Raw genomic sequence first — 141,116 nt, 5'->3', positions numbered from 1 at the left:
TGGACATAAATCACTTGCTGGACTGTTTTGCAAGGTCACTCGCTGTTTGTTCATTAGCTCGCTCGCTCATTAGTTCGCTCGCTCACTTGCTTGGCTTTGGAATAAAGGAAACTTGCCTTGAGAAGAGAGGAAGTTCGACTGATTTCTTCACCACATTTGGTGATTTCAGTCGCCGCATTGGGCTGGTTTCTTCACTGTGTTTTCTAATTGGTACCAATTTTCCCTGCCTGCTTGGAGTGCTGGTTGCAGCTGAGAGTCTCAAACCCTCTGTGGGGCTGGGGAATTCTGCCCTTGTTCTGGATGACCTGCAATTAGCACAGGAGGAACCTACGGCCGGCACCCAGCTTCTGCATTCCCTGCTTGATTACATGCTCTTCATTACAGCATCCCGTTTCTAGTACCTTTAACAGGCAGATTGCAGCGTGCAGAGCTGTCACCTGGGGGTTGTGCAGACTGGGAGGTTGGTTTGAGCTGTGAGAGCAACAGAGGTGTCAGCTACAGCGCTTGGGTCCGGGTGTCTCGGTGGGGGTCTCAGCCGAGGGCTCGGGGCTATGGATCAGACAGCTCTGCGGATGCTCTCGTGGCAGCCTCCAGCTTCCAGGAGGAGGTCAAAACATTTTCCACCAAAGGCATTTTCTTCACAAGTGTTTATTTGTGAATGGCAAGGGCTGTAATTTCTGTTGCAGGTCTGAGACAACGCTTGCTTATTTATTTAAAAGGTTTTTATTTTGCATTAGGAACCTCACCAATGGTTTTATCCCTCTGTTTGCAGCATGTTTGTCCCCATTGCTTGGAGCTGCTTGGGGTAAGTCGGACGTTGGGTGCATGGGATGCTTGTTCAGATGCTGGCGGGTGTCTGCATCCGAGAACGAACCATTCAGCTTCCAGCCACAGCCATTGCCACTGCCTGGAGCAGGTTTTGCTGTTACACCATCACCTGAGTTCCTCCCCTTCCATTCTAAGTGTTGGAAAGGAGGGAGAGAAACCAGTAAGCTTTTCTGTCACCTGCCACTTCGGACTCCACGGACCACCCGGCCCTGTTCTAGCAGGGGCTTCTCAACAGCTCTGTCAGAGTAAAGCCAACGGTGCAAGCCCAGCTCCATCACAGGGGTGTGCACCTTATTGATCCCTCTGGTTTTTAATTTGTGCATCACTAGAAAGAGCATCTAGCCATACGCTTGCTCACTCACCTCAAGGGTCTACTTCCCTTGACCATCAGAGATTTTACAACAACTAGATTTGCTGAAGGGTGGAAATAACTTGGAAGAAATTTGTGCGGGAAAAAAAAGGCAGAGACAAACCTTTATTCATTTTATTAAAAGAAGTGAAAATACACAAATATTTTATCCAAAATACATATATCTATAAAACATAATATAATTTAATTGACACTGTAGAAATAAATCCATACTGATCTAAGCGCTCCTATCACCACCATTAACTTTAGAAATAAGATTAATTCTCAAAGTGGTGTACACTCAGATCCTTACAAAACTGTGGTTGCCAGATTAACACTGATCTCCCGAAGCTGCAGGTAGAGTAAAATCTCAGGATGTTTTTCTCCGTGCTTGCGAGAGGTTTGGGGCAGAGGGCTAAGCAGACCGCACTGGGGGATCCTCCATGCGTGAGCGCATGTGCTTGTACCCCTTGCTGGTAAGTGATCTGCACCTACACCGCGGAGCTCAGGCAGAGCTTAGGAGGTGGAGATGGTGTGAAAATGCCTTTTGCAGTTCATCCTCATCTGGCTTCACACCAGCGGCACAGGCAGCTCTGTACCAGAAAAGTTTTGCTTGTATAATGACGTTGCTTAATCCTCTTTGCTGGAGATGGGTGTTAGACGGGTGAGATTTCCCCCATACAGCTGTGTCCCCTGAGGTAAAACGCCTCTTCCAGCAGCATCAGCTGTGCACTGGGTCTACACACGGGTTCTTGCTCTTCCAGACCTGTTATCGAGAGTAACACCCATTCCGTGGAGCTGACGTGACACCAGCAAAACTCTCCAGCAGAAACTTTACCTTAAACCTGAAAAGTTACAGACCCCCAACCCGCATCGCTAGAGCGTGAGCCGTCCCCCCTGACACTGGTCCCCTCGGCTCTTAAGGAGCGAAGGGAATAAATCCACGTCCCATCGCGACGTGTCGCTCCACGCTCACGGCGCAACCCCCGGGCTGGGCAGGGCTTCGACAGGGCGCGGGGCCAGCCGGCTGCGTTCGCTCTCGTCCACCCGTACTCAGTCTCGCTGCGACCGCTCAGAGATGAACGCGACCTTTTCAGAAGAAACCGAAAGGTTTTCTGCCTAGCCAGGTCCTTCCGCAGTCCCCGACGGAATTTGCTTCGTCAAGCGTTTAAATTGTCACCCAGAAATGCAAATGAGGTTTCGCCAGCGATGCTTTCAGAGGTGCCAAACGTGAACCAGTACAGCACCACTGACACTGGAGATGTGCCCTGCCGGACTCTAAGACAAAGGAAGAGTGCTTTTCAAGCAAAGAAACGTTTTACTGCTCGTTTAAATTTACAGAGATTCTAGAAACTTATAACTCTACGCCCTCGCGTGCCGTGATGCTTTTCGGATGAATGTCATCAGCTTTTCTATGAATAGTGTTGCTTGCTTTCTTTCTGTATCACATTCCCCCTGAAAAGTCAATCAAGAAAATGAAATTACTTAATATTTAACCATTATGTAGAGCTCTTACATCTTGAAGTCATTTTATAAATGATATGATTTTCCTTAAACCTTAAATATGTTGCTCACATGTATGAATCCTTATTTTAGAGGTGGGTCGAGCTTAAGACTAGAGCAAGGGAAGGGCAGAAATGTGAAATAATGCCAGGATTTCTTCTTCCATCTACTCAACACAAGCTAGTATCAAAATTATTCTCTTTCTTGTAGATATAAGGGCTTAGCTATGAATTATGGATCATATTTTATTACATCTTTGCTGCACAGTCTCTGACAGGAAAGAAAGAAATTCTTACCTCTTTTGCTAGGCTGTGTCTGAATGATTGCTTCATTCTTTCAAATTTTTGGAAGAAAACAGCAAACCTTTTCATAGCTGGATTAGTTTTCAGCTGATCCGTTCCTTCAAAGATTGTGCTGACACAATTCACATCCTAAGATGTAAGAAACAGCAAAGCTGAGATAGAAGAGTTTGTAACCATGAACTACAATGAGTTTATTAAAAAATCATCTTGCGTTAAGTCCAGCTGCCTGCGTGGCAATTAAATTGTTACTGCCTTTTGGGCTCGTCTTTGCAAGCCGCTCCGGCACACAGGCTCAGCTGACGTGTGCCTCGATTTACTCTGCAGACAGAAACCTGGCAGGTGACAGTTTCCCTTAGCGTATGTTGTAATCTCCAGCTGAAGCGTACAATTATCTAAATGCTTAGTCCTATCTCCTCTGCAGCCATCTGAAGGCCAGTCTGATTTCTCACATCTGCTCGTCCCAGCAGATAATTCTGCTTTATGTCTTCAGCTGGGATGCGAGATGCTTTCCGCCCCGGAAGCTGGAGCTGTCTGAACATGAGAGAAAGAAAATAAATGAACCTGAAATGACTCCAGACATCAGCCTCCGCGAGAGCCGACATCTGCGGGCTGGGAGAGAGGGGGACTGCGGCCATGCTCTCATCTCGCAGCCCTGCTTGACTTGTCCCCTCCCAAGGGCGACCACGCGCTGGACACGCTGGTCCTCTGCCACAAAGCTGGCGTTTGGCTCCAGGACCTTGGCGTCCAGGCAAGGTGGCCAGAAGGGCTGCAGAGGGTGCGGCGTGGAAGCAGAGCAAAGGGCGGTGATGGCCGCGCTTGCCAGCATGGGGCTGTTTTGGAAGAGCTCAGCTAAACTCACAGAGAAGGAAAAGCAGGAGAGGACACGACCATCAGCAGCAGGAACAGATTGAATTGTAACGGGAGAAGAAAGTGATGAAAAATCAAGCAAAAACCAGCCAGCAAAGGTCGGAGGAAATGCAGGCAGCTGCCAAAAGCCAGTATCATGCCCATGACGTTCTTGACCTGTACGCCACGCGACAAGGAAGATCATTTTCTCACAGCCATGCTTGGGATGCTGCTGACTTCTGCCACTGATGAACAACAAACACAGAAACGCTGGGAAATTCTCTGTTGTCTCTGTGTCAGAAGCACAGGTGAGGGCGAAGCAGCTCTTCTCCCCGAGGAGAGCTGGGTACCGGCACGGGGGGCTGCGCTGGGACCACCGGGGACCTCGGCATGGAGAGGGATGAGCCAGCTGCCGGCTTTCGGCACCGCTGATTCTGGGTCTGCTTCCCTTATTGAAACCTCGGGGCTAAACCCAGCCCAAGCCCCAGCCTGGGAAAAGAGCTCCTCCAGGCAGGACCCAGAGAGAAGCGACAGAGCTGGGAACCTGCCAGCTGATTGACAAGGAACGGGCTGGCTTTGCCACCTCCTGTCTGTAGCTAGCTTAGGGCACAAGCGTGAATGATTCTGCTCGTTCGGTCAGTTCATGACTCGGACTGGGTTCCCCCAATCTGGCCGTGACGGTATCTGCGGAGCTCATGCTGAAGCCAGGCTTCCAGCGGATGCGCAGCAGACAAAAACCTCAGCAGCAGCAGCGGCATCCCGAGAGAGCTGGTTAAAGGCAGCTCGCAGAGACAAGAGCCTTTACGCTGAGAGGGAATGGGCGAAATCTGTTGGGGATGCCCAAGAAGGTGGCAGATGCGTAAAGCGGAGTTGAATCCTCCTTTTAAGGCAGCCCTCGCTCACGGACCCGCGGCAGCTGGCGTCTTCTTCCCGGGGCGTGAACACCACCCGTCAGACGAGGAGTGGTAGCACAGCTAGTTAATCCCCTTGCTGATGGCAAAGGTATAAAAAGCCATTTCTAAAAGTAGACCAAATGAGATAGACTAAAAAGAAGTATTTTTGCAGACAGATAAGCAAGAAACGTGAAGGAGCTTGTTCTTTCCTTTTTAACTGGCCGTCGTTTCAGAAGCTGACTCAGAAAATCCCTCTCTGCGTGTTTGTGCTCTGCAGGAGGTTTGCAGAAATATAGAACAAGAATAATTGCTGTCCTTGGCTACTTTTATATCACAGCGTATTTTTCTTTGGCTCAACTTTTGGTTGTTTTTGATAACATTTTATATCTTACAATAACATTTAATATCTTTAATAACATTTCATATCTTGTAGTAGCTACATTTGAAGTAATTGTTTGCTCTTAAATACGAATAGAGTATTTTAGGAGCTAACAATTTTAAAACTATCTGAGTTTCCAATGACTCAATTTATGAAAAAGTTAATTTTACTTAAAAAAAGGAGTCTTACTTACATCTATGTTGTCTGGAGTCTCGATCCTCAGATTCTGAAAAATAACATTAATTGAGCCTTTCAAATATCATCCTCATTAGCACTAAGAAAAATAAAAAGTCAGGTAAATAGATTGTTTGACTTTCAAAAAAGCTGAATACTCAGGAGCAAGAGGATTCGGTGTACCACATTTTAGATGAGTAAAGTGGAAATGGAGCTTACCTGAAGGTCCTTCGCCACTGCCTCCCGCATTTGCTGCACCAACGTCAGTAACTCAGCCACGCTGCTCATCTGCGGAGCGGCGGAGACGCCCGCCGCCAGCACGAGGAGGTAGAGATGGGTCTGCATCCTCCCGATGTGCCCAGAGAACCTGTCAGTGCTTCTGGACCAGTCCCCTACCATTTTATGGTCTCTCTACGAGGAAATAACGTTTTTAGCTTGATTTTTGAAACTGATAGAAAAAAAGCTATTTGCTGAGACTTTCTGGAAAAGAAAGGTTCCAGTGAATTTGGTGTTTAACCTTGGGGCACGCTCCTTACCCAATCAGCACTTCCACAGAAGTAGGTAGTGAAGATAAAAAGACGTGGCCTTTCAGTTTGAGAATCAGTCAAATGTAGAGCGACCCAACGCATGACCAAGCGCTTGCCATCTCCGTGGCACTTCTCGAGAAACCCGAGCCCCTCCGGTAACAGCGTGCGATCTTCTGATATGCAGCAGCAAAAAGGCTGCGGTGTAAGGAAAAAAAAACAACCCGAACTCCATGGTAAATATGTGGACCACTGCCTAGAAAGGGAAAACGACGGCGTTGGTGTGATACTCGTGGCAAAATTTTGCCAAAATGCAGGTACTCTGTGAGAATGAATTCATGCAGAGCAGGGGAAGCCGCTGCCCCGGCGCCCGCGCTGGAGCGGGAGGGTGGCCCTGGGGCTGGGCGCAGCGAAGCGGCTCCCTTTGGGTGGGGAAGGGGGGACGCAGGATGCCCCGAGCCCGTGGGCAGAGCCGGGGCCGGGGAGTCGGCTTCGTGCCCTCGCTGCCCGGCACGCCGGCCCGGAGCTGGCAAGGGCGAAGCCCACCGGCTTCGCGAGGCTCGCGTCTGAGGTCTTCATTCATTGAAGGCGTTGCGGCTTGTTACCCGGTCAAACGAGCCAGCTCAGTGACTCATGTTTCCTTCTTTCCTGGGAGCTGGAAAAAAAAAAAGCCCTTTTTGATTTCTTTTCAAAAAAAAAAGCAGCGTCATTTTTGAAGAAGTGCTATGGTTTGGTATCAGCTGGCGGGTCCCTGCGAGGACGGCGTCCGCGGCTGGTCCGGCCCCGGCAGCAGATCTGCTGGCTCCGCAGCCTGGATGAGTAAGCACCTCGATATCTCAATACTTTGAATTGGGGAAGTCGAAGGTCGGCAGCGGTTGTGTGGCTTCGCTCAAGCTGACCTGCAAGCTGATTGCCGCCCGCTCCGCTACACCCAGTTTGTCATCTCTAACAGGAATAGGGTGGGTTTTTTTCCCATGCTGCATGCTCATTTGTAGAGCTTTCTCATGGCGCAGCTCCAAGGACTGTATCCCGGCAGGACTCTGCACCGGTGCATCGCTGGGAGCACTGCGGAGAACCTGTCTGGTGCTACCAGTCACCCTCGGGCTGAAGTGAGGGGACTGGAGCATCTCTCCTGTGAGCAAAGGCTGAGGGAGCTGGGCTTGTTCAGCCTGGAGAAGAGAAGGCTGAGAGGGCACCTTAGAAATGCCCATAAATATCTGCAAGGTGCGGGTCAGGAGGATGGGGCCAGACTCTTTTCAGTGGTGCCCAGTGACAGGACAAGGGGCAACGGGCACAAACTGAAGCAGAGGAAGCTCCAGCTGAACATGAGGAAGAACTTCTTCCCTCTGAGGGTGACGGAGCCCTGGCCCAGGCTGCCCAGGGAGGCTGTGGAGTCTCCTTCTCTGGAGATATTCCAGACCCACCTGCACAAGGTCCTCTACAGCCTACTGTAGGTGACCCTGCTTCAGCAGGAGGGTTGGACTAGATGACCCACAGAGGTCCCTTCCAACCCCTGCCATTCTGTGATTCTGTGAATTTGTACGTCACGAAGCCAAAAATATGAAGCCCAGGTCTTGGCCTGCCGTGTTTTCGGCATTCTACAGCTGGTTTCTTCTGGTGTCCCACCAACTCATACTGATTTCTCGGGCAAAGCCTCCTCCCGCGCTGGCTGGCCCCTGGGCTGTACCTGATGGCCAGGATGAGGTTTGGCCCCCCCACCACAGACCCCCACAGACAACCTGGCTTCGAATTGCTGCGGGACCTCAAGGTTGGTGGGAAAATCTCTCTTTTTCACCTTTTCCTCAGCCAACGGCCGGTCCCATCCCCACTGCGAGGGATCGCCCATGGGCTGCTGCCACCATTCCCCCTCCTCGCGTGGCCCCGCGCCGGGGCCGCTCGCCGCAGGGAGCGTGTCCGTCTCCACCTCCACTCCCGGCCAGCACAACGGCCGACAGATTTTTGTCTCAGGCCTTTCCTTTCCTTTCCCCCTCCTTTCTTGCACTTGGGATTTCCAACCACTTCTGCAGAACTCTAGATTCTTCTGCAGAATCCCAGAACTTTGTATGACCTGGCATTTTTTTTTTTTCCCCATGGCAAATTTTGGTTCTTTGTGGAGAATTCAGGAGAGAATTCCCAGTTCCCAAGAATCACAGGGCGTTTTCGCTGCAAACATCACTAACACGAGCTGGCCTTCCAGCAGGGCTTTGGCCAGCCCCCAGAGGAGCGAGATTAGTTCTTCATCATTGTGTGACCACTCTGTCTTCTTGTGACACGCTCCAAAATCATCAAACTTGGCGATTGAGGCGTTTTTCTTCTCTCCCCCCCTGCCTTCTGCTGGAGATAACAGAACTGCTCACATGCTAGTTTTTCTCTCTAAGCTGGCTTGGTGTCCCTGTACAAAATGTAGCCACATCTTCCCGCCTCGGGTTCGTTCTTGTTCGGAGGGCTTGGGTTTGTTTTTTTTTAATGTGAATGCAGGGTTGAGGAGCTGAAGGACAACGTAGAAGCAGAGAAGGGCAACGCGAGCAACAGGTCCTCGCCTCGACGCCGTACGCCTGCGATCCCTGCAGCTGCAGAACTCGTGTGGTCTGTGAGCGTGGGCAGAGCGGAGGCACCACAAACACCGAGAGAATTTGTAGGAATAGGGATGAGGATGAGGATAAGGATAAGGAAAGAAAATGTTTCTGAAGAAAATCTGGAGGCTGGAGAAAAAGATAGCAAGTGGAAATCTAAGCTGCTGGATGAATCCAAAGTGACTCAGTTTGAATTTGGAATGATCAGTAGTGTGGAGGTGAATAAATAATGTCATTAATTAGTGAATTCATGAATTCTGATACTAATGAAAAAGGTATTTCAGTGGGAGTCAGGGTGTAGTAAGCAATATCCATGCTATGGCTGATTTAGGAACGTTACTGAAAAAAGCATCAGACGATGCAGGGAATGCACGAGCGAAGCCGTCCTCGCAGCCAGGCAAGGTGCTGCCGACGCCAGAGCTGCCGGCTGGGATCACTGCCCGCAGCACGAGCTTCCCCGCATCGAGAAACGGCGATTCCCGGGGGCACGCGCCCGCGTGGGCAGCGTGACAGCCTCGGCGAATGCCTTGTGAGACCCGAGCACGCCAGCCTGCCGCCGCGGCGAGCTCACCAAGCCCGTCACGAGCGAGGTGAATGCTGAGCTTGCTTAAGCACGAGCCTTTCTGAACCTGCTCGTGGCTCAGCTGCGTCGCCAGCACCTGGGAAGCTGTGGGAGCTGCTCGGCGCTGGCTGCCTGGTCCCCAGCATGGGATGGATCCACGAAGCCCCTGCAGCAACCACGGCAGCTCGAAACGCTGCGATGCCCAGGGGAGGTGGACCTGGTGGACCACAGAGGGACCAGCGAGCTATCGTATGCTGCTGGCACCTGCGTATCTTTTTGCTGGCATCATTAGCTGGAAGCTGCAACTGTTTGCAGTAGCTGATTCTGCTCCTTCATCTAGATAAGCGTGAAGTTGTGATGCTCAGATAAGGTTTCGTTACTGGTGCGAGTACGAAATGCAGCGTGGATATGGTGCAGTAGCTTGTGCCTCTCTAGCCTGCCGGGCTCAGGAAAATGGAAATATCTGAAAATTTTTGGGGTGCATTAGGAGGAGTGTGGCCAGCAGGTCGAGGGAGGTTCTCCTCCCCCTCCACTCTGCCCTGGTGAGGCCCCATCTGCAGTGCTGTGTCCAGTTCTGGGCTCCCCAGTTCAAGAAAGATGAGGAGCTACTGGAGAGAGTCCAGCAGAGGGCTACGAGGATGAGGAGGTGACTGGAGCATCTCTGCTACGAGGAGAGGCTGAGGGAGCTGGGCTTGTTCAGCCTGGAGAAGAGAAGGCTGAGAGGGGACCTTAGAAATGCCTCTAAATATCTGCAGGGTGGGTGTCAGGAGGACGGGGCCAGACTCTGTTCAGTGGTGCCCAGCGACAGGACAAGGGGCAACGGGCACAAACTGAAGCAGAGGAAGCTCCAGCTGAACATGAGGAAGAACTTCTTCCCTCTGAGGGTGACGGAGCCCTGGCCCAGGCTGCCCAGGGAGGCTGTGGAGTCTCCTTCTCTGGAGATGTTCCAGCCCCGCCTGGCCGCGGTGCTGTGCAGCCTGCTCTGGGTGACCCTGCTTGGGCAGGGGGTTGGGCTGGGTGACCCACAGAGGGCCCTGCCAACCCCTGCCATGCTGGGATTCTGTGACCCTGTGAAAATCAGGGAACAGACTTCATTCCCAAGACAGTCTTTGCCCCGATGACAGCAATGGGTGCTCGAAGCCGCCTGTGCTCCTCTGCCGGGGCGGTGCCAGGGGAGCCGGAGGGCTCGGTGGGAGCTGCGCTGCAGGGTGCAGGCATCGCTCCGGGTGCTTCGGGATGAGGAGCCTGCTGCCTTCCCCCTCCTCCCCTCCTGACCCGAGGCGTAAGGAGTGAGAGGGGTCTGAGAGGAGCTGGAGGGGGGTCCTCTGGTGCCCCAGCACTGGTGGCCAGGGCTGCCCACGGGTGCTATGAAATAGTGTGTGTGGGTTTCGGTGGTAAATGGGACGAATGTGGGGGGGGGTAAAGGGAGCCCGAGAGCACAGTGACAGTGACAGAATGACTCTGCGTTGTGTCCTTTTCCTCCCTTATCTGCAGGGGCAGGCTAGATCTATGAGGAGATCATGGGGCTTTGGTGACCATAGCTTGTTTGTTAAATCCTTCTTAATCAATGGGCAGCTTTTGACTAATATAATCTCACAGGTGGAAACTATATTTCATCATCTAGCCTCATTAGTAAATCTCATGTCTCATTTGTTAAAGATAAGTGTCTCCTGGGTATCTCCAAAGTGCCTGCGATGTCCCACCTGAGCAGAGGTTTCATGGCCCCATATGGATTTCAGCTGCAGCCAGCGCCATGTGTTTGGCCACATAAAAAGCTGCAGCCGTGGTTTGTGGGAGCTTCTCCTGCCCAGCTCTTTGCTCTGGGGAAGCCAGAGCTGCTTAGGATCACGGGGTTTGCCATCTCCTGAACTGGATCCAGCCTGGTGCCTGGGGACCCACAGGTGAGTTGGTGGGGACAGGAGGGCAATCGGAGCATGAACGTGCTTCTACTGACCTGCAGAAATGCTCTGAAAATGCTCTCTCATGGTCTTTAAGTGTCAATGTTTTGTGCTGGGGGCTTAGTTTAAAGCAATATGGCTGCAATGGAGTTTTCTCTTATCCTGGCACGCTTTCTGGCCCCAAGCTGACCCATCTCCTGGGGCTGTACAGACTGTTCTCACCTTCAGTGATGCTCTCGCCTCTAGCAGACAGCAACAGAGAAAAGCCAGGTAAGTGCAAAAAGCAGGTCCCTAGCAGAGAGCCTTGAGTCACATTTGCAGTATTTAGGGAACGAACACGCAGTTCTTTGTCACCTTCCACCGGCGCGTGCCCCTTGCTGGGGCGGCCGGGAGGGCGAGGTGCCTGCGCCTGTGCCAAACCAGGCTGGGATGCTCCAGCGGCGAGCAGAAATCCTGCTTCGTGCGCTGGCGATGAAAGATAAACCCCTGGGCTTTGCTCTTGCCACCAGAGCATCCCGAAGTAGCGCTGCTCCAGGGCGCAGTCCTCGAGCAACTGCTCTGGTGCCTGCTCCAAGCCCACTCCCAAGCCAGGGAAATCGAGACATTTGGTAAAGACTGGTCTTGACCTAAATTACTCAAGATAACATTTTTTTCTTAGGAAACAGGCTGCTAGGAGGAATGCTGTTTACAGTTCTGTAACGGTCCGTGGGAGTGCTTTCTGGAAATAACGTGTGCAATATCTGACTGGCTTTTTTTGGGGAGAAAGTTTTTAACTCTGCCTGGGGAGATAGGAGCCTGCCACGCAGAGGTGGACTGGGTCAGGGTACACTGGGAACGATGCTCTGACTGGCTTTTACGGTGTTAGTTGAGTATGTAGGATTTATTAAGTATGTACTAATTACTTAATGTATGTAATTTAATAAGTATGTATTACCAAATACACCACAAAAGCATCAATGATTTTAAATGCAAAGACTAACCAAGGCTTTTATTTTCGCAGATTTTTCCCTTTTTCATCGGTCTCCTTGGTGGTGTTAGAGACACCTGGAAGAAAAGAGGAACGGTGGCCAGATGACCTTGACTCCTTCCTTCGCATTCAGCTATTGCTGCTTCATAAAGGTGAGCCAGGGCAGGAACTGCTTGGGTAGATGAGGAGAGCAGCAAGGTCCTGCCTAGCACCGGGCACTGTCGGCAGTGGGGCTCTGCAACCCCAAGCCCAGCCTGGCTGAGCTGTTGCACGATGTGGGAGGCTTCCTATAGAGACCAGGATTGGCAGAAGAGCAGGGGAAAGCCGGGGAAAGCCAGGGAAAGGAGGGTGACCCAGAGCTGTTGCTCAGGGCTCAGCCAGAAATGATGCCAGTGCAGATGTCATCTGCTGCTTGCTCTCTGCCCCAGTCTGGAACATGACCGCCGGCCGGCCCAGGCTGCTCAGGACAGCTCTTCAGTGTCATGGGAAATGTCAGTAGGAACGGTAGCCAGAGCAGTTGAAAAGAGGGAAAAAAAAAAAAAAAAAAAAATCTAAACCTGTAACTCCCTGCAGAGATGAGGCAGTGGAGCAGTGGCGGGATGCTCACCTTGTGAGATCTCTGCAATTCCTGCTGGCAGCTTTAATTTCTCTTCTGGTTTCTGAAATCCTTTGGCTTCCCCAGCCAGAAAATGAAACTGGTAGGAGCTCAGAAACCTGCCATTATAGTTCTTCCAGCTTAAAAACTCAGTGTATTTGTCTGTAGGTTTTTGTTTCTTTGTTTTCGATTTTTATCGTGGCAGCGATGCGCTGGGTTTTAGTTCCCACACCACGCATCACTCTCCACGGAAGGGGTCTGCCTCGGTGCAAGAGATCTTCCCAAGACCACGTCCTGCCCGAGTCTGACTTTTTTTTGCCTGTACATCTTGAAAATGAAAGCCTGAAGGCTTTTCCTCGTGGCTTGCAGCAGTGAACGGCATCGTGTATGCTGGATGTGAATGTGGGAGGTGGCGCAGCCAGCCTCATGGCTGCCCCTGCCCCCCCTGCCTGTGCAGCCTTTCCCTCCCAGAACTCCCCAAAACCTCACTCCTGTGTCCTGATGCGTCTGGTTTGAAACAGCACCTGGCCTTTCTCTTCTGAAATTACTTAGCAGGTTGGCCAGATGGTAAATGGGTGATGCACCATGCTGGCAGCACACCAAAAAATCCATTTCTCCCACTCAAGGTATTTTAAAACGCTCCCAAGCACTCTAAATTGTCTTACAGTCCTGGCACTGGTATTCCTGAAGAGCAGATACTGTAAAATGAGAATTACAGGTGCTCCATACTCTGTCAACCTGTACGAATGCAGGAGGTAAAACGTTTCCAGAAGTGCAAAATAGAAAGAAAACAGATTTCCCTGCACTCTGCCCTGCGTGGACGGACCCACTGCAAGGTAATGCGAAAGAATACGCTTGTAGGCATGAGCTGAGCTTATGCAAGGTTGCATTAAAAGGCACTGTAATTGGAGATCTCTTCTGCTTAGTTAGTTAATTAAGCACCAGTGTGGTGTTTTAAGCAGTGAGTAGCATTTGTCTCTGCTCGGCATGGGTGAGCAGTGTTGTCCCCACCCGTGGGTACGCTGCATTCTAGCTGACACGTTTAAGGTGTTTTAGCGTGGTTTGGAAGGAAAGCTGAGGTTTTAGCATGACCTGTAGCCGTGTTACGGTCACTCGTGGTTGGTTGAAAGGGGTTTTTTTTTGTTGTTGTTTTGATTAAGATAATGTAATTTCTGCAAGCATTGTGGTAAAACACCAACTTCGCTGCTACTTGGCAGCTTTATGCAGCAAGCTGGAATGAACTAGAAAATAAAAGCCTGATGCATGACTGCTAAAACTGGTGCGAGGCTGGCGAGCATCACCTGCAGTTACTTGTGCAGGCTGTCGTGCCAGGACTTGACACCTCCTCCGCAGGGTCGGGTTTCCCAGCTCTTCACATCTCCAAGGCTGGCGTTTCCGCAGGAGCTGTGTCAGCGGGGCACAGCTCAGAGGCACCTTCTCGAGTTTGGTTCTTAGAGTTCAACGTTTCGCTCCTGCCTGCTCTCGCTAAACCTCCGGCGGTGACTAACGGCACGGGCAGTGGCTGGTGGGACAGTGTCCTTTGCGTTTCCTCTTCACCCTTGTGTTTATTCACTCCAGCTAAGCTTTATTGGTTTCACAACCCAATGGACAAGCCGCTGTCACTGCTAATAGTGATATTATAGTAATATAGTAGTAATATATATAGTATATAATAGTAATAGTGTCCAGTTTCATCCTGGCTTTTCTCAGTCACGGAGGCGGGAGTCACCTTGCTGTGCACCCTTTCATTTCTTGTCGCATCTTCTCTGTCTGCTATGATATTCACAAACATGCTGGTTCCTTGGACATAGTTACTCTCAATGACTTACTCGTGTGATTTGCTTTATTGGCGAGGGTCTGTGACTTCCCAGAAATACATCTATGCCAGGTATCTTCGACTTAATACTCACGCAACCCCTAGCTGAGCAGGTCCTCAAACTAGCTCATGCCCCAAAAGCCAGCTCGGTGAATCCACTGCATTTCATTTGGAAACCAAAGGTGCTTCCATACCTTAGCAGAAGCATCATCTCCCTCTGATGCTTCAGATGCTAGAAAATGTTGTATCTTTATTAAAGTAACTCGCAAATACCTTCTTCACTTCATAAAAAATATAGCTTAAGGCAATCCTGAGGAAAAAAAAAAACAACAACAAAACCAACAAATACAGCCTAAATTAGACATCCTTTGTGACCACCATTTGTCCCGTTGTTACAATTGCCATCACCATATTTCTATGGCAATAACCCGTGGCACCTGCTCAAGGCCTCAGTTTGGCCTGGCATGGGGCTAACAAACACCAATTCCTCACTCTTTTTGCTCCAAAGTTTGAAGATAACATGGACTGGAAATAATTTTGGAGTAATAGTAAAAGAAATATGATCTGGTGCCACAATAAATACATTAAATAAAGGAGGAATGGGTGTCATGCAGGTATACTGCATCTGAAGATGTTGCAGAATTTCAGGAAAACACGCTCATTTCAAACTTAGTTATGCACGTATTTAAAAGATAGCCTTTTCTCATCTTTTTCTCCTGCCTTCAGAAAATAAAGATTCTGCCAATTTTGTAAACATCTGCAGCAGAGCATGTTCATGGACCTGCCTTCTAATATTATTTTTTTTCATTTCACTCCATAGTTTAATTCAGGCTTTGACGTATACTTTAATTATTATAGCCCACAAAACCCACAACAGCGTGAATAATTTGAAGTTCTTTTATTCGTTATCACTTTGAACATTATGACTCTGTACAAATATAAAAGCTCTCCATAAATAAAATAAATATGTTAATACCTGCAATGAGACATAAATAGCTGATAACACACATATAAAACATTCACGCTGAAGTCGCGCTGTCTCTTCGCGGCGCCCTGGGGCAGCGTCGCAGTGTTCCGTCCGAACCGGCTCTAGTGTTGGGGAAAAGACGTCTCCGACAAGCTGGGCTTCTAGCACTGCTCGTGCAGCCTCTGAAAGAACTTCCTGTAGCGCTCCAGGGCTCTCTGCGGGTGCACCATGGTTGTCTGACAGGAGCCGCCTTTCTTAGGCTTCTAGAGTAATAACAGTAATAGGTAATAGTGATAAGAAGGGAGAGAATAAAGAGCGTGTTGCTGGGGAGTCATTGGTGGTTGTTCAAGGCGATATTTAATCAGAAGAAAAGATAGATCTTCACGAATGAGTGGAGAGATGGCTTTTGAGAAAGAGGAATACTTCTTCCTGGCTGACTTTGCCTACTGAGATGTGGCTTAGGGCCTTTTCTTATTGATCTCCTGGCTAATGACAAGTCTAGGATTTATCCAAGGGTGATGCATCTTTCGGAAAACTGTGACTTCCATCCAGACTCTATGGACTTCAGCTAAGTATTTTCTATAAAACCACTGCTGAGTAGCAGCCGTAACGCTCAATAGTGCAAAATTAACAGTGTACGGAGATGGTATCAAAATTTTGCTATTCACTTTCGTTGACCAGGATGCTGAGCTGCCTGATTTCGTATGTTTTGAAAACAAATGAGCAGTCCATTCACAGTAATTTCACATTTTTACCTGTTTAATCACTATAAATAACTAATGAGAAACTTACTGTACATGCTTTATTTAAAGCTGATATTATGCAGCCCATGTTTTTCTCCATCGCAGAAACGCGTGCTCCCATTGGATCGTTCTTAAAGTAACCTTTCAGCCAGTCTACGGTTCCTTCAAGGTGACAGGGAACACAGCTGCACTAAAAAAAAAATATATATTAAAGCAAAATTATATTCTGCCAGATGAGTTACGTTTTATCTTTCATTCAATTCAATAACTGACTGCATGCACAGCAGAAATAGAAATCACCTATTGTTTATTCTACTGCTGTACAATTAGTGAAAGGTATTTTCCTATATTTTCTGGGATTTGATAAAAATCTAGAGCATGAGAGAAAAAAGTACATCACATTAAAAAAAAAAAAAAAATCATTATAACGGAAAAACAGGGAAAAGAGTTGTAAAAGAGGAATGAAATCCCTTGGGATCACAGTTTTACCAAACTCACACCCAGCAGCCCGAGGAGATTCGACCTGACTGCCTGTCACAGCTACCATCTCCCTGCGGCAGGACAGAAGCACCATCGTACTCTTCTCTCTATAAAGTGCCGCTCGTCAAGTCTAAACATTTCTTTCCTCTAAAGATAAGGCCTCCCAACAACAGGCTGCCTCTTCTTAGTTGTTTTTCATGAACTTCTTTCAGTTCACAGAGCCTGAGAAATCTGCAGACCACAGGCTGAAAACCACTGATGAACGAGGCTGTGTGTGATAACCTCTCATGCTTGCAAATCGCTTCCTTCGGAGACAAGCTCCATCACACTTTATAACTCTCCACTCATCTGTTTGCCGACAGGTAAGAATATTTTACCATTTCCAGTACTAACCATGTTCACCGCCTTCCGTTCTACACGACAGCAGGTGACATTCAGGGTCTGCACCTCAGAGAGTAGCGTTGAGAACAGCCTCAGCATTAAGCTCTCTGCGAGAGCTCCTGAGATTGCCTTCAGTAGGAGTATAACCAAGAATCAGAGACTCTGGTCTCAGAATTGGTTATTTATTTCCATAACCTTGTGCATACAAAGAACTTCACTGAATTTGACAGAACTGCCCATGAATGTATCATTAGCATGTGACATATCATTAGCGCGTAACATATCGTTATCTCACTCTTTTTGTGAGATTCGGTCTGCTTTAGTGGTCTAACTCTCTCTTTCTCTCAAGACTGGCTACAAAGCATCATCATTTTCCAAATGCTTAACAACAGCAGTAACAAAGAAGTTTTAAAAGTCTTACCCGAAATTTCCCGGCAGGTACTGGAAGAAAGGTCTAAAATTTAAAAAAAGAAAACAGTGTTAGAAAGTATTTCTCTTCTAAGTGACTGCCACATTGTTAAGCATCTCTAACTACGTATCGTCTTCATCAGGTTTTCTATTTCTGAACTTCCTTTGGGGAAACAATTGCAGCACCAGCTTCTGAGGAGAGGTTGACACGCAGTGCCTTCAAGTTTAACAAACAAAACACAGGACATACAAACTAGAGGTGAAACTAGCCCAGACTCGATTTTATACTTCCATCAAAAGAACTGCAGAAAATGCAGAAGAAAAGATAATGACCCACCTCCTTGCTTACTAGAACCACTAGAGTCTCGAAGTTCTCTTGAAATTCTTCTATCGCACCGCCCATTGAGCCAGACAAGCAGCAACTCAATAAGAAGGTACAGAGCAACAGCATTTTTGCTTCCAGGAAAGCCACGTTTGATTTATGCCTTTTTAACACCACATGCTGCCTATATATACTCACGTACACCTTGAATATTAAATCGAAGGGAAAGTTTTCTCGTATAGGAAAAGGCACAAGAGCATGGTGTGAATTATTATAGGCACTGTGGGATGCCTCAGTGGGGGCAGGTTGGGGGTTTCCTTCCCTCTGACATCAAATAAGGGGAAAATACCTTTGCAGATAAGAGATGTCATTTTCTTACACGATATCAAAAAGCTCATCACAGGAAATAAGAGTATTCCTTGTATAACACACATCTTTATGTGGTTCTATTCTTACTTTAGCATCACACAATCAGACAGATGGAGATCTAGAAACCTAAATAGTTCTTACATTCCACTCAGTAATATGGCATCCTTTGTTCTAGAGGATTTTCTAACATAAACTGCACTTCTAGGTACAGTAAAAAGAACTAGCAAATTCTTAGACATACACAGACTCTAACACCTCTTGACCAACTTGATTGTTTTAGCCTTCCTCCGTTACCCTCACTGTTCTGTGAAATTCAGCATGTAATACACAGCTGGGAAAATCATGGGTTTAATTAGCCAAACATTAAAAGCACGGCAGACATTAATGGTAGAAATCAGCAGTCCTGGCATCAACTAAAAACCTTGTCTGAATTTAAAGATATCCTTCAACGTTAGTGGAAAAACTCTAGGTATTGAAAAATACTGAAGTGCGCATAAATGGCTAAAAACTACTTTCAGATGCCTGGCAAGTGCTTGTGAGAGGGTAACAGTCACTCATTAAAAGGTTATAATTTTCCAGCAAAATCAGACAAATCACTCAGCGATGTGAGAAGAGTCATCTGGTTTTCCATAGCTATCTGCTTGAGGGTCACGGAAACAAAGGAGACCTTGTGCGCTTCAAATAATCAGTTTCTCAAGACATAATTTTATGAACAGATCTGTTTAAGACTTCTTGAAAACATTGCTAAACTAAACTTTTAAATATTTTTTTAAGATATGAAGATACCTCTCCTTGTCCTAAAATTCAGCAAGAGAAGTATAACTAGAGGTTAAAAAAACCCTCTTAAAAGGATCTTCTGATCCTAACTGAAAAAGCTCGTGAGAAAGCTTTCAACACTAGGCTCCTAGAGCAGCCTGTTGTCAGAGCACAGCCATGGGAACACAAGAGGTCCCCCAGCTGAAAACGTTTGGATCTCGGAAGAGCACGAGGGGAATAACACAGCACATACCTACGTTCCTCCATCAAGCTCAGCATTTGATTACTCTTAGAGACGGGGTGCTGAATAAGACGGGCTTTTGCCTGACCTGGTAAGGCCACTCTTTCCTAGAGGGAGAGGGATAAAAAGCGTCTGTGATAAACCAGGCAGTAGAAAAGCAGATCTTCTGAAAGGTTTCCCTTTCCCACAGCGTGCACATAAAGCAAGCATTTTATTATATTTCACAAACAGTTGTGGTTTTATTACGAATTCTTAGTATAGCAATTAGCATGTCTATCATATCATATGCTAATAGAGTATATCTTTTATTATATTTAACAAGAATTCAAGGAGTAAATGTTTATTCTTGCTATATTGGCCATTAATCTAATCTTTTTGGGCTGTCACTAGCACCTGAATCACCCACAATATCTTAGCCATTTCTGAAATAATGAAAAATTTGGCCCCAAACTGATCACACCCATGGTGGCACACCACCAAGGTATGACCTGGGAGAGGAACAAGACGCACATGATTTTTAATCACGGAAAACTTCTGCCCATCATCCATGGATAGAACCACAGCAGTTTTTTGTATCACAGCATCAATGAGTCTTGCAGAATTTGAATAAAGAAAGAGTTGTGACATTATGGGAGGTATGTGGGAGTAGGATGGAAAAAACATATGAAGACAACATAGGATAAGCGTCTCCTAGTAAAATGCCATTCACCCAACTGCAGCAGAAACAAATGAGATCAATACGTAGGGTTCCATTTCCCAGCCGAGTGCAAGTATCATGTCCGTCAGACTTTGCGTCCGTACTTATCCTGTAGGGTAGAGTGAAATCAGAATAGAGAGGACATAGGAATTAAAAAAAACCCACATAAATGAAGATATCATAGTGGTTAAAAAAGTGTCAAGGAAGGGTGGGCAGTCGAAGGAAAAATACTGATATAAGATGGTGCAAGATAGGCGGTGCAGTGAGTGAAGAGTAACGTCTGAAACGATGGGGTGGACTGCAAAGAAATGAGGAGGAAGACAAAATGACTTGGCTGGGTCAGCAGCTCTTGGGGTCAAGCATCTGCGGCGTTCCTCCAGGCCTGACCTGGAGCTGAATGGAGTGTTCAAATCAGGGGATGACTCTACGTTCCCTCAGTTCTCTGTAAAGTGGCACATTAAGTTGCACATAAAAAGCAACCCAGACTAGTGAAGGCTGGCTCTTCTGATGTGTCGGCCTTTAGAACAAGTTTGGAAAGAAGCATATGTTAAAGTCATAGAAATAAACAGTAGAATAAGGCAAAACGTGACAATTGATTGCTGAAGATGGACCATACCAGAGTGACTAGATCTCCTTGTTTGATAACAGAGTTCATCCTGCAAGAAGACAAGGACCCTAGGTATCTGGGGTTTAGCAAAGCACCATATCAAATGATAACATATCAGTTAATCTGGAGAAGATGTGAAAGCAGATGAGTAGTTTACTGGGCTATGTAAAGTCGTGTTGAAAGGAAAGATATTAGGCTGAAGTGGGTAACTAATGAATGGCCTCAAGTAGTCTCTGTCCTACCGTTATTAACAATGTTGTTGATCAGCTGAACAAAGACCACGGACAATGGAAGAGCTTGGCTTGATTATCGAGGAAAATGAAGGCTGAGAATATGTGCAGTCTATAAATAGATTGGGAGATAAGAGCAGGAAGAAGATATCTTAGATATGGGACAATGTTCAGACAAATTCAAGTAGGAAACACTCAAGCCACCAGACGTTTAGGCTGGAAATATAAAAGTTTGTAACCGCTAGTTGTTCTTCTACTTAATGTTCCAAACAGTTTTATAAAGAGGCGTTGACAGATTTCTAGAAGGGATGACACGATAATGCACGTTGCAGCAGACTGGAAACAGTGACTCGGGTAGTCCCTTCTGCTCCTCAGCCTTTCACCTTCATACTTTCACATTCACAGATTTGTATACTCTGAAAGGCTGACAACTGTGCTGAGTGTCAGTCACAGGAGATGGATCACAAGTGAAGAAACCCTTCCCACTAAACCATCCCACAGCAGCACAGGCACTGATTTAGAGGTTTCATAGTGGTGGGAAAACTGTGTGTGTGAAACAGAAAACTCTTGCCAGAAACAAAACCAATAATGAAGTCTCCCAGTCAACAACTTTTGGAGAATATTCCAGAGGCCAGACTGATTGCAGAGTCAGGATGTGCATCGTCCAAAAGCAATGTGGAAAATTGTTGCCGTAGAGAAGGGAGCAACAACAAGGTCTGATGGCATTGTGCTCCTGAAGAACGGAGTTGTAAGGAGGCAGCTGCAGGGCAGGAGACAACACACAGGTGGAGTATAATCACTAGATCTTCTACCTAGAGAAGTTCTGTTTGCTTCTGAAAGATGGGTATGACTTTTATCTTTGACTTTGGCGACACTCTGACAGCCTGCTGTGCCAGCAATGCCTCGGTGAAATGAATACTGACTTCTTCTTGTCTCAAGATCTGTAGGGGCCATTGCTTACTCTTTGTGAACCTTTTTCTCACTCATAAAAAGTAGGATTATCACCAGGTTACGACCATAGAGAAAGCCTGAATTGTTAGCCACAAAACCACCTGCTGGCTACCAGCTTATGATAAGGTCCAGGCTTACATCTATCATTTACGCGTTACTCATTTTAACTACAGATGATGTTGAGGTTGAGTACAAAGGGCTGTTTCCCAAAGTTTGCCTCTGTTAACCTAACCATGAGCTTGATCTGACACAAGACGGGCTGCCTCGTTTCCCTCACAGAGGAAGCGCAGTAAGCACTAAAATGCGCTGGTACAGCTGTTAATCAGTTTTGGAGCTGACTAAAAGTGCAGACAAGTTCGATCGCCAGCAGCTCACCCGGTTTACTTGTAGGTGAGCCTGAGATGGCTCCCACCTGGCCGAGGGCTTCCAGGAGGAGGTGAGGGGGTCCATGGTATCTGCAGCTGGCAGCCTGTCCCTGCAGTTATTGCTGGAGGGGCTCCTGGTCCTCAGGAGTAGCATAAGAAAGCACCAGGGAAGGGAAGGGGGTAGTCCTCTGTCTTTTTTTGTTCTGGTTGGCCTTTTTTCTAACTGGAAGATGAATAGGGGGCTATGGACCAAGGAGGAAGAGTTGCTTCGTGCAATGGATGTGGGAGAAGCCTGGTGCAAGGGGGCCAAGGAAGTCCATGGGCCATAGAAGGAGATAAACTTGAGCAACCAAAGCAAGAGATCCTTTTTCCTGCCTCCAGCCACCTGGAACATTCTTGTAGTCCCCAAAACTGCCTCAAAACGCCGGTACTCCTTTCCAACCCCTCTGTAGACCCCAAAGCTGCTACGACGTGTTGAGTAACCTCTGATTAAAGCGTGCCCAATGGCACTCGCTGTGCAATAGCTGGAGTCCACAGACCACGTCTTCTAGATCCAACAATATACAGCTCTTGACACACGGTGTTATCCTTATAATGCTCTATTAGGTGATTTCTTCATGTGCTTTGTGCACGTGATCATTATTAACAACATTATTTGGTGATCTAAAATTGCTGGAGATTGACTTTCTCATCATGGAAATAAAGGTCAGCTGCAAAACTCCACATCTGGCTTGGAATTTCGGACTGTCCAAACTACAGGATTTTTCCTCAACTTCTTTTCCAGGACAGACTGGAATGTTCAAAGTCGTTAACGAACTGTGCTAAGAGCATAAATGTCAGAAAAATCAGCAATGTTCAGAGTTTATGTTTTCACGGGTACACAGAAAAAGGACAGATAATGGTTCAGGACTTAACCAGAAGCAGTTGAAGTTTTTTGTATTGCAGAGAATGTTGTTCTTTTCCCTTCCCCTTTTTTCTTTAGAGTACGAAATAACTTACACATTTTAACGTGATTTGAACTTCTACTCCCTCACCCTAGGAGGATGTCATCCACTGACAGAAACAACAGCTCTTGCAGCAGTTCTGTCGCTCTACCCAGTAGTGGACGTGCACGTTGGCCATCGGTTTCCTGCTCAGCTCTTTCAGTCGCATTCTTTCATGCCAGTTTTGTAAGTACTTGTTTTGCTGTGGAGAGCTACCTATCAAGTAGCGTAATATAAAACATGGATACAAAACATGCACCCTTGCTGAAAGTAACATGTCTTTTTTCATTTTTTCCCTTTCCTCTTATTTTTCTAAAGAAAAAAACAAAATTCAGACTTAGCACTGTGACTAAGAAAGTACATAAAACAGGTGGACTTCGTGGCAAAAAACGCATGGAATTTCAACGACGTTATTTATCAATCTCCGTCCAGATACGCATAGGAGGCACTTCCGAAGGCTTTCTAATTTAATTAGGGAAATGAGTTTTTCTTTGGGTTTCTTTCCAGATTGCAGAATTGCTGGAGTCACTCCCCTAGAAGCATGAAGTTGCTTTGCTCAGCGGCCGTTGAGTTGTCTGTGGAATGATGGAAACTGCACTTGATGTGAGAATCTGCTGCAATTTCTTTTCACATTTTGGTAAGCCCAACAAAATTCACCTCTGCGCACGACAGCTGTCAATCCACAAGATAGATTTTCAGAAAATGACGAGCAAACGAGAAGCAGGATTGGTACTGGAAGTAATACCGTTTCTTTACAAAGAGCTTACATTCTATATCCAACAGCTTTTGCAGGCAGGTGTAGAATGCAGAAAAGAATACTACGCGCCGTCAAGTGAAACATTTCTACTTCATGAGAGGCCACCCGTCTGGGTTGCCTACTCCGTGCACCAGAACGGTATCTGAAGGGTCGCAACAACCTGTCTGGAATTTCTACAGTCGGAAGCTGAAGCGTGAGGGTGGGTGCTGCCTGGAGACGCTGCCCTGCTCGGGAGGACGGGGCCGTGGGCCCTCCTGTGTTCCATCTCTTCTAACCGCACTTTGCATGCCCAACGACCTCCTGAGTCCTGCTAAGACCTTAACTTCCAAAATATCTTCTGTCACTCAGTTTAGTCATTATTTTCCTATTTTTCATATGGATTTGAAGGAAAGTTCCCCCAATTAAACCTAACTGGAGTAATCCTAGACTCAGATGACGACACTTTATCCTCTTCCTGCACTGAGCACAAAGAGATTTACGCGGAATTTCTGCACTTTGCATTCGAGATTTCTTACTAAGGAAGGTGAATTACCAGATCACACACCACCTCAGACTTGTAAACCATTTCCTGACTCTCATCCGTCGCTGCGAGCGAGGGGAGCATCGCACTTACACTGCCGCCAGCGTCACGGTGAACCACCGCTCACCCACAGCCCCGAGGACTCACGCCGCGCTGGAAACGCTCGAGCCCGCGCGCCGGGCTGGCATCGCCACAGCCGGGCAGCCATGGCAGCTCGGGGGATGCCGTGCCACCCCGCCGCACGCCGGGCGTCGAGCTCTGATTCAGCAGCGCGTAACGGGCAGAGTGAGCCGACATCAAAGCCGGCGACGGAGATGTGGTTTCTGAGACGGATTGCTGCGGGGATCCGCAGATTGGCCTTAAAAGTGGGGCTTGGCGGTGCAGCCCCGCGCTCCCCCCGGCTCGGCTGACCCCGGGTCTGTTCACCGCTGAATCAGACCGTTGGAAAAAGGGGATCTGCCCACGGGATGAGCCGGTGATGGGGCTGGAAGGTTTGCCTGCTGCCAGGCGACGTGTCCGTGCCGGGGCGAGGGCTGGAGCTTCCCACCGCCACAGCTGCTCTGCCAGCGCTGCGGGGCACCCAGCCGGCTGGGAACCTGACTCAAAAAACTCTGAAATTCTTATTTAACCATGGTTGTGTGTTTTTAATAAAAGCGCTAACAGCTTCTCAGTGGGGGCAAGGGGGGATCGCTGAGTGCAACTGGGGGTCCCCAGGACAGCGCAGGTGGGAGAGGCTGGGAGAGAGGAGGGGGGGCCATGGGGATGAAGAGAGAGGCTGAGGGACGAGAAGAGCAGCCACGAGGATGAGGAGGGGGGCCGTGGGGATGAGAAGGGCCATGAGCACGAGCAGAGGGGCCAAGGGATGAGGAGGGGGGCCATGAAGATGAGGAGAGGGCCCATGAGCATGAAGAGAGGGGCCGGGGGATGAGGAGGGGGACCATGGGGACAAGGAGGGTGGCCTGGGGATGAGGAAAGGGGCCATGAGGACGAGGAAAGAGGCCAGGGGGATGAGGAAAGGGGCCATGAGCATGAAGAGAGGGGCCTGGGGATGAGGAGGGGGACCATGGGGACAAGGAGGGGGGCCTGGGGATGAGGAAAGGGGCCATGAGGATGAGGAAAGAGGCCACAGGGATGAGGAGAGGGGCCATGAGCACGAGCAGAGGGGCCGAGGGACGAGGAGAGAGGCCACAGGGATGAGGAGAGGGGCCATAATGACGAGGAAAAGGGCCATGGGGATGAGGAGAGGGGCCATGAAGATGAGGAGAGGGGCCATAAGGACGAGGAGGGGGGCCATGGGTCTGAGGAGAGGGGCCATAAGGATGAGGAGAGGGCCTAAGGCATGAGGAGAGGGACCGCAGGGAAGAGCCGGACCGGGGCTTCCTCATGGTTACCCCGTCCCCCCCTCGCCCCATACGTCCCGCGGAAGACGAGCGGGCGTGGGACCGGAGGAAGCGATTCCGCCATCCCCGCCTGCCCCTTCCCGGGCTCGGCTGGGAGGGGGGGAGTGGCAGCGAGCGGGCGGCGGGGCGGGGCCCGCCATGGCCGGGGCGTGGCGGCGGCGGCGGCCGCGGTGGCTGCTGGGGCGCGCGGGCCGGTGGCGGCGAGCTGAGGTGACCGGGCCGGGGGAGCGGGGAGGCGGCGGGCTTGGCCCGGGGGTTGGGGTCGCGGTCGCCTCCTCCGCTGCGGCCGCGCCATCGCCTCTCCCTGGAAAATGTCCACCCCCGCCGCAGCGCGGGGCTCCGGGCGGGAAACTCCCGCTGCCCACCTCTGCCCCGGCGGCGGGGTTTCTCCGGGAAATGCCCTTTCCCGCCCGGTGTCCCCAGCGCTGCCGCCTGCCTCCGCCCGCAGCCGCGGCCTGGCAGGGCCGAGCCCCGCTGGGCCTCCCCTCAGCGCCGGGGCCCTGAGCAGCGCTCGGCCGGGTGAAGCCCGTCGGCAGCGGGCCTGGGGGTCGGCTCCGTCGGGCACCCCGCGCCGTGCCCGGGTGGGCTCCCACCCGCGGGCCCTGCCCGCCCCTGCAGCCAATTCTCCTGGCTTTTTTTTTTTTTTTAATTTTATTTTTCCCTCCCCCCTCCCGGCAGCCCGAGGGCGATGCTGGATGTCCCCTGCGGGTTTGAACGCGGCCCTGGGAGAAGCGGGGGCGGTGGCAGAGCTGGCTGGGCCTGGGGGGTTGGAGGGCAGCGGTGGGTTTCTGAAGAGGAAAAATAACCGGTGCCTCTGGTGTGGCCGGGGCACGCCGAGAGCGCCCGTGGGCTTTGTGATGTGGGGTGAAGCGCCTTTCTCATGCTTCAAGGGTCAGTTTTGCCCATTGTTTTTTGATTTAGTGATAAATAGCATGGCACTTCTCTGAACTTGGAGCTGGTTAGCTTCTCAGTTTGAAACAAAGGAGGGTTTTGCCTTCACGTGTTCTGTACCGTGAGCCTCAACTGAAGAGCTTTAGCCATGTTTAAAAGATGTTCGTAATATTTTGTGCTTGTACAGGTGCGTTGCCAGCTCTCAGTGATATGCTGTGATTTTTGCCTTCTAGATTTTTCAGGAAGCTTTATTTTAGATGATTTAAAACATTTACGCTTCTGACATTGGAGAAGAAGTTCTGCAGCAATGTCGAAGATTGAGAAAATGAGTATCCTTGGCGTGAGGAGTTTTGGGGTAGAGGATAAAGACAAACAAATTATCACTTTCTTTAGTCCGTTAACTATTTTGGTGGGACCAAATGGTGCAGGAAAAACGGTAAGGCTTGTTTGGTTTGGTTTTGCACTGTAAATAGCTATGGAAGGCCTCAAAATATGAATAATGATCTCTACAGAAAAGTATTAGTAATATTGGAAACATCTTGCTCTTTACTGTAAATACTGTGTTGGTAAGCGTTCTTAGAGATCTGCTTTCATGCCTGGATTTTGCAGAGCACTGGTTGACACTTTTCCTAGGATATTGGTCCAGATTCTGATTAAAACCGATTTTGCAAAGTACCATATTCTCATGATATGCAAAAAATAAAATGTTATTCCTCTCCACATATGTAACTCATTTGTTATATGGCTGTTATTGTGGTTTTGCCTGTAGTGCATCTTGTTTACTCTAAATTTCTATTATAACTATATACTTATTTCTGTTTTCTTAGACTATTATTGAATGTCTTAAATATATATCCACTGGAGATTTTCCTCCTGGCACCAAAGGAAACTCATTTGTGCACGATCCAAAGGTAAAAGTCATAGTGACAAGACTTAATCTGTGTTTGCTCCAAAGTGAAATACTAAAGTGCCCTCAGTGTTGTGGTGAAAACGGGGATGCTCAAGTTCTAGGCAGACATGAGCAACCATGTTGTTTCAGGAAAAACAAAGAGCTGGGGGAGATGAGAACGTTACCCACAGCTGGGAAGGCACGTGTTCGTTTGGCTGTTGAGAAGAATTTCCCTTACTCATTTTTTTTTGTTTCTACTAAAGGTTGCCAATGAAACAGATGTTAGAGCTCAGATTCGATTACAGTTTCGAGATGTAAATGGGGAGCTTGTAGCTGTCCAGCGATCCATGGTCTGTACCCAGAAAGGCAAGAAAACAGAATTTAAAACACTTGAAGGCGTCATTACTAGAACAAAGTAAGTTGTCAAGTGTTTTTTCTTACTTTGACATGAAGATCATTTTGGGGTTTGTATATTTTTATGTTTAAGACAAGAGCAAACTTCACAATGTGTTCCTTGAAGTGGCTATCAGTGCTCTTAGATTAAAGCTGTGTAGTTTCATCACTTGGATCTATTAGTTGATTCAAAAATCCTACATTTGATAGCCATTACTTTAAGAACTGCTTATTAACTTTCATTTATTTGAAAATTGTATGAATAATGGTACGATTTGACAGTAGCATTGTGTGGAGTATGCAGGCTTTACTTCCTTCATTATCAGTTTCTGTTTCAGATTGTCGTTGGCCGGTGTTTAACTCTGATCTCTGCTATTGAAGAAGTGTGCTTGCTTCATTCAAGTTCGGTTTTGCTCCCTCTTGTGGTTCTGCATAATTTAAAACGTGTGACAGTCTTGACTGCAGATAGTGTTAAATGCATGTGTTGGACATGGTAGTTACATGCTTTGAAATTGTTACTCATTAGGTTTTCAAATTGGTACATTACAATGAGATTATGCTGTTAAAAATGCAATTTACTTTTAAAAGAATCTGCTAGTAACTTCTGTGGGGATTTTCTTTACCTGTGCTACATAGGCATGGCGAGAAGGTCAGTCTGAGTTCCAAGTGTGCCGAAATCGATCGAGAGATGATCAGTGCCCTTGGTGTTTCCAAATCGGTGATAAACAATGTCATTTTCTGCCACCAAGAAGAATCCAACTGGCCATTAAGTGAAGGGAAGGCCCTGAAACAAAAATTCGATGAGATCTTTTCAGCAACAAGGTTTGTCTCTCTGCTGTAATTAAATAAAAATTAAGTAAGAAAATGTCTTCTCTAATAATGTAGGTGTTGATGAAAATGTCTAAGGCGTTGTTTCATACAGCAGTGTTGCCTGTATGATACTGCAAATAGGATCTGAAATTTTGTCTTTTTTAAAGGTATATTAAAGCACTCGAAACTCTCCGTCAGGTACGACTGAAACAAAGCGCAAAAGTAAAAGAGTGTCAGACAGAGCTCAAATACTTAAAACAGAATAAAGAAAAAGCACAGGAAATCCAGGATCATCTTAGCAATAGAGAGGCTCAGCTGGCTGCGTCCAAGGAGAATGTAAAATCAATTGAGAGTCAGCTTGACCCTCTAAAGGTAACTTGCGTGACAGTTACGTTAAGTCTTTTCATACAAAACAATACGTAAGCATGAAAGAACACAGAAGAACATGAAAGCTGGACGAATTTCTTCGTTAAAATCTTACACTTGTATGTTGTGTCGTGTGATCCTCTGGTCTGAAGCAGAATCAAGCATGCTCTAACAAGCCTGGCACTGCCGGTCTAATCTGTGAGCAGGCATTGGAGGTGTTCTTGTAGTGGCATTGGCTTTTTTGTAGCTTAATTTTAAATCCCTTTCGAATTCAGCTGGTAGCTAAAACTGTTATAAACTGTAACTAAACCAAAAACTAAACTAAAACTTACCCCCCCCTTTTTTTAAAAAATACATTATAAAGCTGAAGGTTTGCCCTTAGACTGCCTATATTGTACAAGACAATGGATTATGGGATTCATAAGCTGGTGAGATATTTTGCTTACAGCATTCTTTCCCTTGCAGAGTTCTCTAGCAGCAGTTGAACAGAATCTCATAAAAGTAATGAGGCTAGACAACGACGTAAAAGCTCTGGAGAGCAGGAGGCGGCAGATGGAGAAAGATAATCAAGATTTGCAACAGAAGATGGAAAAGGTTGCCTTGTACATTCCATGCTGCCATGCTTTCTGCTGAAGAATCTGTCTTTTGCTACCCGGTGGACTAAGTATATATTTTATTATGCATCAGATATTGGTGAAGAGCTTTTTTGTAGCCCACGTAGCTCACTTGATCTTATCAGATATTGCAAATATGGCTCAATAAAGCTGTATTTGTTTCTGTGTAATTTGGGTTAAATTGCTTTTTGTAACTTTTCCCTCCACTGTAGACTAGCTTGCCAGGAAGGCAAATATTGACAAAAATTTGCATAAAAATGGTAATTACTGGTAACAGTGCCCTGCGTTGTGCTTGACAATGTCTACCTCTCGCTGTATGTTGGTGATAGCCAGCCCTTACTTTGACCAGTATGGGATGGCTCCTAGCATTAACATTGTTCATCTCCTTGGAGGCTTTTTATTTCTTTCTCATAAAACAGGAAAGAATTGTCAGTCTTCTGTTGTGATTGTGTCAAGGCATTTAAAACTATTTTGAAAAATTGAAAGAAATTCGTTAGTGGTAAAAATTTAGATTCATTTGTTTTATTAGCCTGAGAAAAATAATTTTTCCAGTTCTGCTTGTAGCGTATTTAATTGTTCTTAATATATGTCTTAATATAGAAATTCTATGTGGGAGGCATTTATGTCTTATTTCTTGAATTCTGTTATAGTAAAAACTATACTTTTTAAAAACATCATTAATTGGCTAATATATTTAGTTAAAAAGCTAACTTTATTCTGTATTGTGTTTGGTGTACAGGTTTTTCAGGGAACAGATGAACAGCTAAGGGACAGATACCAGAACCACCAGAGAACCGTGAAGGAGAAGGAGAAGAGGTTATCAGACTGCAAGCGGGAATTAGAGCGAGCCACTAAAGAATGCCAGAGATTTAACAGTGAGAAATCAGAACTACTTATTGAACGAGGTATTCTAGACCTTGTCTATAACTTCGTCTTTATTTTTTAGTGTAATTAAGATCTGAAATGGAACTAATGATAAGGCTTAAATTTGAACTGGACAGAACCCCTAGAATGTGTATGAGTTTGGGGTCAGCTGCACAGTGTGGTGTGAGACTCTCACAGGTGGACAGGTCTTAGTGTTGTTCTCCTGGAGTTTCTAACATGCACTTGTTGTTTTAAGGTATAATTACAATAGGTAGTACCTTTGTTCTTAAATGGACCAGTCTTTATAAAAATATTTCAAATAGTTAATTGATGGTGGCATAGATCAGTGTCAGCCTAGCAGTTTCCAACAGTTGTTTTCACTGTCTGAGCTTCTGCTTCTTTTAGGAGATGGAAATGTCTGCTAATCAGATGTGATTGTATAACCAAGAAGAATGTGAAAGCTAAACACTCAGCATTCTTGGTGTCTCAGGTCAGGGCTGGGGACCAGTGCGAGGGCTGTAGGATAATACTCTCTCTTGTATCATGGGGGGGGTTTATGTACTACGGGTATTTCAGTGAAGCTGTAGCAGATGAGGCACAGAATATGTGCTTACGTAAAATATGTTTGAGCTTTGTTTGTTTGTATTTAACAATAATATTTTTAGTGTTTTAAGAGCCTTGCTTTTAAATTCTTGGTTTATTTAATCAATAAATAATTAGTTACCTGAAATAGCAATCTCTCAAGCTAAAGCTTGGTTTTACTCTGGAGCTTTTTGTGTTGTTTAAAAATACTTCAGTTTCAAAGACTTTAAGAAAATAGGTGCAAGTGGCTTTGAACGCTAAATGCATCTTCTGTCTCAGTTTTTGAGCGTTTACGTCACGTTTGCTTTTTGTGAAGGTCGTCTGCAACTGCAAGCAGATCGTCACCAAGAACACATCACAACGAGGGATTCATTAATTCAGTCTTTAGCAGCACAGCTGGAATTAGATGGCTTTGAGCGAGCACCTTTCAATGAAAGACACGTTACCAGTTTTCACAGGTTGCTGAAGGAGAGACAGGAGAGAGATACAGAAGCTGCAAATCGTTTAATGGTAAGAATTTTGTTGTGTTAGTGGTGTAGTTAGTATTGGCTATTAGTGTGTTACTGGTCCATGTGTGTCTTCATGGTGCTGGGAGGAAGAGGAAGAATGCTGGGGATGGGGCAGGGGGGAACTAAAGCCATTTATTTTCATCGAGAATTTTTGTTATGGGTTGCCTGAATCTTGCTGTGGAAATTAGTTTTGGAACTAGGAGTGGTTGTCCAGTGGTCGGAATTGCCGAAGCTATTGAACAGACAGTTCTCCAGATCGGTTTTTCTCAGCACCCCTTGCATGCAGGTGACAAGCTAAAAAGCCAGAGGAAGAATTGCAGTGGGCAACTGGTTTAAAAATACGCTTTTTGTTGAGGTCATCTTCAAAATAGAGTTGCTCTCACAGAATGCTACTAGTGTGATGCATCTGCATTTTTGTCTTGAAACACTTCAGCAGAATTTTTGTGACAAGTTCTAGATCTAAGTATTTCAGTGTCCTGTATTACAGTGGTGAGTATTTGCAAGCAAGTGTGAAGAAGTGTTTTTAAATGTTGTGTTTCTATGAAGAAAGTAATGAGTATATTATTGCTGACTTCTTTCAGAGAGAATTTGCACGAAAAGAAGCGATGAAACAAAAACAGATGGATGAAATAAGAGACAAGAAAACTGGATTAGAAAGAACCATTGACCTGAAATCGGACATTCAAAATAAGAAGCAAGTTGAGCTGAAGAATGTAAAACATGAATTGCAGCAGTTGGAGGGGTTTTCAGACAGAATTCTGGAGCTGGATCAGGACATTGTCAAGACAGTAAGTCCATGTTATTGAAAAATTTGTGCAAGTTTGAAATCAGAACTTTCGGCTTTATCATAAAAAAATCCCCCACAATCACCATCCAAAAAAACCTTAATGTTTACTACACCTGCTACATTTTTGCACTTTTTGTACCCTGTCTGTGCTTTGTCTGTTCAGACGATGCGCCTTTTGGGGCAGGGACTATGCACTCTTCGTGTTTGTACAGTGCATGCATAGAATGTACTGCTTCTGCTTGGTGCGTTATAAAGACTGTAATAACCACGGTTGGTGATACCATAAGATCAGTCAGTCTTAAATTATTGGGCCAAAAAAATATGACCTAAAGCGCTACACTACCTACATTTTTCCAGGTAACTTGTCTGTGAGATGGGCTGGTTGGTTATAAGCATCTTATCTGGTGAAATACTATGAAGTTACAAAAATTATGTGTTCTATTTGAACAGTTGGTGCTATGCCTTTGTAGCTGGATATTTTATGTTTGTTCGCGGTGTATGAATCCAGTGCTTGACAGTGTTTTTTCTAGGCTGCTCACTAGAATGATTCCGAATGTAGTGTACAGTAGATGCGAAAATACAGAGGGTCAAACTAGATACGATTGAGCTTCTGGAAGCTAAATCATGGCTTATGGTAAAAGCATGAACAACTCAGGGCAGTATTATGTTTCAGAACAGTGCATCCAGTGTCTGCTTTACTTTCCCCGTACCAACATCACAGCCTTTGCCCTTTTGCATGTATTCTTTACCAGTCTTCTAAGCATCATTCCTGTAACAACTAATGATACCGCTGCCAGACAGCTGAAGAGCTTTCTTCTGTTTCCTTTAGTTAGGACTTTATTGATTAGTGCAATTATTTAAGTCTTCTGGGCTTTCGCGTTTTGTTTAGGAGCATGAGCTGGAGAAGGCTGAGAGGAACAGCAATGTAGAAGCACTCGAACGGGAAGTACAAACTCTGCAAAATGAGAAAATAAACCTGGACAAAGCTCTTCGGAAGCTGGATCAAGAGATGGAACAGTTGAATCTACATACCATGACGATTACCCAAATGGAGATGCTGAAGAAAGATAAAGTAATTTTTCTATCATCATCTCCTAAGTGAGGGGCAAGAAATTAATACAGTCCCTTCAAGGCAGTGTATATTTCAGGTGTTTGTCAAGTCATATGTAAGCTTCTGTCTGACTTCATAGAAGCCGTTAACTCCATGAATGCATTGAGCGATGTAAACTTGAAGATACGAAAAAATTAATGTAAAATGCTTCATTTCCCCAGGCAGAGAAAGAAGACCAGATCAGAAAAGTAAAATCAAGACATTCTGATGAACTGACATCACTGTTGGGATACTTTCCAAATAAAAACCAACTTGAGGACTGGCTTCATGGTAAAAATAGAAAGATCAATCAGACAAGGGATAACCTTGCTAACCTGAAGTAGGTATTAATTTAATTGATTCTCTCCATAGGTATTTATGTAGTTACAGAGTTAAATGTTGGAAAGTTTAATATGCTTAACATACTTGTTGCTTTAATTCATTGTTGTTTACTTAAATTCTGCATGATGCCTTCTTTGATTTTGCAGATACCTATGCAACATGTAGCCAATATAGTTTGTGCTAGTTAATAAAATCGCAACATTTGTTGTATGTCAAAGGCAGCACTAAAAGCAGATAGCAAAATGTTGTTCTGGAGAAGCCTTAATTGTTTATACGTGTCCTAGCGGAATGAATGTGCTGGGGGGTGGAAATTGCTGTCTTCTGACTTCCTTAGAAGTCAGAGTGGTTAGCAGCTATATCGTGAGTTCATGTATGATTACCTGTTCCTGATCTCATTTGGTTATGTAAAACAGTGTTAGCAAGAGTAGTAACATCAGCACACTGTGTGATGATACACGTGAAAATTCCACTAAACAAAACCCCTAAGATTGTAAGTATGAGTACTGCGTAATTTAAAAGTATGGAGCACGAGTAGAAGGATGCTAACATTCTTTGCTTAAGAGGTTCAATAATATCTCATAAGCAATAATTGCAGTAAGGGAAAAAAGTTGATACTGTGTTATTCATCTGTAGAAATAAGTTACACATCACGAAGCTTCTAGAAAACAAAGGGGAATTAAAGTGAAACACTTTATGCTGTGCTTATATCAATAAAAAAATGATGCTATGGATTTCCTAAAAAATCATTAAAGAAGAACTGGTGAACAGTTCTGTAGCGTCAATTTCAGATTAACTTTCCATGTTTTTGTTTTTGCTTGAACAGTTTGAAATCTTTGGGTTCCTGTAATAAAAGAATTTATGCATTGACTTTTCAGCAAACGACTGGCATCAGTAGAATACCATAAAACTTATGTCAGCAATGAGCTAAAAAGAAAAGAAGAGCAATTGTCACTTCATGAGTCAAAACTTTTTGATGTTTGTGGGAGCCAAGATTTTGACAGTGATCTGACCAAACTTCAGGATGAAATTGAAAAAAGTTCAAAACAGCGAGGTAAATTTATCTGTAGCTCTTTTTTCCCTAAAGCTTGTTTTGAAAGTCAGCCACAGGTACGGAGATGGTCTGTTGTTTGTGCGGGACAAACAGTCGGCACAAGAACTGACTTAAGGGAGATTATTGCTGAATCTTGTTTAACAAATTTTCCCTGTCTTTACTACTATTTCTGTTTTACGCTTGAGCAGGATCAGTTAATTCTCTTATTACGTGTAAATGAAGTGTCTGCTCTGGCTTATCGTGGATGTAGATTCTGACCTTCTCGAAGCTGAGGGAATGTTGAGTGCTTGGACCTGCCAGGTGTGAAGACAAGTACAGAACCAGCCCTTTGGCCTGGGTTTGGCCCACAGGTCCTGCTACTAGCTGGAAGAAAGTAATTCCTGAAGGAAGTACTGGCTTCCACTGTTAATTACAGAGGGATGAGCGTGGTTTCATAAAAGACACTCGTAAAAGAATTCAGGTTGACAGGGGCTTCAGGAGGTGAGCTAGGGCAGCCTGCAGGGACAGCGCTGAATTCAGACCGGCTCGCTTAGGGCCATATCAGTTTCCTGTCTTTGTGATTTTGCAGGTTATAATTTTGTCTCATTTATGGTAAACACAGATCTAGTTTAGATCTGATTATGCACTGTTCATGTTTTTACACAAAGCCTTTTGTTTCTTTTTACACCAGCTGTGCTTGCTGGAGCCACTGCGGTTTATTCGCAGTTCATCACACAGCTGACGGAGGAGAACCAGTCGTGTTGTCCGGTTTGTCAAAGGGTTTTTCAAACAGAGGCTGAACTGCAAGACGTAATTAGTGATCTGCAGTCTAAGCTGCGTCTTGCTCCAGACAAACTGAAGTCAACAGAGTTCGAGCTGAAAAGAAAAGAGAAAAAACGTGATGAAATGATGAGTCTTAAACCACTTCGGTAAAGTCCTTAAACCATGTTGTTGCAAGCTCTTTTCTTTCCAATGATTGGTTTTTGATTATTAAAAACTATGCAGACATCAAGGAAGCTTTATTTTAGGGCTAGTTAATTCATTCAAAAATCTCATCAGTGAGATTTATATTTTCCTAGCATTGTTCTCTGTTTATTTGGACTTCAATATGGAACTATTTTATGGTTTTGGTATTTGTGGCCCTTTGGGGCTTCTCGTGGTAGTGAGGCAGAAGAAGATGTTATATACTATATGATTATTTACTCTATACAAGCACAGTTCACCTTCTTTTTTTATTATTGTAGTGTAAAACGGACAGGCTGTCTTAGTTGTTACTGAAATGTTTTCATACCACGTTACCTCAAATATGTTTCTTGAAAATGCTGCAAAGGGAGTTTTATAGACAGAACCGGAGCTGAATCAATGTTAAAAACCCCTTAAAATCTTGATTTGTATCTCCTTTAACAATAATTCTTGTTGCTGGCAGTTTTGTATGAATTACAATGTTTTTAAAAGACACTTCTGGGTTTTATAGTGGATTCCCAATGCCATTTGTGTTTCCTTGAGGTGCAGTCATGTGCAGTTCCATCATTTGGGAATGCATCTCTGTCTCTGTTACTGATAACCCGTATTAGATTGGACTGTATTTATTCCTTTATTTTAGTTTTTTAAAAAAACTTTTTATGTTGTTACTTTTTTAACTTGCAAGATAATACAAAGTGTAGGTGTTAGAGGACAGACCTTTCCTTCACAAGAGGGCACTCTTGTACAGTGTATTTAGACCCTCTCGTGAGCACTTGGTGTAATTAAAAACCAAAAGAGGTTTTGTTTACCTTTTTGTTTCATCTCACCTGTCTAAAATGAGGGATGTATTACCTGAGCTGGGTATATAACATAAGCTTAATTGAATGTGCACAAGGTTAAGGGGTTACTATTTTGGCTAAATTTAGTCTTCCACTATTAAATCAAATCGCAGATTTTGTGATATTAAATGCCTTGAATTTATGCTGCTGGTTTTGACAAAGGATATTTTCCGTATTTGTGTTTTATTTTAGGCGAACTGTAGTTGAACTCCAAGACAGGGACATACCAGACTTGAGGAACAAGATACAGAATGCCAACAGGGACTTAACAGGCCTGAAGGGTGAGATAGAAGAACAGGAAACGGTCTTACAGACAGCGTTGTCTGAGGAGGAGGGTGCCAAGGCACGCTTGCAGGATATAACCCTAATGGAGAGGTACCAGGTATGCTTTGATAATTTCTTTTAATATGTAAAATGATACTCACTTGCTAGCATTTAAATATGTAGTTATTTGGTAATATGACAAACCTTTGAGGTCTTAAGATTTTTCAAGCAAAGCAAAAATACTTTAAAAGACAGCAGAACATAGGGATCTTTATACTAATAAAACATAAAAGTTTGATGTAATGATTTTGTCTTTCGAGGACCACATTGTCCCTTGAGTTGTGATGCAGTTCTGTACTATAGCAACTGGGAAAAGAGGCATAATCCAAAACTTCAGCACAAGCACAAGTAGACCAAAGTGTTTTTCAGTCCTCCTAGTCAGGCTTCTGTCATTATAGTTCAGCGTGTTCTCAGCATCTGTTCTGTGTACTTTCTCAAATCTTATCCCACGTGCCTTGTTCTGTGCCATCTGAATATATGGTAAAGGGGAATGGATATCCTACACTCTTTATTATTCTGATGTAGGAGACTGTGTTGAACAGTCTTTGTCCCTTTGTTACCAACACAAATTATTAGCTTGACCGAGAACCACAAGAGGGACAACTACACAGAGAACCTGGAGCCAGGCAAAGGACTGAGAGCATTTCACGGGTGGGAGATGGCAGCAGCTCTTGAGGCTCCAGCAGTGCTGTTGTTGAGGAGAAAGGTAGCACATGTAACTGTTCTGACGTAGCCTGGGGATGTCAAAAGCCCATCTGTTCCTCTCACAATTAGGAGTTCCATTTTCCAGCAGCCTGTGGGCTGACGTAACCTTGCTGTTAATGATGTGACATTGCTCCAGCAAAGGAGATGAGTTTGAAGGTCTTGAGTCATGTGTGCCTCAAGCCCCAAGCTTGTTCTTGTGTGCGAAAAATAAAAAATACATCGTTGAACACTAGTACAATAATAATAGTACTTTTCCTTGTACTTTCAGACTGATATTAGGGACGTTGAACGAAAAATTGCTCAGCAGGAGGCTAAGCTGCTAGGGGTCGATTTAAGTAGAACTGTTCTACAAGTAAGCCATGAAAAACAAGAAAAGAAACACTTGTGGGATACAGGTAGGTCATACAGAACTGGTACTTCATTTTTATATTGAAAATAACGTTCTAACCTTGCTGCCATTAAAAATGTAAACTTCAGTTGGTTTATTTTACATTCTGAAATAACTGTATTCTAATAGTTTGTTGTTTTCATCTTTTTGGGGTCATGCCAGATGAATTTGGAGTTAAATTTTAATAAAAATGACAATAAATTTTTTAATAACAGATTGACTGTTTCACCCTGTGTCGTTTTTCATCCGCAGTTACTGGAAAGATTGAGTTAAATCAAAAACTCAAGCAAGACCAGCAAAATCAGATTCAGCAGCTGAAGAGTACAGTTAATGAGCTTAAAGCAGAGAAACTTCAGATTTCCAGCAGCATGCAGCGTCGTCGACAACTGGAGGAACAAACAGTGGAATTAACCACTGAGGTTCAGTCCTTATGCAGAGAGATCAAGGTAGGAAAGATTCTTAATTGTTAACCCTGAGCTTTGTTGTCCTGGGAAAGAAACCAGTCTTGTTACATTTAACATTGTCTGTAATCCTAGAAAATAAGATACACTTTTAAATGTTTGTCCTGTTCTGTTATTGCGTATCTTTGGGAATTTCCAGAACTTTATTAATGCATGTTTTCACACCTTTTTTTTTTAAACACCCTCCCCCCCCCCCCAAAAAAAAAAGGAAGAATTAACCACATGACTTCTTTTTTTACCATTTGAAAAATTGTTGATCTTTACCAGAATGAGAAAATAAAAAGAACTTTCTCCAACTACTTTTCAGGAAGCGAAAGAACAGGTATCTCCTTTGGATGCAACATTAGAAAAACTGCAGCAGGAGAAGGAGGATCTGATGAATAAAAGGACCACGAGTAGTAAAGAAACACAAGAGAAGGTTTGTTTGCTCCTGACGTAGCTGGGAGAAAGGATTAAATATTGTTTTTCAAGCATGGCTTGAAGCCATGGTAATGAGTTCGCTTTTAGGAAACAGCAGTGACTTCAGCAAATGCTTTAGATTGGTGCAACCTGTAGGAAAGAGGAGGAACATAACCAAGTCAGGAGGTGAACTCAATCATAATTAACCTTTAACAGTCTTGTCAAAAGGCCTGTGGGGACATTTGGCGATATTTAGTGACCAGTGGTATTGAAAGCCTTCCCGATAGATCCAAGAGGAATGGCAGGGGTGGCTGTAACCTGTCCTTGCCCAGAGACAAACGTGGTTTTCTCAGGTGAAGTGGCCCTCTTGTGTAAGCACAAATGAGTGATTTACCCTTTGTTTTGGAAAACATTTTCATGGTAATAAGGAGCCGCAAAAGGCAGTAAGGATTTCTAAAGCCGAAGGCGTTATTAGTAAATTAAAGGCAGTTACCATAAGGAATTGTACTTTGATGACAGTGTTATCCAGTATGTAATTGTTGATACAGAGCGCATCTCGTCTTGGACATAAGACTGCATTTCATTTGAAATATTTTCCCTGCAGATAAATGGCATAAAAGAGAAAGTTAAGGATATAAACAAGTACGTGAAAGAAATTGAAAACTATATTCAACAAAGAAAAGACGACTATAAAAAGGTAACCTAAACTACAGTCAATAAAATATTGACGTTAAAGGCACTCGTGTTTAAATCTTATACCATTTTATTTCTTTAGCAAAAGGAGTCTGAACTTGATGAAGTAAATTCTCAGTTAGCTGCCTGTGAGAAACAGAAGGAAAAGATAAGTAAAGAGATGGAAATGATTCGACAAGATATTGACACTCAAAAGGTAGATACATTGTTTTACAGTAGAACATATTTTGCATGGTTGAAGTTATTTCTGGGTTTGGTTTAAGTCTGCCTAGGTCCGTCGGGGTGCAAAGTTTGCCTTCTCCCGATCTACTTAATCGATTGCTAGTCAGAATAGTTGCTGTACATTCTAGTATACGTTATAGACTTTAAATTCTTGTGTATATATTTCAAATACTGTTTACATTCTTTATAGGAGAGGTGTCTTTCCTCATTCTAGCCCACCAGTTACTTGTACAACTGAGGTGGGGGACTTTGTTAAATCTCAGGCTAAATTCCTTGCCCTGTTTGAAACATTGATTAATATTCGCACGCAAGATCACTCTTGTGTTCACCTGTGACAAGAAGTACTGTTAAGTAGAATTTCAGATTGAAATAGGAAATAATACTGCTGATTTCCATTATACCCTATTTCTAGCACAAGATCTCAGTGTGATAATTTTCATTGTTGTCAGTTATTTTATGCTTGTAGCACGTTTTAGAGTTGTGCAGAACTCGTACTTTGTAATTGAGAATCAATATACTGAAACATTCTACAACTTCTTGCTTTCTGTGGAGACAGATACAGGAAAGGTGGCTAGAGGATAATCTTACTTTGAGGAAACGGAATGAAGAGCTGAAGGAAGTTGAAGACAATATAAAACAACTTGTGAAGGAGATGGGAGAAATGAAAGTCCCGCAAATGAAAAAGTAAGCATCTTCAAACCAGAACGGCATGTTTTGCACAAGAATTCACTGGATATCCTAAAGTAGTATTCACTGTGTTTTAGAGTGTTTCCTGGTCCACCTTTCTCCCCATTCACATAGACCACTTCCTCCTTCCAGCTCATGTTTGTGTAACATCCCCATGACAACAACAGAAGTGACTCAGTGAAATTATACAGTGCTTCTAGCTAGAAAGACATATATGTGTGCATGTGCCTATACCTGTTCCAATCTAATCCTTTTTTTTTAATGACTCCCACTGCCAAATCCACGTTTAAAAAATAATTCATGTCTCTGGATAAGAATATTTAGTTTTCGGTTTCAGTCTGCTCACTTAGGTCTCAGCAGCAAATTTATGTTTACTTCAGTAGTTTATTATCAATTTGGATAATAAACATTTTTTGAAAAGGAATTAGCCCTATGCTGGTTCTGACGTGTGAACTATTGATTTTGCTTTCTAGAGGTTACCCAATTAATTGGTACTATTTTGCTCAGTATCCTAATTTATTTCCACCCATTAAATTAATTATTTTATATGTTTCTACATACAGTACTTTGACATTCGAACTTGGTAACTTGCATCTCCCCTCAGAATAGTGATCTGAATGTTCTCAATGAACTTAAAATCCATTACAGACTGTGTAATTCCAATATGAGTTACTGTCTAACGAACTCAAAATTAGAACCCTAGTTAAAAAACTATGAAACACTGCATAAAAAAGACTTGTATATCTATGGTTTTACAGCGAACAAAAACATTTAGAGGAGAAAATAGAATCTCTGAAAAGAAACCATCATGTTGCACTTGGCCGACAGCGTGGATTTGAGGAAGAGATTGTTCGGTTTAAAAAGGAACTTCGAGAGGCACAGTTCAAAGATGCAGAGGAAAAATACAGGGAGATGATGATTGTTATGAGAACAACAGAGCTGGCGAACAAAGATCTGGACCTTTATTACAAGGCTCTTGATAAGTAAGTGTTGTCTTACGAGGGTAATTCTAATGTTTTAGGCTTCATTGCTCATTTTTTTTGCTTGATGCAAAAGCAGCTTTGAATTTCAGTCTTCTGGGGGTAACTTAGAAGTAGTAAATTGACATAATTCTTTGAGATATATAATTATTTCTCTTTATAAAATCAGGCATCTAAATGGAAAGATAACAAGGTACAACTTTTCAGTAAATTAATGAAAATATACTACAAACAGCATAGATAAGATGTAGGAAATTTGTAAGTTAATGTATACGATATACATACAGTAAATGCATTGATGGTAATAATTGGAGTTTAATACAGTCGTAGGTAAGTCCAGTGATCATTATCATTTGATTCCCAATTCTCCAGAAGACCCTTTTTGAGGTAGGGTTGTTCGTATTAGGACCCATAATTGCAATGCAGCGGTTCAAGTTGAGAGGCATCAGTGAGTGAACCCAACACATCACCCCCCTGTGCCTGCTGTGCTGAATTCTTGGTCTGAAATCATCTTTGCTGTGTTGCGTGTGGTGGGTAGAGAACGTCCAGACAATAAACACGTTCAACTTTGGTTTTCATATGAAAACATGGTGGAAGAGCCAGTGGAGCTATGGGCTGTTTCTCTGACCCTATTCCTCTGTAGCCATTTTTTCCTTTTGGAGGCATTTTTAGGAAGCTTTTGTCAGTGTGTCTCCCAAAGTTGCTGATGGTTTTCCTTTCTTCGTGTAATTTTGGTTTGTTTTGGGGTTGTTTTTTTTTTCAGGGAAGTAGAGGAAAGTATTACAGAATATGCGGTGGGAGAATGTGTTTCTTAAGTCTCTCACATGTTCTCTGAAAATACATAAATTCCTCAGTACAGGTTTAGGAAAGGTGAAATCCGTGTTCAAATCCTTCATTATTAACCTGGATCTTTCTTGCATAGTCTGTCATCCTACTTGCATTTCTATAGCAGTACATTTTAGCATCTTCTGTTCGTATCTTAACATGAGTGAAATATGCCAGGTAGATTTCTTGTTCCCCACAATCTTCTTGTCAAGTGAACAATTACATTTTCATTAAAGAATATTACACTATAGAGGTGGGTTTTTTGCCCTTTTTCAGTGTGAGTGGTTTTGTGCTTATATTGTAGAGAAGATGGGATCAAAAGAAGCACATCTTGCATTTGATGGAAAGTGTACTAAACTTTGTGATTGTTTCTGCTTCCTCTGGAAGCCTGTTTTCTGGTCTTGGACGGACTGGCCGAAAATAGCATCTCAAAATTTGTAAACATATACAAAGCAAAACATGTGGCCTCCTGAAAAACCCTGTACGTTCAATTATAATGCTGGAATTGCAATGAGCTATTGCAGTCTGATGGACAGTGGGGAAGGGTCTTGGAATCGATGGATGTGTCTCAAAAGTGGTGCTCAGCAACAGAAAGGTAAATTGAATATTAGGAGCAAAAAAGAGGAAGGAAGAGAAACATTTCAGCCGCTGTATGAATTCACAGTACAGCTGTGTCTTGAATATAGTATGGAATTCTGATCCCCTGTATTAAAAGGGTCTAACAGTGCTGGAAAAAGGAGCACAGAAGAGCAATGGTGTGGTCGAAGCTACACCATAATGGTCAAGAAGAGAAGCTGAAGAGGTGAGAACTTTCCACATCGAGAAGACAGATCTCAATGGCTATTGCAGGCAGTGGTCTAGGGGAACCCTATTTTAACTAGTTTTAATGATAAAATCAATAAGTTTAATATTGGAATGTAAGCTAATCCAAAATTTATTTTGTGAAGATTTAAATTGTTCACAGCATGTATGATTCTTCCTTTCAGCTTAAAGAGAAATGCACTCCAAGAATTTCCCTTTTAGAATTCAGAATCTTTTTGTATGGTATCAAATCATCTATTGTTTCTATTTAAGGCAAAACAGGAAATCAGTCTTGTAATTTCAAGAAAAATAGATAAGCATCACTTATTGGTAATCGTCTGAAAAATCAGTGAGACATAATGTTAACTCTAATGGCCAGAGATTGAAAGCTGTATCTGCAGCTGGGAAAACCAACATTTTGGGTGTTCTGTGCTATCAGATGATCTTTATTGACTTAAGATTTAGAGGTTTATGATAAATATTGATGAGGAATGCATTCTTGGGTTTAAGTAAATAGTTGAAAACGCTTCCTTCAGTCTTCAGACTTAACAAATCCTGTTAGAGTTGATATTTCAGTATTCCCCAGAGCAGGCAGAAATAATTCCTGTAAGAGTGGAGGTAGGAAAAGTATATGTAAAAGTCCATTTCAGAAGTATTCTTTTATTTCCACCATTGGCATAAGTTGACCAAGCATTATTTTCATTACAGAGCAATTCTTTAAAATGCCAGGTTAGAAATGCACCATCCTGTCCTTTCGTGAATGCTTTCATAAGGAATCATCTGTTACTGAACTAGAGTCACGTTATATGTTAACCAGGGAAAGTAAATTGAAAATCATTAATGACATCCTATGTTACTCTTGCTGCTGAAGAGAAATGAAGCTGTAGTCGTAACATCTCTGTTTCTGGTCTGAGGAAACTTCACTCCTTCCCTACCGAGACCCAGTTACTTCCGTTGTTGGGGGACTGTGCCAGTGAGTAATGCTAGTGGTGTTTTGGAAGACTTAACATCCAATTCGTCTTCTTGGTGTCAGTCTGAAAATACACCTCATATACATAAATTATGAATGTCTTAAAAAGTCTGGTAAAGTTGCCTTCTGTTGAGTGACTGGCTGCAAAGCTTTTTGTCTTCATTACTCTCCTACTTCAGACTGAGCTGTTTGTGTGAGTAGAATTATCTGACAGAGTGTGGTTAGTCTTTAGACACCTCTGCATTCAGAATGAACTAGTATTTCTTATATTTTTAGTAAAAGTATTTAGGGAGTGGGAGGGGAGCTGCTGCCTCCCTTAAAGCTCCTGCAGTCTATAGCAATCCGTGGTTGTACCTATAACAATTTGCATTTTTTGTTGTTGTTCTTTAGAGCAATAATGACATTTCATAGCATGAAAATGGAAGAAATCAACAAAATAATTCGTGACCTTTGGCGAAGCACCTACAGAGGACAAGGTGTGTAATCTGTTTTAATTTTTGCCCACACGTATCCATTTGATACTGAGCACAGCATACGGAGAAGCGTTTGTTCAAAATACTGGAAATCCAGGATCTGGAAACAGTTGGTTCCATTGTAAAGGCTACATCCATTGGTCACCACTATAACCTCCCTTTTATTACAGATTATGTAGTTAGTTACAGGATAAATGGAGGTAATTTTCCCTTTTCTGTGTTTTCCAAAGTTAAGGTTTCCTTGAGACAGGGGAACTGCATGGGTTCATTCCTTCGGTTTTGGACACATTGATTTCAAAGATGTATCTGTTAGTGGGAGTTAGTGAATAGAAGCTTTATGGTTGCTGGATATTATGCCTCTCAAGTCTGTTTAATCCCATGATATTTTTAAAGATACTTGATAACCTAAAAACTGTCTCCTTTGCATTTTCAGATATTGAATATATAGAAATTCGTTCTGATGCAGATGAGAACGTCTCAGCCTCTGATAAAAGAAGAAGTTACAATTACAGAGTAGTAATGATAAAGGGAGATACAGCACTGGATATGCGAGGAAGATGTAGTGCTGGGCAAAAGGTAATAGCATTTTTTAGTACGCAGTTAGGAGGATTCTGAAAACTGACTCTGGTGAATGCCAGAGTGACGCGTTCTGAGGTGACCACGGAGAACAGGTGGCTCCCACTCTAACTTATGATTCTGTACAGCTTTCCTTCACTGTGTCTGGATTTTGCTGACAGTATGCAATATATGATTCTGAACATCTGAACCCTATTTTGGGGTGCCAAAATCCATTGTTTCAGCGGGGGACCGGTCTGAGTCCCTGCGGGAGTGAGGGGTTCAACTTTGCTCTCCCCTCAGGTTCAAATCCTCCCAGTCTGGCTCTTGCTGGTTACCCCTAAGGTTCCCATACCTTTAGGTCTGTTGACTCATTCCCATATATTTTTCCTTCCTGAGGGCTGGCCCTTGCTCTTCTTTTAACAACCACCTTTACCTCCTAAGTATGATAGGACCTCTTTTTCTCCAAGTTATGCTGTTCTCCCCTACTGCTGAGTATAACCTGTCAGTTCATGTCACCAGGTATCATACCATGCCAGACTTGCAGGCACTGCATTTCTTTCTGTCTCTGCAGTCTGGCCATTCAGCTGTCTCGGTACTTCAGTAACACACAGTGGCCAAGTGGCCTGATACCACCGCTGCCTTGACAGTACCAGGGATCGGAGGTTCATCATCGTTAACCACACCTCTTTCACTTGTTGGGGCTGGAGAGTTGTTTCCACCTGCCTGTTGTGTTATGACAGAGCATCTAAAATATTCCTAAGCAAGAGAAAAGAACCAGCCTTGTTCATCTGCCTCCAAAATCACCATCTGTACCATTTTTGGGTTTTTTGTTTGTTAGTTTTTTAAAGAGCTGAGATGTGGGGAAAAAAAGTATAATACTTTTAGCCATTTGACACTTGGCATATTGGTTATGCAGGTTGGGTAACCAAAGCTACTTGCGGTGTCACAGCAGGAAACTCCGTTTCTTCCTTAGATGAACCATTTCCAGCAGAACAAGCTGTCTTCCTAAACGCGGAGGTAGTAGCAAGGGACAAAAATGCAGCCAGGGCTGCTCTCATTTCTTCCCTGCTGGAACACTTTCTGCCCATCTGCTGTGCCTGCTGCACTGTAAACAGACCTGGAGAGCTCTCCCCGACACCTGAGGCTCTGTGTGAGGTGCCAGTGACAGCCTCGCCCGAGGACGCTGCACTTGGAGGAGGGAATCGCATTCTCCTTCCTCTGCTGTGGTGGGAGCTGGAGCTTTCTGGTTCGCTTTCCTCTGCAGTAGCTGAGAAGGGCAATGATGGCAAGGGATGTAGATCGCTTGGATGCTGAGGAAGAGTTGCTGTTATCTGGAGTAACTGCCTACTTCCTTACCTCCAGACTAGTCTCATTGGCAGCCAGGCCATTTCCGCAACCAAATGGTACAGACACTGTTAGAAAATGATATCAAGGAATGGAATGAAATGATACACAATATTTTTAAGTGCATGCAGCGGTAGAATCATGAAAGGATGTTTCATGAGAAGATGAATACTGTATTTTTGCTTGAATATGAAAAATGCTGTCAAATTAATTCCCACCTGAGGGTAGATACGTACTTGGTTTTGAAAATTCCATATTTTGGGGGAAATCCAAATCTTCTTATAAAACAGCAGTATAGGCAAAAAAACGCATCCTCTCCTGCAGTAGTCTAGGATGTTACGTTAGAGTGCTATGTAAATGAGAGTGAAACTTGTTCGTAGTTTCTTAGTTTATATTCTGAGAATTCTTTGATCATGAACTCTGATGCCTGCAGTCATGATAATTGGAAAGTATTTTTGGCAGCACAGTTTCCATCAAGTGTTCTGTAGTTTTCACTAGTTCAGGAGGTCTAATAGTAGTATGATCAGGCATGTTAGTACAAAACTGACACGTAAGGTGGTCAATCCTGCTGTCTTCGGTTTTAGTAAGTAGTCAGGAGTACGGTAACTGAAACTTGGTGACACGTGTACAAATGGCCACCATCCCTGTGCGGTAGGGTGGGGCTTGAGCAGAGTACAGGGGTCATGCAGGCGGCGATGTCTTCACCTCAGACTGGCATCCCTACTTCAGGATCTCCTGAATTTTGAGTACCTGCCTTCTCTGCTGTTTTTCCAACAGTACTTTGTAGAATGGATCTTTCAACTCTAAGTTTTAATGTCGTTTTGTGAACTATCAGCACATTGTTGTGTAGACCTTACTCACGGATTGTAATGGCATTAAAATTAGCATGTCAGGTGTAGTTCCTCTATAAACTCTTTGAAGAGTGAGATTTTAGTGTTGGTTGTTTATTTTTCTTTTTCCTTAGGTGCTTGCTTCTCTTATTATTCGCCTTGCTCTAGCAGAAACGTTCTGTCTCAACTGTGGCATATTGGCACTAGACGAGCCTACTACCAATCTTGACCGAGAAAACATAGAGTCCCTCGCGCATGCGCTGGTGGAGTAAGTGATCTCCCCTTGTGAAGCGTAAAGATGGATATGTTTCAAATGTTAATAGAAGGCAGGGGAAGTGAATGGTATTTTAATCTGGCATATCTTTGTTGGCATCTGCAGATACACATGCAGAGCAGCAGTTTTAGATTCCCTCTCCTCTGCCTGGAAAAGAAATAAGATTTCTTAAGTAATTTGAGGGGTTTTTATGTGGGTAAAAAGAGTTGCAAGTCAGCATTAGATTGCTTGACTGTTCATGTCATCCATTGTCAAGAGTTAAATATTTTTGTGCTGTATATTTACAAGTTCTCTAAAACTAGAATGTGATTTAGATAAATATAGACTAAATAATATCTCTTTGTAGGATAATAAAAAGCCGCGCACAACAGCGTAACTTTCAGCTTCTGGTGATAACTCACGATGAAGATTTTGTTGAACTTCTGGGTCGTTCTGAATATGTGGAAACGTTCTACAGGATAAAGAAGAACATTGACCAGTGCTCCGAGATCATGAAATGCAGTGTCAGCTCCCTAGGGTCGTACGTGCATTAGAATTTCAAGTAATTATGTATCATAGACTGGCTTAGCTGCCTAACTTCATAGAGCTCAAATAAAGGCGTCTGAAAATTCCTTCCTATCATGTACTGCTGAAGATTTTAACAATTTTAGCTATTGTCCAAAACTATTAGACTTTTAAACTTTGCACCTTTCTACATATTCTGTGCCTGTGTTTAAGAATCACCATGATTTGGAAGAATTTAAATGAATGCAACGCAGTTAACTTTTAGATGTATTTTATGCTTTGAAAGTGAAAATAAAGTCGTGATGTTCTTTGTGTACGTCCTGGTGGGGAGATCCAGCTGCAGAGGCTTTGGAACAGCTTTAACTCTGTCAGTGGAAGAGGGCTTGCTCTCCATCACTGCATTAGTGATTTGTCTCTCTCTTGTCAGGGTGTGTTCATAGCTACCCAAAAACTCACAGGATTCAAAGAGAACTTCTCCTACTTTTTCTACAAGGTAACATTACTTTAGCTGTGCGAAGACAGAATCTTCACAAACTTCTTCAGAATAAAGGAAGGTCCTATCTCTTAACAAGATGGAGTGAAGGGATGACAGAACATATTTTAACCGTATTCTCTTTGCTTCATGTCATTTACCTCTCTGCTGCTTTAGGGTAATGGCATTTATGAGAGTTACGCCATATGCTGGTTCTCCATGAGATACAGTCAACTTCTGTGAAAATGATACAAAAATGCCTCAGAGGGTTAATTTATGCAGATGCTGAGCTTCACCTGTACAACTTGGAGTTCTTCCTGAAGCCCTTTTCCTTGGTGCAGCAACACCCAATGGATGGCCCTGCGGACCACAGGCCAAGGGGAACCTACCTCTCAATGGTGCTAGAAAGCCAAAAGGGATGGCACGCTTCAAAACGCAACGGACCGGGTCATCCCGAGTCCTCAGCTTGCAGACCAGGCTTCCTCAGCAACAGGCCCTGCCACCTCTGAAGCCGTGCAAGCCCTGGGGATGCGATTTCTGGGCCTGTTTCTCTGTAAGTAAGTAAGGGGACCTCTTCTACCTTGAACTCTGGGTGTTGGGTACCAGTCCACAAAGAGAAATTCAACTTACAACTCTAAATCCTTGCAGCGATCACCTAAACCTCCTTAGCAGCCAGATTATGACCAAAGCTCAGAGGAAGAATCTTCACTGTGAAAAAAGAGTTAATCTTGGTAGCGCTGGGACATTTGTCTTTGGCAAGTATGGGAGTGAGCCTGAGAACGTTGCACGCTGCCTTCCTCCCACCTCGGGACGGAGGAAGCCCTGTTTCATGCGTTCCTGAAGGACGAAGGGAGCGAGGGTGGGGTGGGTGTGCGGGCAGGGCCCAGGCTGGGATAAGCATCACCGCCAGAGGCAGCCCCGGGGCCGTGGCCTGAGGGTTCGGTGAGCCCCTCGCCTCAGCCCATCCCCCCGACACCACCCTCTCAGGGGTCTGCACGGCCTCTGCCCAAAAACCGACAGAACCCAGCAGTGCCCCGCGTCTGGTTCTCCGTCTCGGTGTTCCGCAGCCTTCCACGCGGCCAGAGTCGAGTGGGCGTGGACAGTGGGTGCCCTGAGGGGCGATGCCAGAAACGCAGCGCTTGACCTAAGGAGTGTTTCCACCCGAGTTTTCTGAAACTGCAAGTCACTAGAGTGAGGGTGGCCCTAGTCATCGGGAAACCACTCAAAGATAAGCGAATGAATGGGACTTCCTAGCAATTACGCTCTCTCGCCAATCCCCTGAAAAAGCAATTAATACCAACCTGGGGGGGGGGGGGAAGCGAAGGCAAAGGAAAATGCTGTTAACATGCATTACGTTTGCAGTTTTAAATGAGAAGCTTCACTGACTCTAGTACTACTTCCTGAAGGGGAATTTTCTTAAAGATATAATCAACAGAAAAAAAATGACTTTGAATTTTCAAATTTTCCTGTGCTACCTGTTTGTTTTAGCGTGACGCATACACCCCAGCTCATGAAGGATCGCGTTATCTTCAGAAGCAACTCCCCAACCTTTGTGAATTCTGTGCTTTCCCCCTCCCTCAAGTTAAAGCCATGGTTTGCTATTCCTCTGTAATTAAGTGGTTTGGGCACAGCTTTGCCTAAATCAGCCTTTCTCGGTTACCCAGCTGCAAAGTTTATCCTCGCACGCGTTGGGGGTTAAACTTTTTGCCAGAACTTGGAAAAAAATACAGAAAGTGTGTTGGGAAGCTAACCTCTCTTCAGTGTCGGTGTTAAAATGAGAAAAAATAATCCACATCATGAGTTTTTTCCACCCCTTTCACTGGAATAATCCGCAGGCTCCTCTGTAGCTCGCAGCGTGGGAGAGACTCCACCAGCCCCGCGGGTTTGGTGTGGACCAGGAAACAAAAAATAAGTGCTCGTGTGAGCCGAGTTGTAGGAGAAGCTTTGAACACCTTGATGATGATGATGGTGATGATGATGCTGATGATGTTCTGCTGCTCGTGGGCACCTCGGGGAGAGCGAGGACAGCACGGGCCGCGGAGCGGGCTCTGCCTCGCCCGCAGGAAGCGGGGGCTGCTGCCACGGGCGCGTCGGCCGCCCCAACGCCGCGTCGGGGATCCCTGCTCCGCCGCCGCTTCCTGCCCCCACGGCCGCCGGCACCGCTGTGCGGCAGCCGCCCGTGGTCCCGGCCGGTGGCTCGGTGCAGGGCTGCAGGGAGGGTGGCGAGAGGAGCAGCGTTCCGGCGCGAAGGGCTCGCGGCCCTTAGTGACACGCGCGATGCCACCCAAAGCTCTCGCTGGCCATAGCGCAGAACCAAGCAGCGACGTTTGAAGGCCACTGGGCACAGATCTGCTGCGGTAACTCAGGTGACAACGTGGTGCAGAACGCTCGCCACGTGCCATTTGGCTTGGAGCAGAGGTGGAATTCCAGCGCTGAGAGCGGCTCGGCAGCACCGTCCTCCCCGCAGCGATGCACGCGCACCCCTGCGCAAGGCAGGCACAGCCGCAGGCTCTCGCTCGGATGGGCCGTGATTTAACAACCAAAAACGACAATTAAAAATGATCTTAAATGCTTTCACAGAACTGTGACTGCAGCGGGCTCGGGAAGCGGGAATCGGGCCGGTGCTTTGGCGGCGGAGCAGGCAGCCAGCACCCCTCCGAGAGCAGCGAGTGCCTCCCCGCTGCGGGCAAGCGCTGGCAGGTCAGCCCGGGGAAGGGTGCTCTGGGTGTGAGTCCCTTCGCAGGGATTCGGGGCCGGAGGGAGCCCGGCCGGCCGCAGCCCCCACCCTGGCGATGCGGCTGGAGCCGGGGGTCCGCAGCGGACCGGGGCTCCCGCACGCCCCGGCTGCCCTCCCGCCTCTGCGCCGTGGCGGCTGTTTCTGCAGCAGCGTGATCTCGGTTCGTCCGCACTTGGCAAGCGAGGTGGCAACTACTTTCACTGGGGGAGAAAAAAAAAAGGCCTGAAAGACGTCCCTGCCTGGCCAGTCTTGTGTCTGAGTGGCTTTACATCAGTGGTGGAAAACCAACGCTGCCAAGCACTGATGCTTCCTCACCATCGCCTGCGCAGCACGGTACCACGCTGTCTGCGCCAGGCAGACGCTTGGCCCAGGGCATTTTGGCATTTAAAATGTCAGACAAGATGAATATTTTCATTTTGTTGGGGTTTTTTTTTAACCAAAACAGCTTTCTGACCTGCCTGAAGTAAAAAAGTGACTTACGGAACGCGTGACTTGCTGCTCCCAGGAGCAACCGTTCCCTCACGTTTCCAGCGGTGGAGGTTCGGTTTTCCTCCTGCACGCTGCATTTTAGGCAAAAAGCTTTTGCATGCCTTAAAAGAAAAAAATAAATTTAAAAAAACCAAACATGATTATCTACAAACAAACACTGCAAACCAAACCAATAAATAGAGATGATGCTTTCAAAAGCTTAATCATTTAATGTCTCCTGGTAACTTGGGTAGCATTTAAATGTCACGGTAAATATCGTTTCTCATCTATTTCAGTATGACGGTTTGTTTACTACCCCCCCCACGCTGCCAGGAGCCAGCACTTAACTCGCTGCAAGATTTCACCTTCGGGAAATGTGATGCTGTCTGCAAATTCGGCTTCATCCGGCTCCATCCTACTCCCCGTAATTTGATTTATGCAGAAAAAGAACTCGGTGTAAGCGCCGCTCCCCCCCGGCTGCACCGGCCGGAGGCAGCGGCTCGGCCCCAGCCCCGGGCTGGGCGGCAGCCGGCGCGGCACCCGGAGCCCTCGCCGTTTGTAAACTCAACCGCTGATTCAAGAGATAGTGCGTGTGCTGATGCTAGGCGTTAGACGGTGACCCACATTCGGGGTTTGTTCAGCTTCTAAAATGTTTTATTGAGCTTTTCCACCATCTTCTGAAAGCAGAGAGCAGCACACAGGAGAAAAACGGCCTGGAAAGCTGTTGTGGCATCTCGATGAAGAGCTCATAAAAGGGCAAAGCTGGAATAGTGTTAGAAAGAAGAAAATGGTTAGTGGGTTGTCCAAGATCAAGCCCTCAAAAATGACAGACGAGGGGTGAAGTTGGCTGTACCACCTCAGTTGTAGCATCTGCTGGACCTTGTGAGTTCTGACACTGGTTCTTAATTCCGTGAGCAGCCACAGGGATGAACAAAGGCAAAGGCGCGGAGGCAACGGCGCTGCCTCCTGCTGCTGAAACAGCCAGGCAGAGCCGTGCGGAGCGCGCCGGGGAACCTTTCCATGGATTGATGCTGATTCCATCCACGCCCGCTGCCATCGTCCCATGCCGGAGGTGGCCACGGCTCCAGCCTACCCCACCGCTCTCCATTTGTGATGATTCTGAGCCTTGGCTTCAGGGCTGGGAAAAAAGAACAAAGTAAAAAAAGCCATGGCTTTGGACATCAAACAAAGCAAAATTTCTAGTTTTGGTTGCCCTGAGGGTCTTTTCCCCTGGCTCCTCTGTTTCCTGGTGCCATCATCCAGAGATGCAGCTGTGGAGAGGTCCGACCGGCACCAGCCCAGCGTGCGCCTTCACCCCGTGCCCTCTCCTGCACGTGGGGGAAAGAGGAGCCCGAGAGGGAAAATTGCAACTCCTAAATTTACCACTTGGATCATTTTTCTGAATCGGTTGGGGACCTGCTTGGGGTGACTTAAATGGGGGTGAGGTGGGATGGGTGCAGCCCCCCCAGGTGCTGGACCTCCGGGACCCACCTACGCTCTGCCTCTGGATGCAGCTGGACACAAAGCAGCTCCTTCGTGACGAGGAGATGCCGTTCAGGCTGGGTTCACACGCCCGTGGTCCTGCGTCCACCCCGGCCGGCAGCAGCGGGCTCGGGGATGTGGTGTCCCCATCCCTTGGGGAAGGGCAGCTCGGCTGGCAGCGCCCACCTCACCGCCAGCACTGGGGATGATGCACAGGCAGAAATGTCACAGAATCACAGAATCGTTTCAGTTGGAAGGGACCTTTAGAGGCCATCTAGTCCAACCCCGGGCAGTGGGCAGGGGCATCTTCAACTGGATCAGGGTGCTCAGAGGCCCATCCAACCTGGCCTGGAATGTTCCCAGCAATGGGGCATGGACCACCTCTCTGGGCAATCTGTGCCAGGGCCTCACCACCCTCATTGTAAAGAATTTCTTCCTTCTGTCCAGTCGTCTGTCCTGTACGGGTACCGGGGCTGCCCTGCCCCAGGAGCAGGACCCTGCACTCGGCCTCGTTGAACCTCATGAGGCTCACACAGACCCACTTCTCCAGCTTGCCCAGGTCCCTCTGGATGCCATCCCGTCCCGCTCAGCTCGGTGTCCTCAGCCAGCTTGCTGAGGGTGCGCTCGATCTCGTTGTCTGTGCCATCGATGAAGATATTAAACCGCACTGGTCCCAGTACGGACCCCTGAGAGACACCGCTCGTCACCATCTGGACATCGACCCGTTGACCACTGCCCTCTGCTCATCATTTCTCTTACTATTTCGCCATCACCGCCGGGTTTAGCGCTCAGAGCAGTGCAAGATGCTCCGAACGAGCTGTTTCGGTTCCGCTCCGGCCAGTGGCGCTCCCGAAGGGCTGCGTCCCCTCTCCCGAGCCCCCTCTCCCGAGCCCCCAGCTCGACGCCGTTTCTCAGAACTGGGCTCCGCTGTCGAGCTCTCGTTTTCCACCCACACGAGCCAAATCGATACATGTCAGCTTTTCCCATCATCGGGTTCCTGATGCCTTATCAATAGTTGGGGGGGTGATTTTATCTGCCTTTGGGGGAGGTGACGCAACGCTCTCCGCGCGGGGTTTGCGGATGTGGGGGTTCCCACCCCCTGCAGCCCCCCACGCTGGGTACGCACCAGCTCCTCCGCCATCCTCCCAGTGCCTGCGCTGGGAGATCTCCAGGCTCCCAGCCGGCTCTGACCTAGCCTTTCGACTTTGCGGGAATTTCAATGACTGGGAATCGTCACTGTCTTTTCTTCCAGCAAAACCATTTTTTTCGGGCTAATAAAAGCAATGGAATGTGGGATCTCCCCATCCATAAAGAATGCCGTGAAATGGGAAGGGGTTTGCTGGGAACGTGCAGTTCAGCGCTTCCTCAGGCTACGCAACACCTTGACTTTACTCAAATAAAAAAAAAGATGGTTAAAGTTTAAGTATTTCTACATTTTCTGAATAATTTACAACCACTTACAAGCCTCCAAGCAGGTCTCAGGTGAAGCCTGGCCTCCCCCAGACAGGGTTTGCCCAAGCTGGGCAGCGTGGGGTAGAGCAGAGCCACGAGGCACCGCCGGTACCGAGCCGCAGCCTGGCAGCGCCTGGGAAAAGAATTTGGGGAAGAAGTGAGCCGTTTTGGGGAGTCCATGCTTTTCCCCACAGAATTCCTGCTAACAGCGCCGGTCAGCCGTGGTGGGAAGTGTCCACTCTTCTGCTCGAGGATGCGGTGGTTTGAGTCCCTGAGTTACTGTTGGCTTTCTGATGTCCTCTGGGATGGCGTGGGATGGAATGAGATGGCATGGAATGGCGTGGGACAGCATGGGATGGTGTGGGATAACACTAGTATGGTACAGTGTGGGATGGCATGGGATGGCGTGGGATGGCATGGGATGGTGTAGGATGGCGTGGGATAGTGTGGGACGTCATGAGACAGCATGGAATGGTGTGGGATGGCGTGGGATGGTGTGGAATGGCATCGGGTGGTGTGGGATGGCATGGGATGGTGTGGGACAGCATGGGACGGTGTCGGATAACACTAGTATGGGACAGTGTGGGATGGCATGGGATGGTGTGGGATGGCGTGGGATGGTGTGGGACGTCATGAGACAGCATGGAATGGTGTGGGATGGTGTGGGATGGTGTAGGATGGCGTGGGATAGTGTGGGACGTCATGAGACAGCATGGAATGGTGTGGGATGGTGTGGAATGGCATCGGGTGGTGTGGGATGGCATGGGATGGTGTTGGACAGCGTGGGATGGTGTGGGATAACATGAGATGGCATGGGGCTGTGTGGGACGGCATGGGACTGTGTGGGAGCTCGTGGCCCACGGGCAGGGCACCGCGCGGGGCTGAGCGGGCCGTGCCGAGCCGGGCGCTGCAGGAGCCTCCTCGCGGGATGGGATACGTGCTACAGAGCTGAGCCAGTCCTAGTTAAAACCCCAACACCCACACGCCAGAAAACCCCCTCAGCTGCTTCTTCCTTTACATGCAAGAGCAGTTTTTTTGTCTTTGCAGATGTTTAACATCTTGATAAAAGCTTTTGAGGTTTTCTTTTCTTTCAGCTCTGACTCTGGCTACTCGAGCTTGCCAGAGCTGCTGCCATTACGGCCAAGTGACGTGAATTTTTTCTGCGGCACGGTTCGGCTCTTTCTCTCCACCAGCAGCCACACGCCATTGCCTTCTCCAAAGTCCTGCCATCCCTGGGATGGTGTCCAAGGGCCCACATGGGAGATGTCCTCCACGTCAACGGGAGAAATCGCACGCGGCCGGGGTGCCCTGGGAAGCAGCACCGGGCACTGGGGTGCTCCCACCTGCAGCCCTGTGGCCATGTTCAAGTGCAAAAGCCAATGTCTGCGTTCGTGTCGCTTCACCTCCTGGATTTCTGACCTGGGGGTGATGCTGACACCCCGGCCGCAGCCCCCATGCACAGACCTGCCTGGGTGGTGGGGCCAGTCTGGCTCCCGGCACACGGTGAGGAGAAGCCTCCAAATTCCACCAGATGCTTGCTGGGGTTGTGTCATCCCCCATGAGATGCCAACAGCCAGGGCAGGAGCCCAGCAGGCATCCAGCCACGCACATCCCAGAGCTGGTCCTTCTGTGCAACTGCTTGTCTTGTCCATCATGGAGCCATGGGAAGCTTTGCCAGATACGTCTCTGCACAGAAGATCACAGCTTGACCTCGCTCGGGACCTGCAAGGTGCTTGGTTCACGCGTGCACACGCTCATGGCTTTCCACACGCAGCACGTTACGACCACGCTCGATGGTAAATAGATCCTCCGGCATCAAAGGGCAATTCTCAGCCTCTCATCCCAGTATCTCCTCGTCTATCGATGAGGTGATTAAAATCTGCAGGGTAGCTGAAGAGCAGATAGCACTGGCGAAGGGCGAAAAGTCTTCGCCGTCATTACATAATGCCCTTCTTTGGGGAGAATGGCACGTCCCACCGCCGCGCTGATCAGCACAGGAAGACACCTATATTTGGTAGTCAATGGAGACGCCGGTCCTTCTTTGCACTATAAAAATGGTGCTGTGCCAAGCAGCCAGGCAGAGAGGCCCTGGCCAGCCAGCCCAGCCGGCACGGGAAGCGCTCGGACGGCGGCGGCAGGATGCTCCCCTCGCTGAAGGCTGCTTTCGCTCTCCTCGCCCTGCTCGAGCTCGTCTCCTCCACGCCGCTGACAACCACCTCGCCCAGGCTAAAGCTGTCAGAGATCACCCACCGCATCCAGCAGCTCAACTCAGGAGTGCAGGTAAACGCCGCTACACCTCCTGGCTTTGCTTTGCTTACAGCCCAGAGGAACACTGATGATGATGGTGGTGGTGATGATGATGTTCCTCAGTGCTCAAGGCCAGGCACTGGCACTGCCACTGCAGGACCAGCACCCACCTGGCCATGCAGGAGCTGTTCCCCTCTGGCTCAGCCTGCTGCCTCCCATCTCCAGCTCTGGGCACCCTGGCCCGTTTCAGCCTAGACTTTGGGTGCTCAGCACTTGACTTGGTGGGACAAGAGGCTGCTGGGGTCGGGCAGGGTGAAGTTTTCCACCTGACATTAGGCACATTGCAGGATAAAAATGCTGAGGAACAAGACAACCTCCCCTAAACCTCCCTGTCCAACATGCAGAGCTGTGTCAGGGTGACCGGAGTAGCTTGGTGACGGGGACATGGTGGCCTGGTGCAGTGTGAGCTTCTGGGGGGTCCCTGCTCTGCTGCTGTCCGTAGCATCCGCTGAGCACCCAGGGACCCTCCTGCCCCTGCCCAAACAACTGCTTGCAAGTGCTGTGCAACCCCAGGTCCCATTTTTCCAGGAACATGTCTCAAAACAATTTTCTGAAACATGGATCTTGGTGGTGGCAGCGCTCAGGGTGCATCCATCCATGCCACGGCCATCCATGCCACGGCCATCCACACCATGGCCATCCACGCCATGACCATCCACACCATGGCCATCCACACCATGGCCATCCACGCCATGGCCATCCACGCCATGGCCATCCCTACCATGACCATCCACATCATGGCCATCCACACCATGGTTGTCCACACCATGGCCATCCCTACCATGGCCATCCACTCCGTGTCCTGCCAGAGAGGGATGGGGACTTGGTCCCCCTCCCCGGGGGAGGGCACAGCCGATGGCACCTCGGGGATGGTCTCGTAATGACAATTTCATAATGACAATTTCATAACGACAATCCCGTGACGACGGCTCTCCCTTGTGTCACCTCTCCAGGTCCCCTGCAATGACACCCGCGTGGCACAGGTGGCCTTCACGGATCGCCAGGTAAAGGACGATGGAGACACGGGCGGGAAAGGCGTTCGCGATAAGCGCAGACGCCGCCGGCGCCCTCCTCGCCGCCCGCAGCCCACGTAGCAGAGGGTGTTTTATGAGTCACCGAGCAAGGGCTGCTGGAGCGCCGGTCGCCGGGGGCGAGCGCAGGGCTCGGTGCTGGCTGCACCCCAGGACCTGGCCCCTGTGCCTCGGCCCCCCGCTCCCCCGACCCCGGCCCTCGGGGCTGCGACTGCAGCCGTAAAGCGAACGCGGTTTAGGAAGCCACGGTGAAATCTCCCACCAGTGCTGGACACCTTGATAAGCAGCATCAACTCCAACCAGCTACGTGGCTCTAACGATTTCCCCTCCATGTCCGGCAGCTGTCGGAGCAGGAGCTGCTGTGCCAGGCTGCGGCCGCGCTCACCAAAGTCACCCGCTGCAAGAAGGACTACGAGCCCTTCATCATCAACCTGCAGAGCCTGCACGGCAAGACGGTAAGGAGGAGCTGCAGCCGCCGCGCTCCGCGGCTCCCGGCTTCGCCCCGCGTCGGTGCCGGCTGCCCAGACGTCCCCGTGGGACGGGTCAAGCCGGCGTTGGTCACCTTGCGTGGGGCCAGACCGGTGCGGGGTGGTTTGGCTCCGTGGGAAGAGGCTGAGCACCGCCGGCCAGTGGCGATGGGGGTCACGCCACCGGGCACCGGGGCTGGGCGCTTGTCCTGAGCAAAATTCCCACCTTCCTGGGGCAGCACCCTCACGGCTCTGCACTGAATGATTTATACGGGAGACACGGGCGCTGGGAGCGAGCCGTCTGCTTGGGCGGGTGGCCGGGCTCAGTCCTGCTGCCGGCTCCAACGTGTTCACCGTCTTCCTTCCCCAGGACTGCTCCCTGAGCAACGAAAACGAGATCTACCTGCGCAACTTCTTGCCGGAGCTGGGGAACTTCACGCAGGGGATGTACAGGCGCCTGGCCACGTCGGCCGCGCAGTGAGCCGGGCGCTGCTCCGGCCAGAGCCGCCGGCCCCGAGCCCGGGGATCTCTCCGCTGGCAGCTCCTCAAATAGGTTTTGCAGTTTTGTTTTCTTTTGGCTCCTCGTTGCATGCACTTCCTCCGCTCTGCCCCAGCCCTCCCAAACCCAACGCAATCCCAGCAGCCAGTCCCGGCGCCTACGCCGGGCACCCGGCATCACTCCGCCGTGATGGGAAACGTCCCCTGCTCGGCATCTCCCAAGCTTTTCCGTCCGAGTGCCGCGTGCTGGGCATCGCTCAGCCTCTCCAGGAGAGGTCTTGTCTGGGCCAGGCTGCCCTTCGCCCTCCCTCGCTGCCCGGCGGCTCTCCCGGCCGGGACGCCGGCCCCGGGAGGGATGCGAGCCCCGGGAGGGACGAAGGCTGGCGGGAGGGTCATGCCTGGACGTGGCGGCCGAGCTTTTTAACTTGCTCACCTTCTCCTGCAGCGCCTACCAAAACCAAAACCAAACGATCTGCTTCCTGTTCCCCTCCGTGAAGGGAGGCTTCTTCACAGTCGTCTCCTCTTCCTAAAAAAGATCAAAATCTCGGCTGCAATGATGCGCTTTCGCTAACGAGTTCCTACAGCAGCCGAGGGGGCCGGCTCCCCGCGGGTGGGAGCGGGGCCGGGAGCGAGCGTGGGTCGGGGGCACGGCGGAGGGAGGGGGCTGCCCCACCAGCCCGAGCCGCTGCCACAGCCGTGTCCCGTGTCCCGTCGGCGGGCTGTTATTAGCAGTGAAGACCAGGAGAGTCTGTAGGGCAGCTCTGAATCTCATGGGTGCTCACTGGCATCATACTTCTGGAGTTTATTTATTATTATATTTTATTTAAATAACTTATTTTTACACTGCGTAATCTAAAGATTCGAGACCGAGAAGTCCTGGCTGTTGAAAGCTTTTCTTCGCTTGGGACCCAGAACAACAAGGAAAAGCCGGTATTGAGGTGTTTTATTTTTAACTTATAGAAGAGTGGTTCCGTGGAACACAGTCGTATCTAACATACTGCTACCTCATTCCTCGGGAACCGTCACTGCCTAATTGCCTTTCCACGACAGCAAACGAACGCGTGCCGACTCGTAATTTATTGCTCTTCCCTCTATTTAAAATATTTGTATTACGACAGAGTTAATATATTCAAACCACCATGTATTTGGATGTCTTCACCTTATTTTATTATGTTTTTTCATTTCAACTTTGTACTGATGTTATAAAAGTGTCTCAGGGCTTAAGCAATAAACGACTGACTAACGAGCTCTTGGTGCCCATGGTTCGTGCCGTCAATTCCCCCTTCTCCCCTGCCCCAGCTAACGAAGAGCCCGGGGGTGCCTTGGCCGTCGGCGCGGGGGGAACGGGCGGGGGGTGGCATTTCTTGGGGCGATACAGGGTGAACCCACCCAGGCTGCCACCCAGAGCAACTCCTCACGAAAGCCAAAGGCGCTGACGGACGCAGCCGGCCTCCGGCGCGGAGGGGAGGAGCGGGGACGGGACCCCGCGCTTGGGAAGGGGTCCCGCGGGTGGGCCGTGGTGAGGGCAGCGGGGCTGGAACGGGAGCCAGCAGCAGGGACGAGGGCGGCAACCACCGGGCAGCCCGGCTGCTGGAAATGGGCATGGCTGCAGGGAAGGGCTACAAACGCAGGGAACTGCGACAAACGCGCGCAGTGGGGCCTTCGCCGCCGCGCTGGGATTTCCTCCGGCCGAACCAGAGCATCGTTAGCCCCAGCCCCAGCCCCGCCAGGCAACAGAAACGCAGAACAGCCCCGTCCCGCCAGCCCAAACTCACCCCGGGCAGCGCGTGACACCCTCGTGGCCCTTCCTCGGTGCCTGTCCTGGAACCGCTCCGGTTTGGGCCGAAGGGAGAAGCCGAGTCGGTGGCCGCGGTGGCCAGCGGAGCCCAGGCGGGACCCTCACGGGTGGGGAGATCCCTCACACCACAGAGCACCAAGGGGGAGAACGGCAATGGGGAAAAATCGCGGGCGCGTTCCCGAACCAAGCGCCTTGCTTCGGCGGGGAAGATGGCAGCAGGTTCCTCCCGAGGCGAACGACCCTCCGGCCCCGCACGGGCTGCAGCCATCCCTCCGGCCAGCCCCGGGGCCAGCGCCACCATCACCCGCATCCCACCCTCGGGAAAGGACGTGGGAATGGCTCCCTTCACTGGGGACCTTCCCATCGCACACCGATGCAGTTTTCCACCATGATTCAGCCCAAGCAGCTCAAAGGTTTCATTTTTTTTCTGTTAATTTAGTGTTTTTCTGTCCGTTTACTCCAGTTTTAGAGCTTTCCGCTGCGATCGCTGGGGAGAACCACTGCGTCTGCAGGATGGGACCACCACCTCCATCCCCTGCTCCAGCATCACTTCCAGGCAGGGAACCTCCCAGTGCCATGGCGGCTCCGGGCAGCCCGGTTACAATCCGCAGCGGTGCCGGAGCACAGTGCCAGAGCATGATGCCACAGCCAGAGCACGGTGCCAGAGCACAATGCCGCAGCCAGAGCACGGTGCCACAGCCAGAGCACGGTGCCAGAGCACGATGCCACAGCCAGAGCACGGTGCCACAGCCAGAGCACGGTGCCAGAGCACGATGCCGCAGCCAGAGCATGGTGCCACAGCCAGAGCACGGTGCCAGAGCACGATGCCGCAGCCGGAGCACGGTGCCAGAGCACGATGCCACAGCCAGAGCACGGTGCCAGAGCCAGAGCACGGTGCCAGAGCACGATGCCACAGCCAGAGCACGGTGCCACAGCCAGAGCACGGTCCCAGAGCACGATGCCACAGCCAGAGCACGGTGCCGGAGCACGGTGCCGCAGCCAGAGCATGGTGCCGGAGCACGTTGCCATAGCACGGTGCCGGTGCCGGAGCACGGTGCCGCAGCGGGCGCGCTCTCGCTTATCGACTCTGCATCGAGGGCCGTGCAGGTAGGAAACGGCGCGGCGCTCCGCTGGCAAATCCCTCGCAAAGGTCTTTCTGAGTCAGTGGCACCAACTTCATCTGGGGCATTTCGTAATCAGACAAACAAACTCACTCTCGGTCTGGCAGCTCCGGGATTAATCGGGCGCTCTTATCAAGCATCTGATGGCAAGTTGCTATTTGAGTGAGAAAAATACCTATTAGTTATTACAAAACTCCAAAGTTTCCCAGCTCAGCTACTTTCTCAGCGCGATTTCCTGCGGCAGCGGGGGTCGGCGGTGCCGGCAGAGCCCCTCGCCCGACCCTCGCTCCGGCCCTTCCCCGAGCAGGGCCGCACAGGCCGGGGCAGCCTCCGGCTCCCCGCGTCGCAGAGCCCCTTTGCCACACCAGCACCGGCCATCCCAGGCATCGATGCCGCGGGACCACCTGGTCCCTGTCCTTCGCTGCGTCCCCATGGGGTGCCACGCTACTCTGGGGGTCCCCATTGACCCCCGGCACCGATGCCCGGCTCCTGCCCGGGAGGGTTGCGGGCCCCAGGCAGGGCTCGGCCGCGCTTTCCGTTCCTCCCCGGACGGGCGCAGGTGGAGATAACCGTAGTCAGAAAACGGTATGCAGATGAAAAGATGCTTTGCATGATTTGGAGATATTCAAATGAAACGCCAGCGATGGAAGAGCTCGCCGGATCGTTGAGAGAAAAAGCAAAAAGTGAAGCTCCGGTGGCTGGAGCCCAGGCGGAGCCGCGGTCGCCCCGGTTCGGGCGCCTTCGCCGCACCGCGCAGAGGAAGGCGCGGGACGCGGCGCGGCGAAGACTCCCCGCGGCGGGCGGTCACCATGCTTTGCTTTTCTACGTGAGCTGACTGCTACCACCGTTATCTTACGGTGGAAATTTCCTACGTTGAAACGTAATGCAAGATCAGAAGAAACTCTTGACTTTTGCAAGAGACCTGTAGTCCTAATTGGAGAGGAGCAACTTTGGAAAGTGCAGATAAGGGAAAAATCAGTTTTTCCTACGGGTTCAGCAATTTTACAGCCATAAATTGAGATGTTCCCTCCAGAAAAGCACACGCAGGTATCGATCACCAAAATATCCAGAAACTGCGAGCGGAGGGGGTCCGGTGGCAGCAGGCCATGAGCACCCCGGCCGCGGTCCTGCTCGCCGTCCTGGCACTGTCGGCCTGCCAGGGCCGCGGGGCCGCCCCGCTGCCCACCTCCAGCTTTCTGGAGGAGAGCATCGGGCTGCTGAGCAAGCTCCTGGAGACGAAGGTAGGGCTCGCGGGCTCAGCCTCTGCCAGCCGAGGGGAGGGACGGAGCGCTCCGCCGCGCTCGGCGAGAGCGACGCTGAGTCAGAGAACGGTGCTGAGCGGCGTGCGGGGGGCCGAGCGCGGGCGGGCGGCTGCACGCGTCGGGATGGTTTCGCTAACCCGCTCACTCCTCTCCTTTGTGTCTCGATGAAGGCTTCCTGCGACAAGATGAACGTGACAAATATTTTTGCGGGCGATAAGGTAAGAGAGGGGGGGAAAAAAAAAAACCCTGAATGCGTCCTGGCTCGACGTCAGTCACATGGGAGCCCGTGGCGAGCGGTGATGCAGGGGTCCAGGCTGGTCCCCATGGCACGCGCCCTCGTCCTCCGGCAGCCATCGCCCCGTCCAGCCGGAGCGGGCAGCGCGGCGTTCGAGCAGGGTACAGGGGGTTTCGAGCTTTGTCGGGAAGGCAGAGAGGAACGTCTTCCCCGGCCTTGGAGCGGCGTGTCACCGTCTGGCGGACACCCACGCGCCGATGGCGCCGCAGGGTTCGAGGCGTTGTCCCTCTGCAGCCCCTCACCTAGGGGAAAGCCCTTCGGCGAGCAGATTTAAGAACAGATAACGAAGCCTAGGTCTGCTCTGGAAACTGCTGCCTAAGCCCAGCTCCCCGGCAGCAGAGTTCCTGTTTTCGCAGAAAGCCGATGCCCTCGCCCGGCGCCGGGTGCCCAGGGCAGCAGCATCCCTCGGGGGCTGGGGACTGAGCACCCTCGGGGGTCCCCGCACCCCCAGACACCCGCAGGGCTGGCCGTGCTCCCAGGGCCCGGCTGGTCCGAGGGTACCGCTGGGGTGGGAGCTGGGGAACGCGGGGCAGGCTGAGCTCCGGCTCCCAGGGGGGCACGAGAAAGGGCCCCAGGGAAGACAGCTGAACAGTTTTCTCATTATTGCCAGTAATTCACCTAATTAGCTCCTCGTCTTCCACACGCCTCTACGGGACTTTGATGGAGGGAACCTCTCCCCAGGGGCTTCTGTTCCCCCCACCGAGCCTCTGCCCACCACAGAATCACAGAATGGTAGGGGTTGGAAGGGACCTCTGTGGGTCACCCAGTCCAACCCTCCTGCCGAAGCAGGGTCACCCAGAGCAGGCTGCACAGGACCTTCTCCAGGCGGGTCTGGAATATCTCCAGAGAAGGAGACTCCACAACCTCCCTGGGCAGCCTGTTCCAGGGCTCCGTCAACCCCAACCAGCTTCGCTCCCACCCTGCAGGGACCGGGGCACAGGGTCCCACCTTCATGCCCGGAGCTCGGGGTGCTCGCTGCTGCGCCAAACGCTGCCACAACTTCTCGCCAGCGGCCAACGGCACGCTCCTCGCCAGGGTCGGGACACGGCTGGGAAGCTCGGGGGAGGCTTTGCCATCTCGAGCCATGCTTTGGCCCTGCCATTGAGAGCAGAAATGTGTTATTATGAAGCCACAGCTGCACACCAGGGTTTCTAACCAAGCCATGCGTGTCTTTTTCCAGCAAGACGATGACGTGGAGATCTTATGCAAAGCCAGCAGCGTGGCTTTGGAGGGCCGGAGCTGCCACAGCCAGCTGGAGGGCCTTCACCTCAACCTGCTCAGCCTGGTCCGGAGGATGAGGATGGTCCACAAGGTAAAGGCAAGGCTCCCCCTCACCGCCCCCAGCCACCCAGCCCTGAGCCTCCAGGCTTTGGCTCATCCAGCCTTCCCCTCGGTCACCATGCTTGCTTTCACCCCGTCCTCTCCCACCCCACCGTTAGCAGCCAAGGCCCCGCTGCAGAACCAGATCCCTCCCCTGGTGAGCATCCCAACAGCTGTTTTTTTCCCCCCTTACAGGCACCCTGTCCCGCAGCAGGAGGCAACACTACTTCACTGAGAAACTTCCTCATGGACTTGCGCAGAGTCCTCCAACGATTAGTGAAAACTAGAGGATGAAGTGAAAAAGAGGCTTTTTTTTCTTTTTAAGCTATAATGACACTGTATTTTTCAAATATTATTTATAATAATTCTTTAAATAAATGTATTTTTGGACTAAATTTGCTGGCATTGCACAAGATGGTCCTTGGCCAGGAACTGGAGGGCAGAGGATGGTGCCTGCTGGAGCACGGGGCTGGGACACGGCTGGCAGCACCCAGGAGCCGAGGAGCACCCAGCTCTGGGGGAAAGTGGCTCAGCCTCTCCCAAGGGCAGCCCAGAAGCAAGAGCAAGAAACTGCAGGGCAGAAAGGGCAGGTATTTTCTACCCAGGTTGCTCAAAGGGGCAAGTTTGAGTGGGTTGGAAGCCAGGGCTCAGAGTTGAGAGAGCAGAGCAGCAACAGGTTCCTAGCTGGGACTGGGGGGGTTTAAAGCCGCGCAGTCAGAAGTCGTTTTTGTTACTTTGCCACAGAAGTTGCAAGAAATACGCAGGGCTACAGTGGACAGAGTCCACGGGCACAAGGGTGGTGCTGGCCAGAGTGGCCAAAACCAGTCATCTGTGCTGCTGCAGGGTCGAGGCTTGTGCTAACACCCAGAAATCTGCTCCAAGCAGAGCAAAAAGCCCAAGAGAAGCCAGACCTGGAGCCAGCCCACCACCAGGGCCCGTTTCCGAAAGTGGAGAGCTCAGGAGTATGCACTGAAGTGCAAAAGGGAGCAGCCAGGCCGGTCACTCAGCAGCCCCTCAGTTCCCCCCTCGCTTCCAGCCCGGCCCTGGAGCAAGGAGGCAACAGCAGCGAGAGGAACAGCACCAGGCAGCGAGACCGCACCGCTGCAGGGGTGACTCCTGGCTGCGGCAGAGCCGGAGGGTGGCTGCAGCCTTCCTCCAGCACCCAGGGACTGGCACCCGGCAGGTATTTTGGTGTTTACCATTTCACAACTTTGGCACAGCGTGGGAGAGCGCTTTGGAAAGTCCCAGGACAGCGCGGGGTTTGGTTCGCGCATCAGCTGAGTCACAGCGAACTTCGCAGACCACAAAAACCTGGTACCTGCTGCGTGAGCAGCCCGAAACGCCTTCCAGGGGACGACACGCGCCGCGGGCCGACGCCGTCTGTGCAGAGGAAACAGCGCTGAACTTTTCCAGCTACTGCAGGTAAATTCACACCGTCTGCGTGATGAACGCAGGTGGGGACAGGTTTCCACGCAGCACAAGGACACTTGGAGCCCCAACAGTGTGAGGAGCCCTCTCCCCATCAGCTGTACCACCTCGCAGCGCCCGTACATGAGAAGAGGCAGAGCATGGGCAGCACCAGCTATTTCAGTGGAGAAGCAGCTGCTGCAGCTCAGCTGGGCTCTCCTTCTCCCCCCGGGGCAGCTCAGCACAACCCCGGGCAAAGGGTGGGCTTGAATGAGGGGCTCATCAGCCCCTCGGGGCACATAGAATCACAGAATCACAGAATCACAGAATAGTAGGGGTTGGAAGGGACCTCTGTGGGTCATCTAGTCCAACCCCCCTGCCGAAGCAGGGTCACCCAGAGCAGGCTGCACAGGACCTTCTCCAGGCGGGTCTTGAGTATCTCCAGAGAAGGAGACTCCACAACCTCCCTGGGCAGCCTGGGCCAGGGCTCCGTCACCCTCAGAGGGAAGAAGTTCTTCCTCATGTTCAGACGGAACATCCATGATCCACACACCGGCCTCATCCCACCGATCCTCTCCGGAGTCTTGCAGAGCACCCTCCCGCTCTGCCCTGTCCACCTCTTCACGGGAGCTTGCTGCCTGCTGCCCTGGAGCTCGGCAACGGGGGTCCCCACGCACCCCAAACCCGATTCTCTAACCCCTGCAGCAGGCACCACGCACCCCAGAGCCTGGTGGACACCCCACCTACCCTTCCCACCACATCTTCCGACCCGGCCGCGCTGCGAAGGTGCCGTACGCGTCACGTTCTTTCAAACAGGCGCAGAGGCGGAACTAGGAACCAAGGATTTTATTTCATGGTATGAGCATGCTCCAGGGACACAATACTGATATATACAGTGTCATTAATAAAGTTTAATCATAAAACAAAGAATAAGTCAGACATAAGAGTTAGAAAACCAATAAATAGGAGGACAAATTATACACACAGGCTAGCGGTTTTTCCTATATACAGGCCTGGCTAAGCGGCACCGTCGAGAAAGGTGAAAGCTGGACACGTGCAGACAGTGTAAGTCAGTGAAAGGCACTAAGGACTAATTTTCCCCTCCTCTTAAAGCAAGGATAAGGAACAAGTTAAATATGAAATAATTCATTTATACAACATTAAACAACATAAAGCCTCAAAACCCTCAATGTTGAGGTCGATGTTCTGGAATGAGGGGAATCTTCTGGGAGCAAGATGCAAAGATGAGCACACACACCACCTGTATTCTGGTAGCACAGAGTTTGACACAGACCACAGAGCACCTGCTGACCTGGGAGAACAGCCACATCAAGCTCTCAAAGACCCACACAAACCAAACCCCTTCCTCATTAAAACGTGCTGAGGACCCCTTAGACATCCGCAGCTTGTCCAGGGCTACCGAGAGGGCCCACACAGCAAACCTGCCAGCCAGACTCCCTGCTGCTAACAAAGTTCCCAGCACCCCAACAAACACCCCAGCTACACGGCAAGCCAAGCTGACGGAACGTCAGGACCCTGCTAGCGTTCCGCTTACAATGAAGGCCTCTCGCCAGAGCAGACGACGCGTTCTCCGAGCCCCCATAACAGGAGATCACAGCCAGTTTCTCCAACCTGCCAAAGGTGTGCAAGCAGATATCTATTAAGGGTTTTCTCTGCCCCAAGGCTCACAAATATGTAGCATACTGTTGTTTTCAGCAGCAGCACTACCATTAATCAAACCGTAAAGCATACGCCTTTATAGTCAAGTTTTACATATTTCAAATGCAGTGTCATGGTTCACAGCAGTATCTTTCAGCCACTGATGTCTGTCAGGCAAAAGAATTCTCAGTCTTTTTGAAAGCACAGTTCAGGAGAAACTCCCTTAAAAAGAGATCACCCCACAAATCTTAGCACAAGATGCCGTAACGAAGGGAAATGCAGCCGCCATCCCTGGCTCTGAGACCTGGCACAGCCCAACCCCTGCACCTACCTGCGGGGACTGCAAACTGACAGCGGGCCTGTGGCAAGGCAGAGTTTGAGCTGTTGTCTGTCCGCCACGGTCGATGAGCAGTGTGTAAGGCGAGATACCCCAACCCTATCCAAGCACAAAGTAAGGTCAGCGCTTCCAGAGCAAAACCAACTACAGCTGAGGTCAGACAAAAAATCCGAGTATTGACCTCTAATCACTAGGCTAGAGAAAACAAATGCCAGTGTTTGGATCTTGTATGAACTTAGGTGACAAAGCCAGATCTTGTATGAACTTAGAGGTGACACCTCCCCCCCAGAACAGAGGGCAGTATGTTCTTCTCCTAGGTCATGATCCTGAAAAACACATTTAAAAAACAGGGAAAAACTTACAACTCATTTAGAGTAGCACTGAATATATCTCCAGAGCAAAATACACCCTTACAAGACCAGTTTTAACTATCAGAGATCCTGTTACAGACCTGTTAGAGTCACAAGATACATCCAGTTATGCATCACGACAGCAAAAAAGGGGATACCAACTTCTAACTACTCCGAGTACTTCACAAGAATGTTCTGATAATTGCAAACGCAGCTACTAGCAAGTACTCAGGACAGCTAAGGAGCCGTCTCGTTCTTTGTCATGCTGAAGGACTCAATTTCTCCTACTACTAATCACAGCTTTTTAAACCTCTAGGTAACGCTACGATTACACGAAGTTACAGGTAATTACCACCACCCTGGCATGGGACCTGCTCAGATGCCCGCAGCTGATGTGCTCCGGCATGAGTTACAAAGCACACACAACCCAAAGCAGATGCATTTTCTGTGACAAAAGCAACGTACTAAAGTGATATGTGTCCATTAGCAGCATAAATATCAAAGGAAAAGAGCAGCCACCACAAATAAATGGTTATGATCAGAGAGCAGAATTTTCTTCTTCTCAGAGCACAGCCAAAAGCCCAAGATGATACAACCGACACAGGAACACAAACAGCACCAGCTATTTCAGGGGATGTTACCCATCTGGGAAAACTGGGCAATTCCTGCCTGTTCTAACACAGGAGAGTCCGATTCACCCTCAGTTTAGAGCAGTGCTCTGTGCCCTTGTAGCCAGGGATGAGAAAGAGGAGCCACAATGTTCACGGTCCCAAGGCTGAAGCCAAGTCCCAGTATCACAGCACTCCCCTTAAATTATCTCTGCTGTTCAGATTACAAAAGAATTCACATACATTTAAAAAATTCCGTATCAGAAGCATAAAAAGAAGCCAAAGCAATGCTGCAATACAGCCTTAAAAGGGGGAAAAATACCTTCTTTTGCCTTTGCATCAAAGGCCTCCCCCTCTCCACAGCGCCAGCAGACCACACGCAAATGGGCAAAGACACAAGCACTGCTTCGACACACGCTTGTTTTCTGTTGCACTTAAACTGAGCATGGTCCCCTCCCAGAAGTCTCAGACTTCTGTAGTTCGTGTTTCTCCTACCCACCTACTCACTTTGCACAGCAGGACAGCAAAAGCAGGGAAGAGGCCTGTGTATTTGATACACAATACGGTCAGGTTAACAGCCACAGCGAGGAATATTTAAATAAAAGGAGCTGATGCTCTTCATTCAAAAGTTTGCAGCAACCACATTCCAACACAGATCAGTGCAACAGAGGACAATAGTGAAAGCTGCCAGTTATGTGCAAAGCAGGGCATAAATCAGATTTACCAGCCTTAAACTTTAGGATTTCATCAACCGTTTTGAGCTAACATGCCTAGCGCTTGAGCACACATCTAGAACCCTTCTTTTCTAGACATTTAAACAAGGATTGCCAACAACAGTTTCCCTGCACAACACTTTTAACACACGGAATTTCACAACCATCACACATACCAGTTTAATATTATGTTAATGTAACATACAATAGATGGGCAACTAAGCAAAAATATTTTTTTATATAATAAAGCTCCATACCAGCAAGGCATGGATTTTATAGCCATATCAAACTGTGCCATCTCTTGAATTCCATATTCTGGCCAAATCTTACACACTCATTGATTTTTTTTTATGGCAATTCTGAACAGGTCACACCTACTGCAGCAGAGAGTCAATGACGGCTCCTGGCTTTGCCGAACGTTTTCTGTTTGGAGAGCAGAAAGGAAAGGGGAAAATAACACCACACACATCATTAGGCTGCCTAGGAAAGACAGGGACCAGCCACATTTCAAATCAAAAGTACACAGTGTGACTCTTCTTCCTCAAGCACTTGTCAAAACCAAACAAACAAAAACAACCAAGAAAACCCATGCTGAAATCTCCCCCAACAGCACATTACTTTCCAGGAACAACAGTAAATGCACTGTCAACGCATCAGATGTTGACCTGAACCAAAGAACACAGCAAAATAAAGCAAGAAGCCAGAAGGGAATGCAGCAAAAGGGCACCAGGAAAATCCCCAGACAAGTCTTCCTGGACAAGATTTTACTGTAGTAAAGAGATTTCAGCTTGGTTCTGTCACGCTTGGCATCGGTAAACTTCATACCGTGCAAAATCTTAGCATTTTGTCTACTCATTAGGCAAGTGTTTGAAGACTTTCGGTAGTTTGCATGCACAAACTTAAGCCTTCCCCTGGGTAAATCCCCCATTACGTATAGATACTCCAAAGTTCTTCACCTTCTACCCGTCTTGGGCCTGGATCTTCCTTTTGAGGTCCTCGGCCTCTCCAGCTTCATCAGAGATTGCCTCAAACTTTCTTCAGTGTAAGCTAAGTAAACATGGGAAAGGTCCACTTCAAAGGGCTAAAGAACAAAAACCAGAAAACCCCAAACCATCAGAATAATTTTACACACTGATCAACAGCACTTCTATAACAGTAGAAAGGCTCCTCCCATCAAAAGAGAATCAGATGGAAACTGGACAGTTTCCCTACAACAAGGGAGGTACGAACACGAGGTGTGAACCACATGAAGTTCAACAAGGCCAAGTGCAAGGTCCTGCACGTGGGTCCGGGCAATCCCAAGCACAAAGACAGGCTGGGTGGGGAATGGACTGTGAGCAGCCCTGAGAAGGACTTGGGGATGTTGGTTGATGAAAAGCTGGCCAAGAGCTGGCAATGTACGCTCGTAGCCCAGAAAGCCAACCAGACCCTGGGCTGCATCCAAGGAAGAAAAGCTGTGGCTGCCCCCTCCCTGGCAGGGCTCAAGGCCAGGTTGGATGGGGCTGGGAGCACCCTGGGCTGGTGGAAGGGGTCCCTGCACCTCTGCAGTGCAATACATGCTTATAAAGAGTCACTCACATCTTTTTCTTTTTTATCCAGGACAGGCGTCTGTTTCCTCATATTGTTTCCTGTATATGCAACACATTTCTTAAAGGAAGAAAGGTCTGTTAGTAAAGTCTAAAACTGACTACAGCTTTATCAATTTACTTCTGGGCTCAATTAAACTCCTTCCTCAGAAGTTCATGCTAACGTTAGCTTGTACATCAGCCAGCAGGCCAGCTTACCAGCTGCCACTCTCCAATGTCTTCATTCCAGTGAACGTAGTTTTCAATCATTTCCTAGAAAGAGATTAGAGCAATAATCATTAGACTTGCACAATCTACACTCCAGATGCATTCTCCAGAACATACATCCCTAAAGGCCTGGATAAGCTGCTCGGGAACAGTCTTGACCATTCCCAGTTGTTCTTATGAGGCCAGCCACACCACGTTCAAAAACCTCTATTTACACTGAAGACTACAGAGAGAAAAAACACCACTCCCAAATTGTATGCACTGGAGTGCCCACTACAGCATGGGTTTCCCATTATGCCAATGCTATTGGGATAGCAATAAACACATTTTACCATGGAAAACTCAAAAGACTAAGGGAAATAGCTTTTATATTTTCTATTAAATAGCATGTACCATATTTAAGCTCATCATGAATCTTCTGAACATCGGGGTCAAGAAGAAAACAACACGGGAAGAGTTCCAAGTTCCATCTTACTAATTCATATTAATATCAGATAACTAAGAAAAACTTCAAGCATAGTGGAAAAAATAGGTTTTGAACAGACCCATGGCATGGGCACACAGTGAACATACTGGTTAAATACATGGTGAATGTGATTATTTTTTTTAACCATTAGGAAAACATGGTGCAAGATATCCGAGATCGGTACATCCCTCTGCTTACAAGCTGGACACATTATACACTGCTTCCCTAAAACAGATTCCATAACCATGGAATTGCTGCCAAAGTTATCAAAACCCCCGAGAAATGCAACAAAGCCATTCTGCACTCATTCACATCATTGCACTGGTTTTGGAGCCAAATGCACCCCCTAACTGTGCTCTTCTTCCAACTGAACTTCAAGCAGAAGTCCACCAGGTTATACAAGTCACTTGACAAAAGTGTCTTTTCCTAGTGTAACGTCCCCTGTTCTAACAATCCAGCTAACAGCACAAACACATGAACACAACCAAGCTGCACCTGCTCAGCTGAGCCACAGCAAACAGGCTCACAGCAACACGGAGCACTCACTTGTGCTACAGCTTAGCAGACAAGCGTCAATCCGCTCACCGAGCGCCTCACGAAGGGAAAAGCAGCCAGCTCACTCCATCGGTCGGACAGGATAAAAGCTGGAGGGCTCAGCCCTACATCACAGGCTTAGGTTGTGTCTTTACCTGGTAGTCCTGAGGAATGAAGTTGTCTATGATGAGCATCTGAAGACGAAGTTCCCTGCTCAGCTGCCGAATATTCTCTAGTAATCCTTCAATCTCCCTCTGATGCTCTTGCTGCAGATCTGCCATCTGAAGACAAACCAGGCATTTGAGAGGCATCAGAGCCAGCTTAAGACATGGTAACAGCCTAAAAGAGAACAGTCATCTGCCTGTATGAGGTTTTGGGGAGAGGAAAGCAAACTCATTGTTTATAAGTACTAGAATATTTTTCTCTGAAGAATAAACCCGCTGCAACGTTCCAGCTCAGAGATGGCTACAAATAGCATTAAGTTCTCAGTTTCATAAAAACAAAACTGGCCTTCTGCCAGTCCAAGCTCCGCACCAGCTAAGAGCAGATGAAGAGTGTGCAGACAAGTTATATCCCTGGCAAGATTTCAAGGAAAATCTCTGACTCCAAAGACAAAACGCACTTTTTATGCAACAGGAACTCTAAATACCAGCCAAAGGACACATTGATCCAGCGTGACTGAGGGAGAGCTAAAGGCAACAGGCAGAAGAGACAGACAGCTAAGAGCAGGGGAGCATTTGGGCTGCTGCAAAGCAGGAGTTTGAGCTGCCAGCAAACAAGTTCAGGGGAAGAAAAAAAAGTTTATTTCTAGAACAGAAGTTCTGAATATCTTGGGGTCTCACACATATCCCCTCAGCCTGGCTTGGGGAAAAGCTCTACAACACACCCCTGTGAAGCTCTGACACCAGACTCAGATCTTTGGGTTACCTGAGCCAGATGTGCAGCACAGACATTTCTAAACCTACGGCACTTTTTCCAGCGTTACCAAGCTGATGCTTACCCTTCCCAGCTATAGTCTCTCACACCATCACAAGCTGAGGACTTCAGAACTTCAGACACTAACCTCTGATTTTGCAGCCATAAGCATGGTCCAAACTTTCTTCAGCTTTTTGGTTTTCCCCTGTGCTTCTTCCTGGAGGCTAGTGTACTTCTCCTCGATGTCCAAGCGTTCTTGCTGTGTGCAAGATTTAACACAGACACCCACACATTAACATACTCAAAGAAATTACCTGCAACAGTATGAACGAGAGAAGCTACTTTGACAAAACAAAGCATTTGCCAAGGGCCTGGAGACCCGGCTTAGCCAGGCTGGCTCAGACCCACAGTGATGACACTGCCAACGCGTGGCCTCTGAAGCAGTTAGCTCCTGCTGTGCTTCCAGAGCAGAGCCACATTTCACCCCCGTGAGCAACGCCAAGGCACACAACATGGTGTGTCCTGCCACTGCTGCTTTCAGACAGCTGCAGCTCATAACCCCACCTCCTTCTCCTCAAGCTCCTTGCGAAGCTGTTCCGCTCTCTTCCTTCGCTCTTCCAGTTCCATATTTGATTCTTCTAGAAGCTTCTCTTGCTCCTCTGCTTTTGCCAGCAAGTCCACTCCTCCCACAATCACCTTCTTCTCCAAAGCAGACAGTTTCTCCAGCAGGGACTGGTGCTCTTGTCTAGCGAGACAGGTAAGTGTAAAACTTCCCATCCCACAGTGCGCGCAAGGCAGCAGGTCCAGCTCAGTTTTACAGCCCAGACAGCATTCACAGGGCTGGAAAAACTTGTCTTGCTGCCAAGGGCTTGAGTGGGGGTGAGGCAGTGCAAATATAAAGGGAGTTCCCTGAGCTCCAGCTCCCACCGCTTTCTTGCGAGCAAAGCCAGGTCAGCAGAGAAGTCTCTGTGCTGTGAGTTCCCTCTGTGAGGGGCTGCAAGGCACCAGCAATATTACCAGGCTACCAAGGCCCTGCCACCACAGCAATGCCCAGAGGCAGCTGCAGAAACAGAAGCGAGTGAACAGAGATGAAGGCAGAGCAGCTGAGAGGCAAAGCAGGAATGCTGGCTGCTGTTGGAGCAGCCTCTGACAGCAGGACAGTCCTACCTGCATGGGCCAGTGATCTCCACAGCTTTTCAGCTCCAGAGAGGAGAACCCCACACCCAGAATTAATTGCATGCTCGTGATGGTGTGCTGCAGGAAACCTGGCTTGCTACACAGCTACTGCCCACTGACCAAGCGGTACAGGAGTACAGCTCCTCACAGGTCTCCAGGGTTTCAAGGACTCACTTATGTTTCTAGGCTATCTTGCACAACTAAAGTCTCCAGAGAAGAAGTGGCAAAAGGATAAAGTTTGTCTTTTCTATCTGCTCTAAACTCTGAAAGCAGAGTAAGCTCCTCTCGCTTTGACACTAGCAAGAGCTGATGTTAAGTTCATACACAGTCTGACAGGCACCTCACCATGCATCTCCAGACATCCATAACTGATCTCTAGATTCAGGCAGAAAAAACCCACACAACCACACGAACTGCTCAGAGCAGGGTACTCACTGAGCTTTAAGCAAGTCTTTTTCTCTCTTCTCCAGTTCAGCTCTGGCTTTATTTCTTTCTTCTTCTTCCATATCAAGCTTAGTTTCAAGAGCTTTTCTCTCCTCTTCGATCTTTGCTTGCATCTCTACCATCTTATCAGGGGAAACTTTCTTTTTGCCTTTGGAAAAGATAGGGAAAACAAATTAGTTCAAGGAAAAATAAGACAGCCTCTGCATCACAGCATTTTTACCAAGTTCAGATCCAAAACCAGCATTTCACAAAAACTAATTTAGATGTCAGCTCCAAGCTGGGCACAACTCAGTCTTTCAAATCCTGTTTTAACATTGACCAGTTGTCACCAGTTGCTACAGAGAAAGAGTGCTGTATAACTAACACTAACATAATGCCCCCAAAATGGAAAACATACGAAGAACAGTTGGAGAAGGAACACTGCCTAAAGAGAAGCCTGAGCTGGAAACTCCAACGTTCTAACTCCGCAGATTAGCCCAAATGGAGGAGAACAGAAGACTGCAGCTACAAGAACTAAACTACCAAGAGTTATGTAGAGTCAAATTTCAGATTAGCATCCCCACCACACCCCTCGTGCACTGCCCGCCTTACAGGCTTACCTACTGCAAAGGCAGCACGTAGATACTTTAAGAACGTACTGCTATAAAAATACAGAGACTAGGGAAATTCACAACAGCCCTATGAAAAAAACAGGCAATTAAAGAAACTTTTTGATGGTATTCAATCTATCTAACAGTGACCACCCGCAGATTTGAAAGCACTGAGGGTTGCTGCGACTTCTCAATCCTGCCTTTACAGTGTAACTACTATCACAGCAAGCCAGGTACATTTCATGGAGGGTTACAAAGGAAGTTGCCAGAGCAACTCATGGAGCCTATCAGCCTGAAGGGCTGGACCCAAAAACCTGCAACTTTGAAACAAAGCGTGAGGCTGCTGCTGTTGGAAGTCACTCCACAAGTCTTGAGTCAGCTTTAATTGTAATCTCAAGAGTGCCTAAGGCAGGTGAATAGAGATCCCTGGGGGTTATTCTGGAGTGAGAGACAGCCCAGTGCATTCCCTCAAATCCACAAGTCTCCCACAAGTCCCAAGTCTCCCTTTATTCACTATAAGCAAATCCTTCATTTTCTTGTTTTGCTCTTCTCCAGACATAACCCCGCCACCCTCCCACAGAATCCAGAAGCCTAGAATCCAACAGAAGCCATCAGCCACCAAGGGACTGCTTTCCACCATGACATAATGTGTATGGTCAGAACATGCTCAAGTTGGTCAATAAAAGGCTCCCCTTCCCTCCAGTCCTCACGGCATTCAGCTTTACTTACACACACGACCTCTAGCAGACAGACAAAATGCACTGTATTTGTAGACATGCATGCACATACGTACGTATCTGTATGCATGTTTGTTCATGTACACAACAGAATATAATCAGGTTTGTGGCAAGGTAAGGACTTCAGCACTATAGCAAGCTATGTCTTAGTTTCCATCTGCTAAACTCAGAAATCAGATAAGCACTTATTTCTGGATCTGTGGTGAAAAAATCTCTAATTAGTCTGAGTAAGAAGCTTTCTGAAAGTGCTATACAGACATCATAATACAAAAAGAGATAAGCCAGATAAAAGCTTCTTACTGTTAGTAGGCAGCCCTATATATTCTTAGTTTAGGAGAAAAAGGTGAACTAAACCAAGTTGTAAGACCCTTTTGCAAGCTCTGCAATTGTATTATAAGGAGATGGAAAGCAATTACACCAACCTGCTTGATCTTGCATTAAGAGGAAGTAGAAAGCAAGTCACAGAGAGGCAGCATATGCATAAAAGAGGAGGAAAGAAAACATGTTATTGCTTTGATCACTTTGGACAAAGATCATCAGCATCAGAACAAGCATTAATTTTATATGCATGTTTCTGGAGTAAAAAACACAGGATCACCATCACTAAAAAACTCCATCAGAGCAAACATTAATGCATCACGATTTTATGCTAAAGCAGAGAAAGTTTCTGTACTTCAGGGTGCTTTGCATATCCAGGATAATCTTCAGCTCGCTCTTGCATTCTTCTGCCCATTCAATGCAATGCAGAATCTAAATGTAACATTATCAGCCTGCCGCAAAGATCATGCCCTACAAAACAATTAAAGGGGGTAGATTTCTTCTTCAGTAAGAGACTTCATGCTTCCCCCCCTCCGCCCCCCGCTCAAGATAGCCAGTTCTGTAGCATTACATGTAAAATATTAGCATACAGAAGACTTGTTCTAAGTTTTAACCAAGTTTCCAAGCCAATTCTTTGCAAGATACATGACAGTTGCACACAGGGAGTCTCAGCACAAGATTTCTCCATTTAATTACAGAGGGTATTAGTAGGTTAATTTGCAGTAACTGATGCTTCCATAGAGGTATATAGCCAGCTTTGGTTACTCAAGCAAGCGCAGCAAAAAAGGCAGGACAGGAAAGGGATGATGAAAGACACCACATGCAAAAGGGCCACGCTCGAGGACAGTTAATAGCCCAAGCCAGAGCCACACTTCTAATGACCAGAAGTCCAGCGCAACTTCCACAACAGAGCTGTCTCCAAATTTGCAGGAGATGGACTCAGCCGGCCACTGCCACATCAGCAGTTTGCTATTAACTGTCCTCATCCAAATACAACATTCAGGTTTCAAGCAAGCTTTGAAAGAGCAAGTTTGATGCAAGCAGATTTCCAAGCCCACCATCATACGACCCACCAAAGGTCTCCCTTAGGTTGTGACCCTACCACACTTTGAGCTGACGCTTTCCACTAATGTAACCAGCATAAATTTGATTGAAGTGTAACTGCGTAGCAACACTTTCCAGACTCTCCACAGAGGAGGAGAGAGGACTGCATCTATACAGGATAACCACAACAGTGGGTGAAGTCCCTAAAAGCCAAGTCCTGAGATGTGAACTGTTTCTTTAGTCATCACTGACTGCAGGGTTTTCAAAGGGACAGAACCCTCTCTCTGCCCAGGAGCAGACCAGACTTTCCTCACTGCTGGACCAAAGTCTGGATCCCTTGCTCCTCTGAACTAGGTCCCACAGTGACCAACCACTTGATGTCATGGGGCAGTTGTTAAAAACCCAACCACCACCAAGGATTTTAAGTGTCTGCCAAAATAAAGCCAATCAACCAAGCATTACCATGTTTTCCTTGCAAGTGTAAACCTCATGTTGCTTGATTGTGGACTGCTCCATTCACTTTCTCCAGAACTAATTTTGAGAAGGCAGAGTCCAACGTAACACAGCACAACCCATTTCACCTGCCTAGCTGTCCTTTTCATGAACTCCTATTGTAGCAACTCCCATAAAAAAAGTCAGTTCAGCTTTTTCCTGATATTTTGGAGGAAGCGTTTAACACGGAAGTTGCAAACTGGTTTTTTTAAGCTATTGTTTCTCAGTTGTCTTTAAATCTTGTTCAAACAGCATACTAAATTGCTTTCTATTTTCTCACGTATCAATGTGCACATTGAACAACCATTTCAAGCGTGGAAGCAGCAAAGGCAAGGCATGCTTTAGCAGAGTTGAAAGTTCCAGTTTATTTTTCCAACGGGCATAGCAGGGAAGAGTGCAGCATTGCAAAATGGAGTGTACAGATTATGGAAAGGCCAAAGCTTAAAGGACTTAAGAGCTCCCACTCACTAGTGAAGGACTTATCCAGAGGTTTCTCTATGACAGAGCATGTGGAGTCTGAACTACTGCTGCTGCTACTGCCTGGAAAACAGAAATGCGTCCCACAGAAAAACCCAGAGAGGAAGAAACATGCAGATGGGAAGTTAGTTCTAAAGGAAAGAAACCCAGAAGGGCCAGCAACCTGGTTCAAAAGGCACAAGTTCCCATTAGGGAGCATTTGCTAGGACCCCCCACCAGACTCCGCTTGCAAAGCCACCATTTCCCAGCACAAAAAGCATGCTCAGAAAGACACTTCAGTTAAAACCCATCCTAACCAGCCTACAGCTTAAAACAGCATGCCAAGGCAGCTTCCATTTCAAGCAACAACAGCACAGGAAACCAGATCATAGTGGAGCAGGCTGTGGGTATCTGCAGTAGCAGAGGATTCAGTGACCAGGAGTCCCTTCCAGTCTTACGCACATGGCAGTGTGTGCTTCTCTCTCTAGAAGGCAGAATCAGCTTACACAGGGACAGCTACGGTACGTACCACTGCCAGGCAGCACCCTTACTTAGGGAACTTAGCTAAGAGTAGCTTGTTTGGAAGTTGAATAAGTCAGTTATTTGCCCTCTACTCCTTTCAAGCAGCATTTTGAAAGTGATTCCCTCCTGGGAGGACATTTGGGCAGGACTTGGCTTTTGATGGAGACAGTGGTCAATCTTTTTGCTTCTAGAAATTACCAGAAGGTGAAAAAAAATGAAGTTGTTACAGCTATCAAATGCATGACAAAGGTCATTTACAACTACTTGGACAGCTACTAAAATGAAGAGGGTGCATCGAAAGCAGGAATGCTTTAACAGCAATTTCTTAAACAGATGTGGGTGCTTCAGGACAAGAAGGCAGCTGGAGTGTCAAAATAAATTTCCTAGAGAAGCTGGAAGTTGAGGTGTAGCACAGGGCTGGACCTCTCTGCTCCCCATGAAGAAACAGAGAGGTGCTAGGGGCACGGCAAGCTCCCTGGAAGCCACACCATCCTGTGGTACACAGTGACCTGCAGTTCCAGGTTCAGCAACATCCCCTGGGCTTTAGATGTTACACAGCAGTTTAACACTGACGTAGGACAAAGCAAACTTCAACACAGGATTTCCAGAGCGCTCCCAAATAAGGGATGTGCAGCTCCCGCTCAGCTTTGCAGCTCGCACAGACACCCACAGGTCAAGTTTTATCTCTATCAACATAAAATAGGACACCAGAAGAGTCAGTTACTCAACATCCATAAGACGGATGAATCCTTTGCCTAAACCACAGCCAAAATTCCCCTCCAACCATTCCCATGGTTATAAAAAACCACGTCTGCCTACCATTGATCTTTGGTGTCTTCTTCCTCCCACCTCTGCGAGCAGGGGAAGTTCCACACCACCAGTCACAAGCCATACACAGCCACCTTGCGGCAACTGGGGAGCCACCACAAAAGGGAACGCTACCACAAGCGCAACTACCCAAGTGGAAGCAGACACTACACAGGTTCAGAGCTGTCCACCTACAGAGATGGCACCAAATAGCTTCGTTTCTAGGAGAGGCATGATAGTTGCAGCGGCAATAGGGCAGCTCTGTGACTCCATTTATCCCCTCCCAGCTCTGGCTACAGTTTCTGACACCAGTTTCTGCGTAAGAGGTGCATGGTGGCACTGACAGAAATCTCTGCTGACTTACCCCGCCGTTTCTTTCGCTTCTCCCCATCCTCTCCAATCTCCCCATCATCATCTTCATCCTCCTCTTCAGAATCACTGGTCTCAGAACCAGATATCTCTTCCCCTAGAACAGAAGAGTGTGCTTTTTGATGCGCTTTGCTTCACTTCGTATCAGCCTGTTACTGTGACAGCAGCATTTGTCCAAGCCCGGCAGCATCTGGCATCAGCTTACGAGCACCTGCAGAAGTCATCAACTGCTGAGCAGACAGACAGCTTGCTGCCATTCAGGAAACTTACAGAAAAATCAAGATAAGCAATTTAATTCTGTGAAGCCAGTGTGTGTAGATTAAAGCTCAAGTGGGTGCTTTTCAAGGGAAATAAAACATCCTTGCACTGCTGATGCGTTAAGCTACAGTTTTCCTAGAAGGATGTCCCCATACCTTCTTTTCTACCTCAGATGGAAGAGAAAATGGTCATATGAACAAAGCTCACAGACTGGCTACTTAAGTGGACACCTGGATACATGAAGCTAGATGGCTGTTAATGGAGAAAAATGTCCAGTTTCACAAGTGTTTATTATTGTTGCCATTGCAGACACTCAGATGTTTCAGGCTGAGTTTGGAAACCAGACTGAATAGAACGCAACATTTAACAGCCTGGCCTCCCAGTAACATTAGCAAACTCAAGGCTGTTTGTTCTGTAGCTTAGAGTCTAAAATTTAAGAAGCTACCCTCAGCCCACCAGGGATGAAACAGCTACACCCAGCTCCCAACTCCTCAAGAGTTACTGACCATTTTTGCTTCTCCCGAACAGGGCAGACTCCAAAGGGCAAGCCATGCTGGAGGTACTGCTACAGCTGTTCTGCACTGTGAGCATCTCTGGAGAGCTACATTGTGCCAAGGTCACTGTTCAGTAAGCATCCCTCTGGCAGGGTCCTTCCATGTTGATGGATTAATAGTGTCATAAGGCCATGAAATTACAGGGCTTAAAAAAGCTTCTTGTTTACCCTGCAATGCGCGCTGGCAGCCCAGCAGGCCATCCGTGCCCTGGGCTGCATCCCCAGCAGTGTGGGCACAGGGCAAGGGAGGGGATTCTGCCCCTCTGCCCCGCTCTGCTGAGACCCCCCGGGAGTCCTGCATTCAGCTCTGGAGCCCTCAGCACAGGGCAGACCTGGAGCTGTTGGAGCAGGGCCAGAGGAGGCCCCAGCAATGATCCGAGGGCTAGAACCCCTCTGCTGGGAGGAAAGGAGACCTTAGAGCAGCTGCCAGTGCCTGAAGGGGTCCACAAGAGAGCTGGAGAGGGGCTTGGGACAAGGGCATGGAGTGACAGCTTTAAACTGAAAGAGGGGAGATTTAGGTTAGACACAAATTCTTCACTGTGAGGGTGGAGAGGTCCTGGCCCAGGCTGCCCAGAGAAGCTGTGGTTGCCCCCTCCCTGGCAGGGCTCAAGGCCAGGCTGGACAGGGCTGGGAGCACCCTGGGCTGGCGGAAGGGGTCCCTGCCCATGGCCAGGGGGTGGAACTGGGTGGTCTGTGAGGTCCCTGCCAACCCCAACCATTCTGTGTCTCTGTTCATTATGCAGAAGCCAGTCCCAGCTCTAGCTCCACAAATCTGCTCCAATTTTCCCCCGAAAAACACACGCCCCACTCCTCAAACAGGGACGAGGCCGGACCTTCCACTAGGGGGCGTGGCAGCGCCCCGCGACGCCTCTGGTGGCCCCGCCCCCAGGCGCAACGGCGCACAGCGCCCCCTGCCGGCACACCGGGCAGCTCCGGACACCTTCAAACAGCCAAGGCCGCTCAGACTGACTGAGCACCGGGACAGGGGCACACATTGGGAGGAAGGGCACCCTCACCTTCTTCCAGCTTCTTCTTCAGCTCTTCGATTTCCTTCTGAAACTGGCGGAGCAAGGCATCCTTGGGGTCTTCGTTAATCCTGGCCTTGTTCTTTATGTTCTTGGCTCGGTTCGCGTACCGGAGAGTGCTGATAGTCTCGTCGTAGTTGTAGTCCGCTGGACCAATGTTTGCGCACTGTGACACACGGAAGACCGAGTTACCGGAGGACAGAGCGTCAGAGCCCAGAACAAGTAATTCCCCAGGGACCCATCCCCAGCGCTGCCGATCTCACGCCGCTGCTCTTTCCCAAGCTTTCCTCTGCAACAAAGCTGCTTTGGGCTACCCAAGCACAGCTTCTGTCTGCTCTTACACACACAGGTCTACATTTGCACTGTGTTTAGAACCTCATCTGCACAGAGGCAAAGAGAAAAGATAGAAAAACCACATAAAACAAACAGCTCGGAACTGAAGAGGTAAACGCCAGGCTGTTCTCGTGGCGAAGTCACTATGCTACCCCCGCAAAAACACAGCTCGGTAGCCGGCACGGGAAAGGGCGTTTCTCAGCTTACCATCATGGTTTTGGAGTTGCCCCCCAGAGAATCCTGGAGGAGCCGTGTCAGTTTGGAGTTGCGGTAGGGCACGTGGGTGCTCTTGCCATCCACCAGCGCAGAGATAACGTTCCCCAGTGTGGAAAGAGAGAGGTTGATCTTAGTCGCTTCCTTCAGTCGCTGCCCCGTGGCTCCAGTTTTCGCCTGTCTTTCAGAACCCTGGAAAGGGAACAGGAGGCAGAAGCAGGAGTCACAACAGATCCTCTAACACATCTCCTTCCTCCTGCACCTGCAGTCTTGCTGGCAGCCACACCACTAACCACCTCAGCCATTATTAGGGAGCCTGGCTAAGCACCTCAGACGCTGTCAAAGAGACAAGTCAAACAGATCTTCACTGAAGCTTTCAATGCCAGCAAATTCTGGATTGCTCAAAATAATACAGCTGGGAAAATGGAGATTTTTGTCCCACTGAACAAAAATTTTACAAGCAGCAAGTCGGCAGTTACAAGGTACCTCAACTGGAGCTGCTACATACCACCTCCAGCCTTTCCCACCAGCAGATCAAGAGAGAAAAGCAACAGCGCATTTATTTTAGAGTTTCACACAGCAACCTAAAACATACATCATCTAAATAAAGGTACACGCAGACACTGCATGCCTTTAGTCTCCCCTTTCCTCCATCTTCTCCAAGGAAAGATGCTCCACTGTAAGGTTTGGGCAGAGCCACATTTCACCAGCACAATTACATCGGTTCAAAGTGAGTGACGGAGGGAGGGAGCCTGCAGGCAGTGAACTGCATCGTCACCCTCTAAAAAAAAGCCTCTTGCAAAGATGCAGTTCTGCTGTCCAGAGAGCTCTTTCCAGTGTAGTTTCTCCATTTAATAATTAATTTAGACACACAAGAGAGACCTTTTCCTGGGACAGACTCCAGACACATTAACAGCCCTTCCTGGTACACTCTGATTTAAGCCCCCAAGTGAATGAATACTTCACAGAAGTCAGGCATCAAGCAGAAGCTGGGCTTCAGCCATGAAACAAGGGACATGCCCTTCACTGTGCCTTCGGCAGCACAGACACAAGCAGCCAGGCCCACCACACATTACCCAGCTGGTCCTACTTACAGCAAGGTCAACGAGATGCAGCTTGCCCATGCGCACGTGCATGTTCCCATCAACCCCCTTCTCACTGCACTCAATAGTGATAGTGAAGATGGCGTGCGAACGGGAGCTGTGCTCATTCATGTTCGTGGCACCAACAGAACCTTTCAGAAGAAAGGAAAAGCAGTGATGTCTTCAGCGTTAATCACAGGCTCCTGTAACACTCTTCCTGCTCTCAGAGGAGACTCATCCCCTGCCTCTTTACCCAACCCTGTTTCAGAAGGTGGAAGTGGGACGCTCAGACTCTGCAGCAAACTGTATTCTTGGGCAGGGAAGTTGCAGCACATCTCCAGTTTGGACTAGCAGAAGTGTTACAGACTGCTGTAGCTCTAAGTCAGCCACAGACTCCCATCCCAAGAGCAGCAATAGTTCTCATCTGTTTCTTTAAGGCTACAAAGATCAGCAGCCTAAGGCATTCACGGCTGATCCCTTAAAACAGCTGTATCTCGAGAAATAAGAACACAGCAATCAGAACTTCAGGTCATAAAAGGACCCAAGCTGAACTAAGAAGCCTTCCAGAAAACACAAACCACCTCCCACTCACAGCACAGCTCAGGACTAGCTGTTCATCCTGATCAGAACCGAGGAGGGAAAGGGACCAAGACACACAGCAGCAGTTCTGACAGTGCTGACTGCCCTTGTTGCATCCTCCCTTTTGCCAGTTCCCCCCGGCACTGGCTGATGTGGGAGGTACAGCCTTCTTTACTTGCCCCTGCCCAAAAGGGGTTTGGGAGGAGAAATCCCTTTTGCTCTGCTCAGCTGAGCCACCTTTCCAGCACTAGGACCTCTTACTGCAGTCTCGTGAGAGCTTTGTTCTGTCCAAGCTACAAACCTGCCCACAGCAAGGCTACGTACGGTTCTTGTGGCCCAGAGTCATGATTCTGTCCATATCATCTGCATTGTTTACAACATACGCTGAAAGGTCTTTGATATAAACTCCCACATCGGGTCTCTCTTTAACCTAAGAGAGAAACAGTTTAGACTGAGCATCCTTAGGAGATCCCCAGGAGCAATTTTCAGTGGTACTGTAACAGTACAGTGATTTACTCCTCCGCTTTCCAGTTTGCACATAAAGCACTCCAACATTCCCCTGGTGGCAACAGTGACTTCCAACCTCCAATTCCTACCCCAAAGGCCCCTCAGCAGTCTTTCTAGAACTGCAGGTACAAAACCCACTCGGATGGAACAGCCAGTTCTCACTGGGCAACTGACCAAGCAGAAAAGATTCAGAGACATCAGCAGCGATACCCAGCTACTGTATCTTAACAGTAATGGTACACATGCTGAGGAGCCCAACCTCCCACTTCCCTTCAAGTGCTTCTCTAGTCTTTGAAATATAACATTGCTCATTGCTGCAAAACAAACATCACACTCAGAACAGCAGGCTCACCTCTAATCTCTGTGTCTGGTCTTTTCCTAGCAGGTCCCGCACTTCTTCATTGTAAATTTCCAGGTAAGACACACGAACTAAAAACCTGAAGACAAACAGTTGGGCAGCTTTCTTAGCAAGGCATTTGTTGAAGTCCAACAAACAACCACAGAGAGCAAAGAAAATGCAGTGATGTACCAACACAATCCTGCTACCCCATCAGGGGCTGCCTAAGCAGGAGTCTCTCAGCTAGGGCCAGAGGTACCATCTCAGCTGCCTTTGTCAAGGCCAGGCTCCAGCTGCAGATGGCCCACAAGAGACAGAAGCAGTGAAGAAAAGCTGTTTTACCTTGTATCCCCCTCTGCCTTGGCAATGTGACCAAATATATGGGCAAAGGAATTGGGAATGATGCCTCTAAGTTCAGGAACTGCTCGGACCCCTTCCATGGTGAAAGTTTTGCCTGTTCCCGTCTGCCCATATGCAAAAATAGTACCTGAAGGATAAGAAGATACATGAACAGACTCTTAAGAAGTTGCTAACTGCAGTTTTACTTCATCCCTTCTTAGCCTGCTAGCACTAAACACCTCTATTATTGTGGAGCTGAAATGTTCCACCCACTCGGGCAGATACTGTACAAGGCAAGAGCGACAGAAATGCTGGACAACCACAGCAAACAGGGCTGAGCCACTGTTTCATCCAGCCTGCAAGATACCCAAGAAAAAATCAGCTTGGTTTAACTGTGCAGAGTGATTGAAGGATGGAGTGCTAGTAGGGATCACACACAAATAACTAAAGCAAGCCCAATTAATAACATGGTCAATTAGAGGAAGATCATTATATTCCAGCTGCAAAACCAGCTATTGCTAGTGCTCTAAGCCACAGCAGAAACAGAGTGAGGCTTCCACAACGCAGGCCACGGCACGCGCCCGGTTCTGAACCTGCAGAAGCAGCTACAATCTGGGCTAGATAATCAGCCTGCACTGAGGACATCCAGAAAATTTAATGAGGTCCCAGACTCTGGCACTCCAGAAATACAGGGTTCTTCAGTCTAGCCTAGCCCTGCTGAACACTCAGGTTTTGACTGTCAAGTCACTGACACTGCAGTTCGGAAAAGCTGAATTCTCATCAGCTGAAACCGGGGCATGTTAGCACAAGAGCTTATTAGGCATTTTACAAACCTTTAAAAACTTTGTAATTTGTTGTTGCTTATAGCATACTGTTATGGAAAGCAGTAATTTGCTTCCTTACAAGCACCTGCTTTCCTTTACATAATACATTTACATGCACAACAGACACATACACAAATTGCAGTCACACTCTTCCCAGCCACAGGAAGCAACCGACTCCGTGGGACAGGGCAGGTGTGTTTAACTAGCCACCTGAGTTTAAAACAGCAAAGTTCAGAGGAGAAGACGCAGCAGTTATATGCACAAGTCTGGTATGCATACCTAGTTACTGCAGGACCGTGGCAGCTGCCTGGTTACTGAAATTGTATAGTGAAGAGCCGCTGAGAATTCTGATAATGAGATAAAGTGTATATCTTTTGCAAACAGAAGATAAAGAACAAAACATATAGCTAATTCGCCTCGGGTGAGTCTTGTTCATCACCGACCTCCCACTGTTAATGATCATAGTGGGTACAACCACCGAGTACTCAGAACAGCAAGTACCTCCAGGCTTTTTTAAAGTTAGAGGCCACAACAGAAACAATACAGGGCCACAGCCCTCAGCAGGTGAAACTCCCTTAAATAAGATCAGCAGGAACTCTAACAATGCAAAGAATAGGAGATGGGATCCTTGACTTCAGACAAGGGACTTACCATTGTACCCTTCTAGGACAGAGTCAATAATAGGTCTTGCAGTTAAGTTATAGACATCCAGCTGTTTACTCTCTGGTCCAAATACAGTGTCAAACGTAAATGTCTTGGGAGGCTCATTGGATGAGTCTGTTTTATGAACAGTTATAGTTCCTCTCATTTCATCGACGCTGACTGCCATTTTGTAGCCCGTAGCTTTCTCTCGATCATTAAGAGGCCGGCATCGAACAACCACCTTGACATTGTCACAACTCTCTGGCTTGTCCAGCTTCTCAGGCTTGTTGATCTATAATTATTTAAAAAAGCAAAACAAATACACAGGCTGTAACGCTACTGTTAACACACTGTGTGTTTAAGCACAAATGCTGTTGAATCAACTCCAGCAGATGCATACCTCTCCACAGGATCACAGACCTGGGGATTTAAAACCAGAACTGGTTTTTAATTAAAAGTGAGCGACTAATGTACACTTAGTCAACGCAATCTTCCTCTGTTTGCTCATGGGGAAACTCATGGAGTAAAACCTGAGAATTTCACATTCAGTATCATCCAAGAATTTCTTCCAGAAACAGCTTCACGCTTGCAAACGATCTGCAAGCAGTTTGCTGGAAGGAGGTGGAGCCGCACCATCCTTTTACCTTAACACTGACCACGCAAGTCTCAAACCTCACGGATGACATCAGCAGGTACCAGCAAGCACTGCCTGAAAGGGACTCAGTCAAGTCATCAGCTTCGGCTTACTTGCTGAATCTTCATTGTTTAGAGAACTCAAGCGCTGTATGACAAAACCTCACAAACCCTCTGATAGAACAGTTCAGGTTGGAAGGGATCTTCATCACCATTGATTAATACGTTGCCACAGGCTTCTCCTGGCTAAGGAAATCTAAAATCCATCTAATCTAGGAAAACCTAAAACACCGCCCTCGGTGGCAAGCGCTGCGGCTGGGCCTTTCGGTGCTTTCAAAGCAGCTCCCGCGGATGTCACCAAGACACAGCCGCCGTTTCCAAGGGCCTCTCCCACCGGCCGCCCCGGTCCCCCTCCAGCCTCCGCAGGGGGCCAGAAACAGCTCCCGTCACCCCAGCGAGCACCGGGAGCGCAGCAGGCTCACCTCGGTGTGGGGCCCCCCCGCCCCGTCCCGTCCCCCTGAGACCGGCAACAGAACCGCGAGTCGCGACAGCGCGCAGGCTACACCAGGCCCCGAGCAGGCCCCCGGCTCCCCCCCGCCGCCGCTCCCCCGGCCAGGGCCCGCCGGGGACGGGACTCGCCTCCCCCCGACCCCCCCCCGCCGCTCCCCCGGCCTCGTTCGGCCTGACAGGACCGCACGCGCCGCCCGCCTCTCCCCACCCCACGGCGCCACCGGCTGCCGCGCCGAGGCGGGAACGGGAGCAGCAGGCCGCGGGGCCTCCGAACCGCCCCACCCCCTCCCTCCCTCCCCGCCAGGCGCCGCGGCTCCCGCCAGCGACGGGCAGAGGGAACCGGGCGGCCCCGGGGCTCACCGGCATGGCGGCGGCAGCAGCGCCGGGCGCGAAGCGACCGCCGGGCGGCACAACGGGACAATAACAGCACCGCGCCTGCGCCCGCCCCCGAGCCGCCCCGGCCCGCAGCCAATCCCCGAGCGCTGCAGAGGCCGCTCACCCAATGGCTGGAGGGGAGAGGAGGGGCCCGACCGGCTCGTCGGTGCCTTACCGCAGCCAATGAGGAGGGGCGGGCGGGGCGTCGCCATGGTAACGGCGCAGGGCGGGGCGCCTCTGGTGTCACTGCGGCTCGATTGAGTTGCCTGGGGGCGGGGGCGGGCGGCGCTGCCCGGTGGCCCCGGGGGGGGGCTGACAGGGCTCCGGGGGGGCTGACAGGGCCCGAGGGGCTGACAGGGCTCCGGGGGGGCTGACAGGGCTCTGACACCCGCCCCCCCGCGCCCGGCCCCGTTCCTGGGCGGGCCCTCCGCGCAGCCGCGGTGGCAGCGGGCCGTGAGGCCCCGCCCATCTTATCGGCCCCGCCCCCACCCCGCCCACCGGCCCCGCCCCTCCCGGCGCGGCCCCGCCCCCCGCCCCGCTGCCGCGGGGGTGGCCGGCTCCGGGGCTGGTCCCGGTACCGGGGCCGGGATCGGGGCTCTCCCCCCGGGTCGGGGCTCCCCGCCGACCGCCCCCAGCCGCGGTGCGGGGCTGGAAGGGCTGTGCAGGCGGCGGCGGCGGTGCGGGAACCGCTCGGTGTCGTTCCCAGGACGCGGGTGAGCTCCGAATTAATTCTCATTTTTTGTTTCCAGCCCCAGAAAGCTGAACTTTTCGGTGCCCCGGAGCGGGTACATGAAACCTCCCCCAGCGGTCCCTCTGCTGAAGGGCTCCGGGCAGTGGGGTCCGGGCGCTCGGACGTCGCGGGGCGGCCAGCGCCGACGCCGTGTGCGGTTCCCGCATCCAGCGGGACGGGCGCGTCGCGGAGCTGCAGAAGCGCAGGACAGTTTTGGGGTTTTGGTGGAGCTGCGGAGGCAACGGTGTGAGAGCTTCCAGCAAGCACTGATGGGGAAGCCCGCATCCACCACCTCTTTCCAAAGAAGAGCAGAAATTTTATTTCCAGTAACATCTTTTTTTTCTGCTGTTAAAGAGGCACCAAAATGTCAGCACTGAAGTACTGCGTTCCAGGCTGAGATGTTCTCACTGCTTGGTTCTCACATGGTATTATACAGGGATATATTCTTATTTCATGGGAGCACGCGCTCAGTCTGGAGAGCGGTATTTCCAAAGGGTCCCTGCTGCCTGTCTTCGGCAGCAAGAGAGAGATTAGACGGCTTTAAGGAAAACTGTTAACTGGCAATTAATAAACCTCCTAAGAACAGTCATTTTCCAGCTTTTACACGGAAATAATAGACCTCCATTTGTCAGAAACCTGAAATCAGGGAACGGGTTGCAACTGAACAGCTCTGCAGATGGAGAGCTGGATGTGTGAAACAAGGCAAAGGGAGTAACAGCTTCTGCTCACCCACGGCTGCTGGCGCAGGCCTTCACACAGCCCGGGAGGAAGGAGCTCGCCTGCGCTGTTGTCCAGCCTGCTGACGTGTTTCTTTTCATCATCACCTTCCTCCTGGAGAAGTGTACGATGGAACTGCTCTGTCTGCAAAAAGACAGTTGGGTGGCTGCTCCCAACTCAACGTCGGAAAGGCATCACGCGAGGAAATCATACTTGGTACAGGGAGCTGGGATGTTGCTTGATCATTCTCTTCTTGTTTTTGACAGCGGCTCCCATCGGGGAAACTGGCTCAAAGACTTGCCATGAAGTGCCCTGGACCTCCAGAGAGCTTGAGATTTGCCTCCTTCCTGGAGAACGCCTTAGCCAGAGAGGCTAGGATTTGGAAAGCGCCAGTTTTCCAGAGTCTCACCCTGAAGGTATTCTCCCCTGTCCTCTTTGCACATCCCTCAGGGACGCCGCGGAGATGCGGTGCTGGTCCTGCCATCTAATCCACCTGAAAGCAGAAATCATCCCGCACGGATGGGATGGAAGGGGGGGGAGGGTCTGTGCTTGTCCCGTCTCACATCGGATGAATGCCCCATGTAAGCCAGGTGCTTTGCGTTTTGTTTTGATTCAAGTAGTTTTGGGAAATCTGGTGGCGCAGGCAAGAGCAGACAGTCGATGGTGAAGCCGTAAACATGTCACGTTTGTGTCAGTGGTGCCCAACACCATCTTCGAGTCCCATCTGTTCAGGTGGGAGAAAGGGGAATTCGCTGAGGCCTGACAGACACCCAGCCCCATTCCTGTTCTGTGTAGCTGCTCGGCCCTTTCAGTTCTTCTACAGTAACGTTCAGCTACGTGCCATGGCTCACGTGTGGCGTTGTGATGGCAGCCAGAGTGAAGTCCTTCCTCTCGCCGGAATGCGTCTTCAAATAAGTTATAAGAAAGAAAAAACTGAGTACGTTTTGCCTTGTGCCTTGAGGGAGTCATAAACCTGGCTTCTGTGGTCCCAACGTGAAGCAAATTCAAGGGCTGTTAAAAAACAGAAATCTTGCAGAGTAAATCAAAACCTGCTTCTGGCTCCCTTTTCTCTCCCCCTGTCGAGGCTGTCTGGATGAAACACGGGCTGCCGCGGAGGCTTCAGCCTGCTCTGGAGGGGGAGGTACTGACCACGCTCAGCACCTTGTTCACAGGAGCCCGGTTTGGTGGCTCAGCTGTGCAAGGGGAGGGCTGGGTGCTTTCCCAGTCAGAGCTCCAGGGAATTCCAGTCCCAGACCCCTGCAGGCGCAGCCAGAGCCTGGCTGGGTGGGCAACACGAGTGAGCGCTTCAAACTGCTCTGGAATTTTCCCTTGCCCTTGCTCTGTAGACACTGCCGACAACTTTCTTCATTCCAAGCCTCCAGACATCTGAAATGTTAATTAGAGCACTTAGAATGATTGGAGTCTTCCTTTGGAGATAGGTTAACAAAATCATCAAAGCACTAATTGTATTTTTCTTCTCTCTCTCTCTCTCTTCCCCTCAGGGTACAGATATCTCTCTGTCGTGTTACAAGAAAGCGGTTCTCTGGATGGCAGAAATAAGCTCTCAGTTCCAGTTTTACCCTGAAACATTTGCCTTAGCTACCAGCATCCTTAACCGGTTCCTGGCATCAGTAAAGGTGGAGAATCTCTGCCAGCTTTTTCCTGGCTAGATTACTGATAGGGGTGTAAGGGGTGTGTAATCAGCTTGTACACAAAGCAGGTGCTATGTTTGGCAGCAGATTTAGGGAGCAGCCAGGGCCTTTGCCAGGGAAAGGCTTTTAAGCATATATATATATATATATATATATATATATATATATATATATATATATATATATATATATGTAAAGTCAAGCATTTGATGAGGTGCCACTGATTCACAGTCCTCGGTAGCAGTGTTTGTGTGAACTGCAGTCCAAACGCTGCGATAAGGACAGAGAACTCAATATCACCTGGTTGTCTCTGCTAAACAGAAAACATTTGCATTATCGCTTCTAATATTTTAGTTTTGAAACCACTATTTTTAAGCAAACTGCGGGGCCAACTTTTTCTGCCACTGAAGCAACAGCAAAGTTACGAGTGGAACTGAGCCTTGCGGCTCTCAATTCTATTTAGATTGGTACCGGCATTTAGCAAACGCATATTAATTAATGTGTCAGCTGAGAAGAGGAATAACACTGCATTGCAAATACTGTGGCATTGCATAGTCTAAAAATTGTGGGATATGTGAGTAACAATGGCAATATGAAGAGGATTTATTTTGTTTCACTTTGGCTTTCCTTGCTCTATTTCCACTTCAGGTGAAGCTTTCTGCAGCTAAACTAATTCAGAAGCAAACGTAGCTTAAAGGAAAGTTTGAAAATTGTGGCTCTGTCGTAGAATGACAGTTATTTCCCCCAGGACTGTTACTGTCTTTATTCAGTGTTTTCTTCTTCTTCTCCCTTCAGGCCCAATTAAAATACCTTCAGTGCATAGCAACTTCCTGCCTTGTCCTGGCAGCAAAAACCAACGAAGAAGATGAGGTCTGTACGTTTAATTTTCAGCACACTGAGCTCATGATGTGTTCAGGTTGTTTGTGTTTCCAGGCCTTTCAACAGCTTGGGCACAGCGAGGGACGGCTAACTCATTTCCCCGAAGTAGTCCTTACGGGGTGACAGGAACGCTTCCAGCCCCGTTTCATCGTTGCTTGGGAGATTGGTGACGTTTATGGACGAAGGACTTGTGTTTGCTTATGTAGTGGACATGTTTACCTCCTCCTCCTGCTCTTAAACCTCCCTCCTCTCCAGAATCCACGGCAGCAGTGAAGCTTGGTCTGGGAGGGACGGTCACGGTGCACAGGCGCAGCAGCGGGGTGCTGCGGGTCTGCTGCAGCGTGTCCTGGGAGGGCCAGGTAGGCGAGACAGAGCAGAGCTTCTTCAGAGGAAGCGTAGAACAGAGAAGTTTGCTAGCAGTCGAAACCGGTTTCTGAACCTGGTGAGGAAATGACTCAGGTCTGCACCTCAAGGTGAGCCTGAGTTACTGTACACACCAAAGTAAGCGTGAGGCTGCGCGGGGTAAGCTCTCGTGGCAGAAATGCGCTGGCAGCCCTCTTCAGGCCTTTACAAACACGAGCCAAAAGCACTTCAGATGGCATTTCTCCTCTTTCCTTCACTCTGTTCTGAGAAAGACCAGGAAGCCTAAGAGCTGGAGTCAGACACACGTCTCTTCAGACAGCTCCTGCTGTAGCGAGACGCTCTGCGTAGCCTTTCTCGGGATGTGTCTCCCGGAGGTTCTTCTTCTTCTCCCCCCTCGGCTGAGAAGCTGAGTCAGTGACCGCAGGAAACCAGGCAGCCGCAGCCGGCCCTGCAGAGCACCCAGCAGGAAGCCTCCTCCTCCTCAGAGGAGCCCAGCTCCAGACCAGTAGCGGGGAACGTGCGTCACCGGTGCAGCGTCAGGGGGGCTCACGGTGACCCGGGAGGGGAGCGGCCCCGTTCCTGCCGTGGGCTGGGTTGGCGGCCAGCGGCCCCGCGGCGAGCAGGGCCCAGTCTTCAGCCAGGATGGGAGATACCCAGGGGAGCGGTCTCCTGAGCGAGGGCTCCGCGTGGCACCTCGCCCTGCGCATGAGCTGGGCGGGTCCCTTCGCAATACAGAGAAACGCACACCGCACCGTACAGGACGTTGGCTTCTTTATTATTTTTATTTTTTTAACAGGTAATACCATCGGTGAAGATGCTCGCAGTGCGGAGTGGTTGTAAACGCTCTCCAGCTGAGATCTTGAGAATGGAAAGAATTATACTAGATAAGCTTCACTGGGATCTTTACACAGCAACACCAATGGATTTCTTAAACATTGTAAGCACTAAGTTTTGCAAATCTTTTTTCTTTAAAGAAACAACTCCTTATCAAATAAGACTAGAAAACACCGATGCGCGCACACACACACGCCCACGCATCCTTCCCAAGATGCTTCGCAAACTACCTGCTCTTAGCTATCTGCAAGTCTGCTGAAGAATGTTACAGTGATTTTTTTTTATTTAAAATTTTCTATTATTTAAAACCTTTCGCTTTGCTCAAAAAACTTACTCCCGTCTTTAAAGGACAACTAAAATGACTTTAAAAAGATTCTCATAATGCACAACTATACGCCATTTTTATTTTTTTTAAATACACACTGCAAAAATATTTCTAACTATTTCCATTCTATTAATACTGTACATAGAAAGCTGTCAGAGTTTTGCTACATTTCACACACAGGTGTTTTCTTAAATCATTCTCCTTTTCATCCCACTAATTATTCACCCTTGTTTTAGGCAATGAGACTACCCCAATCTGGCACTTAGTTCACATTGCAGTTACTAAACATCTGATAGAAACAATTAAACTTGGTCTTCAAGAAACGATCGTGTGCTAGTAAGGCAAAGATCACGTGACACGAACACATCCTGGATCCCTTTTGTAAGGTTATGTGCAAATATTAAGCCATCGTAGGCTGCTGATTGTGAAAAGCCTTCCTTAGGTGCTGGTTTCCTCAGCAAAGTCAGAGTGCAGTCAGTGTTCCTGGTTTCACTTCACTCACATCCACTGGCCTGGACTGAATCTCCTGGATAGCAATCTGGGTAACGTAGAAGCTGCAGAACTTGTTAGGAAACACAGACCTTGTACATTCATCGTAAGCTCAAAAAAACAGTTCAGTGGTTGGCAAGTACAAACACAAAACACAAAAAAAAAGGGAGGAGAGGGGAACCCTTTAGGTTTCCTGATACGAAATGAAATTAGTCTGTAGTTCTGGTTGATAACATATGAAAACATACAAAGTTCACTGACCTCTGCTTTTATTTATATATATATATATATATATATATATGTACTCTATCCTCTCTCCAGTTCCATGGCACGGTGCTGTCCCGCCGGCCCCATCTGCTCCGCGGGCCACCTCAGATGAACCCTTCGCGCCACGTCGCGCTCTTGACCAAGCAGCTGCAGCACTGTATGGCGTGCCACCAGCTGGTGCAGTTTAAGGGCTCCACGTTGGCTTTGGTGATCATCACCTTGGAGCTGGAGAGGCTCACTCCGGACTGGTTTCCTGCTATTGCTGATCTGCTAAAAAAAGCACAGGTAGGAATCAAAATGGCCTTCGGTCACGAATCCCGAGGCCAGGACACCGATAAATTAATAAAGTGCGTGTGTATTTACAACCAACATTGCACTTCAGCGGCGCGTGTCCATGTTCTGCCGTTGCTGCAGACCCTGCTAGCGCTAGCAAGGGGGGATAAAACCGCAGTCACGGGCTGGGACTGGGGAGAGGGCTTTGCCTTTGGCAGGGCAGGGAGGTTTCCAGATTGCTTTGCCACGGATAGCTCCCTGCCTGCTGAGCAAGGAGAGATTCTCCCACCGTGGGAGTGTCCAAGAGCACCCAAAAACCTGCCCGCTGCGGCCCCAGCCTCCCCCCGAAGGCTGCGAGAACTGCTGAGTACAGTGCTTTTAAAAGACAGTCAGTTTGCCTTCTGGTGATACACCTTAAAGGCAGCTCTGTGGGGTTTTATTGAAGCTTTTCTCCAGTTTCATAAAACACAGGCCTTTCCACCTAGAAGGGCAAACACCCAGCTCACCATCGCCCCGTGTTGTGGTCCTGAATTGGTCTGAAACGACCGAGCCGGCTGCTGTTCCTCGCGCCTGTGGCTGCCTCCCACCCCCTGCCCTAGCTCGGGAGCTCCTGGTTAAGCGCTCGGCGTCGGGGCCAACACGTGGGCCGCTGATAGGCACCTGCGGAGGCATCCAGCACAGCCTGTCCCTGCCCTCCCGCTAATCACAGAATCACAGAATAGTAGGGGTCGGAAGGGACCTCTGTGGGTCACCCAGCCCAACCCCCTGCCCAAGCAGGGTCACCCAGAGCAGGCTGCACAGCACCGCGTCCAGGCGGGTCTTGAATATCTCCAGAGAAGGAGACTCCATAGCCTCCCTGGGCAGCCTGGGCCAGGGCTCCGTCACCCTCAGAGGGAAGAAGTTCTTCCTCATGTTCAGATGGAACTTCCTGTGCCTCAGTTAATGACGTAGTTATAGCAGCACAGGCCAGAAGAGAGAGTGATTTATCACAAATTTATGAAAAATCTGCATCTTTCCTTCCAGGTTAACAGCACCGAATTCATCCGCTGCAAAGAGCTTGTGGATCAAGAGCTAATGCCCTCACAGCCGTCCAACACTGTTTATATTTTCTGTCCCGCCAGTCCAGCCATCCAGGGCCATCCCACGGCAAGGCCACCCTGCCCCGACCCTTCTGGATCAAAGAATTCCCCTCGCCTGAGCCCGAGGGTTGCCCGAAACCAGCCAGATTCAGCACTTTTCGCGCCTACCGCAGCCCAAACTCCCGCTGCCGCCGCGGAGACGGACGAGCACTGCGATGGGTTCGGCCACCTGCACGGTGCGGCCGGGGGAGCGAGCGCGGGGACGGGGGGCACGGGAGGCCGGTGCCCTCAGCCCAGCCCCGGGGCCCCGTGCCCACCCTTGCAGCCGCCCCGCGGGGACCGGAGGGGCACGGCTGCCTTGGAAGCCGCCGCCACCGAGCCAGCAGGTCCCAGCCAGCAGAAGAGCCGACGCAACACGGCCAAAGCGCCGCTGGGTTTTTCAGAGGGTAACGACCGAGTGGCATTCCCCTTCGATTTTTCTGCCCTTCCTAGGCAGCGTGTGCAGCCCCTCAGTTTTCAGCATCGTGTAAATGCAGCGAGCAGGGGGGGAGGAGGGACTCGGGCACAGTCCTGCAGCTCAGGGATCAAGCTGGCAGAAGGCTACGAACCGCACCAGAGAGACCCAAACCTCTCAGAGTTTATTTTTCAAATAGCTGTGATGAAGTGTGGCAGCTTGAGCCTTCATCCAGCTCGCCCCGGAGTCCTCAGAGCTCACCTGGGTCGCCTCGAGGGAGAGGGAGCAGCGGCTGCTTTTGGGGAAGGGGAGCTCCCACCGCTGCCTCGTGCGAGGCGTTCCCAGGTGGAACCAAGGTTTTTGTTTAGTAGCGACAAAACTGAGACCCAAAACGTCCCGTTCTTCTTACGGCCCTGCCCTGGAGTCCAGGGGCCTGGGGTCCGTGCTCCCTCCCAGTTAAGCCATTAAAGACCCAGTCCCAGTTCCTACCAGCTGTGGGAAATCGCTTCTTGTCCCCAGCCAGCGTTGGCTGGAGCCCTCACCAACCAGCACGTGCCGTTCGGGGGATTTTTAATTTGTTCTGTCTTACCAAACTGGACAATGCAAAATGCCTTTAATTAATTCCCCCCTCCATTATTTTTCATTAACTGCTGATCTCCACAGCAAAGCGTGGTGACAAACTACTAAGGTCAGTTTAAAGCCCTGTTGCACTTTTTAAAACCAGCCTTGCACTCTTATAAAATAAGTGGGTTTTTGGTTTGTTTCTGTTCCTGCTTGACACAGCAGGCCAGCATTTTCAGATGATTCTCACGCTCCTGGGAAGGCGTCAGCCAGACAGCACGGGGTGAGTGACAGCACCGCGCCTGCAGGTCCTGTCCCAGGCCGGGGAAGGGTTTCCCACAGACCGACACGGGCTGACCGGGGAGCGGGTGCCTGGCACCGTGACGCCGGGTCACTAAACCGGGGACAGGGGTGGACAGGAGCAAGGAGACCCTCACGCTGCTCAACAGCAGCGCTCCTCGGCGCAGGAAGAAATTTTCTGGCCTGCCTCCCCTCGCTGGCCACCTTACCTGGTAGGAGAGGGGCTCCTGAGCGCCGGGCTGTGCGGGGCCGACGGCCGAGCCGCTCCGTGAACAAACGCTGCCCGCAGTGTTCCGTTCGGATTTCGCCAGAACTGGCACGGAGAGGAGTGAGCTGCACGCGCCATCGGGGAGAAAGCCAAGCTTTTCTTTTTAAACGGCAACGAGCGCAGTGCCGAGGCGTGCCAGAGAGAAGCATTTCGCATCAGCCGTGGTGCAAACGGCTCGTGTGAGCAGCCATGGCTGGAACCGGCGGTGAAACCTCGGGAAGAAGCTGCTGCTGCCAGGGGATCGTTCTTGTCACGGAAAGAGCATCTCCACGAGGCAAGCTGAAGCCACCGCAAACGGCGACGGCCGTGCTGCCGGGGTGCCGGCTCCGCTCGGCTTTCAGAGCAGAGGTTTCCGGCACCCGCGCAGCTCGGGCTGTGTTGTTTACTCACCCTGCCCAGGACCAGAGGGGAGGTTGTGACTGCGTGGTGGGGCTCTTCCCCCCGCCCAGGGCAGCACCTTCCTTTCATCACCAGCTGTGACCTGATGGCCTGCCTTTTCGTAGCAGGCAAGTTGTCTTTTGCAGCTTTCATTAAATAAAACCCCAAGTTTGGTCTGCGCGTTCCCGGCGCGCTCCTTGAAGAGCCCAGCCAAGCGCACCCCAAGGTCCCTGCGGGAAGCTGGGGTGCGTGGCCGGTTCTGCTTCTCCCCCCAGCCCTTCGCCCCATCTCCAGCATCCTCACCAGCCGCGCTAACCAGCGGAAATGCCAGCAGAAAAATTCCACAGGCGGTGACCAACGTGCCGTAACTTTACGCCACAACCACCGCACCTCGTGTTTCTTCCCCCGGCTTTGAGCCTCCACACAGAGTTTCTTGCCCTGAAGCTGGGTGACACGTTAAGCCCCACGAACGAGCCTGTGCTTCAAAACCTCTGCAGATCCACATGGTCGGTGTACAAAAGTATACGTTAATGGGGCAGCACAGAATCACAGAATCACAGAATAGTAGGGGTTGGAAGGGACCTCTGTGGGTCACCCAGTCCAACCCCCTGCCGAAGCAGGGTCACCCAGAGCAGGCTGCACAGCACCGCGTCCAGGTGGGTCTTGAATATCTCCAGAGAAGGAGACTCCACAGCCTCCCTGGGCAGCCTGGGCCAGGGCTCCGTCACCCTCAGAGGGAAGAAGTTCTTCCTCATGTTCAGACGGAACTTCCTGTGCCTCAGTTTGTGCCCATTGCCCCTTGTCCTGTCACTGGGCACCCCTGAAAAGAGCTTGGCCCCATCCTCCTGACACCCACCCTTCAGATATTTGTAGGCATTTATAAGGTCCCCTTGCAGCCTTCTCTTCTTCAGGCTGAACAAGCCCAGTTCCCTCAACCTCTCCTCGTAGGGGAGATGCTCTTCTAAAAGACAGTGCTGAAAGGCCCAGCAGGGTCCTGTGCTCCCAGTCAGGGTGCAAGACGCTGTACTGGGATGGGAACAGTAAATCTGGAGCCTGCCTGCTCTCCCAGGACCTGCGGCTGCTCCTCGGGTGGCACAGGTCCTCCCTGTGCAGCCATTCCAGCGCTGCAGCTGCGGGGAAGGAGCGGCAGGCTGACGGTGCCGCTTGCTTTGCCTTCAGACCCCTGCTCGCTGGCAGAACAGAGCCCGAGGCCGTCAGTCCCTTTCCCCTTACCGGCCCCACACGTCCCCAGTAACGAGACCGACCACCAGCACCCCGGTGACAGCAGCAACCGGAGCCATCGCTTTGCCCAGCTGAGTTCCACCGACGATGATCTCACTTCTGTGCCCGCCTGCATGGACTGCACGCAGCCTGCACGCTGCAGGCACGAGGTCGTCCTACCCACAGCTGAACTCACCGCTGCGGGTCCCGTGGCCGTCCCACTTGTGGGTCCTATAACTGTCCTGCTTGCGGGTCCCGCAGCCGTCCTGCTTGCAGGTCCCATGGCTGTCCTGCTTGCGGGTCCCGCAGCCGTCCTGCTTGCGGGTCCCATGGCTGTCCCGCTGCACACCAGTTACTGGCCACAACGCGCCAGGCTCAGCCAGCGCAGGGCGTGCTGGCGCGGATCGGACGCGGTTAGGGCGAGCTGTGTGAGGATTGCTGGTTTGGGGAATACCCAGCCCCTGTAAAACTCCAGAGAGCATTCGCTGCGTGTTCTCAGAGGGCTCTCAGGGCACCTCGCCGTGCCCTGGTACAGGGGGCTGCTTCCCCACTCTCCGGGCAGCAGCACGGCACAGCTCCCCATGTTGAGGAGCGAGGGCGATCGGTGTCGCCGTGGCAGGGTCCCTTCCGCTGCCGGCGTCTGGGCCAGCTGAGGCCACCCCAAACCCCGACTCCTTACGCTGCCCGAGGCTCTCCCCACCTCGGACATCGCCGGCGGTGCCTCTCCGCAGAACTGTTCCGCCCTTCAGGGAGCTCCCCGGCAGACACCGCTGCTCTACGCAGGCGCTCGGATTTGGAACCAAAACATAAACCAAACCCCAAACCCCCCACGGAAACAGCGAAGCCGCCCCCACGTCTCCCGTTCCTACCCCCCCCCAAAGGGAGACGTGTGGCAGGCAAAGCCGCTCGCCCCGCAGCCGCGGCGGGTCGGGTGGGACCCAGAAGAAGAGCTCATTTACACAGCTGAGCAAATAAAGACGCTTCTGCGGTCAGAGCAGGGATGAGGATACAAGAGAACAGCAGAGGGAAGAGCACCACAGCCGCGGTTTGGCCGCGTCACAGGTTCCTGAGAGCCACAGAAAGGCGAACTGCGCCGAGCCACCTCGCAGCAGCCAGCGCCGGCACCCAGCGGGGTGGCACCGACACCAAGCGCTTTCTGACCCGTCTAACGCCTCTGACGTGTTTAATTTTCAGGGTGCCTTTGGAGCTCATTTGTGGGGTTGCCTCTGTGGTTGGGTTTTTTTTTTTTTAATTGGCTTTACTACTTTTAAATCTGATTTAACCAGTACTCACAGTTGGCTTCTTTAAGAAGGCAGAGAAGCTGCGCTCAGCGATGCACGAACTGCCGGCAGCCCGAACCCCACCGGCGGCCAAACCGCGGCCACGGCAAGCGGAACTTCACCAAATCCTCTCAGCAATTTGGGGCAGGAAAAAAAAAAAACCCTCTTGAATTCCCAATTCCCCTATCCAATCTGACTTGACAATAGCTCCAAACCGGATTAAAGCTTTGCCGAAGGATTCAGAGCGGTTTGCCTTCAAAGAGAGCACAGGCGAGGTGAGAGCAGCCATCAGGGTGTTTCCGTGCTCGGCGCAGCCCCACGGCCCCTGCTCTCCTCCAGCTTTGGGCACAGCAGACTCGGAGACACAGAGCCAGGACTTCCAGCTCTGATCCCGCGGCCCCCGACAGACCCCCTGGTCAGACCCCGGCTGCCCCTCGCCTGCGCCCGGTCCCGCTTGCGGTGGCAGCGGGGACGAGCCGCGGGGGACGAGCCGCGGGGGACGAGCCGCGGGGGACGAACTCGGGTTTGGTCCCTGCTGCCTGCGAGTGCCAGGAGCCCCCAGAGCCTCCCCGCCTGGTTATTTTCCGACCACGTACCTGTTACTCGCCGAGACCCATTTCCAAGTTCTAGTTTATGCCACGGGCACGCGGGGGTTTCAGCGCGCCGCGGGGACGGGAGCTCAGCGCCTGCAGCGCTCAGGGCCTCCAGCCCCGCTCTCCGTCCCAGCAGAGCCCGGGTGGTGACGGACCCCAGCCCGCGCCGCTCCTGCCACCCACCCCGCCGTCACGGTCCTGCTCCGGCCACAGCACCCAGCCCCATGTCAGGGTACCAGCTTCCTTCCGAGGGGCTCCTGGGGCCCCTGCACGCCAGCCCCACGGCCAGGACGTGTGAAGGGGAGGGAGTCTGCCGGCAGCAGCCCCCAGGCGCACGGGGACATCACGCTTTGGCACCGCAGACAGACCAGGTAACGGGGGGCATCTGGAATAACAGTGAGGGGGGGCAATTTGGCCACAGCGCGTTGTTCCAGGGAGCATAGCCAGCTGTACAAAAGGTGGTTGTAACAGATGTTTGTTAAACAAGTCAGTTTTGTTTTTATTCAACCCAACTTTGGTACAAGCAGGTCATTCCTGAGATTCATTGACAAGGTTGTTTTAAAATGAAGATGAACTGCGGCCTCTCCCTGTTCCCGGGTGACGTTAGATTGGGGCACAGACACCACACTTCTTTTCCCCCCCCCTTTTCTGTAAACAAGTATTTGGGCAGGGGGAAGCCGGTCTGTTACCAACACAGAACTCCCAACCAGCCCCGTCTCCAGCTTTAAACCATTTCCCCTCTGTTCCCCCGTAACATTTAACCGTCCTCCAGCACGGTCCCGTTCTCACCCACCACATCCCAGCGCCGGAGCCCGCACCGGCCAGGCAGGCTCCCCGGCCCCGAAGCAGGGAGCCAGGGGACAGGGCGAGGGGCGAGGCACGCGTGTGCAGCCCTCAGGAGATGGAACGAAGCGAGGGTGGGGGAGTCTGGTTATAAAACCTGTCAGTCTACAGAGAAGCGCTCCAGGGGAGAGTTAGTGCTCAGAAAGGCGAGCTCCGGCTGGGGACGGGAGCAGGGCAGCACCCCAAAAGCAGAGCAGGGAGCGGAGCCACGGAGACCCCAGTGCAGCGGCGGCTCAAGCAGCGAGCTGCGATCTCACCTCGCGCGACCCCAGCTTCGCCCCTCGTCTCTCCGCAGCTCGGGCCCGGTGTTAACGGCTTTGCCCAGATTAGTGTTCTGGTTTTAGTGCAAGCCATGCGGCAGCCTTCGTTAGCAATTTATCTTAGATTTTAACTTTATCAAGAAACCTGATCAAGCAAACTTCTCCCAGCCAGCAGACACGGTGCATCTTAGTCCTCGCTACACAATCTCTTCTGTGCAATATATTGCAAGCTTAAAGGTGAGAGCACCAATTAATTTCTTCTGCATGAGATGTTTTGGCCTTAATAAATCTTCTAATTAACATGTCTTCCTGATGTTATGGAGCACACACTGGGAAGACTAAAAAAGCTACAGAAAGAACAAAAGAGAATCAGTATTTAAAGTTTCAGTTCTTTACACGAAGCAAAGACAGCACGAAGGGTCACAGTACAAATCTCTCGGAGGCTGCCCGGCCTCGTGCGGGGCTGGGCACAGACATCGGGATTTAAACCATCGCAACTCGGAGAAGCTCTCATGGCCACCAAGACCTTGTTTGGAACTGGTCATCAGAGGATTGATTTAAAGTTTTCATGAGGACAGACTGCTGGCAGGGAGGGTCTGGGATGTCGTGAGCTACAGAGCCGTGGGATGGGGCGAGGTGCGGAGCCATCGCCGGCCCGACCAGGACCGCAGGCAGCCCGTCCCGCACCAGCAGAGCCAGCGCTCCGCTCCATCCGTGCCCCAAGGCCACGTCCCCGGCAGCGGAGCCGCCCTCCCGCTCAGCAGCCGAGGGCCAGGGGACGAGGCTGGGTTTGGGTTCAACGTGTCCTAGGGCCTGGGGCACCGGGCGTCAGCTCTGGAACCGCAAACCACGGACCCTGCACCTCCCTGGCTGCTGAACTGCCTTTGTAACAACACTCTGCACTTCTCTCCTCCTGCAAGCAGCCCTAGGAGCTTTGCACAAGTATTAATGAAGGATCTGAACCCTGCTCCTGTGGAAAGAGACTCACCGACCTACGTCACCCGAATCCCCAGTGGTGCCTCTTTGTAACAGCCGGCTCTGCGGCCACCTGAGCTTCCCAGTTCATTCCTACGCACCTGAAGGTGCTTTCTCTCCTCTGGCCTCCTGGAAGATTTGGCTTTAAGGAGTATTGGGATGGAAAAGGTTGTCAAACATGTCCTACTTGGTATCAACTGCCAAGTCCCCACTGAGGCTGTCCTTCAAAGGCTAACGGGCTCAAGCGACAGCTCTAACCCAGCGCGGGCTCAGACCTTCCCTGCACTGTCAGGGATCGCCGCAGGCGACACCGTCCCAGCTCCCACCCCGCCTCGCTCAGCTCTCCCCGGGGACGTGCAGCATCCACGCAGCACGGCACCGCAGCTGGGGCAGCTCCCGGCCACGGGAGCAGGCGGGGTGTGAGCAGGGAGCAGGCGAGATGGCCACAGCCGCCCAGGCGAGCCGCGTGCTGCGTGCCAGAAGCAGGGGTCTCGCACACAAACCAACTCCTGCCAGCAACAGCACAGACCGCCTGCGCTTTCTAGAAAGACCTCAGAAGCAGCCAGCAGCACCGACTCGGTTTTGTTCTTGAAGCTGGGGCTGCAGAAGAAGCTCCCATCAGCGAACCCCGCGCGTCGGCCAAGCACCACTCTCTGGTTTTGTCCTCAGCGCAGCGCTGACCTCAGTCCAACACCAGCTAAAGCCCAGCGACACCCGGAGCTCAGTGAACACAACGTCACAGGTAGCAACAGCCCCCAGGGCAGACACCAGGGACAGACCTTCAGGCAAAGCTTCAGCAGCTCCGGAAGAGGAACGCGAACTGAAGCCGTGCTCTTGTCTTGGCCGTGACCTAAGGGTACAATGCGGGGCTGCAGATAAAGCACGCGGCTTTGGAAGTGCCACCAGGAAACCGTCCACCCCTACCTCTGCTCCCTTTCCATTCCACCCCTAAATCAGCTCTTTGGGCATCGTTACACCGGCAAAACTGCCGGCAGATCCGCCCGCTCGGCCACCAGGTCCCACAGAGGAGAAGCACAAACAAGCTTACAGCCAACTTCTGCCCGAACAGGGATGGCACTGGAATTATTACCTTCGAATTTCTCCCCAGATTACAGATGTGGTGCTTTTCGGCATTCTGTATGATTAGCTAATTGTTGATTAATTAGCTAATTTTATTTTTGAATGTTCCCAACAGTCGTAAGAGACCCGGGGGCTGGTCAGCGTTCAATCCTTACACATCATTACCTCAACAGAGATCCACGAGGCAACACAGGGAACACACTGCTAAATAAATGACACCACAAAAACTCAAAATACGTATGAGATTTAATAAAAGAAAAAGAGTACAAAGTGACTGGAAAGAATGGAAAATCAAAAACAAACCCCAAGCAACCCAACACAGGCGGCAGCACAAAGCGAGGGGACGCAGCACGTCGGGTCGGGAGGCTGCTGCCCCGCGCCGGTCCCCGAGGCGCCTCGGCGTGCTCCGAGCCACCCGCAGAGCTCAGAGCCCCGCACAAGACATTTTAAATTAGAAAGCAGACAACATACATGATGGTAAATGTTTAAATGATAAAAACATGGATGGTTTTTCCCCTTGATACCGACCTTTTACAGATAAACGTATAAAACAGCTGCAAGACGATGAGCTGAACACTTTCAGTCATTTCTGAAGGGTTTTTCTTTCACTTCTTCTAGCCTACAAGATGTAAATCTTCGGACTGGAGTGAGATTAGCATCACCACGTCTTTGTAACTTGTTAAATAAAAATCAGATACAGAACTGCCCTACACACCACAGACGTCAATCTTCTCTCGGCCAAAAGGAAAAAATCAATACTAGAGAAACAAAAAGCAACCGAGTCCCCCGGGGGACTGTGATGTTGACTGCCCCAAAGAGCAAGTCACTGCAAGGAAAAGGTACGTCCATCACACTGTAAAGCCAGCGTCACGTAATCATCATCATCATTGTTAAACTAGTGTTGCATGCATTCCGAATGTCTTCATCAGAAAAAGCTGGGAATTGCTCCACGCTGCCCATGGATTTGATGGTTTTTACTCTTTCGTTGTTACGACCGTTCCTGTTAGCCACCTGTTGCTCCAGGTAGAAGGGTCGGATCTCCGGCGAGCCAGCGCAGACAGAAACTGCTTGCGCGCAGCTCGCTGGCTGCAGCGGGAGATCGGGAGAAAAGGATCGACTGGAAGAGCGATGGCGAGGCAGCCTTGGCACCCCCAGCACCACCGTTACCGCCGTATCCCAGCCTGCGCCGCACCGGCCTCCAGCAGCACAACCACCAACCAAGCAGCGCTGCTCACTCATGCAATTAGTGAGCTCCTCTCATCAGCAAAAATCAAAACCCTGCCTCTAATCTGCTGCGCGATTGGACCGTGGGCAGCGGTGAGCTGGAACTGTCCTCTCGCATGGAGCAATAGGTTGGGTGCTCGTAAGTCTCGAAGAAAAAGACGTTTAACCCTCCTACCATTTGACAGTTACTCTTTAAACTACACCTAACCTGGAGGCACAGCCTTAGAAATCAAATGTGCAGCGTTCGGCAGACTCCTAACAAGGGCACACAGCTCTCGGGCCGAGACGCAGCCTGTTCCAACAGGGACCTGCGAGATCTTCACCGAGGCTCCTCCTTACAAGCGTCAAGTGACACTGACATGATTTTCAGGACATCCATAGAACAGGCCTATGAAAACAGTTGAACACCTGAGCATGTATTTAGAAGGAAAGGAACAAAATAAAAAAAAAAAGAGCTGCTATGACGGGCTACGGAAGGTAGCGAACCTCGTCTTGCACAACGACACGCTGCCCATAACGGCTCGGGCACGAGTCGGACCGGGAAGCTGCTGACAGCTACGCTTCCAGACAAGTCTTTAAGGAAAAGAGTATCAGAAAAATCCTGCAACGTTAGTAACTAAGGTAAGATGCACACGCTCCCAACTAACACTTCGCCGGCCAGTGTTTCGATGAATTCTGCAGTCACCGTGCAGGGGTTACGAGAACACATCTGCCCTCTCTTACGCTGTTACCTGATGGGTGGATCGGGGTCCAACTGTGTCTTCCATGACAACACAGCTAGCAAGTCTCTGTTCAGCTATCGTCCTGCCTTAGCACAGAACGGTTGGAGTGGAAAAAAAATATAATATTGATCCTAATTATTCCTCTAAACCAGAAACCCAAAGCTGCGATTTCTAGCATGAGGAGCATGAAAGGAAGCACCTTCTCAGAGGAACAGGGCCTATCGGCACACACACAGCGCAGGGCTCAAGGTCAGGGATTCTCCTTGTTAGGCACATCATAAGTTTAAGGTTAAAGAGTAAAGGGAAAGAGGACCGCTTAAATATTTTTTCCGCAACAGTACAATACATTGGTAAATGACAAGTGACAAGTTACACAAGTCCTGTAGTTCCACATTACACAAACTCTTATGAAAAATCTTTCTATATAAATGTTCTACTTTAGCAGTAAAGAAAATTCAAAACATTGTCCCATGAATTTTATTAACCATTCTCTCTCTCTTTATATATATATATATATTATAAATGATGTAGAAAGTGTTTAGAGTAATTCAGGATTAAAATATATAATTACTGGAATGGCGGTTACCCTAAGACTCCCAGGGCAGACAGTCTAAACATTGTGTTTTTCTACTCATTCTAAAAACTTCTTCAAATCAAGAATTTGGTTAGAAAAATAAACATTTCGGCGTTCTTCATAGCGCTCCTCACGTGAGTGCACGTACGGGGAAGGCAGATGAGCCTCCAGCAGTCACCTTCGCCAATCAGAAAAAAATAAAAAAATCTAGAAAGCAAGTGTTGAGCTGGTGGGCAAGCTGAGTTCAGACACACGGCTACGGCCACCTTACGCACATCTGCTCAGCCCCCGGGCTGAGCACAAACCATCTCACTCCGGGGATTAGTTGACTCTCCTTAACACCACGCACGCGGTAAGGTTACTTCCTGACGCCTCCCGAGAGCTCCTGCCCGGGGACAGCGGGGCGCGACGCTGCAGCCACCGAGGAGGCTCGCTGCCACTGTGCTCCACTCACACAATGTTATGAGAAGGGTCACGGGGTGGGAAACTCAAGCAACTTAACACATGAAAGCACCAAGTCCGCTCGTGGCCTGACAGGCTGTGTGTGATTAACTGAAAGAAACAAAACATAAAAAAAAAAAGCATGAATTAAAGTTATGAAAATTAAACAAAAGCAAAACGTAGCAAAATATGTGAAGAACAGAAAAAGGAAGAGAAGGGCAAACGCCGCACGGGCATCCGGAGACTGACGGAGGAGAGCGAAGCCCCAGAGCACGCCCTGCCTGGCAGCTGCAGGCACAAACCCCAGCCTCGGCACAAACGCTTCCCCCCCCGACACCTGCAGTTCTTCCACCTCCATTTCTTACTTATAAACCTCCTGGAAGCACTGTGTGAAACAGGAGACGATGAACGGTTCAACCAGCTCTCCCAAAAATGGAAACCAGCAAAAAGACCCCCTCCCCAAGCTCGCGATGTATTCCCATCCAGCAAGGTCCCAACATCTCACCCACAGACCCAGGAGGTGCCTCCAGCTCGCACCCCCACCCCTGGGGAGCTGCGGGGGCTCTGCCGGCAGCGACGGAGCCACAGAATCACAGAACGCTTTGGGTGGGAAGGGACTGTTCAAGGCCACCCAGTCCAACCCTGGGCAGCGAGCAGGGACATCTCCAACTGGATCCGGTTGCTCAGAGCCCGTCCAACCTGGCCTTGAGTGTTTCCAGGGATGAGGCATCAACCACCTCTCTGTGCAGCCTGGGCCAGGGCCTCACCACCCTCAGTGTGGGGGGGACACCAAGCCGACCGCCTGGGACGTGGCGGTGGGATGGCCGAGGGCCGTGCTCGCTGGCACATGGGTTTCAGCAGACCCCCGGCTCCCTCCAAGGCCTCCCAGATGAAGAGGGGGTCTGGGCAGACAGGTCACTGGCAAGGCCACGGGGAGGCACCTGGAATTCCCTATTACAAATTTCACCGTCCTGCCTGAGCAGAAAACCTCAAATGCCACACTTTGAATGAGCTCACAGGCTTTCAAAAAAAAAAAAAAAAAAACAAAAAACAAAAACAAAAAAAAACCCACCCACAACACTAAAAAACCCCAAGAACCCCCAACACCCCAGCACCGCTCGGGGGTCCCAGCTGGGCAGAGCACCCGCTGCGAGTGCCCCTCGCTCCCCCGCACGCTGCCCGAGCGGCCTCCTCCCTCCTCGCTTCTGACCGCGGCCGGTCCCCGCTGCCCACCCGGCAGAGGACGGGCGTCCGGGCTCGTGTCTGCGGGTGGGCTCGCGCCAGCCGAGCGCAGGAAGCCGCGGGGCAGCTGAGCGTTTCCGCCTGCCCAGCGCACGCAGCACGCTGCCGCCGCATCCCAGCCCCCGGCATCGCCCGCTCACGCCAACGGCGCGCGGCTCGGCGCGCTCACCCGCTTCCAAGCGGACCTGGGCCCCCGGCTGTCCCAGTATTCAGCCCCCAGTTCACGGGTGAGTTTAGCTGGGTTAAACTCTGCTTTCAGCAAAATGTTTATAAAAGCGTTTTGGACGCTGGGCGTGAGGTGGGACGTGCCCAGAGCACACAGAGGTCTGAGGTCTGCAGAAGACTGCGCTTTGGTGGTGCTTTAACATGCTCACATTCCAAGGAAATATGTTCAATAATACACACCGTCATCTTCCATCAGAAAAAACAAATTAGCAGCGAGTCAGCAGGCAGAACGAGCTTCTCCAACGCTGCAGCTGACAGCAGAGAAGTGACAGAGCACAAGATCTTCATCAGCAACGTGAAGCTGAACGTTGTGCTGCTGTCAAGAGCAAACTTGGGGGTTGCTACTCTCAACACGTTGTGGTTTTGGTTTTTTTTCTTTCTTTTCATCACTAAAAGGCTCAGCAAGCACTGCCATCGGCCTGTTCTGGATCTGACAGAACGCAGTTCCGACGCTTACGCTCCTTCGCGCAAAGGGAAGTGACAAGAAATGGCGGGCCAACAGAATTACCGGCTTGCACGATGGCAACACTTCTCGCCTTGCTCCCCAGCCAGTGCTCCTCGCGGACGAGCTGGAACAGAAGCAGAACCCCCCCCAGCCCTGCAGAACCCCCCCCCCAGCCCCGCACCATTTCTTCTTCAAGCCATTTGCCCCGTTCCTGCCCCGTCATCACGCACGCAGGCAGCCGAAGGAGCGTTATTCACGTGCCCTCGCTCCACGCTCTGCCTTCAGCGGTGCCAATCAAGATACGAGTTCTGCCTTCAGGGGAAAGGAGCTGCCGAGTAAGCAGAACCGTGTCTTGGAGCCCCGCTTCACACAAAGCCCCGATGAATTTCCAGTGCATCTCAATCTAAGCTGCTGTTTCCTCCTTTGCAGCTCAAACTAAAGCAGGAGCCCTCTCCACAGAGAGCCCCGAGCCTTCAGACGAGCGAGGCGGTGCGCGACCAGGACCTCATCCCCGCGGCATCACAACTGCCTCACGCCTGGCCCCGCTCCTCTCTGCTGGGGAGCGGATGCAGCTTATTCCTAGCCACATTCCCCTCCATCTCCAGGAGCGAAGGGCTCGCAGAATCGCTCGAGCTGGCTGCCACAGAGGCAAGGCCAAATCCCGCGGGACTCTCAGCCTTCAGGGAACGGCCCCGAACTGCACATCCCTCCCTCCCCCCTGCAGCCACCAGCGCTCCCCCAGCGCAGTGCCCAGGACCCCGTCTCTCCTCCGCTTCAGGCAGAGTCAGCAGGGTAGGAATCACTGTTCCAAAATCCCCCTTTCCACCTGGTGTCTAACCAACTGACCAAACATCACAGCATCTGAGCAGACACCCAGCTTCCCAGGGGCAGAGCAGAAGGAAGGCTCGAGTTCCGCCACTTACTTTTTCTTGTCTTTGTCCTTCTTGAGCGGCTGCTGTGAGGTAGCCTGCAAGGATTGGGACTGCAAGGTTTCCACCGCTACTTTCCGCCGGTTGAAGGCGTTCATCTCATCCTCCAGCTCCCTCCTCTTCTCCTCCACCTTCCTTTTCTCCTCCTGGTGTATCCTTTTTAAGTGCTCAAACTTCTCATGCAGCTGGTGGGAGACAGACCCTCTGAGCATCGCCTCCAGCACGACCGCAGCCGCACCTCCCACCACCCCACGGAGACCCACCAGCCCCTGCGCCCTCCAAGCCCCTCAGCAGAGCCTCTTCACCACAAGCAGTGCAGACCCAGTAAACTCAGCTCTGCCTGACACCAGGTCTCAACCCGGGAGCAAGCGTGAGCCCCAGGGACGCGCGCAGGGGACCGCAGCTCAGTCTGCAGCCCTGCCAGGGGGCTGTGGGCATCGTGGACTCTTCGTTCCTCACTAGTTTTGAAGATGGTCCATGAAGATCCTCCCTGGTCATGGCAGCTGACCCAGGGGACTCCAGCCCAGCCGCCCCCTTTACTCTGCTGTCCAGTGAGCCTTTGGGGTGAAGTCTACCCGACACGGATGCTCACCAGAACGTCCTGCATTGCCCGTCGCTCAGCAAACAGCAGCTGAGTCTCCTACACACTGCACGGGATGGGGAATGTTGTTTCTGAGGCACCTAAACCAGTGATGCTGTTCTGAAAACACCACCCCGTGTCCCCTCCTCTGAGCGGGGGAAGGCGTGTGTGTGTGTTTGTGCTTTGGCTGGTGAGGTCTGCTGCAGAGCTGCATGTGCTTTCCAGGATTCATACGTTGCCCAGACCCTGATCCAATGCTGGCTGTATTTTGGGCTCCTCTCACAGGTTTTTGGCACACCCACCTCTCTCTCTTTCTCCTTTAGCTCTGCCTCCGTCTCCTTGACTTTGTTAACAAACATTTGTCTCATTTCTTCCTCTTTCTTCTGGAGCTCGCCCAAGAACTCTTTCCTTTTGGTCTCGTACGTTTCTTGGAGGCTGGGGAAGAAAGCAAACGAAATCCAGGCTCTTTGGACACCAGTGAGTCAGGGATGGGGAAAGGCAAGCCTGTTTGTGTTGCTTAAAGGCAAACAGGCAGGGAAGCGAATGCCACCAAAGCCAGCTGCAAAGTTCAAACCTAGGGCTAGCGTTTTCCAGCCCAGCATTGTGGATACCACCTACCAACCCCCCATTTTTTGGGGGGCATCTGTACCAAACTAGTGCTTTAAATTGACATGAGGGCAGCTCACCTGAAGGGCTGGCTGTCTGGATCCGTGTCCTTGAAGCCCATCTCTTCCAGTTTGCACCTCCTGTACAGCTCGTAGTGGCGGGTGTGAGTCTGCTCCCGAAGATCCTCCATGTTGACTCGAATCAGCATCTCCCGTAGTTTCACAAAGTCGCAGTGACTTTCATTCTCAACTGACAGAAAAGCAAAGGGAGAAGTCAGCAAACTGCCCGCGTGCCCACCTAGGGATTCACTCCAGAGTCTCCCTCCCGCCGTCCCGCACAGGGCACACCACAGCCCCTGGGGCAGAGGGATTCCCCTTGACCGCTACGACCTGCTGGTAGGAACAGGAGTTCAAAGGAAAGACTGGCCGACCCACAGAAGGCTGTGCAGCAGCCATCTGCTCTGTTTGGCACAGGGCACCTCCATCTACACGTGGTGGGTACCAGCGAGGGCTCAACCACGCATGGGGAGGTCTGCGGCGGGTGCCCAGCTTGTAGACCCTTACCTTGCACCACTCCCCACGGGTACTGCCGAGCTCTCACCAGCTTGTTGCCAACTTTCACCTCCTCCGTGCTGCCGACCACAGCGAAGGGCAGATGAGCCTGCAAGAGAGCCAAGGCCAGGGACTCGGTGCGTGGGGTAACCCCACAGAGACCAGCCTGACCATTAGATCCCACTCTCCCGGGCACAGGATCTGCTTCAGTCCTTCCTCTGAAGCTACAGATCTCCAGTGCTCCGAGCAGTCTCTACTACAAACCGGGATATTACAACAGTGAGCAACGTATGGCCACAGCACAGCTTACTAGCAACGCTGGCTGGGCTGAACTAGATGGGGAAATATTGTAGGAACACCACGATCATTACTGCTCTCCCTCTCTCCATCTGCCAGGTTGCTCCTGCAGCCGTAGCTCCTCCACACGCCAAGAGCCGGGCGCTCCCCGCCTCGCAGAACGCCCAAGCGACGCATCCGTAAGGCGGCCTTGGCCGCGCAGCCGGCGCGTGGGCACTGGCAGGGACACGTGCAGGGTACGGCGCGTGCTCGCCGCCCTGCGAGGCTGCCAGGCACCGAGCGCGGTGCGGAAACAGGGCACCGGCCCCAGGCACTGCAGGGAGGGAGCCACCGGGCCGGCGCTTCGGCACGACGAGGTCAGCAAAATCCTTCACGCTTAAGAAATGGATCCAGAAGCGTGGAACTGGCAGATAAGTCATGAAAAATATTTTCATTGGGAGGGAAAAAAAACCCCCACAAAACAAGCAAGCACGACTCCCATTTTCCTCCCCAATGCTTGCAATTATTTTAAAGAGTGCATCCTCCAAATTTCTCATGAATTCAGCAAAAAAATCACTGTTACAGTGAAAACACCAATCTAGCTGACCCAGAAATCCACTGGCTATTGCCATTAAAAAAAAATAAGAACAAAAAAGATGGGGGTGTGAAAGAAAAGACAAAACACGTGATCAGAAAGAGCTATGAAGGAAAATGTTCATTTTGATGAAAAAGCTACTTTCTGTTTAAAAAACTAGCCTGGAAACATTTCAGCTGTTTCTACTGCAATAGCTACACCGTGATATGGGAGACAGGAGACTTGAAAGTGTTTTGCACACGCTTCAGCCAGGTCTGAATCAGGTCTTTGGATTTCAAGAGACAAAAAAAGAGTCTACCAATTTTTCTCATTATTTTAAATTGGGTTTTCTGTGCTTAGCCTCCTTAAGTCAGGAGACTAATGTAAATCTTAACTGCAAAACATTTATTCAAAGATCCTCCCTCCTCAAATGAAAAGCAGCCAGAATGAATTTTGAAGAAAGTATTTTTCAAAAATTCAATAAAACAAATTTTAAAGCTGAGCGTCTCCAGAGAGCCCCCAGATTAAATAAGAGCCCCATTTTAATGAATTCTGCAGGCAACAGCCTTAGGCGTTTGTCAGATCCACAGCTCAACTTTCAAACAAATTTAGCGCCTGGACAGTCCCCGTGAAACCTGCCCTTCAAACGCATGTCCGTGGGGCAATTTAATTTGTCACAGCTTCTGGAGGCAACGCGATGGGCAGCGTCACTCACGTTCATCACAGAGTTGATCTCAGCGACTGCTTCGTCGTCCGTGGGGAACTGGTAGATCTGCACACCATTGCTGACCAGCTCGCTCATTATCTTTATCTTGAACTTGTGCAGCTCGCTCTTGGAGATGGTGTCCGCTTTGGCAATGATCGGGATGATGTTCACCTACAGCAGAAGGAAGGACGGACGAACGAGGTGAGCCGCAGCCGGGCGAGCAGCTCCGTCGGAGTGCGGGTGCCTGCGGCGTGAGCCGGCTCCTGCCCCGTGGCTGCTTTATATTTCATAAAACCACAAAGCTGCCGCGTCCCGCGTGCGAGCCGCGGCACAAGCCCAGCTGAACACTAGAGGGAAGAGTTTTCCAGGACTAATTTGCCTACAAGACTTGCAGATGCAGCGAAGACAAACACCCCACTGACGAGCAGATCAAAGCCTCTGCTCTTGCCTGGGCGTTTTGTCACCCCGCTTCGCGGGAGGCAGGGACACAGCTGTCACATCTCGGCTGTCACCCCCCTCCTCTGGCTGTGCTGACACGACGTTTCAGAAGACGAGTGCAAGGATGACGAGCTGCAGCGAGCTGACACGAAGCCTTCCTACGCCGAAGCAGAGGAGCAGGGACGACTCCGATGCTCCCACAGCCGCTGCGGGTGCTCCCCGCGGACTCCCCGTGAGGGTCACAACCCGGGCGTGCTGCGCGGATCACAGGGGCCGCCAGGGAAAGGCACGGGGGGCCACACAGGCCAGTCCTGCTCGTGTGCTGCTGCTCAGCTTTGGTTTCGCACCGGCAGTCCCCGGGCACCACGCAGCTTCGTCAGCCCGGGTTAATTGTGGGCTCGTGGGTTTGACGAAGCCATCCGCAAGCTGCAGGGTGGGGAGGTCCCCCCGTGCCCAGCACCCACCGAGATCGGGAGCAGACGAGGGCCACGTTCCGTGTCCTTCAGCAGGGATGGGGTTCACTACGGCCCCGAGCTGCAGAGAGCTACAGGATCTGTCACGGGAAACTCAATTTGATAACGCTGCTCTGCCCAGAAAAGCCAAGCACAACGCTGCAAACCACTGCTCAAACAAACAACAAAACTCCTCTCTGAGCTGCAGCCAAACTCGTAGCAGTAAAAACAAGAACTCAAACGAGGGGAAAGTCGGAGTTGCCATCTAACATCTCCCAACAGCCACCGCTTTTTGTCCTACAGGCCAGAAATTCACGGCAGCCATTTGGTCTCCTGCGGGTGCCCATTAAAACAAACGGCCCTGCGTGCCCAGCTCAAGCTCTCTTTGTAGCTCAGTGTTTGTTCCACGCTTGCTTCCGCATGCAAACCCCAAAGCAATGTTCTTGTATCTCATGGTGGAAGAGCAATATTCTCTACTTTAAGATCTCCTAATAAAATAATGAATTTAATTACTGTAGTGTCCTGCTACTGAATGTGCCAGGGGTGCAGCACTTGACTGTCAGTCCACGTGCACTGAAGTCTTTGCTGGAGCCGGAATCACAGCCAGAGGAAGCCTGTGCTTCAGACAAGACACTGCACACGCATAAAATGCATCTGGGGACCTAATAAATGCTTATAATCACGGGTGGGTGTCAGGAGGATGGGGCCAGACTCTTTCCAGTGGTGCCCAGCGACAGGACAAGGGGCAACGGGCACAAACTGAAGCAGAGGAAGCTCCAGCTGAGCACGAGGAAGAACTTCTTCCCTCTGAGGGTGACGGAGCCCTGGCCCAGGCTGCCCAGGGAGGCTGTGGAGTCTCCTTCTCTGGAGATATTCCAGCCCCGCCTGGCCGCGGTGCTGTGCAGCCTGCTCTGGGTGACCCTGCTTGGGCAGGGGGTTGGGCTGGGTGACCCACAGAGGTCCCTGCCAACCCCTGCCATGCTGGGATTCTGTGATCTCATTCTCAAGTCATTCTGACTACAGAGTTAATTCTCATCTCCAAAAACAGAACTTACAAGAACATACCAAAATAAGTCAGTTGGTAGAAAATAATCTTGCTAATACAATAAGGCTACGTGCATTCTGACCCTGTGAAATACCGCTGGATTTTTCCCCACCTCCAAAGCGTTTCCAAATGCAAGTCCCAGTGCAGCCAACAGGCAAACCCCACCTTGGGAACCAAGCAGAGGCACCACCGGCCTGAAGCATCCCCACTGGCCAGGACCTGCCTAGGACGCGTCAGCTTACGGGGGGCAAGCGATCAGCCACAGCTCGTCAGGAGCACACGCTGGCTGGAAAGCCCCCAGGGCCACCAACCAGGGAGCCCAGGATGCCCACGGCAGCACACAGCTGTGCTGGCACTTTCCAGGGCAAGGCTGTGTTTTAAATCACTAAGTCACCTTCTCATCTGATACAGATGCAGCTTTATTTCTCTTCTTTATCTATCTCCTCCTTTTCCCAGGTCAAGCCCAACAGCAAGCCGAGCGCTGCCAGGTCACCCGTGCTCCCCACCTACCAGCCAGGCAGCCACAGTTCGTCTGCCTGGAACCAGCTCCGAGGGTGCTTCTGGCTCTCTGGCTGTAACGAAACACCCGAGACAGCAGCTGGCCAGGAGCTCAGCCAAACAGATACTGCATTACCCTACAGTGGAGGATTCTGTTTACCAAACAGCTCTGCCCAGAAGGCATTTTGTAAGCTGCACTCTAAAAGCAAGATGCATTATTGCGATCGCCACACGGATTCACAAGCCTGCCCGGCACCCGACGCCACGCCACTGGTGTGCTAAAGCAAAGGTGGAACCGGGCCGGGTTCACAGAATCACAGAATAGTAGGGGTTGGCAGGGCCCTCTGGGGGTCACCCAGCCCAACCCCCTGCCCAAGCAGGGTCACCCAGAGCAGGTTGCACAGCACCGCGGCCAGGCGGGGCTGGAATATCTCCAGAGAAGGAGACTCCACAGCCTCCCTGGGCAGCCTGGGCCAGAGCTCCATCACCCTCAGAGGGAAGGAGTTCTTCCTTGGGTTCAGATGGAACTTCCTGTGCCTCAGTTTGTGCCCACTGCCCCTTGTCCTGTCGCTGGGCACCACTGGAAAGAGCTTGGCTTTGTTCCTACAAAGCCCTCGTTAAACGAGCCTCCGAGGCTGAGCCAGCAGCGCACGCAGCACAGCCCGGCCCCCGCTACGGCTTTCGGCTGCGTGGGCTCCATCCTTCAGCTGGCCTGCAGAGCTTTCCCCGAGCGAAGCCCGGTTCAGGCGTGCTCACGGCTGCAGACGCGTGTCAGTGCACGTCACCTCTCTGCTCAGCCACGCGCTGTCACCGGCCTGGAGCAGACAGAGCTGCCCGGGGCTCGCCGACACCCCGCTTCGCTCCGCATGCGTGCTGGCCCCCGGGCACAGATGGGTCCTGGGTGCTGGGGACCGGGCACAGCACGGTCACACACGACTAAGGAGTGCCTGGAAAGCACCTGGGTGTCCTGGGATGACACCAGCGCAGAACTGCGCCGTAAGCCCCTGACAGCCAGAGGACACCAACGGTCTCTACCTGCTTATTCATCTCCACACGCATGCTTGTGTGAGGCCACCACACCACGAAATCCAAGATGTTCTCACACCATGCTAAGAAGGGAGATGAGAGCAAAGGGATAAAATTACTTCAGAGAGGAACTATTTAAGTGGAAGTTTAGAACTATAAAGTTAGAAGTTTAGAAGTACAAAAAGCTTGTGAGTGCACAGAGTTCCCATCTCTGCACAAGTACAAAGGATTTATTTTGGTACTACCCAAGGACCACGTGAAAGGCAGCCATGGGGAGATGTGAAAAGTTGGGAACGCAGAAGAAAAGGGAGAGAAAGGCTTTGTGGGACCACCAAGGGGAATCGTGCAAAACCTTCCCTCCAAACATATTTCTGGGAACATGTAATGCTGGCACCGCGCCACGAGACAAGAGTTCATTAAGGGAAAGTTTTGGGATTCCTGATGAAGTCAGCGTAACAGCCGCCCCGGTTACGGACAGCCCGCTGCCCTGGGAAGCCAGCGCCCGCTCTGCAGCGGGGCCACGGGAAAGCGGGCCAGCAGCCCCGGGTGGCGAGGGCCAGCAGCAGGGATGCTGCGAGGGGGACCTCCACCTGCCAGGACAGTCCAACACAGCTGCACGTGGACAACAGCCAGAGAAGAGAGCGTTCCCTGACTGTAATCCGGAGGATCCCCTGCTACTGCAAGGTCCCAGCTGCCTGTCCCCTCCGTAGCCTGATCAGCATCTGCCATCGGAAAGGAACCACCTTGCTGCTAAAACACTGCTCTGAAAGATAGGAAATTCTTGCAAAGAAGAGCTGCTGCTGTCACTAGCGACCTTTGAAGCCTTCTGCAGCTCCCTGGAAGCCAGCAGGAACAACCAAAAGTGCGTCAGCAACCTCTGCCAAGCTGCAGGAACATCAGCAGTAACGAGTTAAGTAACCCACCGCCCCCTAAGGCAGAACAGCTTCTGCACAAAGAAACGACCCCCAGCTAGGCCCTCTCGTGACCCACTTCTAGGATTCCTGTGACCTTGAGAACTTCTCACCACATTTATATTTTCAGCAGATATTCTCATCTCCCACCACCAGCCGTGACAGCTCCCGTACTCCCTGCGCAGCCATCGCGTCCCTTCAGCCCTTGTCTCCTCTGCGCTGACCGCCACCAGAGGACATCTACAGCTGTGGCTGCTCTCAGCCCCTCTGTCCCTGCCGACAGGTCAGGGCAGCAGAGGCAGCTCCGCAGCAGGAGCTGGAACGCATCCTTACCTGTGTGCCTGTAAAGGAGAGCTAATAAAGCTGCAGCTGATGGCTTTGATAAACATGAACTAATCTGGGTAAGATTCTTACAGTGACGGACACTCTAGACTTTACACAGCTAGCTGGAAAACACTTTTTTCACCTGAAGTTTTTCATGAAAGCCAGCAAGAAAACAAGCACACGACCGCAGCAATCACCAGGACAGATGAAGTTTTACCACAGTCCTAAAAATGGCTCAGCTGACATGCAGGAAGGAGTCCAGCACTTACACAGAAGGAACAAAACCTTCCACATGACGATTGATATTACCAGAAGCATCACGACTTCCAGAAAGAGGGACCATGGTCTCCAACCCCGTACCTTGCTATCCAGCTTCTTCATTGTCACCAGGTCCAGGGACTTGAGCGAGTGCCCGGTTGGGGTGATGAAGTACAGGCAGACGTGAATCCTCGTGTCGTGATAGTTGAAGAGAGATCGGCGGATTTTCAGCTCTTCTTGCAAATAATTTTCAAACTGCGTATCAATGTACTCAACTATCGGCCTGTAACTAAAACCATACCATTAGCAACCCAGATACTGGAGTTCAAGCTTCCACAGTTTGAATGCTCAAGGAGTTCTCCCAGACATACCATGACAGCACTTGTTATAAGACTCAAACGATTCAGCCTTACAACAGCAAAAGCGTGGCATTTACACACCGGCCTTACAACACACAGGTTGTGGGAGCCTCCCGAGGCTGCGCTGCGAAGCCTAAGGACAGCGGAGCACGGAAAGACGAGCACTTCCCCAGCTCAAACTCTGCCCAGATCTCAGGGCTGAGCCAGCTGGCTGTAACAACGCAGCACAACCAAGGAGAGACCTTGGAGTCCCAGCAAGCCTTTATCTGGGGCTTGAACGAGACACCTGTGTAATTAAATGAGACAGGGCCAGAGACACCAATCACTGCCAGAACAGGTAATTCCCAACCCTGCACTGAGGACCGCTCGTTAACTGCTCTCGCTCCTGGAGGACACCCTTGTCTCCTGCAAAGACCTCCTACGACCTCTCTTTTTGGTTCCTCACCCAAATCTCTCTGTACTTAACCCCCAGCACTGCAAGGAGCTACTCCAACAGAAACATGGACACCTCCTCAGCAACACTGCAGGCAGCTCGCGCCTAAGCACCAGAGGCAAGCCCAGAAACACCAAGCAGATGGCACGAGACCTGCCTTTCGTCTTTATTTATCTGATCCCCAAATCCAACCGCATCCACAATCGTCAGCTTCAGGTGGACGTTGCTCTCCTGCAGGTCGTAGGTCCGTGGCCGCAGGCGAACCGCGCTCTCATAGTGGCTGGCTTCCTCCGTCTCAAAGGTGGTATTGAAGAGGGTGTTCATCAGCGTGGACTTCCCAATGCCCGTCTCACCTAGGAAGGAGAAATCATCAGCTCACTGCAGCATGAATTTGTCACAGGTACCTTCAAGAACAGTAATTACAGAGCAGAACTGAATTATACTGTGAAAGGTTGCCACAAATTGCTTGTGGACAGACACATAACTGTCACAAAGGTAACTGCATTCTCGAAGGCCTCCCGTGCTTAACGCAAAGCCAACGCAGAGCACTTGGGTCTCATCTCCCCAGCCAGGATCACACAGCACGACCAAACGCACCCTTCTTCCCCTCCACGTACCCCGACCTCGCCTGGGATCCTGCGCCAGAGGCTGGGGGAGTACGGTTTTAGTAGAGCCTTGTGAGTCTTCAGAGGAGGAAGAGGAGTAAAACTCCACTGCTCCTACTGACAGGGACTGTCTGGGTCAGTTGTGGGCTGTGCCGAAGACGGCGACAGCTCCAGGTAACGCTGCAGGTCAGCAACCAGCACCGGGTTCGCTGTGCCGGGGAGGAGACAGGGAAGTCTGAACACGAGGTCTCCTCTCACTCCTTTCCGTGAGATTCCTGACTTTAACCGCCTTCTTTACCACTTTCTCCCTTTGCCTTTCTTGCCATTAAAGTCTCTGGGGACCTGTCTGGTTTGAGCAGGGTTTTTTTTGTTTGGGTTTTTTTTTTTTCCTCTAATTTTTATTTTTTGAGAGTGGAGGCCCCTGTGAGAAGAGAAGCTGGGGGCCTGTTTCTGTGCGGAGAAGCAGGCAGCCAGCTCTGGACCTGCTAGGACAACTTGCCAGCAGAATGAAAACCTCTTTTCACAGCAGAAAAGACGCTGGATGAAAGCTTCACAATTCCACTGTGCAGCTGAACTTTGGTCTGCCTGGAAGCCTTCAAGCAGCCTGTCCCTCTTCCACAGCCTCAACCCTCTAGTCCCAAGTGTCCCATTAACAGCTGCCAAAGGACTAAAGCCCACCCTGCTGTAACCCTTCCCCCTCCATCCACACAGCAGCCACAGCAGCTGGCTCTGTGGCTCTTACTTTCCCCTCCGAAAAGGGCTGCAAGCTCTGCCAAGGTACTCGGTGAGCTGCTGAGATGTGGCTCAGCACCTGCAGACTGTCCAGGACGGTCCCATTCTGCACAGACACGCCGTGGACAGCATGTCTATGCTTTGAGATGACAGGGCCACCTGCACAGCAAACTGAACTGGCCCAGCTGGAGGGAATAAGCAACCAACTCTTCAGTCACACCAGGCACGAGCTTCCACGGCATCCAAATAACCCCAGCAAGACAGCAGCCCTCAGAGGGAGCACGAGGTGCAGCTCTGCTCTGCAGAGCTCCAGCTGCACAGCACGATCCTGCAACCCAGCTGGTTTCATCTCTCTGTGCTCTTGTTTTCTGGAGTTTCCCTTCAGTATTTGTACTTTCTCCAAGGTTGCCATGTTGCCCCATGGTTCTGCACACCAGCCAAGGGGAGCCAAGAACGCTGCTTAGGGGAAACCAAACTGAAACCAATACCAAAATGCCATATAGCATCTGTGACGCAGAGCCCAAAGCACGACACTGTTTTCAGAGGCCACGTTCCACCGTGCTTTTTTATTGCAGACCTCAGCAGAGCCCTGTGCTGAAGCACTGAAGCGAGGCCTTTCAGAAGCATCTTCATCTTTCCAGTAGCAGAAAAAACTCTGCCAGCTTGATGGCAGATACGCAGAGGAGAGAACATGGAGTCAAGAGGGGATGGCAGAGGAACTTAGTAGGGAGAGAATAGTTCTTGGAGAACCAGCAGCAGCAAGGTTAGGAGAAGTTTCCCATCTGTAGCCCTTGTGTTCCAGCAGCCACTGAAGGACACCTGGGACGCATCACAAACCAAGCTCCATCCCAGAATCTTTGGCTCACAGGCCGTCTGTGAGCCAGAAGGGCTTTGAACTGCTGCTCTTAGTAACTAAATGAGACTGATATTTTCCAGATTGGCCTGCAAGGGGCCCCATTTCAAGTCCTCATTCACTACAGACAGCCCTGTCAGCCAAGGCAGTGAAGAGAGGCAAAATCCAAGGAAACAGAGGAGCCCCACGGCGGACATGCCAACGGGGGAGCGTGAGGGCCAGCAGGCTGCTGCTGGAGGGAGACGCCGTGCCCGCTGCCAAGGGGTTGGGGCTTTTTCCTTCTTCCAGCACCACGGGTTCTGCTCCTCGCTGGAGAGTAAATACCTCACGGCGCTCAGAACAGGGCAGGGGCACACACCGCTTCCTACCAGCCGTGGCTAGGAGTTGTGCAAGGAAATAAAAACAGCCTGGTGCTCTCGAATTGGCTGAAACGAGGTCATCCAGAGGACTCGCTACTGATGCGAGCCACATTCTCCTGTTCAGCTGTGGGCAGCTGGGAGCAGGAACTGGCAAACAGCGGTGCAGGGTTCTTCTCTTGTCCAAAAAAAAAAAAAGCAGTCATTTCTCCCAGGGTGTCACAAATGGTATGGCCAGGTGAGAATGCAGGGGTATCCATTCCGGTGTCCCCAAGGACCACACCATGTACAAACATCTCGCCCTCTGCTGCAGTCACCCTTCTGCTAAGGAACAAGTCTGTGAAGTTCAACTGCGATCTCAGCCACGCTTTTCACTTGGGGTTGGATATGCAAGAGTGGCTCAGCCACGGCACAAGCACCTTGGGAAAGCTGTCAGGGTTTCACTGCAGGGTCTGTACGAAGCCGTGTTCTCTTCGGGCAGGGAGCTGATGTCTCTGGATGCATTTCTGCTGGTCTAGCAGGTTACAGCACCTCAGACCTCACACACAACACAAGAACCAAAGTGAAAACAACGCTCATCACTGGAAGGAATTGGTTTCTAGCACTCTAGCCAGCATCACCTGCTCGATCACGTCAATCCCAAAATTAAAAAACAAGAATACAGTGAGGTTATTTTAAAGTCAGCCTCTCAAACCTGCTCCAAATCTTCAGGATAAATACTTCACGATCAATAAAGACAGGAACACTCCCTCCTCGCCCTTTCCTAGCAGTCAGGCTTTAAGCCCTTTGACTCACCCTGGGACAGTACCAGTCAGGCACAGCTCAGACACAAACCTCTTGCTCCTAGCTCTGGGGTGCAGGCCTACACTCAGAAATGACCAAGTTGCCACCAGCAGCTCTCACCGAACACACGGTGCATCTGACTGCAGCTACTGGGACACCGTATTCACCCAGAAGCTGCTCACACCAGCCACCTCCAGTTTGCAAATGGACATATTTAACTTGCCACATAGAGTCTTCCCTTAATCCTTCCTATTGCAGCGGAGGAGACGAGTGACACCTCACTGATTACGGAAATTCTTCTGGTTTGACCCACAAGGCTCAGCCACTTGAGCCTCCCTGCTGCTCCCTGTGACTTCTGCACCAGTAGCTCAGCTCAATGCAGAGCTGGACAGTCCCACACCCATTTCATCCCCCCACCCCAAGGCAGAAAGTGGATATGTTAAAACTTTTCCCAAAACTCTCTCTAATTTCAGGCAATGAGTCTCCAACAGTCACTTGTGAAAATCACAGCTCAGAAGCATCACGCTCCACAGAGCTCAACTTCACTGAAATTAAACCGTATTTTTTAAAAGAGGCATTTCTGACTCGTTTAAAGTCACTGCCGAGGCCCGTGGCGCAGGAGGACACACAGGAAGCGCAGTCCCAACCCCACCGTGCCGCCAGCACAGCCCACGTCCGCGTGCCGGGGACCGTGCTCACCCACGCAGAGGATGTTGAAGCTGAAGCCTTGGGTGACGGACTTGCTGACCAGCTGATCGGGGAGACTGTCGAAGCCAACATGGCCCCCCAGGGAAAGGTTCCTCTTCTCTTCATTCTGGCAGGGAGAAGCAGCCAGGTTAGCAGAACTGCACCGTGATGGCAAGTCAGAGAGGAGCCCCCAAGCCCAGGAAACAACCCCGCTCCCGGGCACTGCAGAGCCACCCACACAAACCCGAACGCTGCCCGTCAGAGCCTGTGTTCTGGCACACCACAGCGCAAACCCTCCGACAGCCACCACCAACACAAAAGAGAGGGAAAAATACTGATCTTCATGGGGAACTGGGAGAACTGGGCTACAAAGAAAAGAAAACACTAGCGTGAGCTCCAACCACGTGCAGCTGGGAGAGATCAGCAAAGGAAAACCCACCACTGTGTGCTTTAGCACTCATTTCTCCTCATCATTTTTTGTTTTATTAAACCAGCACTGAATTCAGCTTGACAGACTCTGCATTTCCCCCCCCAGTACTTGGTCTTTTTCCTTTCACTGTTGCCACGAGCAGCACGGCTTTGTTCGCTCGGGCGTCCGGGGGTGCTGGTCGCGCAGGCAGGGCAAGGAACCCTCTTGCTTCACCATCTGTGACCACACATTTTCCCACCGTTTCTCTGCTGTTCCTGCCTCCCCCATACGCACTTTGTTCTCCCTTCTGCCTCCTCCCTCCCCCAGAGGTGGATGAAGCTGATCACCTGTAGGAAGCTTCACTGAGAAACCATGAAGACAATCAACATCTGAGGAGCCAACAGGTCTACACCCTGTGTTATACAGAAACGCAGCCCAGACCAGCTACGCAGTCACAGAATCACAGAATAGTAGAGGTTGGAAGGGACCTCTGTGGGTCACCCAGTCCAACCCCCTGCCGAAGCAGGGTCACCTACAGTAGGCTGCACAGGATCTTGTCCAGGTGGGTCTTGAATATCTCCAGAGAAGGAGACTCCACAGCCTCCCTGGGCAGCCTGTTCCAGTGCTCCGTCACCCTCAGAGGGAAGAAGTTCCTCCTCATGTTCAGACGGAACTTCCTGTGCCTCAGTTTGTGCCCATTGCCCCTTGTCCTGTCACTGGGCACCACTGAAAAGAGCTTGGCCCCATCCTCCTGACACCCACCCTTCAAGTCCAGAAGAGAGGAGACAACAGCAGGGTCATTTCTGTTTCTAGGGGTTAAACCAGGAGAGTTTGGATTTGCACAAATATTTCAAGAGATGTTGCCACCTCTCTACACAACCAAACGACGCTGTCTGAGCCCATGGACCAGACCCCGGCCCCTACAGCCTCTCCAGCACCCTTACCCTCCCCTGGAGAGACGAAGATACATGATTCCAGGGCACGATTCATTCATCCTCACCGTTTCTTTCATAAATGACGCCGTTTGCCTTAATCATCAGCACACAGCGGAAGATGGGGATGGAAAAAAGTGTCTGCCCTTTGCCTGGCTCTGGTGGTTCTGCCTGTCCCTGTCCCTTTTGAGTGAGCGTCCCAGCACCACGGCTGCGAGGCAAGAGCACACCCTGCAAAGGGCCCAAGCTGGCTGTCAAACTTCACATTAACTCAACAGGAAAACAAAAGAAATTACACGCTAAGCCTTGCCTGTTGCTCTGTGCCTGCAATGAGATTGCTAAACAAAACACCACCCTTTGTTCAACTGCATCTCGAGTCAAAGCCTCTTTTAACAGAGCAAATATTCTCAGCTTTGTAAAATAAACCATTTAAACCACAAGAACCACTCGTTAACAGCTGAAGCGGCTCCCAGGCCTCACGTGCAAACCTTCTGCCTGCCCTGCCCAGCACTTGTTCCCAGCTTTCAGACGATTTCAGCCCGGCGCTCTCCCAGGGATCTCCTCGGACAGAAACTCAACCGAATCGTAGCGGGGCTCCTGCGATCGATTCTCTTCCATCCCATCAGGATCGATCGCACGCACTAAATCAGCGGAAACAGCAATCATTTAAAGTTTCCCTGTGGGAGACACGGCATCAATTAAGGTTTTAAGGTGGCCAAGAGTTTAGGTGAGTTAAAAAAGGCCCCTAAGACAGGGAAACCTCCAAGGTGCACTTTCTTCCCTTCACCTGTCACCACGCCGAGCTGCTGAAGCTCAGACTAACTGCCGGGACAGACGGCACACAGGGAGAAAAGCGGGTCCATGTCGATCCGGGCAGCCCAGCGCCGAACCACGGATCGGCACGGGATGGTGCGGCCGCACCGCGAAGGGGAACGCGGCCGCGCGTGCGCTGGGAGAGGGCTCAGAGCTGTTCAGGGGTTGGTTTTGTTTCTCCCCTCTTAAGGGGGAGACTGCCACAAGGCACAGAAAGCCATTGCATGGGTGAGACCTGGCACTGGCACAGCTCAGGGGGCTTCTCCTCTCCCCCCTGCCCCACCGAGCCACCACCTCACAGAGCCCAAAACGCCAGTTCCCAGCGCGGCGACAGCCACGCACGCCATTCCCACAGAAAGCCACCGAGCGCGACCGTCACCCTTCGTGCCTTTTCATTTTAAATAATAAACAAAAAGCAAGCAAACAACAGCACAAAGCAGAAGCCTGGGATGACATTTTGGATGGGAAATAAGGCTGCCGATGGCTACGATCGGGCTGAGAGTGCCCGAGGCTGGGAGGAGGTTTCCAGGCAACAGGCAGCACCGCTGCTCGGGATGGTAAAATCGGCTCCAGCTCAGCAAGGCGGCATTGAGAACTCAGTCAAGCCTCGGATGGAGGAAACCCAAATCGTTCGCACAGGGCGTTCTTCTTCTCTTCTTTTTTTTGGCGTTTGGTCGCTGTTCTTTACAGGACAAGAATACACTCAAAACTGCTCATCATCTCAAAGCTGCTAAACCAGCGAGCCAGACTCCAGCGAAGTATTTCTGTCGGCGACCTTGAAATGCACAGTTCCCTTTGATTTCTGTAAGCAGCGATAATAATCTGGTTCAAGTCCAAGGCGCTGCCGATACCGAAGCAGAAAGCCATTTGCTGCGCTTGCAGCGCGCTCGGCTGCCACTCAGCCTCCAAAGGGATTTTGCTGCTGTCGCTGCATTAGGACAAACAACGGCAACAACTGCTGGAAAGCAGTAAGAATAAGCAAAGAAAGAAAAAAAGTTTTCTCTATTTTATTCTTTCCCTCCAATCCGTCGAGCTGACAGCCTTGCGAATACAACCGATTTTTCTGCTCACGTGGGTTTCGGAGCGTTGACCTGCCCGGGAGAGGAGCCGACCCTCCACCCCCAGCAGCCACCAGCGGCACCTCGTCCTGCGTCCCAGCTCTCACCCCCATCACTCAGCCTTTCGGCCAGCTCAAGGACAGCTCGACACGCCTCACCTGCTCGCAAAGACAACAAGGTCACACTCAAAATTGAATTCTTTACAGCAGAAGCAGCCAGCCTGCAACGTTCAGCATAAATAATCAATCCAGAATATAAATGCTGCAATAAGTGAGGGCAGCAGTAATGCAGCAACGTTGGGGGTGGCGGTGGTTTTGTTTTAAACAAAAGCTAAGAATCTCAGCAGACTTCCTCCACGTCTGGTGCCCTCCACGCGGCTGCCTTGCAGGACAGGAGCAGGCAGGTTACGTGGCAGGGCTGGAAGGGACCAGCCATGGCGAGAGCCAGGCAGAACCACAGCCCTGCCCTTTCCAGTTGCACCGGTTTCTGCAACACCCGATGACAATCAGGTCCCTCCTCTCACCCTGGAGAGGCAGCTCTCCTGCTTCTTACCAGGCGAGACCTCATCCTGCAGCTGCAAGTAACCACGGGGCAGTCCAGCTTTCCTGAACCCTACCTGGTCATTTTGCAACATGATAATTACGAGTTCGTGATGGCTCCAGGTGCCAAGTCCCACCATAAACAGGCACTGCAGCCCTGAACATCACTCCTTGGGTCACTCATGGCATCCTGTGACAGGCAGCTACCAGGGTTTTACCCAGAGCCTTTGAACATCCTCTCTGAAGATCTTCTGTGCCTTGGGCTGATCTTCAGGGCTTGAAGCAGAGAGACAATTGGATGATTTGTATATTGAATCGGGAATTCCATGGGAAACAGGAGATTCATCAGAAGGTTCGAGCAGAACGTATTAATTTTCAAATCCATAGTCCTTTAAGTATTTTTACAAATAGAAGCAGAGTCTGTCAAGGCAACAGGCACACAAACGGCATCTGGGGGCAGGGCCACAGGAACAGCCATCCCAGCAGGAAATCAATCTTTGGCTGAGGATTGACAGCTATGTCACAGGACCCTTCTCCTGGCACACAGCAGACAGACAGACATGCCCTCGGTAGCACAGACGGCCACACTCAGCTGAGCACCACGAGAACTCAAGAGACACCTCCAGACACAGTGCTTCCAACCTGCTGTATGGCACCAGCCAGCGCGGCCACGCTCTGCCGGAGGCTGGGGACGCACAGGGACACATGATGGCACGCTGGCCCACTCCTGCCAAAACCAGCATCTCAAACCCACCCAGCTTCCCCAGCCCACCCCCAGCAGGGTCCCACGAACCGCACCACGCAGCGGGACCGCGGCGCTGGGGGGAAGCTGGGAACGGCACTGCTGCAGGCACGGGCAGCGTCGCTGCAGGCAGCTGGCCACAAACCACATCCGCAGAAGATGATCTGTGATTTAGCCCTTCACTGCAAGCGAGACAAGGAAAGGCAGCAGCGAGACACAGAGAGATCAAATCCAGATCCCTATAAGAGGATCGACACATTATTTGCATATTAATTAGGCTCTTCCTAGTAGGCAGAAGGATTAAGGAAACCCGTGAGAAGCGGCACAGGCTACAGCATCAACCAATCTGCCTACGACCCTTTAAAAACACGAGAATCTGATCACAGCTTCCCTTCCTCCAGCCTCTTCATGCTTCACCTCCAAATTAGCATCGGTTTCACTTTGCGTCATTACATTTTTCAGCAAGTTCTCCCAGGGAAAGCGGCTTTATCGCTGCCTGCACAACCCACGGGGGATGTCAGCAGCAGGAGGATCAGCCCCACGCTCAGCTGCCCCTCAGCTGCCCCGTCTTCCTCGCTGGGGCTGCCGGCGCCGAGCGGAGCAGGTCACTCTGCTTTCCGACGCGCTGCCTCGGTTCTCCTCGCGTTCACACCAGGAGCTTGGGTTTAAAAGCCCTTTCTGACATCAGCTGGGTCAAAAAAAAAATATATATATTGAGCAGTATCATTTCTCAATTAATCTCAACACGAAGTGCTCTTTGGTGACATACACTTGTGTTTTCTGCCTGAGATGAGCCTCAGAGTTTTGTTTTCCTGAATAAAGCAGGTGAAAGCATATGGGTAAACAGAAGCGTAACTTAATGGCACAAACAGTGATATTTATTGTTTTAAATGGTGATTTTTTTTTTTTCTTTTAAAGAACTTGGCATGATGAGAGTTGTAAATCTTGGGCTGTGCTACAGCAAGCTCAGTGTACAACGAACTTGTGGATACGCTCTGTCAAACCAAAAGCAAAACCCCAAAATCACACGGCTTAGCTGTTTATCAGCTAAACCATGCCGGGAGGGAAGAGCCTCGGTTTTACACCCTGAGAGACAACACAGCACTTTGCCGTATCTCAGGTGCCTCTTCCCATTTCTTGGGCCCAACACAACACAAACGAGAGATGAACCGCTGCCATTTTCCAAGGCAAAGCAGCAAAGCGGGGAAAAGGAGGGGAGACTCGGTCCATTCTTTCTGCTAAGTGGAAAGGGCTCACGCTTGAGCAATGAGCTTCAACCCCGAGATACCCGCTGCTCCCGGACGCTCCCCGCGGCAGCCCCGCACGCTCCGCGCCGCCGACCCGGGGTCTCCCGAGCCGGGCCAGGCCGCAGCTCCCCGGACGTCAGCCCCGCACGCAGCGGAGAGGCACGGGAGCTTTCTCCTTCCAAGAGCTGACAGGCAGCAGCATTTCAGGTCCCTCTCTTCCTGGGCTTTTTCCATTTATGTTTTCCACACGCACTTTTAAAATAGCAAGAAGCAATAACACAACATCTGCTCAGCACTATTCCATAGCGCTTCAATTCCCTCTACTGAGGCACACTCCTGCTTATAAATTCCTTGATCATGGATGATATCTTGACCTTAAATAATACCAAATTCTCCAGGACTTTGCAGCATGGGTCCCCTGCAACGCGGGTACAGCCCGTCACCTTCACCCCAAGGCCCGCCAGCAGCCCCGCAGCACTGGATACAGAACGATCCCCACGCACCCATCGTTCCGCACCGCGGCGGCACACGCAGCCATGGCATCACGGATCAGCGCGCCAGGCACCCCGCAAAGCGCAGGGCACAGACAGATCCTCTCCCTTCCCATTCACAATCAAATCAAAACCAGAAAGATAAAACCAGCGCTAGCAGACTGCAGCTCCCCGGTCAGCGGGCGCAGGAGAGCTGTGAGAGGAAGAGGAGGGCAGGCTCCCGGGCGGCTCTGGCAGGGCTCCCGCGGCAGGACGGAGCGGCCATCACTGAGCAGGGCTGGCTCGGCACCCGGCACAGCTGGGCACTGCTGTTAGTCACAGCGCAGTGACCTCACCTTCTCGACTCCCTGTCCACAACCCACCCCAGCACGGGCTACACGGAGATTAACGCATGCACCAGTGGGGTTTGCAGGATGCCGCTCGCCTGTCTCCCGAATGGAAATGCACGAAATCGGGAAATTATTTGGTCTTGACACACGGAGTCTCACTTGCAGCCGAGCAGAGAAAGGACTGATCTGGCTGTTTCTGAAGGCCAGGCAGAGCAAGCTGGCCCCACGCACGCCGGCCCCCCGAGCAGCCACGCTGCCAAGCGCGGGCACTGCCCAGCCTGCTGGGACCAGGCAGGGCGAGCCGAGCTGCCCATGAACCCACGGAGCAGAGAGCTCTGCCACAGTGTCCAGCACAGAGTCCCAACCCCAGCCTCACAGCTGCCTGGGGCGGAGGGGTCTCCCCGAACACCCGTCCCTGCAAGATTCCTCGCAGAGGCACCAGTTTTATCATCGTTTCACAAGTAAACTGAGTCATGGAGTCACCGAGCACTCGCCCAGAGAGCTTTGGGCAAACAGTGTCAGAAGCCAAAGTCAGCTGCTTTGTCCAAGCAGGCACTCCCTGGGGCTTGGCCCAGCTTCTGGATCCGTGCAGAAAAGCCTGGCAGCTCGCCTCTCTCCGCAGATCCTGCCCCAGCGCTGACCACTGGCTCAGCAAACGCCGCTTGATGTTCGCAGAGAAACGGCAGCAAGCACAGACTCCAGTTTCCATGAGGAAAACATTTCTTCTGCCAAGCTCAGCGGCAGAGAAGCACCTCTATGGCACTAGCAACATTGGAAACAGACACTATCACACACCAAAATATTATCTTTCTTGTACTCACAGGCTAAGGACTATTTGATGTATTACACCTCCAACGCATGAGCTTGCACTTTGCAGTCTGCTAAGCAGAAATGGATGGCCCAAGGGAGGCACGGAGACTAGACTTGAGGCTGTCTGACAGCGGTCAGAGGATGCTGAGCACCATGAGTCTTGAGAGAGAATCCCAGCATGGCAGGGGTTGGAAGGGACCTCTGTGGGTCACCCAGCCCAACCCCCTGCCCAAGCAGGGTCACCCAGAGCAGGCTGCACAGCACCACGTCCGGGGGGGCTGGAATATCTCCAGAGAAGGAGACTCCACAGCCTCCCTGGGCAGCCTGGGCCAGGGCTCCGTCACCCTCAGAGGGAAGAAGTTCTTCCTCGGGTTCAGCTGGAGCTTCCTCTGCTTCAGTTTGTGCCCGTTGCCCCTTGTCCTGTCGCTGGGCACCACTGAAAAGAGTCTGGCCCCGTCCTCCTGACCCCCACCCTGCAGATATTTAGAAGCATTTCGAAGGTCCCCTCTCAGCCTTCTCTTCTCCAGGCTGAACAAGCCCAGCTCCCTCAGCCTCTCCTCGTAGGGGAGATGCTCCAGTCCCCTCCTCATCCTCGCAGCCCTCTGCTGGACTCTCTCCAGCAGCTCCTCATCTTTCTTGAACTGGGGAGCCCAGAACTGGACACAGCACTGCAGATGGGGCCTCACTAGGGCTGAGTAGGGGGAAAGGAGAACCTCCCTTGCCCTGCTGTCCACACTCCTCCTAATGCAGCCCAGGATCCCATTAGCAGGGCTTGTGCGCAGTAAGCGTGACTCCGTGGGTGCCTCTGGCACTGGAGGTGAAAGCAAGCACGCTTTCAGCTGGGGTTGGCCAGCAGAGATCTCGGCACCTCTTAGGCTAAAATTTCCACACCAAATGCCACCTAACCTCAAGCAGATCTGCAAAGTCCAAGCACGTCTGCGACCCTGAGGGTTTTCAGTTAATCTTAAGCATGTGCTCAAAATTCCAGATCCCCATTGTGGAGCACTTAAGAACAGGCAGGGGGAAGAAGAAAGAAAAAGCAAAAAATCTCAGAGAAAAAAATTTTAGACACGGGATTTCTGCAGATTTACCAGCTGTCTGACAGTAGCAGCCTGCCGTGCTTCAGCAGCTCTGCTCCGGTCCACGCTGGGGGTGGCACGTGGCCGGTCGAACAGGACACATCCCAGCTGGCGTGGGCAACTGCCTCCACCGTGCCTGCACAGGGAGGGCAACGGCGTTCTCCCCGCTGGGGCAGCCCTGAAGAACTGTAAACGGTGACGCTGCGGCGATGCCTCCAGCAACGGCAGGGCAAAGCCCCAGTGGCCCCCCCCTCTTTTCCAACACAGCCACGTCCGAGCCATCCCTCCACGCACACCACACCATTTCAGCCAGTCATCTCCAGTTGCTTCATGCTCACAAGAAGCTCCAAGCCCACACCGCAGTCTCCCCCAGTAAAAAACCTCACACTAAAAAAAAAAACACAATTCCCAGCTCCCCTTTAAACCGCTCTCCTAGGAATGCCAGGAATTTTCCCAGACACTCAAGCCTTTATTCATATCCCTCCCGGCTCCCAGCTGCACTCCAGGCAGGCAAAAACATCACTGAAGAAACCAGATATGGAGTCACCACCAAGACATGCCAAATAAAAATGAAAGCCTCTCTACATTACAGAGGCAAGACGACTCCTCAGCTGAAGTTCTCTGCTTTAGGGCTAACTAAAGGTTCTGTTGCCTGAAGCGATGCCTTTCTTGACAGCTTCTGTACCCATTTTTAAGAGCTATTCATAAACCCCGAGACCAGCAAGGGCGTTGTGAAGAGCAATGTTCAGCAACGTGGGAAAACAAAAATTAAAAAAATGAAAGTCACTGGTCCAGCACCAGTGTTTTGATGCCCCACACGCTCCAGGCTGACTTCGGGGAAGAAACGCTCTGCTGCACACCTGTAAAAACCCAGCGTGCTGAACCGCAGCCACCTCCCCACGAGCAGGCGGACAGGGATTCCGGTGAGAGAGCAAAACTGCTTTGAAGGGAGGAACTCCTTCGGCAAACTCCTCAAGTGCTTCCCCGCGTCCCCGCGTCCCGTGCCAACGCGGCGTCGGGGCTCCTGCGGCACAGCTTGTGCCAGCCAGCCCGCGGCAGGGGTCTGCACGCTCAGCCCTGCCTTTGCGAGCAAACTGCTTCAGTCCCAGCAGCCTTTCCTCCTTTAACAAATACGAAAACCCCACAAAACACGGAATAAAAATCCTACGCACGTCTACAGGACCAAATGAATTGGCACAGGCTTAAAACATCAGGTTTTGGTGCTTTCAGAGCTGAGTTTGAAGGGAGAGGAAAGCTTCTCGTCTTTTCTTATACGACACACAGCCAAAGTGATGCACTCGCAACCTGTGAATGCAACATCAGTTTGAAATTTCCACAAACAAACTGACTGTTTCCGGCTTAAATTTCTCTCTTTTTACACTAAAAGTAAGATTCTCACATGCTTCCTTTTCTTAAGCTGTTATTTAGCGATTTCTCTATAACAATTATGAAGCCTAATTAATTAATTGTGAGGTCTTTCTTAATTAAGAAAGGATTAAACATGCATTTTGTCCCCATCACAAGCCCTGGATGAGAGTTTACAAAGGAGCAAAACAGGATTTGCCGGGCATTACGCACACAATGTTTTGCAAGCATGAATGTTGCCTTTGAGAATAAGGAAAGTTGGTTAAAGCAGAGAAAACTATGGAACCAAAAAATGAGAGACATTTCCTCCAAAATGACCTTAGAGGATGAGAAAGTTCAGCTTTTCATCAGCCGGAGAATTCCATCCCCCATGAGCTATTCCAAACCAAGAAAGCAAAGCCCAAAACACAAACATAACTTTTCCTTCAGTCTGTTTAAAGCGAACCCAAAATACAGACAAACAAGAACACACCAGAGCATCCCGGTTTGTATCTTTATTTACTCAGAAGGTGCTGAGGCTTTTAATTCAACAGAATTTCACAATTAACCCTGACAAGGGACTAATCACCTTATCCAGCAAGAGACTTCCCCACGTCGGGCCAAGGCAGCAGATGCATTCCCAGCCTGCGCTCAGCCGGGGCTGCCCAGCAGGACCTCTGCCCTTGCCCACCGCGAGGAAGAGGAGGAGGCACCTGGCAAATACAAACAGCCACTGGGCAGAGCCAGGAGAGAAGCTGAGGGCTTGCCCCTAAGCAGTGGCACAGAAAAGGCTCGGGGCAGTTTAAAGCAAACGCTGAATGGGGACAAAGGACCCGGAGCCCCATCACGTCGAACGAGCCATGCTGGACATCAGCCACTAGGACTATTTGTTTTAGTTACCACTTAAAATAAACATAGCTAATTCCCACATACGTTTCCAGAATTTATTGCCTGATTACAATAAATACTACTATTCAGTATAATTTTAGACAAGGGAACAGAGACATAACGGGAACCCAAGAGATGTGGTCACCACCGTACGCTCCTTCCCCCATCTGCCTTATGCAACCACCCCGCAGCACCTCCACGCAGAGCTCTTCCAGCCGCTGGACAAGTCTCCTCGTGACGCTGCCTGGAAGACACCAGAAGGAAGTTTTACACCCCACAGCCACTCAGCCCCAAGAGCTAAACCAGAGTCATCACCACGCTAACGAGCCGATTGCTCTGTGTCAATTCACACCTGCCTCCAGCCAGCCTCAGAGTGCATCAGCACTGAACACCGCCAGTCTGCAGGCTCAAGGCAACAGAAAAAGAAAACTTTAACCTCAAAAAAGTGTCTAGCAAAAGGATAAGCTGCAAGAGCTATTGATTCTGTATGAAACTACTGAATAAACCTACATTCACCAATATAAGCTGGCAGCACCTTTGCTGCAGAAGACAGGGGAAGGAGAGCTCCGGCAGCCCTTTTCCAGGCAACCTTGTCCCTGCGGCAGAGCCAAAAGCCAGGATCACCTCGGATTTGGATCCCAGGCCCGGAGCAGCTTGCCGGCAGCGGGTCTGGCCGAGAGACCCGGCGATGCCCCTCCGACCCGGGCTGTCCCCGCACACGGGCACCGCAGCACGGTCGGTCTCCTCTCCCAGCGCCCCGAGCAACCTCGGCTGCTGCCGCGGGAAGGTGCGACGTTCCAGCGCGAACGCCGTGAGCTCCGGCAGCGTTCCTCACGCCGGCCCGCGGCTGAAGGCATGCCCGTGCAGCCCTCCTCAGGCAGACACAAACCCCAGAAGCCAAGGGACGTGTCCTGCCTTGCTGTCGCAGCAGGGGCCGGCCGCAACGCCAGCTGCCCGAGGAGGACTCCAGAGGCGTTCCCCGCGTCTCCTCACGCACCCAACGCGGTGGGGCAGGCCCATCGCAGCACCCCACGCTGCAGCACGGAGAGGACGGGGCACCCAAAGCCCCTCGACACAAACTCTCGCTTCTCGACAGTCCGGTTCCGAGGCTGCGCGAGCCGGCAAGCGCCCCGAGGCAGGGTGCTCATGGGAACCCCTCTCTCGCTGTCCGACATCTTTGGAATTTCATGTGTGTGGGAGAGGGACGCTTTTTAGCTTCGCAAAGGAATCTGAACATCTAAACAAAGCGGTGCCTCCACAACCCTGACCCCACGGGCCCCGGTCAGCCCGCGAGCCAAGAGCCACGGCGAGGGACACACGCAAGAAGCCTGCGGTTCCCACTGACACCGTTCTCCCCCAGACCTCACAAAATCTCCAGGGTCGCCCCGTTTTGGAGAGCGCCGATTCCCTGCCTGGCTCTACCTTTTGCACCCAAATGCCAGAAGTTGGAGGCGAGCACGGCTGCTGGAGGCTCTGGGTGGAAAGCACATGGCTGGGAATGCGGAGAGGCAGCACCTTCCAGATTTTTTTCCCCCCTCACTTGAGCTGATCTGGGAGCAGAAAGGGGCTCTCCAACCCCTCTGACACTTCTACTATATATGAGTACAGACACAAAGCTTCAGGTACAAACCCAGAGCCGGCTGCAGCTCCACAGGAGTGGGGAAGGGGAGAAGCAAGCAGGCTGAGCGCAATGGGCCCCACCTCATCAAAACACAAACGTGGGGCAGGACAACACCATTTCTTGGGGTTGCAGGAAATCCGAAACAAGCAGGGCAGCTTCTCCCATCCACAGCCTGAAACTTCTTCCCTCTGAGGGTGACGGAGCCCTGGCCCAGGCTGCCCAGGGAGGCTGTGGAGTCTCCTTCTCTGGAGATATTCCAGCCCCGCCTGGCCGTGGTGCTGTGCCCCCTGCTCTGGGTGACCCTGCTTGGGCAGGGGGTTGGGCTGGGGGACCCCCAGAGGGCCCTTCCAACCCCGAACATTCTGGGATTCTGTGAGATGTGCCCAGGGCACGTTCTGAATAATTAAAGTCAACCCTATAGCTGTGCCCCTGCCCCACGCAGACGGGGTGGAACAGCGTGCCCACGCCCTGCACTTCTCCCGCGGTCCCACGGCCTCCCGAATCCCTCAGTTGCACAACCCAGGAAAAGCCAATTCAGCACCACGCCACCTCTTCCCCTCCCAACCTCCAAGCAAAAGGAGCACGAGAGGGAAAGGAGCTGAGCACGACTGCTGCTCCTGCAGCCAGAAAAACAGCCCAGTCCCCAGAGCACTTCGCTTGCACGGCGATGCCGCGAGACGACAGGGCTGGGGATGGCGGGGGCACTCGGAGACAGGGCTGCGTCTCCCCACAGCTGGCGACAGCGCCAGCATTCTGCTACAGAAGATAATATTTAGGGAGCTTTTGGCCTCCCAGCAGCGCTGGGGACTGGCTGACAGCTGCCACCACCGCACTGACACCGCGCCGGCCTCCTGAAAGGGTTATTCTTCAGGCTTGCGTTTGTTTTGCCGATGCGGAGGGCACACACGGCTTCAGCATTCGCCAGCTCACGTCCTTCCACCCACTGCCTCGGCGCTCGCTGCGATTACAAGCGGTTAAGAGCAGCTCTGGAGCTCCCACGCAGAACAACGTGTTGCTTCTCTGCTGCAAGAGGAAGAGACGCTCCAGATTCACCGACAGTAGCAGCACCACAGTGGGGAAGGGCGAAAAAAAAAAAAAAGAAAACACACAAAACAAACCAAAAATCCTTTTCTGGTCAACATTTGCTCCTAGCACATACTTTCAAAATAAGTGTTTAACTGCGACGGACTGTGGTTGAGCCAATTGGTCCTGCGGTTTAAACAGTCAGAGCCGGCTTCCTCTCCGCGCACAGGCGAGCCTCCCAGGGAGGGATTGCAGGGCTCGGAGAGGCAACCACCAATTTCCCCCATCCCTCCTTCCCAAAAAAGCATACGCTGCAGGAGGAGAGCTGGCCAGGGCAGGGAGGGAAAGGGCTGTTCCCGCTGGGCTCGCTTCCTGGGGCATGTTACCAGCTTGGAGAAAAATCTGTCGCTTCTGTTCCACACTGCATGGGGGAATCGCTTGAGTTTTTCCAGGCTAAAGGTAAAATAATTGAATGACAAAAACAGACAAGGAAATTTAACCCTGGAACTTCCAAATGATGCTGCTGGCTGGGGGAACGTCCAAATGCAAACAAACCCGAGCTTCCACTGGAGCTGAGCCATGGAAATGTCTTCCTTGAGAGCAGGATTAAAAGACAATGTAAGCCTACGCTTCGGACCTGCAGGGATCAGTCCTCTGGAAACCACCCTGCCCCAGCCACGGCACACAGAGCTGTTCTCGGCCCGCTCCTCACACCCATCGTTCATGGATTAAGGAACAACCCCAGCCCCTTCACACCGAGGGGCAGATTGAGGCCGTGCAGTCACCAAGAGAAAACGCAAGCTCGCAGGAAACAGCAGCAGAAACGCACGGAGTTTAGCACAAGCCCGGTGGTTACGGCAGGAACAGGCATGGTTCAAAGGTCCCTCTCCTCCCACGGAGCTGGTGACCAGAAGGCACTGGTGGGTGAGCAGGTACCGCTCACATGAAGCTGCTGGGCTGGCCAGACATCTCCATCCCCCAGCTCAGCAGCGGTGGAAGAAATCCCAATGCCTCTTTCCAGTGAGGAAGATCTTACTCAGCTTTCCTCCCTACAAAGTGGTGTTTTTTCTAGCAAGGTCTTCTAAGGAGCATTAATTCACAGTAAAGCTGCCAGTCAAAGCCCAGCCATCCATCACCATCTCAGACTGCAGGCAGGCAGCCACCCCGCAACCACAGCTCACATGCAGCTGCGTGCACGCGTCCAGCGCTCTCTTTGCTGGGCGTTGACGTTCACAAATCCCCTGTCCGTGCACACAGTCACAGTACGCACACAAAGCAGTCGGCCACGACGTCTCCAACTCGTGGCATGATGTAAAATTCTTACCCGAGCCCAACCTTAGGGCTGAGGACACCTCATGTGGGCTCCTCCTCACATGCACGCGTCAGAGCTTGCCACGGCTTCGTTCAGAGCCCAAGCAACTGCCTGCGTACCCCAAAGCCAGCGAACGGGTTAACGCAGATCATCAGGTGACAGCGTTTCGGGAGGTCCAGGGGTTTTAATTCAGGAGAGAGAAAGCCACAGGTTCGTGGGTTTGCAAAAGCTTCTCAAAAGCAAAACCGTCTTACGGCCTCGGTTTCGCATCTCACCCCATTCATTCTCCTACACATCTCCACTCGCTTCCCCGTCACTTCTTCTCCTTCCAGCTTTTCTAGCTTCCTCCAGAGCTCCCACATTTCCCTGCCCCATTTCATGAACTTTCTGGCTTCCACTTGCATGTGGTTTTTGGGCTGTTTCCCACTCAACACACCAACATCCTCACTGACACTGCCAGCATCTGCGCCAGCACCCAGCCATCGCACGGGCTAGCTCAGGCAATGGAGAAACCCTGAGCTTTGATGACAAATTAAAGTGTTTCATAACTGAACCAAACTTTAGCAGCATCCTTTCCACTCTGGTGGTAACTGTAATGAAAACAACCAGCCTGCAGCACCTAGCAGCGATGCCTGCAGACCGAGCCCTGAACACGGCAGTGGTGAGCCACGTTCTCACGGCAGATGAGCAGCAAACGTCAGTCTCCAGGGGCTGAGGCCGCCCTCTCTCACAAGCACTACGTTCACAAAGGCAGGCCTGAGCACCGCTGATGTGATTCTGGTGCCTCACAGGCAGCTTTCTGTGGGCCAGCCTCCCTTCGTTTGCTTTTGCTGGTCATTTCCAACAGCAGCACTTCAAGGGAACTTCATTGTGCTGGAGACAGAGGCGTTCTGGAGGACTGCAGAAGGGAAGCGGGCATCTGGGAGTTCTGAAAAGACATCACCCAAACCTCAGGGTCACTGCGTACCAGGACGGCGCTGTCTGCTGGACACTTACAAATGGCTTCACCAGTCTGCAGAGCATGACCTGTTGCATATCAAAACCTCCTTTGGAGGCATTTTCAATATTACTTCCCACTACAGATACAAACAGCTGGTAAAGATAAATGAATTTATCATCACCCCTTCTTGGCAGTAGCGAGCCATTCCCACCCAGACTTTACGCCCAGGAAACTCAGGTGCAGTGACGTGAAGTAACACCAAGAAAGTTGTAAACCCCGCAGAAAGAACAACTCGGACCACCTTAGTCATGAGGCTTCCGTGATACTGCTGGAGGAACAGCACCAGAGCCGAGACAGGCGCTGAGGATGGGGAAACAGCAGCGGGGACAGCCCCCCGCCCTGCGTCAAATGGAAAGGAGATGCTGCCCTCCCAGCCGCCCCTGTCAGACCCACGGGTCCAGGCGAGGGGCAAACCGGCCCAAACCAAAGGTCAGCAGGGATCCTCCGGGCCTGCAGATCCCCAGCAACATTCCCAAGCTCCCTGCACCAAGCCAGCAGGTTTTCTCCTAATGGAGTTGGGCACTGAAGTCATGTTGGAGCCCAGCCATTTCGCTCTGGTGCCCAAATGGGAGCCAAGCACCTTCAAGAACTTTTTTTCTTTCCCTTCTTTCTTTTTTTAAAGAAAAGTGACAGAGTACTGACGCAAGAACACCGAGCGTTAAAGTACCCACACCAAAGAACGCACGATCAAATTCCGTTTGCAATAGTTTACGTTCCTGTAACGCCTATGCAAACCTGCGCAGGCACCGGCAGGCAGACCACATTCACCCGAAAAGTATTCACACAAGATACGAATACAGAGTCGCAGCGAGACGGTTACGGTGGTTCCACCCTCTGCACTGACACATTACCTTCGTCCCCTCTCCCCAGAGCCCAGCAGCATTTGCGTTCTTAAGTCAGAGCCCACGATCAATTTTCCTTTATGCAAGTTTTCAGCAAGTTACAGCCTTGCAAATTCATTCTCGAGCTGGAAACTTTTGGGCTGGGATTCAAAGAAAGGAAGCAGAGTTTGAGATTCTTGGCAAAAAGCAGTTTACAGGGAAAACAGTAGCAGGGACTCGTCTGTGCTCAGACGGCACGCCTGTAATTCAGACAGCCACCACCGCTGTTCCCATTTATTTAGCAATATCACACCAGACATTTCTGACTTCCGAGAGCTACGCTATTCCATGCGGTGAAGATATTTTGAGCTCCGAAAGGCTGCAAGCCGCATCGCCAAGCTATTTGATCAGGACAGCCTTCCAACCAGAAGCAGAAATTGAAGCTTTGGGCACGGCGGGGTTGTCCGCGATGGCGATGCCAGCTCGGCTCCCGGCGGCAGTTACACAACGCGCGCTGCGCCGGTGCCCAGGTCACGCTCCATATTTGCGGCACGGCCTCCTCCACCCGCCGGCCCAGCGCGCAGCCAGCCCCGGGCTCTGCTTCGCCCGGGCGGGGGTCGGCGTGGCCCCGAGCACCCCGCACCGCCGAGCTACTCGCTGGGGTACCAGCAGTGCGTGAACAACCCGCACTCGGGAAGGCCCGACCCCGCCGCGGGCCGCTCTGTGCCTGCCGACACCGGGACACCGCACCCGGGAGAACCGGGGCGGCCGGGGAGGGTGCACCGAGGGGTCTCCGCCCCGCGCCAAGCGCCGAGGCCCCGCAGCCCCCCACCCCACGGCAGGACCCGCCTGCAAGGACCCTCCCCGCACCCTGCCGAGGACACCGGTTCCCCCCCGCCCTCCCGGGACACGGAGGGGGCTGGCGGGGCCCGGCACATCCCGCCCCCGGGGGTAGAAGGAAGGGACCCGAGCTCCCGGCCCGGGGAGGGGAGCGGGGCCGGGCCCGCCGGGGCTCACCGAGAAGCGCTGCAGGTCCGTGGCAGCCATAGCCGGGGCTGACGCGGCTCTGCCCGCCGCGGGGAGCTGCGGCTGAATGGAGCCAATATGGCCACTGCCCGGGACCGCCCCCCCGCCGCAGGCCCCGCCCCTCCGGGACCGCCCCTCCGCCGCGGGCCCCGCCCCTCCGGGACCGCCCCTCCGCCGCGGGCCCCGCCCCACCCCGCCCCGCCCGGGGGGCCGGGCCGGCGGGGGGAGCCCCCGGGGGAGCCCCCGGGGGTCCCCCCGCAGCTCGGGGGACTGGGGGCGGCGGCTCCCCGCAGGCCATCGCATCGCGAAGGCTGGAACAGACCCCTAGGACCGCCAGGCCCGGCCGCCAGCCCCACAGCAGCGTGGCTGCGGAGCCAGAGGGACCCCGCAACACAGCACCGGCTGGTGTCCCCTGTCACGGTCACAGAGTTATTAAGTCTGGAACAGACCTCTAGGACCATCAGGTCCAACCATCACCCCAACACCCCCACGCCTGCTAAACCATG

The 141,116-nt window shown here is 50.8% G+C and overlaps 3 protein-coding genes across 9 annotated transcripts; 1 reads left to right on the top strand and 2 right to left on the bottom strand.

Annotated features, from left to right (window-relative positions):
* Positions 1–25,520: 25,520 nt before the first annotated feature.
* On the top strand, positions 25,521–48,109 carry RAD50 (RAD50 double strand break repair protein). The gene is made up of 26 exons (XM_075441729.1): positions 25,521–25,596; positions 26,511–26,713; positions 27,105–27,188; positions 27,430–27,581; positions 28,196–28,381; positions 28,537–28,741; positions 29,201–29,329; positions 30,089–30,254; positions 31,112–31,305; positions 31,886–32,092; positions 32,981–33,163; positions 33,364–33,521; positions 34,399–34,574; positions 35,245–35,482; positions 36,548–36,737; positions 37,653–37,779; positions 38,025–38,218; positions 38,541–38,651; positions 39,237–39,329; positions 39,408–39,521; positions 40,104–40,231; positions 40,993–41,217; positions 44,201–44,286; positions 44,717–44,859; positions 47,150–47,283; positions 47,636–48,109. Exons 2-26 carry the CDS (start codon positions 26,585–26,587, stop codon positions 47,820–47,822), a joined length of 3,939 nt encoding a protein of 1,312 aa, XP_075297844.1. The 5' UTR covers positions 25,521–25,596; positions 26,511–26,584; the 3' UTR covers positions 47,823–48,109.
* Positions 48,110–66,741: 18,632 nt separating this feature from the next.
* Positions 66,742–88,517, bottom strand: KIF3A (kinesin family member 3A). 3 transcript variants are annotated; one of them, XM_075441563.1, is made up of 19 exons: positions 87,577–87,633; positions 86,942–87,224; positions 85,470–85,614; positions 85,143–85,227; positions 84,608–84,713; positions 83,717–83,856; positions 82,617–82,814; positions 82,068–82,242; positions 80,236–80,337; positions 78,555–78,626; positions 76,655–76,663; positions 74,897–75,053; positions 73,850–74,030; positions 73,434–73,544; positions 72,526–72,651; positions 71,362–71,415; positions 71,156–71,224; positions 70,534–70,658; positions 66,742–70,000 (listed from the first exon to the last, which is right to left on the bottom strand). In XM_075441563.1, the coding sequence occupies exons 1-19, from the start codon at positions 87,616–87,618 to the stop codon at positions 69,952–69,954; spliced, it is 2,229 nt and encodes a 742-aa protein (XP_075297678.1). In that variant the 5' UTR covers positions 87,619–87,633; the 3' UTR covers positions 66,742–69,951. The 3 variants fall into 3 exon arrangements, with proteins under 3 accessions (XP_075297678.1, XP_075297677.1, XP_075297676.1); XM_075441562.1 differs by lacking the exons at positions 76,655–76,663; positions 78,555–78,626; positions 87,577–87,633 and adding an exon at positions 88,436–88,517; XM_075441561.1 differs by lacking the exons at positions 76,655–76,663; positions 78,555–78,626.
* Positions 88,518–93,553: 5,036 nt separating this feature from the next.
* On the bottom strand, positions 93,554–140,700 carry SEPTIN8 (septin 8). 5 transcript variants are annotated; one of them, XM_075441378.1, is made up of 10 exons: positions 140,602–140,700; positions 123,139–123,253; positions 119,268–119,463; positions 118,421–118,607; positions 113,376–113,537; positions 111,823–111,919; positions 111,340–111,508; positions 110,956–111,088; positions 110,068–110,258; positions 93,554–94,976 (listed from the first exon to the last, which is right to left on the bottom strand). In XM_075441378.1, the coding sequence occupies exons 1-10, from the start codon at positions 140,629–140,631 to the stop codon at positions 94,811–94,813; spliced, it is 1,446 nt and encodes a 481-aa protein (XP_075297493.1). In that variant the 5' UTR covers positions 140,632–140,700; the 3' UTR covers positions 93,554–94,810. The 5 variants fall into 5 exon arrangements, with proteins under 5 accessions (XP_075297493.1, XP_075297494.1, XP_075297495.1 ...); XM_075441379.1 differs by having other exon boundaries at positions 93,554–94,973; XM_075441380.1 differs by having other exon boundaries at positions 118,421–118,601.
* Between the last annotated feature and the right edge of the window lie 416 nt (positions 140,701–141,116).

Source organism: Opisthocomus hoazin, chromosome 22 (genome assembly GCF_030867145.1).
Source record: "Opisthocomus hoazin isolate bOpiHoa1 chromosome 22, bOpiHoa1.hap1, whole genome shotgun sequence".
NCBI classification, from domain to species: domain Eukaryota; kingdom Metazoa; phylum Chordata; class Aves; order Opisthocomiformes; family Opisthocomidae; genus Opisthocomus; species Opisthocomus hoazin.
This window is presented reverse-complemented; position numbering and strand designations above follow the sequence as displayed.

Bases quoted from the DNA above. Each gene is read 5' to 3' on its own strand.
- RAD50 (XM_075441729.1), top strand. From the start codon at position 26,585: ATGTCGAAGATTGAGAAAATGAGTATCCTTGGCGTGAGGAGTTTTGGG. The intron at 33,522-34,398 runs GTAGGTATTAAT...TTGACTTTTCAG, and splicing joins GATAACCTTGCTAACCTGAA to CAAACGACTGGCATCAGTAG. The intron at 37,780-38,024 runs GTAGGTCATACA...TTTCATCCGCAG, and splicing joins GAAACACTTGTGGGATACAG to TTACTGGAAAGATTGAGTTA.
- KIF3A (XM_075441563.1), bottom strand. From the start codon at position 87,618: ATGTCATCCGTGAGGTTTGAGACTTGCGTGGTCAGTGTTAAG. The intron at 80,338-82,067 runs GTGAGGGTGCCC...CTTCTGTTCTAG, and splicing joins GAAGAAGAAGCTGGAAGAAG to GGGAAGAGATATCTGGTTCT. The intron at 74,031-74,896 runs GTGAGTACCCTG...CTGTCTCGCTAG, and splicing joins AAAGACTTGCTTAAAGCTCA to ACAAGAGCACCAGTCCCTGC.
- SEPTIN8 (XM_075441378.1), bottom strand. From the start codon at position 140,631: ATGGCTGCCACGGACCTGCAGCGCTTCTCG. The intron at 111,509-111,822 runs GTAAGGGTCTAC...CTTTTCTGTCAG, and splicing joins CCCGTGGGGAGTGGTGCAAG to TTGAGAATGAAAGTCACTGC. The intron at 94,977-110,067 runs GTAAGTGGCGGA...TGCTTTTTTTAG, and splicing joins AAGGACAAAGACAAGAAAAA to CAGATCAGCAATAGCAGGAA.